A 129,180-nucleotide genomic window follows, 5' to 3' on the forward strand; every position below is an offset into this window, starting at 1 on the left:
AAGGTCCTGAGGCGGCTGCGGGCAGGGAGGAGGGCGGGGCCCGCCGGACGTGGGGGCACCGGCAGGGACTGGCAGCTTTCTCGTAGCCGTGCCAGGCACGCGGGGCTTTAGCTGCCCCTGGTGCCCGGGGCTGCCTGGAGAGGCCAGGAGAGTTGCTCCCAGGGACCCACCGCCCCCCAGGGCGCTTCCAGGACAGTGGGTGGCGCTGCCCGGCCCACGAGACTCCACTCACGCGGCCAGGCCCGGCTTTATTCGTCGGTGCCTGGGCGGCTCTAGTCCACATCCACGGCCGGGTGCGGCCACTCCCGGGAGCGGAAGTAGTCCTCCAGGTCCCGGAGGCTGACGGGGGGGAAGTAGGGGCCGATCCTCTTCCGGAGCCACCACTTGCCTGCGGCGGCGTGTGGGCCCCCAGGGCGGCTGAACTTGTACCTGTAGTGCTCTCCCCGCAGCCACCTGCAAGAGAGACCCCTCGTCAGGAGGCCCGCCCTCCACCTGTCGAGCTGCCGCTCCTCGGAGGTGACGCTGCCCGGGGAAGCCCCGGCCCCATTGCTGCCATGGCTGCCATGGGGACTGTGGGGGCTCCGGGGACGCCTGGGAAAGGGCCAGAGACTTGGCTCTACAGCCCGAAGGCAGCAAAGGGCACGCTTGGCCTTCTGGAGGCCCCTTCCCTCGGCGCAGGCCAGCAGGGCGCAAGAGAGGGGCTGGTCCAGAGCCTGGGGACCTTACCCCCGGGCACGTTTGCAGAGGCTCCAAGCAGGGCCCAGGGTGCCTGATCCGTCCAGGCCCTGAAAGGCCCCCGAGGAAGCAGTGGGCAGGTGTCCCGTCCAAGAGGCAAGTCCTACCTGGGGGGCGCCCTGCCCTCGAAAGGGTTGACGGCCAGTAGGGACAGAGCTGAGGCATCGTTGGCCAGGAGCTTGCCTGCCAGGTGGATGATCCACTCGTTGTGCTCGTAGGTCTGGGGGTGAGAGGAGGGGTGCAGGCTCTAGGCGCGCAGCCCAGTGCCAGGGGCCCCAGGATGAGCCCCTGCCTGGCCCTGGAGCTCCAGCTCCCGCCTGGTCACGCAGGTGCGGTCAGGGCCAGCCTCTCCCAGACGCTGGGCCCACACTCCCTGCCTGCTCCCGCCCGTCGGCCCACTGTCTAGACAGTTCATCTGGGGGCCGGGCTCCCAGGGCACTGTGCTGTTCCCGCGTGGGGACGTGCTGGCCTCTCGGTGCTGTCGCCTGCCAGCCCTGGGGGCTTGTGGGAGGCATGGTCTTCCTGAGGCTGTGTCTCTCCAGGCAGGTGGGGCAGTGACAGCCCGAGCAGATGAGCGGGAGGACGAGGGGCCCCCAGGCCTGCTCTGGCACAAGCACGCGCCTGTGGACGTCCACCGTCCTACTGTTGGCTGCGCCGGTCCTGTCACTGCTGGAAGGGTTGGGGGAGCTGCAGACTCTGCTGCGAAGGTGTCCGGCAGTGTGGGGGCCCCACCTGTGGGCCCACGGCCGTCCAGACGCAGAGGCAGAGAACACAAAGGGGAATACCCAGGAGGGAGACACGGCCCGGGGGGGTGGGAGTTCCGTCCTGTGCACTGTGCCCCACCTGCCGCTCTGGGGTGCAGTGCTGGAGATGAAGATCCCCCGCCGGTGCCCTGACACTGGCCCCACCTTCCTCTCCCAGGTCAGCCAGGCCCGGGGAGGGCACGGGAGGCAGTGACCTCACGCCCACCAGCCGGGCCGCGGGCGTCCCCGCCGAGGGCACTGCAGTCTCGGGAGCACAGCGGGAGGGGCGGGGCAGGGGAGGCCCCACCTGGAAGGCTGCGAACCACATGAGCCAGTCCAGGCGGTAGTGGTAGGGGGAGATGAGGCATGGCCGCCGCCCTGGGTCGCCCGGCTTGCACTTGAACTCATAGTCCTCCCACACGGCATCGGGCGAGCTGGCGTTGGGGGCAGCCGTGCCCTGTAGGATGACCTCCGTGCGCTCCTTGGTGATGCTGTGGGGAGACAGAGGCAGGGAGCTGCAGGCACATGAAGGTGGCCGCTGTGCATCCACACCCTGGCTTCCTTGCTGAGCGGATCATGGTAAGGGGCTGCCCTGGAGGCGGGGGTGGCTCTCCCCCAGGGCCCGGGGTCCCACGTGCACACAGTGGACAGGGTGAGGGCAGGCTGCCCCTGTACCTTCCAAAGGCGCCGTACGTGTTGACGATCCTCAGAGGATTGAAGGAGGTGTTCATGATCTGGGTGGGACTCAGCAGGTTGAGGACCACGGGGACACTGAGCCAGGCCACCAGGGCAGCCAGTGCCAGGTGCACTGCCCGCCGCACCATGCAGCCTGGCAGGGGCAGAGGGGGGCGGTGGGGTCAGCTGCGTGCTCAGGCCTGGACCCTTGGCAGGGAGGACCCCCTGAGGTTCACAGGAGCCCAGGGAGGGGCCCCGCCCACAGCCCCTTGTTTCTAGGCCAGAACTCGCTAATGGGTGGGCGGTCCTGGTCCTGGGGAAAAGAGGCTTCTGTCCCCGCCTGGGGGGTCCACTCACCGTATCTCAGGGGGGCTAGGGCCCCTCGGGCAGCCTCCTCCTGCATCTTCAGGACTCGGTACTTCAGGCCACCAGGCCCAGAGGGAAACAAGAACCCCAGAGTTGCATCATCGAAACAGGCCACGCTGGGCACCATGGTCAGCCAGTTGAGGAAGCTCAGGTTCCCGCTGATGATAAGGATCACCTGCAGGGGATGGAGCAGGGCCTGAGTCCAGGCTGATGGAGCCCGGGCACCCCCTCCCGCCCCCCCCCCCCACGGCAGACTGTGGAGCCTGGAGTTGAGCCTTTAGAACAGCATGCGCAGTGCCCCGGCCGACTGTTGGCACTGAGGGCCAGGCCCCTGTCCACCACAGGCTGCGTGCCCGTGTCCCCACCGGCGGGCCCCAAGGGTGTCGACCCCTCAGCTGATCTTGGGGCGGGTTCTTGCTCGAGCCTGGAGTGGGACCTGTGGACACCCGGGTTCTGGCCTCTTAGGCTGCCCCGTGCCTGCCCACAGGGCCGTGAGCTGGCGGGCTGTGCCGCTGTGCTCCGCTGACCGTCACCGGGTTCGGGTGTGGGCAGCCCTGGGGACCCGTGCTCGAGGCGGTGGTGGCGGGAGGAGGATGAGGCTCTGCTGCCCGGGTCTGGCTGGCCTGTCCTCCACAGCTCGCACCCCAGATGCGTCCACTGTGACCACGCAGGAGGCCGGCCTCCTGCACTCTGGGCACCGGGAGGTGGGGCTGCACAGGGCCTGGGAGTCCAGATGGGCCCGCCCGTGTCCCCGTTCCGCTGGGCTTGTCTACGGACTTGGCATGAGCTGGACGGTGGCAGTTCTCCTGTAAGGCTCGCTCCTGAAAGCGACTTAGCGTCTTGGTCGTAAGGCTGGAGTCACAAAGCCTCAGAGCGGGTGGGGTGCCGACAGCTTGGGGGTCTCCTATGCCCCCCACCCGTTTGCCCGAGAGCTGCCGGCCGTCAGGGGCTGCGTCCCGGAGCCGCCGCCAGCCAGGCCTTTGGGGAACTTTGTCCGGGCAGCTGCACGTCTTGTAAGGTACTACAAGACTTAAAAATGACGTCTTTGGCCTGATTATGCCCCGGCCGTTGGGCGCCGGAGGGGGAGCAGAGGGGAGGCCGCGGCGCCCAGGCCCTATGCAGGCACCGGCTCTGATGCAGCCGGCCCGGTGAGCACGGGGCGGAGGCCCCCGTGAGGCGAGACGCCCTGGGGTGCAGCTCCCGGGGGATCAGGTGCCATGGGGCGGCAGGGACTCGGGAGCCTGGCGGGAGCGGGCAGGCGGCCTGTAGTCCTGGCAAATCTGCCGCCTTTCTCGTCAGGTTTCGTTGAAACAAACAATAAGATACACGCCCCGCCCCGCCCCGCTTACAGTTCAGTGGCTTTTGACAAATGTTGACCTTTGTGCAAATCACCATAAAGCCCAGAAGGTTCCACCCCAGACAGTCCCCTTGGTGCCTGTGACCTGTGGACGGACCTCTGCCGCCCGACACCCTGCCTGTTCCCAAACGTGGTGGGCATGGAGCTCTGGCGCCCAGGGTCTCCAGCCTGGGGTCCCGTGAGCCAGCGCGCAGGCGTCCACGGCCGCACATCACCTGCCCGTGCGTGTGCCTGCGGGACGCTGCAGCGGTCTCGGTGCGCCTCGAGGGATTCCTGCCAGTGGGTCCTCGGGTGCCTGCCGGGCCCGGCCACCCTTTCACGCCAGCGGGTTCCTTGTGGTGTCTATAGAGGGAGAAACGTGCTTTTCACGAAGTTACTAGTTACCAATTTTTAAGAGCTTCGCCCTGGTGCTGTGTGTCCTGAGACGTTTGCACATCCAGGGTTCGGGGATGTTAGTGTCAGTGTCAGTCTGGTGTTACGTTCCGTGGAGGTGCTGCCTGAGTAGGAGTGGGGCTGAGGGCCCTTCCTCATGCGGCCTCCGCTGTGGGGCAGTAGCCGGCCCTGCCTGTGCCCAGGAGCGGCCCCAGGGGCGGCCCGGGGAGGCGGCTCCCGATGGCGCGGGAGTTGAAGCAGTTCCGGCATTCACCCGCTGTCGCGCGTGGCCGCAGGGGAAGCGGAGGCCGCGGTGGGACCGGTGAGCTGGGCTGCGGCTGCAGGAGGAACTTGGAGAAAAAGTTTGAGAAAATCGCCCCAGAGGCGAGAGGAGCTGGAGTGCCTGTGCGCGTGTCACCAAATGATGTACCTCGCAACAGGCCTGACCCTCAGGAGCCAGCAGAGCAGGCGGCCTCCTGCTTGGCGACAGGCAGGCGTGGCAGCGGCCTGCCTGCGGGGCATAGGAGTCTAACTTCCTGGCGCCCCGGCTTCCCCTTGGCCCTGGACGGCCCGATGACGCCGGGAGCCGGTCGCCTCAGTTCTGTGCTCAGGCGACACAGCTGAGGCCCAGCCCCTTCACTCCCGAATTTTCATTACAGCCGGGTCCTGATCCTGGGAATCGGGAGGAATGCAAGGTCGCAGACGCCAACCTAATGAGGGTCTGGCAAGAGGAGCTGTGCTTTCGATGGCTCGTGTCAGTTTTATGGATTACGATGGCATTTTACGAGGTGTGACGTGAGATGCGTGGATTCATGGCTCTCCCAGGATTAATCTGGAAAACTAGTGTGCTTGGTCCTGAGTCCCCAGTAGTGACTTCTCATTCTTCAGTGTCTGCAACGCCCCAGCCTCCCTGAGGGGGCCCGGGCCGTGGTTGGTCCCGGCTGGCAGGCTGCTCTGGGCACACCGGGCTCTGCCCCGGCGGCTGCTGCGCGCTGCGTCCCTGGCCCTCCTCCTCCACTGGCGGGGGCAGCCGCCATCTCCCAGCGGCCCGGCCGTGCTGTTCGGCCCGTCTCTCCCACTGCGTCAGCAAGTGACGGGGGGGCGGGGGGGGGACAGCATCCCTGAAGCTTGGCTCAGCCACCACCTCCCAGGAGTCCAGGCCGTCGGGCTGCTCTGCACCTCCTGACGACAGCGTGGTGCCGACTGGTGCTCCGTCGGGACCCCTTTCAGGACAAGCTGCTGTGCCGAGGGGCCGGGGGTCTTGCTGCAGCTCCCTCACTGCTCTGTAGCCCGACTGCAGCTGAGCCAGGGACCCCGCGCCCTTCCCCACAGCCCCCAGCGGGGTGCCTTCCTGAAGTCTGTTCTCAGTGCTGGGCCCACCCAGGCTGCCGGCTGCAGCACCCGCGTCGGCCCACGACAGCTGTGTTGGGGCCCACCCTCACCCCGACCGTCGTGCTGCTGGAAGAGCCAGCAGGGGCGCAGCCGGGGGCCAGCCTCTCCAGGTGTAACGAGCCCGACCTGTGCACGTACCGGGACACGGAGTCACCCCTGGCTCCTTGCTGACACCCCCGTGGAAACCCAGGCCCAAAGCCGCTCCTCTGGAAGGACGCTCGCTGGCCGAGAACGTTCATTCTTTATGTCCTCCTCGGGGCGGGGGGGGGGCGGGGGGGCGAGGAGCAGCACAGTAAGAGGCACGCCAGGCAAAGGCGGTTCGGTATTGCAGTGACGCACTGGTGCTTCGGAAGGCGGGCTTGAGGGAGGGGCGACAGACAGCAGTGCCAAGGGCTTCCCAGGCGACGGTATGGGAACTGCCCGGGGGAAGGGGCCCGGTGGGGCGGGAGGCTCACAGGACTCCAGGGGTCTCTCGTATCCCGGGATGAATCAAGGGAGATGCCCTCATCATTTCTACTGGAAGATGGAAAAGGCAGGGAAGCTGGTCTGCAGAGCCTGGAAGGCACGGATGTGGGGGGCAGGGCGGTCACATGGTTTCTGTGCGGGAGGAGAGGCCTGGCTCGGCCCTGGGAACTGAGTGCAGCCAGCCAGTGGCCCGGTGTCAGCCCACGCGCCAGGCCTTCCTGAGTTCCATCTGCAAACACCCAGCAGGGAGGCCGGGACAGAGGCAGGCCCCAGATACCCTGTCCAGGGGGTCCCATCTGCCTCCCTGGAACATGCCGGTCACACACTCGGCACCTTCCTTCCACTTCCACCGAGTCGAGCCTGGCTGGTGAACTTGGGGGTTTGTCAAGACTCGGCCGCGGACCAGGGCTCCTTCATTCCCACAAAGCTGGGAAAGGCCATGGCTGTGCTGCAGGATCACTCAGTGACCCTGGGGACACTGTGCACGCAGAGCACCGGCTTCTCAAGGCTGAAGGGCCCGACAGGAGGAAGCAGCGCTGCAGCTGGACGGGGGGCAGACCCAGGCCAGCCCCTGCTCTCCCCGGAGGTATTCAGCAGCCCTCAGCTCAGGAAGCACCCCTGGGAGGGCAGCGCTTCGATGCCGGGAAGGTCGAGGTGGCTGGCTGGTGCTGCGCTGGGGAGGAAGCATGCAGGCCGTAGCTGCGGGGATGGCCTGGGTGCCCTCAAGTCTGCTGGCCACTGGGTCATGGGCCCTGGAAGCTCCCACAGGGTGCGGGTGGAGACCCAGGCGGAGGCCCCGAGGGACCCTCGAGTAGCTGAGCTGCTCGGCAGAGTAAGGGACACAGCTTCCAGACCCTCCCAGCAGCCCATGGGGCCGGTGTCCTGTCAAGATTTGCAGACAAGCAAGCCACAGCTGGAAGGGAGAAGGCTTATAGGAACAGAGTCAGGTATAGGAGAAAACTTGAAAGTACTAGATAAGGACTTTAGGATAACTGCTGTGAATAAAATCCGGCATCTACAAGAAGATGTCACCGTAAACAAGAGAAATAAGAAAACTTTAACCACATGCACGTGCAGAGTTGGAAGAGGTCGCGTACGACATGGAGCAGTTGCTGCACTGACTTTGGACGCGACTCCATAACAGCAAAGTCCACACGAGCGAGGGGGTGGAGCCCTAAGTGCTTTCTGAACCGATGCGCAGACCGAAGCTGGATGGGGTGCAGGATGCCCGAGAGCCTGCGCGCGTCCCAGAAGGGGGGGGTGGCAGACAAAACAGGACACGCACCCCGATCACAGCAGCCTACGAAAACCCCACCAGGTGCACCAACCGACTGCACAAACGGTGGGAAAGAAGAACCACAGGCAGGTGGAGGACAGTCACTGGGCGAGCCGGGACGAGCCCCGGGGTCTCCCGCAGGGGCCCAGCGCACTCTTGGCTGAGAGGAGAACACCGCCGGCCCCAGCACGTGCTGGAGAAAACGTCCCTGAAGGTGGTGGTCGAGGGAAGGACAGGGGTCCCTGGGGGGACAGGTCTGTTCCCAGGAGCCCAGTCCGGAAGGCACATCTGCTCATGAATAATTTGTTTTTAAAGATCTGTATTTATGAGAGCGAGAACAGTGCATGTGCAAGCAGGGGGGCATGGGTTTCGGGCTGGAGCCCGGGGATGCAGGGGTGCACACTCGGAGCCCTCATCAGGCGCACATGGCTGCGTCCCACCGGCCCCCTCCCCCATCCGTCTGGATGGTAGTTATTTATTAAGAAAAAGGGAATTTGGTGCGGAGTGCCTGGCCCCAGCGCGCCGAGGGGATGCTGTCTGTCTTGCGTTACTGCGCTGCTGCGGCCTCTCCTGAAGGGGGCCAAGCGCGTGGTCTCTGTCTACAGGGCCGTGGAGCGTGACTGGCCTGTGGGGCACCGTGCGGGCTGCCCGAGACCACATGCGGGACGGGGTGTGTGGGTGGTGCCTGTGGCCCGCGTGATGCCACGGACCTGCAGAGGAGGGGACGGGCTTCCAGAACTCCGGAGCTGGGCTCGTGGTGCCTGAGGCCACAAACACACGTGCCTGTGGGCGACTCACCCCGGGCAGTGATCCCGGGCCCCGCCGCTGGCATGTGGCTCAGGGGCTGGGGGGGCAGCTGTGTCGGTTGCTGTGGTGGCGGCCCTCACTGTGACCTGGTGCTAAGCGGCCGACGTCGGAGTGGCTCTGGGACCTAGGACCAGTCTGCACCGATGCCGCGCCACTCGCCTGGCGATACCTGTGATACCCGCCCCCACCCTGGGATGGCCGTCTGGCCACTGCCCCTCCCGCTCTGTCCCCTAGGCTCTGTGCTTGGCCTCAGGGTGGGGGCGGCCCCGGCCTGGCAGTGCCGCTCCCCGAAGGCTCTCATGGGCGCCTCTTCCCGTACACAGCACACCTGTGGCCTCACAGGACCTTCAGGACAGCTGTGTAAATGGAGTGTAGGACACGAGCGTGTACACATCCTCAACCCTCTCCCGAAGGAATGGACGGAAACAAACAGATCCAGAGGTTTTCCTTGGGGTGCTGGGTTCCCACGCTGCAGCGCTCCCAGAGCGGCCCACCCACCGCACAGCCGCTGGCCCCTGGGGAGCCAAGCTCCTGCCGCGACACTGCCCTGCAGCCCCCGCGCCCGAGACCCTCCACGTCCTGGGAGGGGGCTCTCCTGCCCTGCGTTGGGCACGGCGTGGCCCCCGTGGGAGCACTGAGCCCTCGGGGGACAAAAGGCAAGTGGGTGGGTGGGGCTTCTGTAACGTCCAGAAGGCTGCGGGTGGGCACAGTCCCCCTGTGGTCGTCCGTGCCCGGCCGTGTTCCCCACCACCCACCGCCACCCACCCTGGCAGCAGGGCCCAGGCTGGCTCAGGACCTGGCCATGTGGCGGGAGCCTCCCCGTGCAGTGGACACTGGTGCCCAGATGGGGCTCAGACTTGCTGCCGAGCGGTCCAGTCAGCCGGTGCGCCCTGGAGCAGAAGCACACGCACGAGAGCCGGCCCGGTGGTCAGGTCAGTGCCTCTCGTCCCCCTTTCCAGGAGCTGAGCCCGTTACATCTGCTCCAGCAGCACAGACTTCTTCACTGATTCAGGTGACCGGACAGTTTGCTTCTAGTTAGCACTTGTCGGAGCCGAGCTTTGGGTTTTGGGGAGAAAAAGCCCTCGGTGGGAAATGATCCCCAGAGCCAGGCAGACGTACAGCCTAGAGACGGTCCCAGGTGGGCCACAGCCGGAGGGGCAGCCAGGGCATGGGCTAACACCCCGCACACCCAAGTGCGCTGCTCGGTCACCGTGGCGACCATGAGCCGAGTGGACCCGCGTTCCTGGCCCGGCTCTGCAGGGTCCTCGGAGGTGCCTTGGAATCGGGACGGTCGAGGAGGGTCCAGCCTGAGGTGGTGCTCGCGCTGCTGACGCTGTCGGGGCTGCCTCCTGGTGGCTTGGGCTGAGGGCGCGGGGCGGGTATGGCGCCCAGCACTCTGCCCGCCTGGGGGGCCCCTCAGGGTGTTCGGAGCAGCGAAGGGGACTCTGACAGTTCCACGGACACACGTCATTGTACCTCTGCCCAAGCCCAGAGGACACAATGTCGGGTGATGGTGAAGAAACCGTACGTCACCTGATGAGGAAGTGTCCACCTGGACTCGTTAGTTGTAAGCGATATGTCCCGTGGATGCAAAAGTTCACCACGTGGGGACCCTCTACACCCTGTACTCAGTTTTCCTGTAAATCTAAAACTGCCCTAAAAAAGACTATTAAACAGAACAGCTAAAGCATCGGAGGAGCAGGAGCACGCGTTCCCCCGCAAGAAACCCTGTGTGCAACCGATGAAGCAGAAGAGGAAAGGGGGTGGTGAGAACAGCTAAAAGGAACAAAAGAAAACACAAAGCTAGGGAAGCAAGCCCAAAATGGCACTTGAGCTGTGTGCCCCGCCGCCGTGGCATGTGGCCCTGTGCCCGGGAAAACCTTTGCTGCTAGGGTGGCCTCGGGAGCAGCAGGAACCCAGCTTCTCTGACACCCCTGGGGCCTCCTGCCCTTGCCACGCCCGGCGGGGTGGAAGCTCCCCCACCGACAGCCACGCAGACGCGACCCACGCTGGCAGGTTCATCCCAGGGACCACAGGGACCACAGGGAGGACGCAGTGCAGCAGGCAGTCACGTGACCGAGGGCGTGGCCGTGGCTCAGCAGGTTAGCGCCTTACGGGAGCCCGCGTGCTTTCTCGGGCAGGCCGCAGGCAGCCATTTAACCGCGTCACTCACCCCTCAACACTCAACATACCCAGAGCAGCTGGGGGCAGACAGGCTTGACGGGGTGGCCGCCGACAAACCAACCTGGGCCGTGGGATGTGCGCGCTTCAGGAGCCCGGGCACCACCCGGGGCAGACCGGCAGCCGTGAACGTCCACAGAAATGGTGCCCGGCCTGGATCCAGCCCGTGTGTGAAACCCCCTCCTGCGCGCACCACCCGGCCACTGCAGGGGTGACCTCTGTGGTCTCAGCCGGGGGACAGTCCGTGAAGGGGGGGCCCTTCCCGTTGGATCCCACACTGCGCCCCCCGCCGGCAGGCCGTCACCCCCTGCAGCAGCCGACACCACGGCCACGAACACGACAGCATGGTGGGCGAGGAGGCGAGGCAAGAGGAGCTCACAGGCTGCAGGGACAAGCCATGCCCGCCTGGGACACGGGCCCCCAGCACACATACCCGCGGCGGGCTCACGTCTAATGACACAAACCTAGAAATGCCCCCGGATGCCTGTTGATAGAGCAAGAGAGGAGCCAGCCGTAGGGCGTGTGCGTGGAACACGGTCACGGAGGGGGCGCGGCCCGAGCAGAGCGGCCTCACCCCACCCTGACTGCTCCATGGACATGGGCTCTGCGGCAGCACAGCGGCCCGGCTGCCGGGGAATTGGCCGCAAGGTGCGCGGGTGCCTCGGCCTGAAGGTGTGGGGTTCGCGCTCAGTACACGCTCGCGGTGCAGGTCTCTCCGGCGCGCCGCCCCCGGGACCACCTGGACGACGTGGGGAGTTCAAACCCCGACAGTGTTTCTTGGGACCCGAGAAGTAGACCCTGAAGTCCAGGGAAGGGAGAGGCCAGAGATGGTAGCGGCCTGGAGAAGCGGGTGGGGGAGCCTCTGCCCCCGGGAGCAGGCCTGGTTCCAGGGACCAAAGCGCTTCCGGCGCAGGATGGGGGCTGACGGCGGCTGCGCACCCCGAGCTGAGCCTTGGGCGGTTGTCCATGCGGAACCACCCCCGCCAGCCCCTTCCTCAGAGACCCGATTCGCCGCAGCTGGACAACTGACACGTGAGGAAAGCCCTAGAACCCACCTCGGGGGCTTGCCTGGCGGAAGCGGGGAGGAGCGTGCCCTGGGCCACTCCGTCCTCCCAGCAGACTCTCATCTCGGGGACGCAGGTACAGGGGCGACCCTCAATCGGCGCGGGCTCACCTGGAACAGGATCTGTAAGGCCCCGTGCAGGACGCACATCCGCCGGCCCAGGAAGATGAAGAAAGGCACCACGAGCTCCACGAAGTGGTTGCCGAGCGTCTCCCCACGATGGACCCACCATGGGGACTGGTGCAGGAAGTAGGCCACGGGGTTGGGCACCGGCTGTGTCTGGGGGACAGGAGAAGGCCCGTGAGCCTGGCCGTCCCCCGAGAGCAGGGGGTTTCTGGGGAAGGGGATGTCGGGGAGCATCCCGGCTGGGGGAAGCCAGCCCCGGGGTGGGGAGGGTGGTGCAACCAAGGGTCCCAGATTCCCGGGGTGCACACTCCTGCCCCTGCCGGGTCTCCTGTGATCCTACACTGACCCTTGGGGGCACACTGAACGTCCTGGGGACTGATGAGCTCGGGTCTGTCCTGGGCAACGGGATGGCCACACGTTGGGAGGTTTCCGCTGGGAGGCTGGTGGGAGCTGGGGTTCCGGGCCTGTGTGTGTTCCTGGGCGTGGCCCCCGTGCGGGGTGGGGATGGCATGTCCCAGGAAGCCTGCGTGTTGACTCAGCCGTGGAGTTGGCCGCCCTAGGGCCCAGATGACAGGCCCTGCACCTCCGACCACGGGGGCCCTGACCCCCCGGCTCCCCCACCTGGAGGGGAGCGCCCCAGCCCCGCTGCAGCTCCACGGAGTCTACACCGCCGCGGGGGGGCGCCCAGCATGGCCCCACCCCCACCCACTGCAAGGCAAGCCCAAGTGGGGAGCCCGGCCCGGGGAGCGGCCTCGCTGCTTTTCTCGCTGCTGTGGGGTCTGAACACAAGCCTCCTCCCGAGGACTCCAACCGCAGTGCGGTCCCCTGCTCCCCAGCATGGCCCGGGTGCTCCCCCCCCCCCCCGACAAGGAGGCACCTGCGCTGCTGTCGTGAGGCAGGGTGGGGACCGCTGGTCCAAGCGCACGGAGCCTGCTGCGGCTGCGCAGGGGGGCGGGAGCGGGTAATGGCACAGGAGTCACGCACAGCACACCCCGTGGCTGACCGTGTGCCTGCCGCCCCGTCGGAACTGGAGGTGGCTCCAGGCGGGACGGCTGCTGCGGAAGGGCCACTGTCCCGGGCAGGAGAGTCCACGGCCACATCTCACCTGGACGGTTTCTGACCCACAGTAAAGTCACACTAGCAAAGAACATCCCCGGATGCTGCGCTTCTTGCCCGTCCTTCCTCTTCCTCCAACGGGAGAGACCAGCGTGTGGCGACCACCGGGGGTGGGGACCCTGGTGACCCGCGGCCCGACCCAGTGTGCTCAGTGAAAGACGCCCCTGGGCCGTGTTGCTTGCAGCCCCCACGATCTCCAGCCGCTTGTCTGTCCCGTGTCCCTCCTGGGGGTCTGGGGCACGTGGCCCCACCGGGACGCCCACAGAGGTGATGGGGACTGTCCTAGGGGGTGGCGGCCAGCCCTGCCCCGCGCCTTGAGCCTGTGACCTAACTGGCCTCCTACGTTCCAGCGGCCGCGGACGGATGTCGCCCGGAGCTGTCCTTCCTTGTCGCTGTGCGTTCACTTGGTGCCACCACAAGGTCACGGAGTCCTCTAGCCCGTGCATCTGCTCGTGGGCACAAGGCTCGGAGTCTTCACCCCCCATAGCACTTTTAGGGGCTCCCCTACCTCCTGACACCAAGGATGCTCCAGGGTCCCGTGAGCCTCTTCCCGCTGCGGCGCGGGGTGCATGTTTCTCTGAGCTCTGGTCCCTGCAGTGGGAGGAAGCCAGCCTGGACCCAAGGGTCGCTGTCTCAGGGTCCCTCGGGGGCAGAACACGGCGTGACTGCGGGTCAGCCGCCCTGCGCACACGCCAGCCTCGCTCACGGGGCTCTGTGTGCCCCTGGGTTCTGAGCAGCTTCCGCAGCACCGGGTGGCAGGTGGCTGGCCGCTCCCAGTCGGCTGCACTGAGTCCCCCAGCCAGGGCGCCCCGGGTTGGAGCTGTGGCTGCCACTCGGTGGACCAGATGCGTAGCGGCGGACACGTGGGCGGAGTGCAGTGTGGGTCCCTGTGGCGCGGCCCACCACTGTCCCACGGGGTCCTCCAGAAGGCAGTCCCCGTCCTACAGCCTGGAGAGTGGGCTGGCCTGAGCGGCTGGCACGCACTGAGGTTTTGGTGCCAGCTGCGCGGACGAGGCTCCTGCTGGGCATGGGGGTGTGTCAGGGCTGCCTCGCTCACGGCTGCGTGGGTGACGGGAGCAGACACAAGGGCACAGATAAGGACGTGGCGAGAGGATGGGTTTCTCTGGACTTTGGCGCGGCCCTACTCCAGACGTCAGTGACCAGCGGGGGTCACCTGCTCCCCCGGGACTGCGGGTCCCAGCGATAGCCATCCATCGTCCAGGACTTCGCGGGACGGGCAGGTCCTGCTACTGGACAGCGACTCGCAGTGCTCGCTTGGAGCCACGGGAGGGAAGCCAAGCTCCTGCCTGGATCCAGCTCCTGTGTCCTTCCTGCTTCCTGCCCAGGGAGCAGGCGTGGGCCCTGGGCCGCACGTGTCCATGACCTCTGCGACCTCCGCCAGCTGGCGCCTGGGGCAGGGCTGCCCCCAGCCGGGGCCTCTTCTCTGGGAGCCTCATCCCTGGGATGAGGGGGCATGGAAGGGACCCGGCGTGCAGCGCAGCTGATGCCGCCTCCAGGTCTCGCCGCGGGAGCCTGGACGGAAGAGCTGCGACAGCCATGGCCTGGGGCTGAGGACACCAGGATTTTGGGGAGAAGAAGAGAACCCTAATTTGTAATCTGCGTGGGACAGCTGCGGTCTGCCTTCGCTCATGTGCGAGACGCCACAGACCTCACTGGAAGCCCCCAGCTGACCGCCAGGGAGCAGCTGGGTGACCGTGGGGGGCCCGGCCGGAGTCCTGGGGTGACGGGCTGTGCCCTCTGCACAGACATGGCCTCGCTGCACCCAGAAGCGAGGGCAGAGGCCAGGTGACTGGCGCTCGCCGCCTCCCGTGACGTGCAGGCCTTGGAAGAGTGGCCCCACTCGCCGAGGGACTCGCTCCTCCGCACGGCCGGGGGCGGTCCTGAGCCCGGGACAGAGTTTTATTTCTATTTGCGCTGAAGCTGGAAAAAAACACCGGGTCATAAAGCCCGGCTGTAAACCCTGGAAGTGGCGCCTGGAACATCGCACCCCGTAAAGCAGGGAAGGAGAGGCTGGTGCCTCCTCTGGCAGGATGCACGGCCACGCGCACCGTTGCTGCAGCTGCCAGGGGAGTGGGCCCGAGCCTCCCACGCTGGTTCCTCCAAGAGGAGGCGCTTTGAGAACAGACAAACATGAGGAAAACCCGGACGGTGATAAAACCAGTCTCGGGACTGGGGACAGCAGCGTCCCTTCGTGGTGCTTCCAACGCCCTGCCTTCCAGGCCTCGGGGACAAGTCTGAGTAGACAGAAATAGCTTTTTCAGCCATTCCCCACCTCTGCGACTGTAAATTATATGTTGGAGGTTTTAGCGAGAGGGAACACACGTAATTGTTGTCTGAAGAACAAGTTCCTGAGCACCGTCTAGCTGCACGCGGAGGGCCAGCGCCTGCCCGCCTCGAAGCCCGGGGGACGGGTCCCCAGAGAAGCCGCTGGGAACGTGCCCCGGATGCCGTCTCCCTCTAGTGTCGGGGGGTTCTTCGCCTGCACGCTGGGGCTGTTGGCAGGCGTCCTGGGACGCGGGCATCTGCCTGCTGGCGGCCCCCTAATGGCCGGGAAGGGGGGACACTGGTCGGGTGAGGGGCTCGGGGTAAGTAGGGCAACTGGCGGCTGGCCTCCCCTGGGCCCAGGGCGGGTGTCGGGGCTGAAGGCTCCGTCCCGGGGGAGGCCAGGCACACACAGGGAGGCCGTGGTGCCCATCTTGGGGGCTCGGGCCCCCCGACGGCTGCCTGCTCCCTTCCCACCCAGACGACGGGAATGGAGAAAGAAGGGGGGCTGTGAGGGCGGCGGTGCCTGGCCGTGGAGAGGGGTGCGTCCGGGGGTGGCCGGGCTAGCACCGCGCATCGGCACGGCTGCGGACCAAGAGCCCGCCGGCGGCAAATCCCACAAGAGACGTGTGGAACGCCGCTGGGTGGAGCCGGGTTTGCAGGAGGGGCAGCCCTGGAGCTGAGAGGACGGGGGTGGGGGGGCAGGGGGAGGGCGGTGGCGCAGGCCCGGCACGCCTGCGAGGGTCCTCACTCTGAGGGGAGCCGTGACACCCGAAGGACGCCCACCCCCCGGGCCTAGAATTCCCACGAAAGGAAACCGCTAAGAAGCCGGGAGAAGTAACGAGTCGTAACATTGAAGGAGCCCAGGAGGGGGCAGCGACCCAGGAGGGAGCTGGGGGGCAGGGGCCAGGAGGGGGTAGGGGCCTGGGAGGGGACAGGAACCAGGAGGGGGCAGGGGCCCGGGAGGGGCAGGGGAGACAAGACCGAGCCAAAGAGCACGAGAGACAGGCAGCCAAATGGGGTCTGGGACCACGTTGGAGCGCCTGCGGCAGGTGCTCGCGTCACACCAGCACGGGGCCAGGCTTATGGGCGCCCGGGGGGCTCCATCACTGAAGTGTCTGCCTCCGGCTCAGGTGGTGATCTCGGGGTCCTGGGGTGGAGCCCCGTGTCGGGCTCCCCGCTCCGCTGCAGGCCCCCGTCGCCCTCTGCTCCCCCCACTGTGTGCACTCACTGATAAATAAAATGTTTAAAAGAAGAAGCAGCATTTGTTAGACTGGATCCGGCAGCAAGACCCGAGTGCTCGCTGCCTGCGACACACGCTTCTCATGCAAGGGCGCATGGGGGCCGGGTAGGGTGGGAGACGCGCCCACCGACGCAGGAGTGGCTCTGTGGGCATCACATGGGCAGACCTCAGGGCGACCAGGACCGGGGACAGGAGACCTCACGGGGGCCGACGGTCCACCCTGCGGTGCAGTGACCTAGGAACGTCACCGCTGTCCTGGACGGTGGCAGGGCCTTCCTGAAGCAGCCCTTGCGCTCGGTGGCCCAGGTAATGGGCAGCAGCAAGCGAGCGCCAAGGGCCAGGTGCTCGGGGACCCTGTCTCACGGGCAGCTGGAGGGGAGACGGGAGCACACCGGTGACGAGGTTCTTGCCCCACGCGCGGCCCCGGCCCGGGAGGTCTGCTGCGGCATCCGGGCTCTGAGGCAGACCCTGCGGACGCCCACTGGGCAGGACACAATCCCCTCCGGGGCACCCCGGGCCATGGACATGACAGGGGATGGGGCCGGGACCCCTGAGCCCCGGGGGCTGCACATGGGACCTGCCAGACGGCCAGCGCCCCTCGCAGCACGTGCGTGTCGGCCACGCAGGAGCAGAAACGACATGTTTGGTCCCCAGGGGCTGTGAAGGGCACAAGCACGCATCCTGCCGAGCGTGTGGCTCGCGTGGGAATGAGCCTGGTGTGGACGCTGCCGCTGGCCCTGCACATGCATGCAGAGCCCACCGGGCCCATCAGCCACGTTCACCTGCCTCTGCTGAGCGCCCGGCAGCGAGGCGACCCTGGGGTCACCTTGTGGGGGTTTCACTGTCGACCTGGGGTTACATGCAGAGCGCAGGAGCTTGGGGACGAGCGCCCCCGCTACCGCCTTCTGAGGGGTGACTGGCTCTGCCATGGCTGCTCAGGGCCACCCTGAGACCCGCGGGGACCGTGGCTCGGCCTGCACGTGCTGTGGAGGTCACCGGCCCCTCTCTTGTCCCCAGATGGCGCTGCCCCAGCCCCTCTTCTGCGCCGACCCATCGGGTCCGTCGACAGCCGCATCTGGGGGAAGCCGGGGCACAGACGGGGCGACGGGGGCTCGGGTGTCCCGGGAGGCCCTGCTGCCGGGTCACAGCCGTCGGGCAGCGTGCCAGGCCCAGCTGGAGGCCCCCGCCCACTGCTCACGCTCTGCCACTGCCCCGGCGGGTCCCTCCTCTGAGGCTCCTGCCAGCGGTGCCACCACCGTGGGGGACACAGGCCGCGTGGCCCCAATCCGTGCCCCAGCCCCGCCCCCGCCCCCGGGCGCCCTCACCCTAAGCCAGTTTATGGGGCGGGTTGGAGTGAGGTCCGCTGAGGGGACACTTCTCCTTTCCAGGGTCTGGATGGTTCCGTTCCTCCAAGAACCTGATGGGGGCCCCATAGCAGCCCCGTGCTCGCGCCCTGGATCCCACGTGGTCAGTGAGCCATCGGCAGTCCGAGCACACCGAGTCCAGCAGCCTGGGGCGCCCCCACCAGCCTCACAGGCGGCTGCCCCCGCCACTCCCAGGACACGGTCACACGTCCACATCCACCCAAACCGCAGGAAGCCGGCGCCCGACTCAAACCCTCTCCCCTGGCACTGTGTGGGCCCACCTGGCGCCCCCGCGGACCGAGGCCCGGAGGACGCCCCTGCTTGAGCCCTGGCGGCCGGGCTGCTGCCCGCGGGCGGCTGTGTGGCCAGTGGAAGGAGCTCAGGGGGGCCCGGGAGGGCCACTTGGCTGAGCCCTGGGGCCCCGCAGTCCCTTCGCTCTCTGGCACCTTCCAGGGAGTCGGCTGCAGGCCCGAGGGAGGGACTCCCGGGCCCTTGGGCAGGAAGGGAGGGCAGTTGATGCGACTCCACATCTCAGGTGTGACATCCCCGCCCGGGCGGGTGCCCAGATGACACGTCTGCCCCTGCTCAGCCTGAGGAGCCCAGGAGCCCTGTGTGCAGCCCCAGCCCCACCGCTCGGCCCGGGCGCCATGCAGCTCACCTCATAGTGGAAGTCCATGCAGGTGAGGTCCCGCCAGCACCGGTCTCCCCGGATCTTGATCAGGCCCTGCCGAGGCAAGACACACAGACGGGCCGTGAGCCGCCCGAGCAGCAGCCGTCCCGGGGGGTGCCAGCCAGGGGGACCTGGGGAAACCTCGGGGGCCACGGCGTCTCCTGCTAAGGCGTCAGCACAGCTGTAGTGGCGCCATGTTCAGGGCCCGACGGCTGAGCCGGAACCCACAGGCCCGAGAAGCCCGGGTTTCCTGAGCGGCCTGGCTGTGCCGCCCCTGTGGGCTCTGGGGTTCCGCCCCGAGTCCTCCCTGCGGGACGCGGTCGGCTTCCGTGATGCAGGCTCTGCAGCTCCAGGCCACGCCCCCCCGCCCCGCCGCGCCCCCCAGCCCCAGTCGGCAGGGGAGGCGCCGCCTTGGTTGGGGTGGCGGGCTTGAGGAAGGGGCCGGGCGCAGAGGCCGCCACTGGGGGAAGAGCGGACCGCGGATGCCCTGCGCCGGAGCCAGACTCTAGACACTAGTCACGAGGGGCGGGGACGGGCCAGCGGGGGCGGCGCTGCCCTGGGCTCCAGGGAGCCGCCTCAGCGTGACCACGCGCTTTGATCAGAATGTGGAGCCCTCGCGGCAGTGTTGAGTGGCGTGTGTGCTTGCGTGACTGGGGTCGCGGTCCCGCCGGCTGACCGTAAAACCTTCACGCGGGGCAGGACCTTGGGTGGTGAGGCTCCACGCTGGGATGGGACGGTCCCGGTCTGCAGGCCTCCGTGGCCGTCCACGCAGCAGTCGGGGCATGGGATGTGGAGCCCACCAATGCGTCATGCACGAGTGGGTGCGGGGGCACTTCTGGCTCGGTGGGTCCCGTGGACACAGCAGCCCTCAGACGACACGGACGAGGAGCAACAGTCCCAGCGACGCGGGCAGCCCGAGGCCCCCACGGGCCGAGGGACGATGCTCCCGCTGTGCAGACGTGTCCCGGGGGCTCCTAGGGCTCCGCTGCCCCGAGCCCCGACCCTCTGACGGGGTCGCCGTCTCAGCACCAGCTCTGGGGTCGTGCACCCGCCATGCCCCCCGGCCACCCCGGCACCCAGCGTCTTGGGGCATGCGCACCCCAACGCAGAGCCACGCCCCAGGCACCTGGGCGGTGCGGCTTGAAGAGCGGAGGCCCATCTTTCTGGAAAGTGGCTGCAGTGGCAGCAGTGCCAGCCCCAGGCGCCTCGGCGGCCCCCGGCACCCGTGGCCCAGAGCCGGGGAGCAGGCCGGCCGGGAGCGCAGCCCCGTCACGCGACAGCCCCATGAGCACGGCCTGCTCCCCACACCCCACAGAATCCGGATGGGGCTCTTCAGAGACGCTCACCAGGCAGAGGAGAAAAAAAACAAAATAATTAAAATGTCATTCAAGTTCTAAGCTGATACGAGACACTGAAAGATCTGAGACGTTCTTCCAGGAGCGGAGAGTAATTATATTCCTCCCTCCCGACTCGTCCCCATAGTGCACATGTCACATCTTCCACGGATTCCTCCTTCCTGAGTGAGCGTCAAAGGAACAAAGACTCCTGCCAGCCTCTTCAGCCCCCAATTAATTCTGAAGAAAATGGCTCAGACCCAAAGGGCCCAGGACCTGCAGCCACCCACCGCCGCCCTCGGGGTGCCAGGCCAGGGCGCACATGGCCGCTCCGTGCCCAGTGGTCCTCGCGGGGGTGCCCACCCATGGAGCACCCCCTCCTGAGCGACCTGGCGCCCGCGGACAGCGCCGCTCCATCTCCAACAGCCTGGGAGGCCTCTGTGACCCCAGGCAGGGCATACTCGTGAGGTCCCAGGCGTGGAGGGCGTGCCGCTCCCCCCGTGGGCAGGCCTGTGGTGTGGGTGCCACTTGGGCCTCCTGCAGTCCCTCTCGGGCTGGGCTGGGCCCACAGGACCCAGGTGTCCCTGAGCGGGGAGTCGGGGGATCGCTATACGTCGGGAGCGTTTGAGGTTCACCCCGCGTGCCCCCTACTTGACACTGGGGCCCGTCTCAGGACTGCCCTGTCCCCATGTCACTGTCCCCCTGGGTCCCGGAGGCCTCTGCCCACGGCCGTGCCAGGGCCACAGGGAGCGGGAGGAGGCACAGGCCCTCGCCACCAGGAGGACTCAGTGCCCTTTTAAGCCCAGACTGTGAGGGGAGCATCTGGACATGGAGGCCGAGAGGGGCTGCGCGGGGCTGCAGCTCAGGCCGGAGGTCGGAGGACCATGGACCGTACTTCCCAGAAGCCCCCGTGACACCTCGGAGCTGGAGTCAGGTCTGGCATCCTGGGAGTGCCTGCGGGAAAGCCCGATGCTCCTCCATCCGTGCGACTGCGATTGAGTGGACTGGATGCGAGGGGCCCTGGGACCCCGTGGCACCCACTTGGCTTTGGCCCTCGCGGGGGTGCACCACATTCCCACATTGCCATCGTGATGTGTGACACGGTTCCACTGGGGGCATCGGGTCCGGGGAAGGGCCCTGACTTCAAGGACTCTGCTCGGAGCCCATTGCCCTGTAGCTCCAGGCCCCCTCCTGCCCCCCGCGGTATTGGCCACAGTCCAACCTCCACAGGGCCGGAGCCCCCATGGGACCCACGCTCTGTAGTGGAGCGCGAACACGGAGGCGGCCCAGGAGACGAGCCTGGCTTCTTTGTCAAGGCGGCCGCCAGGCCTCGAAGGAGAAGAGGGGACCCGCACACAGCCCAATTCGCTCCCCGCTGCAGCCCCACCTCTGCTGGAAACTTCCTAGCGGGAGGGGGAGTCTCCCCATGGAGAGGAGGTGTGGCCCGGCCCCACCAGCAAGCGTCAGAGCCTCGCTGGACAGCACCCCGACGTGCACGGGTCAGGCCGTGAGGAACACGCTTCTGCCTATGCTGCCCGGGCCCGGGGCGCCGACGACCCGCTGGTGCCCCCCCAGGTGGGCGCCATCTCAGGGCTGCGTCCCACGGCAAGGGGGCGTGTCAGAAGTCACCCTGCGAGCCGTGCTCCCCAAGGCTGGGCTGGCTTACACTAAACACACACACCGCCTAAGTGCTCTGACGGCTGCACACGAGCAGGTTCCTGTCGCCCGGAATGGGATGCAGGTGTGCCCCCCACAGAACGTCCTCCGGATGCCTTCCAGACTATTCCATGCCCCGCTCACAGGAGGCCCTGCCTGCTGGACGCTGCTCTCTGTTCCGGGCCGGGCAGGCTGCACTCCACGCGTTCAGGGTTCGGGGTTCAGACGCGCCTCTGTTACACCCCGTGGATGGACGCGGAGCTGTTCTGAGTGGGCCAGGGTCTCCTTCCACGCAGCCCACAGGGTGGGGGAGGCCGGCTCACACGGCAGGCATGCGCCCTGCCTGGTGGGGGCCTGCACCCCTGCCCCCGCCCCTCTGGGCTCATCGGGTCTCCTCCGCGTGTGCTCAGCCGTGTGTCCACCTTCCCGCTGCGGCGGTCTGTCCGGGATGTGGGGTTGGGCCTGGGCACTGTGGGGGTTTCTCCCGGCACTGGCTTCCCCGCTCGTTCTCAGTGCTGGGTTTTCATAATGCAAATTTTAGCATCAAATGAAGTATGTTTAGCAAAAATTACTTTTAATGCTACGGCCGAAGAAATGTGTGCCCACCGCACGGTAACCGTGTTGTCTGCAGGAACATTTATGTTCTTGGCTTTTACGTTTGTGAGCCCCAGGGACCTCGTGCCTGGGCTGGAGGGTCGACTGTACCCGTGTGGCTGGGCTTCCGCGAGGTACCGCCGGGTGTCCCTCCACGCTTTGGCCAACGGTCCACCTGGTGGCAGAGTTTGCTCTGATTCCCCACGCTTCAGTATCGCTGGTTAAGAGGGGGCCCCTGGTCGAGTGCCAGCCGACAGGGGAGCTGTGGCCCATTTCTGGGCGCTCGGCTCCGGGTCCATTTTTCTAGCACAGGTCAACGCCACACTTCATTTTACCTTTCTTTTTTCTTTTTTTAAATTTTATTTATGATAGTCACACAGAGAGAGAGAGAGAGAGAGGCAGAGACATAGGTAGAGGGAGAAGCAGGCTCCATGCACCGGGAGCCTGACGTGGGATTCGATCCCGGGTCTCCAGGATCACGCCCTGGGCCAAAGGCAGGGGCTAAACCACTGTGCCACCCAGGGATCCCTTCATTTTAAATTAAGCTGTAAAATCAGGCAGTTTGTGTCCCAGCTTTGTTCTTTTTCAAGATTCTCTGTTTTCCCTCGTGCGCGTTACAGTGAGCATGTTAACTTCTCCCAGTAGCCGACTGGGACTTTGACGGAAACTGCCCTGACTCTGCACTAAGCTTGGGTGAAACAGGTGTGGCGCGCGGGGCAGGTCGGGCTCGGGCCGCCATGCCTGCACTTGCTGCGCGCGGGCAGTCGACGTCCGCAGCCAGGCTCCTGCAGGCACGGAAGGCTCTCCCGGCGGTGGAGGGCAGTACTTTCAAGGCCTTGTCTTCTGATGATCTCTTCAGAGCATACGAGGTACGAGCGGCTTCACCCCGCCCTCGCGTCCTGCAGCCTCGTGAAGCTCGCATGCTCGTTTCACTAGTTGCTTTTCACGTTCCGCCAGGTTTTCTGCATCTCTAATCGCGCCTGTGTGAACAACAGTGTCCTCGTTACCCTTCCAAGCTTTGTGCTGCTGCTTTCTTTCTCCAGCCTTCTGCAGCGAGGCTTCCAACACGACGTTCCCGTCCCCAGCAGCGAGGCCGGGCTGGCTTTCACGAGGGAGTCCCCCCGCCATCACGCACGGTTGTCAAACTATCGCGTGTGCTGCCCCTGCACGTGCTGCTTTCTTGTCACTGTTGTGAGCTGCGTTCCTTTTTTCAAATGTTAAACCAACCTTGCATTCCTGAAATAGACAGAGCCTTTTTCTGTTGCTGGATTTGATTTGCTGATGTTTTGCGAAGAGTGTCTGTGCCTTTGCTCCTGGGCGATGCTGGTCTCTCTCCCCCTTCTGTAATGACCTCGTCAGGTCTGGTTTCACAGTCACATCAAAACCCCCTGGGAAGTGTTCCCGCCTCTGCCGGTCCCCAACAGTCTGGGGGCGGGGTGCCATCTGTCTGCTAGATTCTGCTGGGAGGCCGTCTGGGCCCACACTTCTGTCTGGAAGGGTTTTGATTACAGGTCCAATGTATTTAACAGACACGGAGCTGTGTCGGTTTCCTGTTTCCTCCTCAGTTTTGGGACGCTGCATTTGTGAAGGAATCTATCCGTGTCATCTAAGCTATTGGTTTAAAACGGGTGACCCATACCCAAGGGCCTCAGGCCGACCGCCTGCGTCTGAGGAAAGTCTCTCCTCACAGCCTGGCTGTGACTCCGGCTCTGCCAGACGTGGACCTGGAAATAACGTCGGTCCACAGGCTGCTTTTTTTCATCTCAGGTACGGCTTTTGCTCCTGCGTTAACAGGACGGTCTGCACGCGAGCAGCATCGGCAGGGCCTCACCGCGGGTGCCACAGCCGGCAGGACAGCCATGAGCGTGAGTGGCCCAGGGCTCAACAGTCACACCCCTGCTGACCAAGCTGCTGGAAAGGACACTGGCATCTCTTCACTGCGGTCACCCGGGGGTCACCTAGACGCCCTGCCAGCTTGTGAGAGGCGCCCGGGGGCTGTGCTGCACGCCCCCCTTCCTGCTGCACCCTCCGCTCACTGTACCTGCAAACAGCCTGCTGCAGCCACAGCAAAATACACAGCTCATGATGACAACGGCTCGCTTCAGCTGCAATCTGGTAAGAATTCAGGGTATAATTTGGGAGGGGGGGCAGAGCGGGAAGGAGAGGGAGAGGGAATCTTGAGCAGTGCCCCGTGGGGCACGATCTCATGCCCCTGAGATCATGACCTGAGCCAAAGCCAGGAGTTCTCACGGGAGGAGGAGCAGCAAAGAGCCTCTGCCTGCCTGCGGCCTGCAAACTGGGGCTGCGTGCACCCCCAGAGGGGAGCTGAGGGGGGCAGCACACAGAGCAGGTGTGTCTCAGTTGTCCAGACTGAAACCACATCCTGCCTCCCTGTCTAGCTCTGAAAATTCCTGGCAACAAGGACCTGCCTTGCTCCCCAGAATGTTAGCAGCGGAGGCCTCAGCCCTCGGCACAGGACCAGCCCAGGACAATTTGGCTTTGAAGCCACGGGGACAACCCTGTCCCCCTGTCCGGTCCGCCCTGGGGAGCGCAGGTGCCAGACGCAAAGGGCTTGGGCTTCGGTGACCAGAAGCGGAGACGCTCGCTCACGTGCTCTGGGATGAAGCCGGCTGGTACCAACTGAGCTGCAGACACACGTACGTATTTCTGTCTTGACAAAAGTGGAGATTTCAGAACAAAGTGAAAACCTTTTTAGAGCATAATGAAGAGCAAACTATTATCTTAAATACAGTGACTCAGACACCCACGCTCTTTGCCATTTTCTGCAAATGAAAAAGATTCTCCACCTTAATATGGTTGAAATCTATGCATTTAAAAGAAAACTGAGCTGAAACATGCAAGAAATGTTCCAAAGCTTTTCCAGAGAAGCATCTGGTGCGCGTTTGCCCCGTTCCAGCAGGAGGGCACAGGTGAACATCTGTTTTGAGGAAGGAAGTCCAGTGGGGTCACCTGCACCGCAGGGCCACTTGTCAACCCAGCAGCTTGAAGCGGGAGGCCCCGGTCCCCGGAGAACCACCTGCAGCCTCAAGCACCCCAGGCTGGCTTGAGGCTGCACGGGGTAGCGGGGAAGTGCTCCTGACACCGCCTGGAACCTAACGTGCCAACAGTAAGGGGCCACAGGGTCCGGGGCCGTCGCGTAACCTGTCAGTGGGCACGCACAGCTAGGAGAGGAAGTGCCACGTCCCGCCCCGCACCGCCCATGCCTGCGGTGGGTGCGGGGTGTTGGCCAGGAAGCCGTATCCTGTGGTCCTCTCTCGAGCTGAAGCCGCTGGCCGGGCTAATGGTCTTTCCTCTGCTGTTCAACGGAAGAACGCCAAGGAAAACCTGCCACTTTGTCAGATGTCTGCTCTGGGTGGGGCCAACTGGCCCTGTCCCCCAGGCTTCCCCCGGCTCTTCACCTCTTGTTAGGCTTCAAAGAATGATTTATGTCCCACCCCAAAGCACGCAGCTGAGAAGCTTTTGTGCACGCGCGTGCCTGTGGACCCTCCCCCGTCCGCACAGAAGACACTTCCATGGCCCCAGAGTTCCTGCATGCCCCCCCGGTCAGTCCCCACCCCAGATCCTTCAGAGGCGAGCTGCTCCATGTCTGCGGCCACGGCCGGCTCTGCTGGTTCTGGAAGCTGCTGCACAAGGACCCACAGGGCGCCCCTGGCTTCTGTGCCCAGAATCCGCCTGCGAGATGGCTGGGTCCTCTGAGTGTCGGTGGTCATTCCTCTACTCTGCTGAGTGCTTTCCATTCCGGGGATGTAGCGTGGGTCCCCCATCCTGCTGCTGATGGATCGTGCTTGGTTTCCAGTTCCTAGGGCCAGGAGAAGGCTTCTAGAGCGTGTCTCCAGCCCCCGTGGGTTAGCCCCGAGGGGCAGAGCGTGCAGCAGGCTGGCCGTGGAACTGCCTCAGCGGCTGCCACCACTCGGCACCGGCACCGTTTCTCAAGCCCGCAGGAGAGCAACGCAGCCCTGCCGTGAAGGGCCTGACCTCTGTGTCCTCGGGGATCTGTGGGCTGAAGCCCTGGCCCCCAGGGTGGCGTATACAGGTTGAGGAAATCAGTGTAAACGAGGCCATAAGGATGGGGTCCTGACCCAACAGGATTCGTGCATGCGTTAGAGACGTCGGAGCTTCTGCCCCCACCGGCTGAGGACACTGCATGAGGACGGCCATCCACAAGTCAGGAAGAGTCCCCGCAGGGACAGAATGCACCGGAACATGGGTCTTAGGCTGCCAGCCTCCAGAACCACGAGGCAGTAAAAGCTGTTCAAGCCACCCACTCTGCGGTCTTTTGTGCAGCTCGAGCTAGGACGCTTGCCGTCACTGAGCTCGGCTCTTCCTGTGGGTGCGCGGCCTCTGGTTCCCTGATGGCCAGGGCTTCGAGCAGTGTTTCAGGGGCTTGTAACGGCCATGTGCAGGCCTGTCGTGTGAAGTATTTGCTAAAAATCCCCCCTTCTGATGCTGAATCATCTTTGTTACTGGGTTTTACGTGTTCTTTACGGACCCAACACAGGCTCTGTGTCCCCACGGTTCCCTGCAGGGAACGGAGGATCCTCATTCTAATGGTGTCCAGCGTATCCATCTTTGCCTTTTGTGTTAATGTTTTCCGTGTTTTAAGAAATCGTGGCCCATCCCAAACTGTAAAAATATCCGGTGATCTTCAAGTGCTGGGGCTGCAGCTTCTGCATTTGCAGCCCATCGCAGGTAACTTCCCACGTGGGCGTGGTGTGCAGGCCGGGGCCACCCCCGCAGACGCCCCCGCACCACACTGCCAAGGTGCTGGGCTTTCTCACGGGAAGGGACTCGGTCAGTTGTCAAAAATTACGTGACAGTGATTTCCGTGGGGGACTATTTACGGACCGTGGACTGTGCCGCCCATCCGGGCATCTGTCCTTATGCCCTCACTGTCCAGTCTCGCCAGCTGGGACCTCTGGGAAATCCTGGAACAAGTGACTCCTATAATGTACCGGAGAGTTTTTGGCTGTTCTACGCCTGTGGCATTTCCATACAAGTCTAAGTCAGTCCATCAGCTTCTAGGTCGAGAATCTTTCCAGGATTACGTCTGGGTAGCATGGAATCTATGGATCAGTTCGGGGACAGCGGGCAGTGAGCAGCTCTGGGGCTTGGGACTCATGTGCTAGCTGTCTATTGACGGCTTTCTAATTTCTCTCAGCAACGTCTGGTAGCTGGTCGGGTACAGAGCGTTGGGCAGCTGTTAAAACTTCCTAAGTATTTTATGCTTTTGGATGTTATTAGTGACGTACTTAAAATTTTTCTGTAAAAAACCCCAATGACTCAATGTATTTATTTGATACATTCACAAAGGCTCAACCAGAGACTTGGTTAGAAAAACAAATGAAACAACAAGGACACCACAGATTAAGACAGAGAGGCTTCGGTAGAAATGAAGGAAAAGACAGCCACTGAAGGAGAACATACAAAGGCAACGTAGGGACCCGGTCCGGGTTCTGGGCTGGACACCTGCCCCAAGGAGGCTTCTGGCAGGCTCCTCTGAGGGGCCATGGGTTTTCCCAGAGCTCGGCAGCAGGCGTGTCCAGAGGGCACTTGGTGTTGGTTTCTCCCAGCTCCTGAAGTCACCAGGGGCCCCTCACCCCCCGCCTTGTGGGGCGTCCACGCTGGGGTGGTGGCAGGCGCAAGGAGCTTTGCTGTGGGCGAGCCGTAGGGGCCCCTGGGAACGCGGGGAGGGCTTGTGCCTTGAGTCTTCATGCACTTCGGCAGCCGTCCCGTGACTGTCCTCCGGCCCACCTGACGAGGTCTGATTCTGGGGACGCAGAAACTGCTTTGTCACCCGGCAGCACGAGGTCATTGGCTCGGGTGCAGCCTCTCGCCCACGGGGGCCCCTGGCAGCATCCCGGCTGGCGCTGGCGGCCACTGGGTCGTGGATGCGGTAGGCCGTCTGGGTGGTATGGATGGGGAGACAGAGCTCGGGACAGTGGGACTGTGACCGCCTAACATCTCACTGTCCAACAGCCTCTGATCTGGCTGACTGCACTCAGTGGCTCCGGGGACCTCGCCATTCTCCACACATGACCTCCTTGTGTCACTCGCAGCGACAGGCATTTGGTTATTTTTTCTTGCTCTTTTGTACAAGCCGCGATCTTTAGAATGGTGTCAGCCAGGTGTGACAAGGGGGATGCCTGGGTGCTCCCCACCTTGGGGACTTGCAGTGCCCCACAGGCAAGAGCAGCATGGGGGTGGAGCACCTGGGGTGGAGCACCCGGAGTGGGTGCGCGTGGCATCAGGCATCAGGCTGAAGAAACCTCCTGTTCCTCGTGTGTTGGGAGAGGTTCCGCCAGCTGTACACCAGTGAACAGTGCTTCCCCCCGTTAGTCGAGATGACGACCCCCAATGAGACCTTGAGGTCTCCCCCACACCTGGTGCTCGGTCAGTGCGTCCCAGGATACGGGACTGTGCTCTGAAATGTCCTTGTCCTCACTGGCCTGATGGACGGGAACTGGGAAGGCTCCCCTCTGCTTTCTGGATACGCATGGGCAGGCCCCACACCGTTCCTTCCGTAAATGTCCATCGAGCTCTTCAGTGAGAACTTCTGGGCCTCGGGTTCTCGCAGTAGGAAAGGTGCTGAATCCCCGAGAGTTTCTGATGTTCTGTTTCTTCTGTGAGTGTCGGTAATTCACGTCTGAGACCCACACTATCTCCTCTAACTGCCAACCTTACGTGCGTCCAGTGCGTAGGGTGTTCAGGTTTGTATTGTGAAAACGTCTCAGCGCTCGGGAAAGCTCTAGCAGCAGCACGGAGCCCCCTTGGGTCCCTGCCGCGAACCTGCCCCCCCCGCCTGCACATCAGCAGCTCCCCTGCCAGGACGGCCCAGGGCACCACCTCTCGGTGGCGTGATCCCCGAGGCTGGCCAGTCCTCAGCCCTGAACCACCCGCCTCAGCTCTGCTCCTGGAGAACGTTGCTCAGCAACAGGAAGTGTCCTCGGGCTAGAGGTTGGCGTGTGTGTGTGTGTGTGTGTGTGTGTGTGTGTGTGCGCGCTTCTCACGATGAGGCCAGCACCCACAGGAGTGCAAGCCTGCAGTCGCAGGAGTGCCGTGTCCTGGGGGCTCCTGTGCCCAGCGCCCTCCCCTCTGCACTTTGCCCTCCAATTCTGCAGGCTGCGAGGCAGAGAGCAGCCAGCCAGGCGCCTGCCGTGTCCCCCCGGCCCCGCTGTCGTGCGGTGGGTGTGACGAGTCGCACAGGCCCTGGGTCCAGCTCTAGCTCTGCGCTGAGAGCGGGCAGCTGCAGCGGCCACCCTCTGGCCCCGGCAGCCCCGGGAGGCCACGCGCACCCACCCTGGGTGCTCCAGGGCCAGAGGCCGGGTACGCACAGCTCTGTGACTCCCTGGGCCCGGGCTCAAGGAGCCCCCAGCCTCTGGGTGTGTGCCCCGGCTGCAGGTGACAAAGGTGCGGTGGGCAGCTCTCCCCGCAGGCCTCCAGGGTCCTCTGGGCGCACAAGGCCCGGCAACGGCGCCCCGCCTCACAGGCCCACCGGGTCTCCACCTGCCCGCGGAGGAGGATGAGCAACACCCGGCACGCCCACGGGATCCAGTAATTACCCCTTTTAGCGCATCTGACAATTTTCATCCAGCTGCTGTGAACAGTCAATCAAAACGCCGTGAACGGTGCTCCAGGGCGCTGTCAGGCACCGTGGGCGCCGCTCCCCCCCGCATCACCAGGCTGGCACACGGCAGCCCAACGGCTGCGCCCCCCGCCCTGGCCATGCTTAGTGGGGCCCGTGCCTTTCCACTCGTACCCCGAACCTGCCGTCCCAGGCTGGTCCCCGGGGGGAGCGGAGACGCTGCACATGTTATGATTTTTAAAAGAAGCTGAGGAGAAAATCCAAAGTGAAGCGCTAGGTGGACACAGAGCCACAGCCTGATACCGTGTGTCGTGACCACACAGTGACGTCAGTGTCGCCAGGGAAGGGCTGTGAGCCTCAGGACTCCCGCCTCTGTGCCTGTGTGGCAGGGAGCCCGGGACCGCGCCACGTGGGGGGTCTGAGCCCCGCGGCCACACACACCTGTCCCCACTTGGGCACTGTGCCCGCCATGCCAGGGCCAAGCGTGTGCTCCTGGGCTCCCTCACCTGCAGCCCGGCCCCCGTGTCCCCTGCACTCCCGGGCACCTGCGGCCTCCCTGCGTAGGATGAAGCTGCTGCAGCGTCTGGGCGGCACGTGAAGTGCAGGCTTGTGACTAAGGAGCTGGAGCGGTCCGCACCCCCGGGACGCCCGTCTCTCACGGACCCTCAGGATTTGGGGGCAACAGGGCAATGACAGGCTGGCCACACAGATACGGGGTGTGGGGGCATCAGGGAAGCCCCAGGGGTCCATGGGAGCCCACCATGAAACACCAGTTACACAGCGCGGGGGGGGGGGGGGGGGGTGGAGGTGGCCTCCCGGAGATTTGGCCAGGCTGCCTGAGTCCGACAGGGCCACATGGGGCCGCCGGCAGGGACAGGGGCCTCCTGCGGGCTGCGGGCGTCTGCGCTGAGGGGACGGAGCTGCTGGCTCTCGTGACCTGTGCTGGCTCTGCCCGGGGGCTGCAGCAGACGGGTACCTCGGTACCCACGTGACAGGGCGTCCAGGACAACGACGGAAGGACGCAAGAGGAAGTGACGCCATTTGCCAAGTCCTGCACCTCATTAGTTGGGGGCCAGAAGGAAGCAGGTCACTCTGGATTTAAAGGTTCAGAGAGTTTCTGAAGAACTTGACGAAGCCCGGAGGTGGAGGCGGAGGCGGAAGCACCTGTGCACCTGCAAGGGCCCAGGGATGCCGGGGTCCGGGGCCCAGGGCAGGCGCGAACAGAGAGAACAGCTGGTGGGAAGTGCGTACGCCATGGACCAGCCACATGGGAGAGACGGGGCCGCCCACAGGCTGGCGTTCAGGAGACCCCGCTGAGGCCGTGGCGTCCCTGGGGTGGGCCCGGGGCCGTGCGCCCTTCCGTCAGAAGCCCGCTGCACACCTAACGCGGGAGAGCCAAGGCGGCGAGCGCAGAACCACACCAACACCTGTCCCACGGCACACACGGGACCGCGACAGGCCGGGCCGAACAGCCTCCCATAGCGTTGGTCGCTGTCACTTAGCCTCCACCGAGGGGCCTAACCCGATCGGTAGGTGGGGGCATGATCAAAGCCCCGACTGGCACATCTTAGTGGCCAATCCACGGGCCCAGCGTTTCAGGCACTCCAGAAACTCCAGGAGGGCAGGGGACAAAGGTGCAGCTGCCCAGAGACTCCTCCTGTGAGTTGTGACCCATTCCACAGAAAGGGCGGGGGGCCGTGGTGTTTCAGGTGCTTGAACACAGGGAACACAGGAACAGCGGAAGGGGCCCCGCCACCCAGGCAGTGTTTCCCTGAAACACAGCAAATAAAAGTTCTACTTACTGCTCCAAGCATGATTCTGAAAATCAGCCACCGGAAGCCCCACAGAACGATCCGGGACGGGGGGGTCCCCCTGGGCAATCGAGACAGAGTCCAGAGAGGGCAGAGGAAGATCCCCAGGAATCCTGTTTCCAGAAGCTGGGACTCCCATCCTGCAGGGATGACAGCGAAAGCACAGGCTGGGTCAGCATCAACACACGTTCCCCAGGGACGTGGCCCCACCCAACGTGGTCTACCTCTGTGGCCCCTAACCCGGGATGCATCCTCTGGCCCCAGGCCATCCCGGCCTCCAGCCAGGGCGTCTGGCAGTGGGCATGGCAGGACGAGCGCGGCACCCCAGCTGGCCCTCCGCGGGAGGGGACCCGGACTCAGCACCCGCAGCCCGCAGGCCTGGGAAGCCTTTCCCGCTCACTGCGTCCTTCCCTGAGGGGCTCAACTGGCCCCATGACCTCACGCGAGGGTCTGAACACACAGCGACTCTGCCCCCATCTGCCCGGTGCGAGGGCAGGGGAGCCCAGGCTCCACAGCAGGGCCTGTAGGCGTTGGGGCACACACAGTGGGCCGGGGGCTCCGCGTTCTCACGCTCCCTGCGTTGGGACCTGAAGCAGGTCTCAGCCTTTAGGAGGAAGCCGCACGTCGTTGTGTGAGCTGCACACGTTCCCTTTAATCTCCTTCTGCTCAGAAACTATGCAACACGAAAGATGCTTAGACAAGGGCCCACGTGCTATGGTTCCATTCACAGCAGGTTCTAGAATGAGCAAAACTGATAGAGGAGAAAGAAAGGGGAACCTGGCCACCAGGGACGCCGGGGTGACACCTCATCAGGCACCTGAAGGAAGGTCTGTGCGTTTCACTGCTTGGGATTTACAGATAAACCTAAATGAGTTCTGAACCCAAGATTTTAGGGCCGGACAGACGGCTCTGGAGGTCTGCACTTGCTCTGAGACGTGGTAAAGGTGAGGACGAGGGACGCGGCCAAACCCATGGAGTGGACGCCCCGTGCAGCCTTGGTGTGGGTTTAGGGGTTCTCGCCGTGCCCCTATTTGATACTTCCTGTAGTCTGGCATTTTCATCAGGAAAACGGGGGAGCGCATTTACTCCTGGGCTCTGTGGCTTTCTGAAGTCCCGGTTCCAGCCCCTCCCTGGGAGGGGTCGGCTTGCAGTGAGGCATCTCTGAGGGCTCGCCGCAGCCACGCGCACCTGTGCTGGGGACGCCGGGGCCACTGGCGTGCAGCCTGCCTCTGCCCAGAGGAGTCCAGCCTCAGAAACCAGCTTGGACAGCACTGGGGAGGGGGGCTCCCAGGGGAGGGAGCTCCCAGGGAGGGGATGTGAGGTGGGGAAGCAGGACCCAGGGTACCGCCAGGTCGGTCGAGGGGAGCACCGTGGGGCAGACTGCTCGGGCAAGGCCGGGCCCGGGGCCCCGGTGCCACCCTCTGTGGGGACACGGTGTGTGGGACGCCCACGTGGGCGCAGCCCGGCCCCCTGGACTACCTGCCCGAACCAGAGCTGGGAACCCCAGCTTTGGTCAGAACCCCAAGAAGGAAAAATGCAGGAAGCATTAGCCGTGAGTCTGTTTCATGAGGTTCCGGACGCAGACCGGCTGCGGACATTGGGTGGAGGCTGTCCTCGCGCCCATGCTGACAGTGGCCTTTGCTCCACAGCTGCACACTCCCCTCTGGGCTCAACCCGGGGTAAACAGGCTTTGTTCTTACAGGACACTTTCTCTACTTTTATCTTGAGGGTAACTCCTTTCACTTGGGGTCGGTTTAAAATACACGTGACCTCAGGATGTGGGGCGGCCACGGGATCCGAAGGCAGCGCCAAGGGTGGCACGCCCAGGGGTGGCTGCTTGGGCGGTGGGAGGGCGTCCCCGTCCTCGCTGCCTGCCCCGGGCCCTCCCGTGTGGGGAGGAAATGGAGCCCAGCACAAGTGAGCCACCGGGCGTGGCCAGGGGGGCGGTCGACGGGAAGACTGCGGGCACCCTGAGCCCCCCAGTGCAGGCTGGCCCTGCCTGTGCTTCCTGGAAACCCCTCGTGGACTCTGAGACGCTCACGTGGATGCAGAGCGTTCCCCAGAGCGCAGGCCCGCCTTCTCTAATTGCCACATCACTTTGCACAGATGTGACGAGCAGAATTTTAATAACGCTGTTTGAGTGACACCAATCAAAGTGATGTGCGAATGGCAGAGCCCAGAGACCACCGAAGTGCCAGCGAGCAGGTGACGGGGTGGGCAGGGGACACACTGCCACCTTGGGGACTTACGTGTGCTGGCACATGGTCACCTCCCCCCCGCATGTGGCAGGAACCGCCTCCTCGCCGGCCGTGGCTGTGGAGGGGAAAGGGCCACCCGCACAACCCGCTGCTGCGGTGTGCCCCGCCTGCATGGCGTCGAGTCTGACGGCCGTGACCCCGGAAGGCAGATGCCCGGCGTGCTACCCGCCTGCTGCCCATAGCACACGGTGGGCGCGGGGCTCCCAGGTCGGGCTCCAGCTGCAAGTCTGACCCCAACGCAGTCGCCACGTCCCACTGGGCCCCACGTCCTGAGTCCCGCCGTGAGGTGCCTGTGCCTGTCAGCCCGTCCTCAGGTCCTTTTCCGGAGGGGAGGCAGCAGGCTGGCTCCTTCACAGCCGTGCAGACCCTGCTTACAGCTTTGGGGGCGCCGGTGGCTCCGCCAGTGCAGTGTCCGGCTCTTGGCTTTGGCTCAGGTCGTGATCTCACCGTGTCAGGCTCCACGCTCAGTGCGGCGTCTGAGATTCTCACTTGGCTCTTCCCCTCACTCTCTTTCTCTCTCAAATAAATAAAAATCTTTTAAAAAAAAATGTCATTTCCATGGTGGCCCCAGAAGGCTCCACCCCATCCTGCCGGTGGCCTTGGGGTGGATGGTTAGCGAACACCCACTAGGAAGCCGCCACGCCCGACGCCATGCAGCTGCCGGTTTCTGGAACGGTCACTTCTGTGGCTACGGCTAATTTCCAATAATGTGGACAAGTGCTGAACAGGCTGCGTTGGGGACACACTTGGACCGTGACAGCCGGTGTGCCCGTCAGGCAGCAGCGGGGCAGCACCCGAGCTACGTCTGCCCTTCGAGGAGCGGCCTGGTCACTGCATGCAGGGCGGCCACCCGCCCCTGCCCACAGGACCGCGAACCTGTCGCCGTGCTGACCAGAGCCCAGCGCCGGCCACCGCTGCCCACACCCTCCGTGTCCGTGAGCGGCCACAGCCCAGAGCCCCACCATCTGGGGACGGCTCCCGAGGTGAGGGGGTGCTCTCCGGCCGTGCCCTCCTGAGCCAGCCTTGGAAGCCGCACGGCCATGTCTGCCAGGATGGCCGCGGGTGAGTCTGAGGAAACCCCATAAACATGCTGAGGGTGGACCTCGGTCTCCTGGCCCCACTTGGCCCCTGGCTCAGCTCGGGGCACCTGCTCCCTAAATAAAGCGAACATAGAAGTGGTGCTTACGTTTTTATTCTACTTAGAGACACACGGACAGTGTAGACGCTCGTCTGTTAAACATCCAGAAAATGCACCAAGAGGCCTGAGCTGGGCCTGGGGCACGTGGCCCAAGGTCATGGCACCTTGAGAGCAGCACGGGGTGGGGGGCCCTGGCTGCCCCTCTGTGGTCTGTCTTCCCGGGACGGGGTGGCTCAGACGGGAGGCCTACGCCAGGCCTCTGCGGAGGCTCCTTGGATCACGGTCCACATGGCACAAAGGAGGCCGCTTCTGACCCAGGAGAAAAACGTCACCTAAGACAACGCTTTGGAGGTGGAAGCCGCGCAGACGGCCGCTCTGGAGAGACCGTGCCAACCGAGGGCTCATCACCTTCCTGCACATCATTACTGCTACTTAGAATGATGAAGCGTGGCACCTATGGATCCTTCAAGAGTGACAGCCACCATCCACATGAGGAGCAGGAAACCCATTAGCTTCAGGTTAGAAACCAGGAAAAAGGAGAAAGATGCCTCCCCTCTGACGGGCTGTCACTCCTGTGTGGGGCGGCCCCACCCGCAGCCGCCTGGGGCTCCCAACGGCAACTGGAGAGCGCGCGGAGCTCTTCAAAGTCGCTTTCTTCATCCTCCCGGGTCCTGTGCCGGATGGGAAGCCACGACGCAGCCTGGCAGTTTGTTTTGCACAGTTGCTGACATGGCACCAGGGGCCCTTTTCGTGCCGTGAGGATGAGTGCACCAGACACAGTTCTGGGGTGACCGTGCCCCTCACAGGTGCCAACGCCTCTCACCCCGCCCCGTGCCCCCCTGTGCCGCCCACCATGCCAGCAGGTACAGTGGGCCTGTTTGGGGGGCCCGGCCCACGCTAGCCCTCTGGCTGTCTCAGGGGCTGGCAGAGCTGACCTTGCCCTCGGGACAGATGGGGACAGTCCTTTCTCCTCGGGAACGGGTGGTACTGATGCCAGCCTCTCCCCAGAGATGGGGCCACACTCCTGCCCTCCCAGCCCTGGCCCCCAGGGCCTGCGTGGAGCTGGACCCGCCCAAGAACCCTCCGCAGCCAGCCTGGACTGGGCAGGAGGACGTGCACCTGTGGCGCTCTCGTCCACGAGACGAAGCCTAATCTCTGAAAGGAGAGGCAAACCAGGGATGCCACCTTTCACATGTAGGACTTAAGTCTGATCACTGCGTGAACAGCAGTGAATTTTCTGGCAAATAGATACTTTTGAAAGAGTTGGTTAAAAGCTTCACACCTTAAATCATTTTAAACTGCACGCTCCCAATTATGAATCGTTTAGAGGACTGCTACTCTGTGCTGTCAGGATGTCCTTGGGCGCTGCAGGGAGCAGGAAGTGACCTGTGTAACCCGCACGCCCACACAGCAACCCTCCGTCCACTGCACTTGTCACGGTGCTAACACTCAGTTACCACGGCAACCAGACTTCCTAGCCCCAGGTGTCCCCTGCTGCTCAGATCTATGCAGGTGTCACCAGCTAGCCCCAAAACCAAAACTCACGGTAATGACCTCAGCTAGCTTTACTGGTTCTGGATAAAGAGGAAAATGCTTCCTGTCGACGGAAATTAGATCTAGCAACAGAGATTTCTTAGGATTAATATATTCCAAGTATTTAACATATATCAGGCTGAAGGGCACGATAATTACCATTTCTTTGGCTTTTGTTTCCTGTGCATGAAAATTAACCGAAGCTTGTCTCGCAGTAACTTGCTGGAATCCTGAAGACGTGCCGGTCAGTGCTGCTCTGCGGCTGACAACAGGGGTGTCCTGGAGGGCCCCCTGGCCGCAGGGAGCCAGGAGTGCCGGCTCAGGCGCGTGGGGTAGCTGTGGACTCTGCTCCCGTCAACCCCGGGCGGCACATTTGCTCAGAGCACCCGTGTGGGCCTGGGCCCTGCGTGGAGGGCCTCCCGCCAGCACCGCAGCTGAGCTCCTGCCTGTGTGCACACGCAGCGGGGCCCCCTCCTCCCACCGGTTCTGGAGAACGACCTGGGTCACTTTCTACTGTCCTGGGTCTTCCACATGCTCAGTGAACACGGTTTCTGGGCCTCCCTGATGCTGCTGACGGGCACCGCCTTGTCACCTGAAGGAGCACAGGGCCTGGCTGATGCGCAAGGCTCGCACGTCCAGTTTGACACACACGCTCATCAGAAACAATGGGGAGGTTCGGCTCATCTGAAAAGTAGGAGGGCACGCGCCCAGGTCAGAGGTCAGGGCGGCCCTGCAGCCTCACCCCACACAGACATGGTCTCCACTGGGGGGTCGCTGCGGGGGGCACACCAGGCTTCCTCCTGCCTTTCCCACACACGTCAGGACCAGCTTCACACCCCTTGGAAAGGGAATGGTTTCTGGCCCTCTGGTGGGGTGACGGGCACTCCTGAGTCTAGAAGCCAGGATGGCCACTGAGGCACAGCCTCCCCACCACAGAGACCTGACTGTGGGCAGCATGTTCTCTGCATGGGGACAGGTGTCGGTCCCAGAATAGGGACCCAGTGGGCACGGTGGCAGCCGGCACCACTCAGCAGTGGTGCCTGAAGAAGCCTAGGGCGGTGCTTTGCCGATGGGAGGGCCAGCCCCAGGCAGCACACGCCTCGATGCCCGCAGGGCATGTTTCCAGAAATGCTTTGTTGTTAGGAAGGATCAGTGTGCAGTGGAGGGAGGGTTTCAGCTCACATTGGTTTCCGATGTGTGTCATCACAGGAAAACACCCGAGAGGCCCACAGAGGCCCGCAGGGAGGGCCGAGCTACCTGGCATCCGCTGGCTGCCTTACCTCCGCCTCCACCGCACCCCAGGCCTCCTGCCTTGGGTCTCTGTACCCAGTGCTCACACACCACCTTCTCAGGGAGGCCCTCCCAGGACGTAACATTTACAGGTGGGCCTGAGCCCATCCCAGCCTAACGTACCGAACAGCACACTCGCCACGCCACAGACAGCATATCTCGCTTCTTCCCCTTCTCTGTTCCCCTTCTCTGTTCACGCTGTGCCCAGAATGCAAGCTCCACGAGCACACAGAGAGGCTCCATGTAAGTGTGTTCAAGGATACAAAGGAAAACATGCCCATAAGGCATAAAGAGACAGGGAAACTGGGCAGAGAAACAGAAGCATAAAAAAAGAACCAAGCAAATTCTAGAATTGGAAAGGAAAATACCTGAAATTAAAATTTTACTAGATTAATGTAATAGCAGTTGGGAGGACAGAGAACAAAAAGGTGGTGAACCTGAAAATAGCTCAACTGAAGTTATTCAATATGAATAACAGATTTTTTTTCAATAACGATTTTTTAAAAAGATTTATTTATTGTAGGAAGAGAGCACATATGAGTGGGTGGGGGCGAGGGGGCAGAGAAAATCTCAAGCTGACTCCACGCTGAGCCCACAGCCTGATGCTAGATCCCAGGCCCTGAGATCATGACCTGAGCAGGAAGCAACAGTGGGACACTTAACTGACTGAGCCCCGCAGGCATCCCTAGAAACCCAGGTGCCCCTACTAATTTTTTTTTTAAAAGACTGAATAACAAAAGAACAGACTCTCAGGAACTGGTGGGGCATCATCAAAAAGTCCTACATACATGTAACTGGAATCTTAGGAGGAGAGAAATGGGCAGAAAAAAAAAAAACCCTAAAATATATTGGCAAAAATGATCAGACTTGGTAAAAGACATGTTACAAGTTCAAGAACTTTAGAGAATCATAAGATAGTATCCAAAAAAGGCCACAAAGAAGCCCACTACAAACTGTGATAATCCAAGGACAAAACCTCCCAAGCAGTCAGAGAAAAAAAGGCAGCCTGACATTTGGAGAAATGAGAGGACGAATGAGAGCTGACTTCTTGTCAGAAACGACGGAGGTGGGAAGCAGAGAACCCAACGCAGAGTCTTCCACCTCATGCAACGATCTGGTCTGAGATCAAACAGAACCAAGAGTCCGTAAGCTTTCGGAGAGGATGTTGACACAAAGATCTGAGGAGATCAAGCACCGGCAGTTCCAGCACAGGTGTGAAAGGAAGAAGCACTGACCCCCACCAGCAGGAGCATCACAAGGGCGGAAGGTGGCTCGCCAGCACAGGCTGTGCTGCAAAGGAGCCGGGAACACAAGCCATTTTCTTTTGGACATAAAGTGGTAAGAACGTGACGTCTGTGCCTTACGTTACTAACAACAGAGAGGTGGAAAGACCCATCATTCATTACAGAAGACGCTGCAGCCTCAGTGCACAGAAGTCTCCCCGATAGTCACCACCGAAGACCTGCTTTCATTTGACTTATTTTGATTTCATTTTTCAGACCTGCCGAGTCCTCCAGCTGTTGTTCACCGTTCACGATGGCCCTTCAGCACGGGCCACTGGAATCAAGGATCCCGAGTATGGGACAAACAAGACACAGCTGTCTGCAGAGAGCTGCCAACTGAGCAGGACTTCCCTCCTGGTGGAGCCACAAAGTCCCATAAATTCCTACCCAGGCTCAGTCTCGGAGCAGATGAGAGTCCTACCTTTGCATAAATGGGAATGATGGGGATTTGGATTGCACGGGTGCATGCATTTGTCAAACTCTAAAACTCTATACTTAAGACCGGAGCATCTCATTGTGCATGGATTCCTTGTCGAGGGAGAAAAATCTGAGCACGCACTGAGCTCTAGTTAATGACCTGCATACTGAAGTTCATGGATATGTGACATTAACTTCAAAATGCGTCAAAATATATGATGGAACAATAGACGCATAGAGAGATGAAGAGATTAACTATATAAAGGAAAAGATCTAGTAAAATAAAAACTGTAGAAGCTACATGGTCCATATATGGGTTTTTACTATACAATCCTTTAAGTTTTTTTGGTACGCTTGAAATTTTTCACGATGACATGATTTAAAACGTCCTATGTAACACTTATTCTTAGCCACTGTAAAAATAAGAAAAATTCTAAGACTTGACATAGAAAAAAATACGATTGCCTACACAGAAAGTTAAAAAAAAAAATCTACAGAAAATGAGCTTAACTATCGAGTGGCACCGGCAGCAACTGCAAATGACATTAAAAGGAACCCTATAGGGTACGTGGGGACCAGGTGATTCTTCTGAAAGTTGACAAGGGAAAGGATAAAGTGTTCTATCTTGAGTTTTCCAGAGAAGCTGGATTTCGAGCAACCAAATAGTTGATGAAAGTTGCTTTGATTTAAAAAAAAATCCCAGATAAATGCCAAGAGAGCGATAGCACGAGAGCATGCGCGCCAGGCAGGCCCGGGAGAGGCGGGGTGGGGAGGTCCAGGCACTCGCCACGGCGACCGGCCACCGCGGCCCGTCGGCTAACGGGCGGTCGGGCTGGTAAGGGCTCAGCAATCCGCCGCCGCAGGAAGAGAGGAAAGGCAGCCTGTGCTTTCGAGCCGCAGCAAGAGGCCCCAGCTCCCTGACGCGTCCCCTCTAGCGGCGGGCAGGGGGCAGCGGGCAGCAGGCCGCGAGCTCTGTGCAGGGCAGCCGTGCTCCCTGCCCTGCCACAAAACCCCGTCTGGGGACATGGGGGGGGGTCCTTAAGAGGCTACAGGACTGCATCCATCAAGCGTGTCCGGGGTCCCCGTGGGGACACAGCAGCTGTAGACACGCGCAGACTTCTGAGGTGGCCGGCACCATGGGAACGCAGGCTAAGCGGCTGATAGGATCCCGCCGACAGCTCGGCCGGGCCGGCCGTACAGCGGTGGCGCTGCTGAGAAAGCCCCGTCTCGGGGCCCCAGCTGGAGCAGCCGGGCCTGGGGCACCTGGCCCAGCACCGTAGCAGGGGAGGCAGTGCCCGTTAACGGGGGCGCTCTGAGGCTGTGGGTGCCCCAAAGTATTCATAATCAGAAGTCAAAGAAAAATAAGCGAGGGACTCTCCCATCTGTGGGGACATCTGGAACTCACTGACAGCATGTTCACAGATCCCAACAAACTGTGAAACGCACCGTCTTAAATTGCCATTTGTTCTAGAAACCAATCTTACAGTGAGTATGGGAAGGAGTCTTTTAAAAAGGTATTTAAAAGCTTTGTAAAGAAACCCCGTTACACTTTATAGAGGGATGCACAAAAGTTTTTAAAAAGCCAGCAGAATGAACATGCATTTTCCAGAAGAACCACCCAGAGCTCAGAAAGCCACAGTCTCTGCGAGGACGGTGCGTGTAGCCAAACTATCCAGGTGTGACTCTAAAGAAGGTTCCCCCCCTCCCCCCAAAGTAGGAGATCCACTCTCTGAGTGATTAGCTTCCCCGAGGAGGCTGAGAACTGGAGGCGAAGCGGGGCTGAGGAGCCATGCATACCCACAGAGGCCTGCTCATCCTGCGCACGCCAGGCCGCATGGCAGGGCCTGAGGGGGCAAGGGGGCGTGGGGTCCCGGAACACGGCAGCCACGGTCTCCAGGATCGCGGGTTCTGTCCTGCTCCTAGACCACAGGGCCCACGTGGGCGCAGCAGAGCCCCCCTCGCCGTCGTCAGTGGGGGTTGACCGTAGTTGCTGACTTTGGCACCATCGGGGGGAAAAGGAAGAGAATTGTCACTTATGGATGCTGGGCCCAGAGTCCTGGATCCAGGCCTCGAAGCCAGGTGACCAAATGGTGGGGGCAAGGCTCCCCCGCGAGAGCTGCACGGTGGGGTGTGTTGTGAGAGGCCGCCCCGCAGGAACGGGCGCTGCGCCGAGATGGGGCCTGCACGTGAGTCACCACAACCACATACATGCTCGGAATTTAGGAAGGGGCCAAGCTGTGGGGGGCCCAGAAGCCTCTGAGGCCTGGAGAGCCACTTGGCTTGGGGAGACTCACGGCTTCCTGTTTCCTGAATCACCGCTTTCATCCCCGAGCCCTGGGGCCTTTCCTGAGGCAGATCACGCGACGCCCACTCAGATGGAAGGAGGTCTCTGGGTCAGGAAACACGGAGTCAGGGACACAGCACAGCCTGAGGGCGGGCGGGAGACTCACCAGGCCCTGGGGAAGCGCCAAGTGCCACCCCGTGCCTGGCCCTGGGGGCGCCCCCCTCCTGTGGATGGCTTCTGGAGCCCGTGTGGAGGCGCCCACGGCACTAAGTCATACTGATGACACAGTTCTCGGTGGGCCCTGCTCTCCTCGGGCCCGCGGCCCAGCTGGGCTCCAGCGGTGGCTCCAGGGACCATTCCCCACCCTTAGCAGGCCCTCTCCGTAACAGGGCACGGGGCCCTAGACTCCTGTTCTCTGGACCCTCAGCCGCCCGGGGTGGGGGGCTCTCCACACACTGCCCGGGGTGGGGGGCCGAGGCAGACGGTGCCCAGTCTTGCCAGCAGCAACGCTGAGCATAGGTCAACCTCGGACCTGCCCAGACAAGAGACAGATCTAAGTCCATTCCGGGTCATGACACCCTGCCCTCCTCCGGGCCCCTCACTCTTCCCCAAGCCCCAGCAGCCACCACAGCCACTCAGATCCCACCTGCAGCCATAAACACCCTGAAGCCCAGGCCCAGGAGACTTTCCAGCAGGCCAAGGGCACCAGGCTGGGAGCGGGCCCCATGACACCCCTCAGCCTCCCCTCTCCCTCCTGCCCTGTCTCCACCTGGACACCCCGAAGCCTGGTGGGACCATGGTCTGTCTCCTCCTGCCCTGTGCCCGGCTCACATTTGTTCACCTTTGATCTAACACTGATTTCAAGTTACTAGACCCAATTTATTACAACTACTGTTACTAAAACAAATTCATTCATTCTTGAGAGCAAAAATGCTCAATGAAAATAAACTGGAACTAAGAAAAAAAGTGATCTGATCACTCAGAGCTAAATCTGACTCCTTGATCACATACTTCAAAACAATTTTGAAAGATTTTCTTCAGAAGCAAAACTAAAGTTTAAAGCACACAGTTTAAAGCACAATTTAATACATCTTCAGTGTATTTTTGCATCATTAAATCATACTGTTTAGTAATCCACAGAGATGTAATTTGAAGTAATTCTCCATGGCTGAACATTTAAGTATATTTCCATTTTCTCCTGCCATAAACACCTGTGTGTTTGCACACTCCTCGTCCTGCTGTACAAAACCATAAAGTGGGGCTGGGGACCAACAGGAGCACACACTTCAGAGATGCCGCAACCATGCGGCTACGCTGTCCTCCGGGAGGCTGCGCGGTGTCCTGAGCTGCTGGTGGGGCCCGGCTGGCCGCCCTCCCAAGTCCCCCAGGCAGGGTGCGACAGTTCACTGTTGGTGTGACCACGGGTCCCCAGGGGCGCTGGCCGAGTTGCCACGCGCTTACTAGCTACCCCAGACTGCTCACCATTGACAGCGGCTTTGTAGTTTATTTTTAAAATGCCTCTACCGATGCTAACAGCCTTCTACCATCTAGGCTGTCTCCTGCATTTGTGTGATCAGACCTAGGGCACACAGGGAATCTGTCCACGTGGTTATCCAGTAGATCCATATGCAGGTACGTCATCCATGGAATGGAAAACGGCACAGATTCAGGACAAGTTACATAGAATGCGTACCATACAGACACGAGTGTGTAAACACATGTTTATCAACAGATTCATCTGTTAATGCTCGTACTTGCCTTCCCCACACATCCTGCTTGGCTCTTTAAAGATTTGCATAGGCGAACATTTACTTTGTGCTGTAGACTTGTTTTTTTTTTTTTTTAACTTTTAGAGCAGTCAAGGTTCACAGCACACTGACGAGCAGCGCAGGGTCCCAAGGCTGCTTACTCCAGGCGCCACAACGCGGACATGGCTGTCGATGAGAGACGCGCCCGTCACAGGGAGCATGCGGGCAGCCTCTCCCCGCCCCCCCCCTGCCAGCACCTGCGAGTGTGAGGCCTCCCAGGTTCACCAGGTCCTGTTAGCCACTCACTGCTTCCCAGTGGTGTGTTGTGAGCATTCACACGTTGCCTGGCTCTGTGCACGGCGGGGCAGAGAAGCAGCGCCACCCCGTCAGCGACGAGCACACCCAGCACCCAGTCCACAGTGTCTGACCCTGTTCTCTGTGAGAAGGCACCAGGCCCCTGGGGGAAGAACTGGATGCAGGCTGCAGAGGGGAAACCACAAGATGGGCCTGCAGCTCCCAGAGGGCTCGGAAGTCAGGGGGGCACAACACAGGTGCGGCAGCCAGCCTCAGGGGGCCCCCAGCCACGGCTGGGCAACGTGCAAGGCCAGCCCTCACTGTGCCAGAGCCCGCTCTAGGAGAACTGAGTGAGGAGCCACAGCAACGTAAACAAGTATTTGATAAATAAATAGAGGACAAAGGGACAGCTCTTCCCATTTGGGGAATTCCAACTCATAATGCCAGAAGGAATGAGGGAAACAGAAATCACCACCAGAACATTGCAGTAATGATGGCTGAAGAAAAGCCTCAAATCAGTGCTCAAATCTTTTTTTTTTTAAAGATTTTATTTATTTATTTATGAGAGACAGAGAAAGAGAGAGAGAGAGAAAGAGGGAGAAGCAGGCTCCATGCAGGGAGCCCGACGTGGGACTCGATCCCAGGACCCCAGGATCAGGCCCGGGCTGAAGGCGGCACTAAACCACTGAGCCACTGGGGCTGCCCAAAATCTTTTTTTTTTTTAAAGATTGTATTTATTTATTCATGAGAGATACAAAAAGAAGCACAGACACAGGCAGAAGGAGAAGCAGGCTTCCTGCGGGGAGTCCAACGTGGAACTCGATCCCAAGACCCCAGGGTCACACCCTGAGCCAAAGGCAGACATTCAACTGCTGACCCAGGAGTCCCACAGTGCACAATCTTGAAGGAAAAAACAGGATAACTTTGTAATATCAAAAAATCTCCTTCAATTTTTTAAAAAAGATTTTAATTATTTGAACGAGAGCAAAAGCTCACATGCACACAAGCAGGGGGAGCAGCAGAGGGAGCTGGAGCAGCCGACTCCCCACTGAGCAGAGCACCCAACATGGGGCTTGACCCCGGGGCCCCGGGATCATGACCTCGGTTGAAGCAGATGCATAACTGACTAAGCCACCCAGGTGTCCCTCCCTCAATTTTGAATAAGGACTATGTGGCTTTAATGTAGATCTGCAAATTGTTCGATACCCACCCTGGGAACAGCGTGGGAACATAACCTGATGTGTAAGTAAAGGTGAGGACCAAGGAAGAAGCGGAGGGAGCGCACAAGCTACAGAGGAATCCCAGATGATGACCCGGGCGCACGCCGGGCCCAGTGACCCGACGGGAGGAGACACCTGCAGACGCACCTCACCGGGTGACCCGGGTCAGCATCACCCGTGGAGTCGTGTGGACCCAGGCGCCCGATCTGGTGACAAGGGCACCTCCCCTCTGTGACCGTCTCATCACGAGACTCACGAGACACACCAGACACGTCCGGGGTGAGGGGCGTCATACCAAATACGGGACCAGAACTGCTTCAAACCGTCAGGGTCCTGAGAAGCCACAGAAGTCCTGCAGACCGCCAGGGACCAGGGGGACGCAGGAGACAAGGCGGCTGAGGGCAGTGTGGCCCGGGGGCCCCTGGTGGGAAAGCTGGAGAAACCCAAGCACGGTGCGGCTCAGTCACCAGTCCCGCCACGGCTGCCGTCTCGGTTCTGACCATGGTTACGGGCCACCTGCCAGGATGCAAGGTGAAGGCTGATAAGGACTCTGCAGCGTTTCTCTGAGAAACTACATCAAGATCATCTTTTTAACAGTCACCTCCCTCTGCCTGTGTCTCTGCCTCTCTCTGTCTCTCATGAATAAATAAATAAAATCTTAATAAAATAAAATAAAATAAAAGTCCTGTTGACACCATTTCACCAGGTACAAGCTAGAACCCCTGGTCAGCACCTGGGGGTCAGCACCTGGGGTAGGCCCGAGAAGGGCATACACCTGACCATCGAGGAGAGGACAGGGTCTTGGGGCCTCTGCCTTAGACAGGAGCCGCCTCTCACTGGCAACCTGGGAACAAAGTGTGGCCGTGCTGCTGTTTATCCTGGATCCGCTCTGGCTGAGACTGAGGAGCACCGAGCTCAGATGGGACCTCAGATGTTGCCTCTTGCTCTGGGGTTGGTTTTCCATTTTCTGCTGAGCCTTTGGCTGGGTTCAGTCAATGGACTGTGGACATTTTGCTTAGCACTTCTCCTGTGTCCAGCTTATAGTGCCAAGGAGGGAAAGGTGTTGTTTCCATACCCGAGGCTACTGAAGCCAGTGACATCCCTGGGAAGGGCTGCATGGGCGTCAACACAACCATCTCTCAAGCACCAGAATGCATGCTGCCATTGTGCTAGTGGTCAGAGTTCAGGAGACAGGTCATTGGAAAAAAAAACAAAAACTGATCAGTTTTCTCTGTATAGCACGTCACACACCACACCAAGCACAGGCTCCTGGGCGGCTGGGGGTCTTGAGAAGAGTGACAATATAAGAATGTGTGGCGACCTGAGTATGGACCCACGTGCAGGCTTACTGTGGACCCGGCACGCTGTGATCGAGTGCCCTCCGTCCTACATGCTGTGGTGATGGGGGTGAATGCGTGAAGCCTGGCCCTCATGGGCTGTCTTTTGGGAGGACAGCAGGTAGAGAGATGATAAACCAACATACACATAAAGACCCATGTCAGAGGGTGGGGAGTTGGAGAAAAACAAAGCTGGGCCCAGGGCTGGGAGCACCTGTTGCGCAGATACAAGAGGTAGTCTGTGGATAGGTGCACAGTCCTGGGGGCTGTGTCCCACTGTGGGAGCAGCCAGCATGGAGCCCAGTCAGTGTGGATGAACATGGCACAAAAATTTATCACGATCCTGTCTGAATGTAAATCTCCTAAATGCTCAAAAGGCATTCACTGAGGCTAAAGCCAAATGGAAAACCAACAATGTTCTATCTTGTCAAGGGTATTTACATCTGAGACCCGCCAACCTGCCCATAAGAAGTACAGGGATCCTACTTTATTTTTAAAAATATTTTATATATTCATTCATGAGACACAGAGAGAGAGAGAGAGAGAGGCAGAGACACAGGCTTCAAACCGTCAGGGTCCTGAGGAGAAGCAGGCTCCATGCAGGGAGCCAGACGTGGGAGTCGATCCCAGGACCCCGGGATCACGCCCTGCACAGAAGGCAGGCACTCAACCTCTGAGCCACCCAGGTGCCTCAGGGATCCTACTTTAAAAGAGCCATAAAACTGTAAGAAAAGGATACAAACCATTAAGAAGAGATGTGTTCTATGTACTTAGGAACGATTAACGGTACTGAAACTGCACCGGTATCAGTGTCTCCATTCAATGACTCCACACAGACAAGAGCTGCTATTGTAATAGCAACAAAGCATGGCTTCCTTGCTTAAAATTTCTGTTTTAAAATATCAAAGCATTTACAAAAGAAACTGGCACACAGCTGCTACTCCAGGGCTAACCTAACAATGCCTCTCCCTGTTATTGGCATTGGCAAAGGTCAGGCTCGCCGACGCTGTGTTCCTCTTGCATCCAACAATGGGGCATTGGAGCCAGGAAGCTCCAGGGACACACACCAGATTCTGGAGGTTCCAGGCCAGCCAGTGGCTGCAATGGTGTCTGAGGAGACCAGAGCCCTTCTCCGGCCTCTCAGCTGTTCACTGTGATTCAGTACACATCAGTGTTTACCTGGCAGGGAAACAGCGTGAGGGCAATGGTTCATCTTGCCTCAGGCGACTGCTAGTGCTGGAGAAGTAAAGGGAAGGGTTCATCTCACCAGCTGCTTTTAGCTGTCTTTATATAAATGTGATCAAGACAACGGCTTAAAAATTATCCTCTTAAGAATAATGCTCTAGAATATACATGGGGGAGAAGACAGTAGAGAAGTGGCTGTGTCTCTGAACCTTAACTTCTGGCACAACTGGGACTGCCTCTATGAACCCTAAGGACCTCTAGGATGGGAACAAGGACAAATAAGTCAGTGGTACCCAATCTGGCAAATAATTAACCTGCCCCACACTCTCCAAATCCAGAACCCTATAAAGCACCCACTCCAGGTGATGACAGTTCCTGAACAGAAATCTCTGGGCTGGGGGAAGGGGGGGACACAGGGGAGATGGGACAGGGGATTGATAGATCATCTAATGTGTTTGATTCAGTAAAAACAGTATTGGGAGAAGTCAAGCAGTTGTGTTTTGTTGGTGAATTTGAAATGGAATGGTGATACATGATCAGAGATGAAAAAAAGCAAACCAAAAAAGAAGAGGCAACTATTAACTCCAGGAAAAACAAAGAGTTATTAGAAACTAGTGAGCACAACCCACTGTTGCCTCACCAGCTAACATTTACACAACGTAAAGACTGAACATGAGTTTCATAAATTATATTTGTGACATAGCCATACTGAGACAGTGAGGGAAAGACAATTAGAGATATGGGAGAGTAATTCTTATCATTCATAATAGGAAGGATATAAAGTCTAAAAGTGACATTATGTAGAATAATCTACATAAATGTATTATTCAGAAATACGGAGGTAAATACTAGCAGTGGGAGAAGGAATAAAGGAGTTGCTCTGGAAAGCAGGATGGAGTGAGCAGACGTAAAAGAAGATATTGTTTTTGTCAGAAGCTGTGTAATACAATTTCTTTCTAATCCATACATGTCTAATTTTTTTAAAATAAAAGAACTACCTCCAGGCCTGATGATCTGCTTACAGTGTACTAAACTCAGAAACTGATCAACAAAAGTTCACCTATAAAGCCCTGAGGGCTTTTTTTTTTTAAGATTTTATTTATTTATTCATTAGAGACACACAGAGAGAGAGAGAGAGAGAGGCAGAGACACAGACAGAGGGAGAAGCAGGCTCCATGCAGGGAGCCCGACGTGGGACTCAATCCCGGGTCTCCAGGATCACGCCCTGAGCCGAAGGTGATGTTAAACCGCTGAGCCACCCGGGCTGCCCGGGCTTGGGATTTCTGAAGTTTTTCTCTGAATAGCACTTGGACCAAAGAGGCATCAGCACTGATGATTATAAAACTATATATACGCCATTGTCAGGAAGATCCTGGAATCTCAGATGACATGGTGGGTGGGCCAGGGACACAGAGGGGAGTGGTGACCTGCCTCCATGCTTTCTTTCATTAGCAGCTAAGAAAAGATGGAAAACTAATGAGTTAGGGATCCCTGGGTGGCGCAGCAGTTTAGCGCCTGCCTTTGGCCCAGGGCGTGATCCTGGAGACCCGGGATCGAATCCCACGTCAGGCTCCCGGTGCATGGAGCCTGCTTCTCCCTCTGCCTGTGTCTCTGCCTCTCTCTCTCTCTCTGTGACTATCATAAATAAATAAAAAATTAAAAAAAAAAAAGAAAACTAATGAGTTAAACAATCAACTGATAATCTTAGAAAATAATAAACCCCTTCCTCCCAGAAAGAGGAAACAACATATAAAAAGTACAAATTAATGAGCCAGAACACATTTTTTTTTTAAATCAGATAAAACCAGTTATTTGGAAAAAAAAAATGATGGTTTTGACCACAAGAATACAGGAGGGAACACATGAGCATTCAGCATTGCCCATGAGTTAAGCTAGAACTACAGCTGGCAGTGGGGGTGGAAAGGCCACTCCTAAGAGCATGCAGCCATGATGGCAACAGCAGGAGGGTGGAAGGGAGAGCGGGTGGCAGTCAGACAGACCCTGGCCACGGAGACTTGGTACAAGTCTCCAGAAGACAGCGTGGTAACAAAACCATGTTTTCCAACCCCTAGGGCACTGGTAGTCAGACAACCATGATGTTGCTGTGACTAACGTGGACTGATAAGAAATGCTATCTATGTTAATTCCCAAGCACATTCTTTGCCACATTTAATCTGTCATGACTTTCCTATTCTAAAGTCGTATTAGGTTGGGATACAAATCATTTTTCACATTTATGTTTCAAATTAATGGAAATAAATCCAAAAGCCAAAAGGAGCAAATGTTAGTCAAACATCTATATCTATACAATTTTAAAAAGGGAACTTAGAAGCATTTCAGACAAAAGTACCCAAAGGGATTCAGAACTAGAAATATGAATTAAAGCAACAAAATGCTTCTTCACTATCCTAGAATTCTGCATATTAAAGAGATAAGTTTTAGAAATAGAAATGGTTACCTAATGTGATGGGAGAAATTGAGAATAAACAAAATGTTAATGATTGTAAGAAAAAAAGATCTTTATTTTTTTAAGATTTTACTTATTTATTCATGAGAGAGACCTAGAGAGGGGCAGAGACACAGGCAGAGGGAGAGGCAGGCTCCTTGTGGGGAGCCAGATGTAGAACTCGATCCCGGGACCTCAGGATCATGCCCTGAACCAAAGGCAGATGCTCAAGCCCTGAGCCACCCAGATGCCCCCAAAAAAGATTTTCTTGTAAGTCCAACCAAGGAATTTTCACCCGATAGTCCTGAGTGAAAACAGAATGGTAGATATGCATATAGTGCGGCCCCATTTTGGTGTATGGTGATCTTAACCTGAGTGTGTGTGCGTGTGTTGCACACAGATCTGAGGAGGCATGAGGGTGAGAGAGGGTATAAGCTAGGGGTTAACATGGGAGGGAGAAGCAACTGTTAGATGAAAAAGACTGAAAAACAAGCAGCATGTACCGTGTGCACACACACGAGGAAGGAGAACCCAGCACCATGAGAGACTCATGCCAGCTGCTGCTTGTGGGGAGGGTGCCTTTGGTGGCCCCCGGGCCCCAGCCTCCCACTGATGGCTCCTGTGCTGGTGTTCCCAGTGAGCATGGAAGGGAACTATGGTGTGCAGACAGAGAGGGCGAGGCAAAGACAGGACAGCAGGGGGGAAACGAGGCAAGGATAGCCCCCCCAGGGACACCTGCGGGGCTCAGTCCGTGAAGCATCTGCCTTCTGCTCAGGTCACGATCCCGGGGTCCTGGGACTGAGTCCCGCCTCAGGCACCCTGCTCAGCGAGGAGTCTGCTTCTCCCTCTCCCTCTGTCTGCTGCTTCCCCCTGTTCATGCTGTCAAAGATAAAATCTTAAAAAAATTTTCATTTCCCCACAGATCAGGACCAGCCCCAAGACCCCGGCTGAGAAAGCATCAGAAATTCTGGAGAGCCCAGGACAGGGCAAAGACAACAGGCCAGAGGCTGACGGCAGTCAGGCTCTGGGCCCCTGTCAGGCTGTCACAGCCAACAATAGCTCCTCCCAGTGAACCTGGGACAGAAGCCTTTCAAGATGGTTTTTTTCACTTTGGAAATGAGCATCTCTGCTAGTGGAGATGGTTCACAGCCCACACACGTCACATGGCAGCTCTGGAAATCACTGGATGCAGGCGTCTCCGTCCTTCCTAAGGACACGAGCAGACAAGGGACCACACCTAACAGTGCCAAGTGGCCACGGTCATTCCCAGGCAGCAGGGAGGAAGGGTGCCGGCTGACACCTGCAGGGGCCCACGCTAGGAGAGTGGCTGCAGAAAGCCCGAGCACCCAGGAAACAACAGCAGGAAAGACTCCCTTGAAAGGGTGAGGAGCCGGGCAAGCTCACAGGACAGGGCAGGCGAGGCTGCCTCTGATTATGGGAATAATTTGATTAAAAGAAACTGCCTTCTTGGACATGGGGGATGGAAGGGAATGAGACGAACCATAAATTAAAGTAGAGGATATGAGAACCAGGCAAAGCGCAGCGCTGCGGCCACAAGGGTCTGGAAACGGTTTGGGGGGGCCTGCTGTAGCCGAGTCTGCCTGGAACTCTGTGGCTGCCTAATCGCTTCCTGTAGGCAGGCTCCGCTCCAGCACTAATAGGTTTTAATAAAAACTTCCAATTGGACCAGTAAACCCCTCATTAAGCTGTTTTTAAAGCATGAATTTAAGAGCAGCAGGGGTAAGGGGTCACAGGCAGCACTTAATTCACAACGGCTGGCAGGAGGTGCTGCTGGGACGGACACGGGGGTTCAAGAGTCCAGGCCACATTAGCATGGATGCCAGCACTGGACCTGCCTGGAAATCAACTTAATAAGGAACCAGGAAAAGCATCCCGCCGGAAAGGAGAAGGGTGCCGAAAGGCCAAAGGGCCACTTCTCCCAGCACAGACACACTTGCTCAGATGAGGCCCACCTGCACCTCCACTGCCCCCAGACACCATTGCGCGGGACCAGCACCTGCCACCCATCCCCACAGCTCACACACAGACCTGCTGCATTCCCCCCTTTGGATCCTCCCTGAGACCGAGGTCGCCCCAGTCTCCTCCAGGGTCCTGCTCCCTGATTCAGCAATTTGCAGCTAGGCCTGACACCTGCCGGCCCGAGGACAGTTGACACTCAGTGGTGAGCACGTCAGGATAACTCCGTAGTCCGCTGAGCTGCTTACTGAAACCAATGGTTCCTAAAGCATCCAGCTCTCAGCCGACAGGCCCGCAGAGAAAACGGAGTGCTCCTTTCCTACAATGGAACGTCCCCAGGCGTGCAGCCCCCCGGAGTCCTTCCCTCACACTGTCACACCCCAGGGGGCAGGCAGGGGCACCCAGGCTCCTTGTCCAACCAGGGAGGACGGGTGCTGAGCTGCCTGCCACATCCAAGCACCGTGTGGGACATCGACCCATGAGCTGTGTTCAAGACAAAGCAGACCGGGCCCCGGAGCTACCTCCAGCCCCGACGCTCGTCTGAGGGTACACGTGGGGAGCGAGCCTTAGATCAGTCCTTTACCTGCAGCTCCCTGCCCTCAGCTGGCCTGCTGGGCCTTGACCCCTCGACAAAGGACCTGCTAAACCACGATGGCACCAAAACCAAACCAAACCCATCCCACGCAGCAGCAGGAAGAGAGACGAGAACCTATGGAAAGAAAACTCCTGTGTGTAAACCAAGCACACGCTCATGTAGCCTGCTGCGCTCCTCTGAACGGCCAAGTTTCCAAAGCTCCCGATGGGGGATCAGCGCGGGGGAGGTGGAGGCCCGGGACCCACCTGGGAGACCACCTGAGGCCACCACCTGCACACAATGAGGTCCCTCGTGCTAAAGTCACAGTTGAAGTTACATGATCCTTTTCAGGACCAGAAATCCTCCAGAAGCCTCAGGAGCCTCAAACGACAGAAGAGGCCTCAGCAAAACACCCATCTTCCTCGCATGTGTCTGTCTGGGGACAAGGACCCCGCGAGGGCTCAGCTCCTGGTCGCAGGCCCCATGCCCACTGTGGCCACCAGCCAGCCCCACCTGGAGCTCTGGGCCACCCTAGGCCCGGGGGTCCTGTCTCAGCAGAGACATCTGGGGTTCATGTGCAGGACTCAGCTCCAAGAAAGGTCTGGAACATGGGGACCTTCCTGGGTCCTCCTTCACCCAACACGAGGCCCGTCAGGGCTCCAGCAATGCCGGGACGCCGTGGGCTAAGAGCAGCCCCTTCTGGGCAAAAAAGACCAGAAGCACCAGCTGGTCTGGGCCTACTGGTTCCTACGCTGCTTTCAGGGGAGAGTGAAGTCTGAGTGCCCGTGCCCCCGCCCCCGCCCCGAGCTCATGAGGACCAAAGAGCGCACAGTCTGCAGGGAGCAGGAACTGTACTTGGCGGAGACTTGAATTAGTCACGTTTAAGCCCATCTTTGAAGTAGAAGTCACCGAACCAATGGCCTTCCAAGCACGGCCAGGGTGGAGGCTTCAGCGGAGATGCAGGCAGCAAAGCAACTGCAAACATGCAGTGTGTCCGCGTCCTGGAGCAAACGGCCCCACTCCCAGAGCCGCCACCCTCCCCGCTGGCTGCAAACGGGCGCCCTGGGGCCAGGGCCGTTGGACAGTGGCAGGGCCACCCACACTGTAGGGGGGCCCCGTATGACAGTGGAAAACATTCCAGAAACTTAGATACCCTGAGACACATGTGGTCATTCTGAAGGGAAGGCGCCTCGCAAGCCCCTCCCCAAAATGCAGGGAATTTACTTGACCCACAAGTCCTTCCAGGGTCCGAGGCGCCACCTGCTTGAGTCCCCAGAAGAAAACAGACGTACCCACTGGAGTCCTAGCCGGGGAACTCACAGAAGCTCCACAGTAGTGGAAGCAGGCTGTGACATGCGGGCCCAACGTGGCTGCGAATGCCTGCCAGGGCGCAGGTGTGGCTAAGGAGCCACGGGGTGTCACCTGACCCTAATTCACCCACTCCTGCCAAGGCTGCCGCGTGCAGCGCAGAGGGAATGGCACCGCCAGCTGGGGTTCGCCCTCTCGGGGAGCCGCCCCGCGGCCACGCTCGGAGGGAGTCCACGGAGCGGCCTCATCCTCATCCAAGTCCCCTGGGCAAAAGAGAGACGCAATAAACTTAAGGAAAACGCACACAGAGGAGCGTGCGCGATCGGGCCCGGACGGCTCGCTTGGGGCCAGAACTGGGCTCCGTGGGCGGCCCCGGGAGAGGCCGAGGGGAAAGCGCCCCAAGGTCTCAGCCCTTCCTGGTGGCCCTGGCAGCTGGCTCACATCCTGTGACATCAGCGAGGGAGCATCTGGAGCTGCGTGGTGGCCAAAGGCAGGGAGGGCCTGTACTCGCAGTGGCCCCTGGACCCGGGCTGGCCGTGCTGCATGGGAAGGGCCTGGCAGTGGCCGCACTTCCATGGAGTCCCTGGCTCCCGGCTGAGGCTCGTGAGCGCCAGGTGCCACCCATGGGCTCACAGATGGTAGGCAGGTACGTGTGACCTTGGAGCAAAGCCGGGGTCTCCTGATGGCAAGTCACCCGCTGTGGATGCCACCCTGGCCTCACGGCCGCCCCCAAGGCTTACGTGCTGACTGCGGGGACCCCGGGGGCCGGGGCTCTGGTTCCAGCCTCGTGCACCACTTCCCTGCCGGGCTCTCCCACATGCCGGAGCTTCTGCAGGTTCCTTGGTCGTAACAGTTGGAAAAACCCGATACTGTTACAATTTCCAATCCACCTAATAGATTTTCACAAGAAAGGGAGCAACAAGGCCGGTTTCTCGGAGGAGGAGCCTGAGGTACCTGGGCCCCAGTGGGGGGGGGGTGCGCTCCCACACAGTCGGCCGGGCCTCTCCTTGTCCCGCTGGCGGCCGCCCACGCTGCACGCTGGCGAGGGGACGACACAAGTTCGGAGGGAATTCCATTGCTTGCTTCTTGCTCCAAACAACAGTGCGATCCTGAGCAGAAAGGCCACGCGAGGACACCACTGACTGAGGGGCCCCCCGGGGCCAGCGCTAGGGACTGGTGGGGGGCACAGGCCCACAACACGGGGGTAGCTCCGCATTCGTCGGCACGCTCCCTCCTGCCGTGTCAGCTCCCTCCTCAGATCCTTCGCCGCCGTCCCTTTCCCTGCCGCTGGCTCGGGCCCTCTGGCCCCCGAGGGGAGAGCCTCCCGCACGTCCCTTCTCTGCGCGTCGACCCAGCAGCCCTCCCTCCGCTCTGACGCCGAGGGCCGAGCCCACCGGTGTCCTTCCCACTGGCGCCTGCACCTGTGGGGAACTTTCTCTTCCCGCCGGTTTTCACCCGGTGGACGTGTGTGCGGGAGGGCGTGGGGCGGCCTCTGAACTCCTCCATCTGCAGCACGTGCCGTTCATTCAACTTGTAAAGTTCGCGGCTTTTATTCCTTCACACGTTCTCCTGCCGCCCGTCCGTCTCTTCCAGCCTCAGGCGCTCTGCGCTCCATCCCCCAGCCCGTGGCACACGGGGACCGCCGCAGCCCAGCGTGGCCCACCTGTGCCCGCGGGCCCGGCCCTTAGGGCCATCACTACCGCTCCAACACGGGGGGCACCCCTGCTGACCGTGGCTCCGCTTAAAAACCCACCGTCGGCGGGCACACCTGTGCTTATCCAGAAGTGTTTACATCAAACATGTAGGGAAACAGCAGCCCCTAAAGGGAACGTGACGACACAGAACTGAGCGTTTTGGGGGAGGCTGGCACTGGGGCTGCGCGGCCAGAGCAGGCTGCCCTCGGTGCCTGCGGTGCCCTCTGACTGCAGCCGCCCTCCCCGCACACCCTGCCTGCTCGCAGGCCTCCGGGGCCGCACAGGGCCCAGCTTCACCTGCAGCTGGGGGAGGGGGGTTCCTAGCCCTCCCGTCGAGCCCCCGCCCCACTCAGCGACACCCCAAGCTGTGTGGAAGCACGACTGGGACCGCGTCCAGGACACGGCCTCAGCCACAACCTGTTCCCAGGGCCTCGGGGCCCGCAAAGTTGACATCCCTTCCTGAGCAGCTCTGGGCCCAGGGGACGGGGTCTGTGGGCATCCCGCCCCCACAGGGGCCACCGGGGAGACCTCCACGGCCTCCTGCCCTGCCCCAGGCCTCGCTTGGCCCAGGGAGGCTGGCGGACAGGAGCCCTGAGCTACAGAGCTGCTGACCCGGGCGGTGGGGGGCTTTCCTTGCCCCCGTGCCCACCCTGGACAGTCACGGCCCCTCCCGAGCCATACCCTGCTCGCCAGCCGTCCTCACGTTACCCTGCACTTGCTCCGTTGGCCAGGAGACACGGCTCTCAGGGAGTGGAGGCCTCACACGACGACGTGCCACGCTGGCTGGTGGCTGGGGTGTAGCTGGGGTGCTGCCGGGTGTCCCACGTGCCCTCAACAGTGGGCGGTCCCTTCTCTGTCCTGCTGCTGTGCCCTCCTGCGTCCCCTCTGCCACGTGTCCCGGGTCTGAGCATCCTCCCAATGCAGGCCTCCAGATGCGAGGACACGCATCTGTTGCCGGTGTAAACACAGCTGCTGGCCCTGACTGTGGCTGCCACAGGGACGTCTCCATCCCCCTTCCAGCCCTGGGCCGTGCGTCCACGCAAGGACGGCTGATCCAGTGTTCTCTCCTGGGGTCCCACCCGTCTGTCCCCAAATCGGTGTTCGGTCCCTTAGGCTGCCATCCCCACTCACCTGGTATTTCAGTTCACGGCTTCCCGTGACCCCTCAGCTTGGCTCCGAGCCCCACTCTGCCCTGCAGATGCATGTTTTCAGGACGGCACTTTGCCATGCTTGGCGGCACCTCTGCGGCCTTCTAGTGGCTGCTCAAGGATTGCGGGGCACACCCTCCCTTAGCTCTCCTTCACGCTGTGCAGCTTTGCGGGGGGTAAGGGGGACCACGCGGCAGTGAAGCGTCAGACTCCCGGTTTTAGCTCGGGCCATGACCTCAGGGCCATGACCTTGAGTCCCCGTCCGGCTCTGCTCAGCGCGGAGTCTGCTAAGTTTCTCTCTCCCTCTGCTCCTCCCCGCCTTGTGCACACATGTACTTTCTCTCTCTCAATCTCTCAAATGAAAAAATAAAAAATAAAGCAGAGGAGCATCTAGGTGGCACAGTTGGTTGAGCATCCAGCTCTTGATTTAGGCTCAGGTTTTTGTGTCAGGGTCCTGGGGTCGAGCCCCATGTCAGGCTCTGTGCTCAGATGGAGTCGGCCTCAGGATTCTCTCTCCCTCTCTTGCACACATGTGCTCGCTCACTCACTCTCATACAAATAAAAAATATATTTTAAAAAGTTGTGCAGCATCACATAATGCATGGAACCCAGGACCACGTGGGTCCACCCACCGAGCTCTGGCACATGCATCCGTGAATCTCAGATGGCAAGTGACTTATTTTGCTTTAAATAGTCCGCTGTGCTGTAGAGGAGTGAGAGGAGGAGGGCAGGCTTCCACGGTGGCCTGCAGACGCCTGCTCTCTAGGGCCTTCCCTCCGTCCCTCCCGTCTCCCACAGCAGCCTAGAGCCCTGCAGTGGACACCAGGCTCTCTCATGGCCCTGGGTCTGAAGCCTCTGTCCCAACACGGGTCCCAGTCCCCAGCTCCCATCTCGGCACATAGCCGCGCTCCCGCTGGCCCAAGCACCTAGAACGTCCGGCTGCTCCCTACCACTGGGCCCCCAGCAGCACGTGGAGGACCTGAGGGGCGCAGCGTCTTCCCGGCCATGCTACATGGGGTTCCCCGGCCTCCTTGGGTCTGATGTCCGTGTCTTGTGCCAAATCTGGAAACTTCAGCCACCTGTGCCCTCCACCCCCGGCTCCACACACATGCCACCAACCCCTGAGCTCTCCACAGGGCACCGGAGGTCTGTGTGGCCTCGAAGACCCCCTCCACCGGCTGCTGTCACTCCCACCCTGCCAGCCAGCCTGTCCAAGAGTCATTTCAAATATTGTATTCTCCACTTGGTTCTTTTCTCATCAAGTCATTTTGTCCCGAGAACTCTTGTTGTCATTCATCGGGGCCTTGGTGCCTCACGACAGCTGCGCTAACCCTGAGGCTGGCCTCTGTCAACCATCATTTTCCTCTGGGACGGGCCTGCCATCCGGGTCCATCCTCCTCCTGTGGTTGGGGACTGTACCTGGGCATCAAGGATGTTGAAGTGGGCACGTGGGTCGCTCGCGAGGAGCGAGCAGACGTCTCTGTGGTAACAGCACATACGGCGGCTAGCCCCTGTCATCTGCTCAGCCTCGCGAGCAGCCTGGTGCCTCCTGCCCACTCGTCCCTGGACAGACGCTACTCCCCATGCTCTCTCCGGGAGCACCGTTCCCCAAGAGCATGGGCTGGGGGAACTTCAAGTCCTCCCCTGACCAAACCAAGCAGAAACCTATCTCTGGGGCATCCCGCCAGTGTTAGCTCTAGGGGGACCCCTCCCCTGCCCTGGGGCGTCCCCGGGCACGGGTCCCCTGTGATCTCGGCACGGCCTAGAGTGGGGAAGGGCTGGCCTGCAAGGAACGGGGTTGGTCCGCAACAACACTGCGGTCACTGCCGTGGGACTATCCGTCCCAGCGTGTGGAGACGGCCGACACAGCACCTGCACATCACCAGTCCTGTCTGCACCGGCCCGTCGCTCCGGGCAAGGAAGCAGGCGTGGGCCAGGGTCCCAGGGTAAACAACAGACATCGGGCAACACGGCGACACCTGCCAAGCTGACGGCCACTCAGGCAGGGAGATAAGCAGAGAAACCGCACAAATACATACCCACGTATAACGCTAAACTCCTCGGAGTAGGTTCTGATTTTCACTTACCAAATGAATACCTAAAAAACAAAAGGAGAAAAATGAATTAAGGTTTTGCCGTGCAGGGGCGCCTTAAGCGTCTGCCTTAAGCTCAGGTCATCATCCCGGGGTCCTGGGATCGGGCCCCACATTGGGCTCCTGGCTCAGCGGGGAGCCTGCTGCTCCACCTGCCTCTGCCCCTCCCCCTGCTTGCTCACACACACTCGCCCTTTCTCTCAAAACCTTAAAAAAAATTTTTTTCCCTTACTTTGTCAAAAAAACAAGATTAAAGCATCATGCTACCAACTATGTAAAGCCCCCCTCAGTGAACCCAGGACGTTACATGTGGCGGGAGAAGGTGGGGGTGGGGAGACCTGCGGTCAGGAACTCTGCGTGGGGCCCACCCACCGCCCAGGGCCCAGGAGCCTTTGCCGCCAGGCTGCGTCCCACACAGGGCTCTAAGGCCATGCCCACAACAGGCCAATCAAGAAATCTTTTAGGAAAAAACAAATGTAACCATGGATATCTGGCAGTAAATAAATTCTGTAAACACCATGAAAATGTCATGCTCTAGAATATGAGTTTCAAGGGTGTCCAGTACGCCGGGCACAGATTCCCACAATGGGGACCCTAAATGAAAGGCATCTGGTGTCCATGCCAGGGGCTGCAGAAGGGCTGTCCTCACGGGGGGAGCACGACGTGAGCACGGGGTCCTCAGCAACACGCAGGTGCTGGTGCGCAAGGCCACTGCTCCCACAGAACAGAAAGGGCCGCACCTGCTCCCTGAACCTCATGGAAGCGAAGCAGGAGTCGTGGCTGCGCGTCAGCTCCATCTTCAGTGACTCAGTGGCCACAACGTCTGGGCTCTGGGCCCCGTGGAGGCAGAGCGGTGGGTGGCGGGGCTGTGGGACCTTGTAGAGACAGAACGAGGTCGTCCCCGTCACCGTCAGGAGGGAGCAGCCATGCGGTGTGCCCCGCGGCACGGACCCGGCCCTGTGCCCCCCGTGCCCCCCGCGCCCCCGCAGCCCGCTGGCATCTGCTCTTGGCGCTCTTTGAAGTGCAGGCTCTGTCCTCTCTCTCAGAGGGACGCAGCGAAGGCGGCTTCCTCTGCAGGAAGGGACCCCCTGAGCCTCCCCGACCTCGGTCCAAGTTTCTGCAGATAATCCTTTCTTCTTTTGGGGGCCAGGAAGGTGGGGAAGAGAAAACGCGGCCATGCAGCCGCGCTTGCTAGCAACAAAGGAGCCCTCTAGGAGCGCTGCCAAAGTAAAGCACAGATAAAAGGATCAGAAAGCCAACATTTTGGAAAACTGATGCTAAGTGGGGCAGCTGGAGCGACACTCTCCCTCGTCTGGGCCAGGCAGCTGCTCGGGCAGCGAGGCTCTGCTCTATGATCACCTGAACCTCCCACGGCCCGGCTCCGGAACTCTGGCGCTCCCTTCCAACGTCGCCACTCCCCAGGGCGCTGAAGCCCCTGAGCAAAGTGCCCGCTGACGTGGTCATGACTGACAGGTGAATGCCCGGAGGCCCGGGTCCCCTACACAAGAGCCCCGCCTGGCACACGGGCTGCGCGTCCTCATGCACGCAGACGGGACAGGGACACTGGAGGGCCTGGCAGCCGGGACCTCAGCTTGGGGGAGCAGCAGCTGCACAGACGCATCACGGCAACGACACGACCCTGACGTGCCGTGACGAGAAGGGCGTGTGACCTCTGTGGCCTTGTCCCCGAACCCACAGCCCAGTCCGGTGGTGAGAAAAGCATGAGCCGAGTCTCAGCAGAGGGACGTCCCGCTGCAGCCCTGCGCAGTCCTCAACGCCAGAGGGTCAGAGACGCTCTCCCCACCCAGAGAGACTGAAGGGGACGTGACGCCCCAATGACCTGTGGCTCCCGGAGGGGATCCTGAGACAGCAGAGGTCAGCACTAGCTCAGCAACTCTGACAAGGAAGAGACTGCCCAGCACAAAGCTGGGTGCGGGCACATGGGAATCCTCTGTACTGTCGCTGCAGTGATTCTGTAAACCTAGAACTATTCCAAAAATGGTGTTTTTGATTTATTTTAATATTTATTTATTTATTTAAAATGGTGTTTTTTAAATTAAAAGGAAAAGGTGAACCAGCTAGGCAGCAGCAAAACCTGTGCCTGTCAGGAGAATGGCCTCCAGCGGCCGGGTCCTCCCCAGCAAGCAGATCTGTGTGGTGCCTGTGCAGGCCGGGCCGCTGCAGGGACTTGCCGGCCTGCACAGCACAGCTTCCTGCCACCGGGTGAAACCTCTGCGGCTCTGGGTGACATTCGAGGCAGACAAAGTCGGGGCACCTGGGGGGCTCAGCGGTCGAGCATCTGCCGTCAGCTCAGAGCATGATCCTCAGGTCCTGGGATTGAGTCCTGCATCGGGATCCCCACAGGGGGCCTGCTTCTCCCTCTGCCCCTCCATGATGCTCAGGCTCACACACTCTCTCTCTCAAATAAACAAAATCTTTAAAAAAAAAAAAAAAAAGGCAGACAAACTCAAGTTCTCACCAGAACTGCAGGAGCAGTATGCACTGAGGACGAGGACACGTCAGCGCGGGAGGGGGGCTGCCGTGCGCCCCGGCCACCCAGCCTGAGGCCCCTTCTTGTCGACCCAGTCGGGCGCCACGTTCTCATCTCCACCCGGCAGATGATGCTGTGCCCCTTCCCACAAGCCTTCCCTTGTTACGGGAGGGGAACCAGCGTGGTCATCTCTCTGCCCCTAACAGCACAGGCTCCTGCCCCAAGCACCAGGAAATGAAAACCTGTTCCAGCCACACTCCATAGCTGTGATGGAAAGGAGGCAACTGCGAAGTGGGGCCCCCGAAGCCACCCAGCACCCCTGCACCTGTGTCCCTAGAGACCCCGAGTCCCTGCCCTAACTGCGGGCTTGCAGTGGGATCCAGGGAGAAGGCCTGCAGGGACCTGGAGCACCTGCTGCTGGGCTTCCTTCGTATTTCCTGTCCACTCACTTTTGTGCGTGAGAAACGCCCTCCTGGCATTGGCCGCATCCTCCGTCTGCTTAGCCAATGCAGAGAAAAGATTGAGCCACAAAGGAAATGACCCTGCCCGCACCTCGCCCTCCTGCCCACCAGCAAAGCCCCCAAGGAAGTCCCAGGGATTCACGCCCCTGCCCCTAGCTACTTCCTAGCACGCGGACCTGCTCTCCTGGGGCGTGGGGTTCCCAGGGCCTAAGAAACCAACACTGTGCCTGCCCTGGTCTTCGACACGAGGTGGTGGGGAGGGCAGCTGGTGCGGTCCATGGAAAAATCACGATTCATTACCTTGCACTTGCCCGACATATGAAAATAGTGTGTCTTAATTGTCCGTAACTGGAACGTTATAGACCTCAAGTGAAGCTGGCACGTGCCCCTGACAAAACACACCGCGTGGGAAGCAGGGCTGAACGCTGTGGTGAACATGGGGCCACACCGGGTGCTGACAGCAAAGGAAGGTTCTGGAAAGACTCTATGGGTAAAATCAGGAGGATGTGGCATCTGATGAAACATGGACAAGTGGGGAGTCGGTCCCAGGTCTCCCCGCTTCTCACCTGATGACTGGGACTCTACATAGGGTGCGGCCAGAGCCACGGGCCCAGGTGTTGGTGGGGCCGAGGGGGTGGCCTCAGAGTGGCTGAGCGTCCAGCCCACGGCCGTCCCACCCCCACCACAGGCCCCAGCGCTCGGGCCTTGCAGCTCTAGGCCAGGACCCGCCGGGGTGCTGCTGATTGGCTAACCCCCAGCCCGCCCCGCCGGGTCCCCAGGCTCCCTCCTGCTGTGCCGCCTGCAGCCACGACAAAGACTCCATGAAATCAGTGCTCCACTGGCCGAATCCGAGGGCACAGGATCACCCTGTGGAGCCCCCGCTGCCTGGAAGGAGGCCACTTTCCCGAGGGTAAGATGGAGTGGATTCGTGAGCCCCCACCTGCCGTGCAGTGTCAGGACCGAGGCAGGACGCCCAGCGCAGGGAAGGGAGAGAGACAGCCACAGCCACCGTGCCCCTGCGGCAAAGTGGCCAGACGCAGGGCCGACACCCAGGGGCCCCAAAGCAGGGCAGCGCTGCCCTCGGAGAAGCGCCCCCTGGCCCCCCACGGGCTTCCTGGCCCTGCCACGGAACAGCAGCTGGGCAACACCTGCCAGATATCCTGTCGACAGTGTCTGTTATCTGAGCATCTCGCCCCAAATAAATATTGTTTTCTCTCAACGTTAAATAAATGGGACATGCAAGGAATAGTCTGTGTCACTGTCATTTTGGGGTGCCAGGAAAAAAACAGTCTACATGAGGGGTCCTCACTTGGTAAGTTTTTCATGTGCCTCTGACCCGAAACTCTCGTCCATCAGGGAAACTGAGTCAAGGACGGGGCTGGAAACACTGTGGAGGCAGAGGGTGCAGGGCCACCTCACCTGGGTGCAGGTGCCCGGGAGCCCCCCACGGCCTCCCATCTGTGCCAAGCAAGCAGTGTGCAGCTCTGGCTCACCAGCATGGCAGAGACCACGGGTCTCCACTGACAGAGCTCTCACCTAAAACATCTCCTGCCGCATCTCTGAGAAGATTTTATTTTATTTTATTTACAGTTTTATTTTATTTTGCTTCAGTGAACTTAAGTTACTTTTGAATCACGTTTTTCTTTTTTACATATCCAAGAAAGGGGAGCAGAGTATCTTTTTCAGGGAAAACAGTATAGGACTATTTTTGGTCACGTGGACCCAAACTGGTTTTCAAAAATTTAAACCTGGGGTTAATCTTTCCCGACCGTACTCTTCACAATACTAGGAAATACTTTTTACGGTAAACTTAAAGTGAGAACGATTTTTCCGGTGCTATGCACAGTAGGCCTGACCCAAGCCTCCCGTCTCTGGAGTCGGTGCGCTCGCTGCTGTGGGCCTGCAACCACTAGGAAGGGAAAAAGGTGCCGAGAACTCTCTCTCCTCCGGCGTAGATTAAAATCACACGTCTCGGGACGCCTGGGTGGCTCAGCAGTTGAGCGTCTGCCTTCAGCCCAGGTGTGATCCTGGGGTCCTAGGATCGAGTCCCACATCAGGCTCCCCACAGGGAGCCTGCTTCTCCCTCTGCCTGCGTCTCTGCCTCTCTCTGTGCGTCTCATGAATAAATAAATACAATTAAAAAATAAAATCACACATCTCAAAAACCGGTAGCTTCTTAAGAGGTCACAGAAAAGCCAGCCAGAGTCCCTGCGTGTGGGTAAACACCAGCTCCTGACCCAGGGAATGGAGGCAGAGAGGACTGCACCTCTGGCGTGAGCTCCGGGAACTCCACAGGGAAGGAACAGGTGGCAGTGAAGGACGCATCACGCTCACCGCTGCTCTGTAGCTGCTTGATGAGCAGGAGGCATGTGGGACAGTCACCCGGACCCCACCCAATGTGCTGTGGCCCCGTACCCACCTCCACGGTCAACAGTAACACCGTGACAGGAGGGCCCGGGAATGGGCGCCGCAGAGGGGTTTTCAGGGCGACCCACATGCCCACCTGTCCTCCCCAGGGCGGCGCTAACTGGCATTTCACACAGCCAGGAAGAGGGCCAGGCAAGGGTCCAGCCCGATTCCTCTCCAAGTGGTGCACGCCTGGTGCAACTGCAGTCGGGGTAGCTGACGCGGCCCGCCGGACAGCCCCCAGCCCACGGCCACACTGAGGGACCATCCCACGTGCCCAGGCGGGGACTGTCTGGGCTGCAGCCCACGCTCTGGGAGGACCACCGAGCCTCTCCACCCTGGGCCTGCGATGGACAGACTGGTGGGACCCCGGACCTACATTTTTCGCCCAGAGGACCGACGGCCGCTTGGTCAGAACACTCCAAGTCACCCCGAAAATGCTTACCCTCCTCCACATCTGCACAGATGCAGACGCACACGTCTACTCCCTATGCATCTGCACAGACACCAACCCCTCCCCAGAGCTTCTCTCAAAACTGTCTTTTCTTCAAAGTCCCCAGTGCTTCCTCTGGTGGGTGATTCTTCTCTCCCTCTGGAGCCCACAATTGGAAAGCAGACAGGCATCCCTGTGACCTGCTCAAACACAGCACAGCATCCCATGGCCACTTGACTTTTCCTGGGCCTCCCAGGACGGTGTGCCGCCCTGCACACCCCTTCTCACTTCCCGCAGGACTTCTCCAGCCTCCACACCAGTGGGGCCTCCACTGCCACCTCCGACTGCTTGGCATGGGAGCTCACTGCCCCCAACCCCAGCAGGGCCAGCCTGGCCTGTGACTCCTGGCATGAGCTGGTACTGGTTCCTCCTGAACAAGGAAGGAGCCACAGGGGGGAGAACAGAAAAAACAAGCCTCCCAAATCAAACCCCCCCTTCCGACCAGAGCCCTCCCAGAAGCCCACGCGCAACCCTGCATCCACCTCAGAGCTTCCCCAGCCCCAGGATGCTGACTACCGGGTCTCTGGGGGTAGTCATGCCATGCCCTACAGAGTCGTGATTATTCTCAATAAAGAAAGTCCCTTGGATTTTGGTCGACTGGCAACCAGCAGACTGTACTACCACCGAGTTAAGATGGCAATACTCTTCTGAACTAATGTAAGAAGAAAGCTTGCTCGTGTCCCCCGCTGCCCTGAGGCTATGGCTTGTTCTGTGGCCTGTGACATGCCCAGGACGCTGAGGTACTGCATGCCTGCTCTACAGGACCCCGGCTCTTCCTACTTACCAGATCTGTCCCACGTTGACCAGGGACATGTAGAGAACCCACAGAGTGGCCATGAGCACCATATTGGCACAGCCGGTGACCAGGACAAAAGATGAGACGCCCAACCCGAGAAGCGCCAGGGCGTCAAGGTTGGAGTCCATGTGTGACCAGTCCAGCAGCCAGAGGACAGTCGGTGCATAGCTCACGGCGTCCCAGCCCACGTGGCCCCGGAAATACTGCTGTACGCTCTTCAGGTACGCTCGGCAGGGCAGCAGGCCCCAGTCTCCAATCAGCTGCTTGTTCTGATGGAAAGCCACCAGGAAGGCCACAACTGGAAGAAAAAGACCAAAGGACCATGAGCAGGAGCCCAGCCATCCGTGGACACTCGCAGGAAGGGGCCTCATTGGGCGAGTAGACAAAGTGGAGTCTGAGCAACGGTTTGGAGTCAAGGCGGGACACAAGAGGTCTAATTCTCAAAATCTTGGCAGAAATACTGGAAGACCCAATCTGGAGAAGCGAGGCTTTATGTGTACATATATACAGACCTACGTGGGTTGTGTCTACCGACACATGTCATGGATGTGCACACCAGATGGACGCTGACGGAACACATGTATCTAGTTACCAGTGAACGGCCAGTTAATGACCCCAGACCACACTTAGCATTTGTCGTCATCACACACGTCTCCACTGCCTGTAGGCCTGGTCAGTGGTGCCCCTTCCAGACGGGCTACAGGGCCCAGAGCTCGTGCCACAGCTCACGGGGAAGTCACGATCACCTGCACTCAGATCACTGGTTTCCTTCAAGTCCCACTCCTACAAGAGTACATTTGCATTCTCTAGACTTGAGTGCACGGATGTGTTTGCAAAGGGATGTGACGGGAGGAGAGAGAGCATAGCATTTCTAGCTGTGAACGTGAAGAGCAGGGAAACTCAACGCCCACCAAGGGGGAAAGAGCCAGGTAACAGGCCGTCTCAGGGCGGTTACACACACACACACACACACACATGGCCAGGTGCTGCTGATGACGCCTGCAGGGTGAGTAAAACCTGCAGGGTGAGTAAAACCGCATCCCGAGGCAGGGATGGGATGGAGGTAGAGAATGGAGCATGGCGGTGGTTGGGTTCCAGTTCCACACACACTGGTTTAGGCTATAGAAATGTGTGCGACCCCTCATCTAAGGCAAAGCCAGCAACAATGAACTAAAGCCTATGAAGGAAAGAAAAAAAAAAAGGAAAAAAATGAATAAAGCCTTTGAAGGAAAGCATACGAGAAAACAGCACAGACGCAGGAGAGAGACACTGGAACACACTCCTAGAAGGACCATGTACCACACAGAACCAGTGTAACTATCACATGGAGGGAGGCTCAGATTAATTTAAAATGTTCAGGAGGGGGCAGCCCTGGTGGCGCAGCGGTTTAACGCCGCCTGCAGCCCAGGGCGTGATCCTGGAGACCCTGGATCGAGTCCCACGTCAGGCTCTCTGCATGGAGCCTGCTTCTCCCTCTGCCTGTGTCTCTGCCTCTCTCTCTCTCTGTGTGTCTCTATGAATAAATAAATAAAATTTTAAATAAATAAATAAAAAATAAATAAATAAAATGTTCAGGAGGATGCCTGGGTGGCTCAGTAGTTTAGCACCTGCCTTCAGCCCAGGGCGTGATCCTGGGGTCCTGGGATCGAGTCCCACGTCGGGCTCCCTGCATGGAGCCTGCTTCTCCCTCTGCCTGTGTCTCTGCCTCTCTGTGTGTGTGTCTCTTGTGAATAAATAAGTAAAATCTTAAAAGAAAAAAAGTAAAATGTTCACTGCAAGTTCTATGGGACAGCAAATAAAAATTTAAGCAATTCTAAATAATAATACAGACACAAAAATGGAATCATATAGAAAATGCTAAACTAACCAAAGAGAAGGCAGGAAAAGAGGGAAAAAAAAAAGAACGGAAGGAACAAATAGAAAACAACTAGCAGTACAGATTTTAAATGTTGCTTTAAATGAGAATTTTTTTTTTTTAAAGCATGGAGCCTGCTTCTCCCTCTGTGTCTCTGCCTCTCTCTCTCTCTCTCTCTGTGCCTCTCATGAATAAATAAATAAAATCTTTAATAAAAAAAAAAGAAAGCTGATGGTTATGTTAATATCAGATAAAAGAAACATAAAAACAAGGAATAATATGAGGGATGAGAAAGGACACTGCACAATTACAGCAAATCAACAAATGGACATAGTAATATTTAATGTGCATGAATCTACCAACAAAACTTACATATATTTAAACCTCACCTAAAATAATAAAAAATAAACCTCACATAATACATATATGTCTGTATCCTATGTATATATTATTGACTCGACCTGACACTTATAGATTGCCATATAGTATGAAAAAGTAAGACATAATAATGTGACATCCTTAGAACACTCTACCCAACAGCAAAATAATATACGATTTTCAACTACATGTGCAATATTCGCCAGGATGCTTCACGCTGTGAGCCATACAGTAAAGATCAACATACAAAAAAGAACTGGAATCTAAATAATGTGTGCCCCAAACCAATCAGCCACAGGATGTTACTGGAAACATACCTAAATCTTTCAAGACTACACCACACACTTCTAAATAAACCATAGATTTATTTTTTATTTTTTTTTATTTTTTAAAAATTTTATTTATTTATTCATAGAGACACACAGAGAGAGAGAGAGAGAGAGAGGCGAGAGAGAGAGGCAGAGACACAGGCAGAGGAAGAAGCAGGCATCATACAGAGAGCCTGACGTGGGTCTTGATCCAGGGTCTCCAGGATCATGCCCTGGGCTGCAGGCAGCGCTAAACCGCTGCGCCACCGGGGCTGCCCTATTTTTTATTTTTTAAAAGATTTTATCACCTATTCATGAAAGACACGGAGAGAGAGAGAGAGAGAGAGAGGCAGAGACACAGGCAGAGGGAGAAGCAGGCTCCATGCACCGGGAGCCCGATGTGGGATTCGATCCCGGGTCTCCAGGATCGCGCCCTGGGCCAAAGGCAGGCGCCAAACCGCTGCGCCACCCAGGGATCCCATAAGCAGAAGCAAAATTATAAGATTTTTTATAACTGGATAAAAATTGAAAACACAACATATCAAAAATTGCAGGACGCTGTTGAAGTGGCACTTAAATGGAAATTTACAGTAAAGTGCTCGTGTTAGAAAAATAGAAAGGACTTAAGTCTAAACTTCTACTTTAAAAAATCAGAAAAAAATAGCAGTGATACACAAAACAAGCAGGAGGAAAGAAACCTTTAAAAACTTAAGAGTAGGGATCCCTGGGTGGCGCAGCGGTTTGGCGCCTGCCTTTGGCCCAGGGCGCGATCCTGGAGACCCGGGATCGAATCCCACATCGGGCTCCCAGTGCATGGAGCCTGCTTCTCCCTCTGCCTGTGTCTCTGCCTCTCTCTCTCTCTCTCTCTGTGACTATCATAAATAAATAAAAATTAAAAAATAAATAAATAAAAAAATAAAAACTTAAGAGTAAATAATAATAATAAAAATAAAAATAAAAAATAAAAACTTAAGAGTAGAGGTCAATGAAATTAAAAAGCAGAAAAATATAGAGAAAATCAAGAAAACCCAAAGTTGGTTCTTAAAAAAGATGAACCTAATTGATAGACCTCTAGCCAGGCTAATCAAGAAAGAGAGAAGCAGTATCAGGAACAGAGAAGGGAACCCTGCTACTGGCTCCAGAGACATTAGAAAGATCATAAAGGAATACCACAAATCTCTCCAAGATCATAAACTCAGCAACTCCGTTGAAACAGACCAATTATTCGAAAGACACAAACTACCCAGACTCTCAAAAGAAGAAATACAGGTAATAAATCACAAATAACTGCATGCCAGAAACACAAGGCTAGTTCGACACTCACAAAGTCATGTGATTCACCGAAATAACAGATGAAGTAAGAGTATCAACGGACACATGAAAACAGTGACAAAATTCAGCAGCCGCTCATAAAAACTTTGAGCACACTGGGAACAGAAGGGAACTGCATCAGCCCACAAGGGCGGCTATGAAAAACCAACAGCCAGCACCAGACTCCAGGCCAGCACCTCAGTCCTTTCCCCTGAGATCTGATCAAAATGAGGACATCGCACCACCCTGCTGAACACTGTATGGGAACTCCCAGCTCATACAGTGAGGTCACCAAAAGAAGTAAAAAGCATATAGACTGGAAAGAAAGCAAAAAAGCTGTCTTCGTTAACAGATGATACAATGCTTTGCGTAGAAAATCTCAGAAAAATACCAAAAAAACCCCTCTTGGACCTAATAAATAAGTTTATCTGGGCAGCCCGGGTGGCTCAGCGGTTTAGCGCCACCTTCAGCCCAGGGTGTGATCCTGGGTTCCCGATATCGAGTTCCACGTCGGGCTCCCCGCATGGAGCCTGCTTCTCCCTCTGCCTGTGTCTCTGCCTCTCTCTCTCTCTGTCTCTCTCTGTATCTCTCATGAATAAGTAAATAAAATCTTAAAAAAAAAAAAAAAGTTTATCAAGGTCACAAAATACGAGAGCAATACATAAAAGTCAATTGTATTCATATATATCAGGAATGAACTGTAATCTGAATTTTTAAATTACAATAAATAGCAATCCCCAAAAAGTACATAGAAAAAACTCTAAGAAAACACAAGCAGAATCTGTATGCGGAAAACACACGGAACATTAACAAAAGGAATAAAAAAAGATTAAATAAAGGGAGAGATGCATCATGTTTATGGACTGATGAGTTTATGGACTGAGAGTCAGCATTACATCTATGCCAATTCTCTCTGATCCGATCTATAGATTCAATGCAATCTTCATCAAAATATCCAGTAAGCTTCTCTGTAGATATTGACAAGCTGATTCTAAAATGGATGTGGAAAAGCAAAGGAACTAAAACGGTCAAAATAATTCTGAGAAAGAACAAAGTTGAAGAACTCATATTACCCAATTTCAAGAGTTACTACAAAGCTACAGCAATCAAGACAGCGTGGTACTGGCAAAGGAGGGTCACGGACGCCAGGGAACAGGACACAGAGCCCAGGGATGGACCCACACCAGTACAGCCAGCTGATCCGTCACGAAGATGCAGACACACCAGCCCAGACACAGATGTCACACCTTCCACAGAAACTTACTCAAAAAGGACTACAGAGCTCAACGCGGAATGTAAAATTAGGGAACTTCTAAAGGAAAATCTATGGCTCGGGTGTGGCAGTGAGTCTTCAGACACAGCACCGGAAGTGTGACCCAAGAAAGAAAAAAACTGATCAACTGTACTTCGTCACATGAGAAACTGCTGTTCTGTGAATGATACTTGTAAGAGAATGAGAAGACAAGCCACAGATGGGGAGAAAACATCTACAAACCACATAAAGGCCCGGACAAAGGACTCGTATCCAGACAATTTAAAGTACCACTAAAACTCAAGAGTAAGGAAACAGACAACCCAATGTTTTGTTTTTTTTTTAATTTTTATTTATTTATGATAGTCACATAGAGAGAGAGAGAGTGGCAGAGACACAGGCAGAGGGAGAAGCAGGCTCCATGCACCGGGAGCCCGACATGGGATTCGATCTCGGGTCTCCAGGATCGCGCCCTGGGCCAAAGGCAGGCGCCAAACTGCTGCGCCACCCAGGGATCCCCAACCCAATGTTTAAACGGGGCAAAATATCTGGATACTGAGTCATCGGTTTCACACAAATAAGATACACAGATGGTAAATACACGCAAGAAAGATGCTATCATTTATTGAGGATACGCCAATTAAAGCCCCAGCGCGAGGGGCCCCTGGGTGGCTCAGCAGTTGAGCACCTGCCTTCAGTCCAGGCATGATCCCAGTTCGGGGATCAAGTCCCACATCAGGCTCCTCGCAGGGAGCCTGCTTCTCCCTCTGCCTGTGTCTCTGCTTCTGTCTCAGTGTATCTCATGAATAAATAAATAAAATCTTAAAAAAAAAAAAGATTTATCATCTATGACCCAGAAACTAGATGCTTAGGGATCTGCCTAAGCGTGAAGTGAACACTTACACGACACGAGGGCCTGCACGCACATGGTTTACTGCTGCTAACACCGGGACAGCAGAGTCCCTCACGTGGGAGCAAACAGAAATACAGGCGGCCAATGCGCACACTGGGATAACCATCAAGACAAAACGCGCAAGCCAGCCGCTGGTTTATGCCGCAGCATGGAGGGTCCTAAATGCCCTTCGCGAACTAACAGAATCCACACTCAAAGGCTCCATACTACAGGATTCCATTTACACTAGAAAAGGCAAAGCCACAGGGGCAGAATGTGGACAACCGCAGGGCGTGCGGTGGGGGGGCAGTAGTTGTGCACAGGAGTGTCGGGGGCACGGAACTATTGGTATGGTTCCAGGGTGACGGGTGAGCATGGGTTTGTCAAAACCCATAGAAGCACATGTCACAAAAAGTGAACCTTAATGTTTACAAACGATGAAAACAAGCCAATCTGGGGGTCAGGGGACACTGGGATGGAATGCAGAGTGTGACAAAGGAATGGAAGGTGATGGCCAATGTCTAACACGACCACACTGAGCTGATGGGGGGAGAGCCGCCCTAAGTAACTTTGGAAAATGCTTGGAGTGAAAACTGTGAGGACAGAGACCAAAGGAATGGTTTATAAACACTGGAGCCTGGCTGGTTTTTCTCACGAGGCAGGCGGACAATTCTGGAACTGCTCTGCAGGTGCAGTGGGTGGAGCAATTAAACCATGGCCGATGGTGGGGCCAGATACTCACCAGGGGCCCAGGAAGTTCCAGACGCTCAAGGAAGGAAGGAGTGCACCTACCCTGGGTGCTGGATTCGGATGGGAGATGCCAGTGTGAACTCAGGGTACCCTCAGCAGACACTGGGGTGGAGATGCAGGGATGCGGATGCGGAGATGTGGAGATGCAGATGACCCCACGCACAACGACTGGCACTCCCGGCACACAGATCTGGGTCTCTAACACCACTCTCCAATCAAAGGAACTACAACTGGAGAAATGGCAAGCCTTAGGGCCGGGAGACATGAGGGGCCCGAGGCATTCGACGGCACTGGCGTGAGGCAGAGCCGAAACAGAAGGAATGGAAGCATGTGGCCGCGGCAGGAGGGGACCAAGCAGAAAGCACCAGTGCTGAGCAGGGCCGGGCAATCTGAAGCCACGGTAAGGAGCCACGTGGGACCGTAACCCAACGCGTAAGGAAAGGTGAGGACCAAGGAAGAAGCGGAGGGAGCGCACAAGCCCTCCCTACAGAGGAATCCCAGATGATGACCCGGGCACACGCTGGGCCCAGTGACCCGACGGGAGGAGACACCTGCAGACGCACCTCACCGGGTGACCCGGGTCGGCATCACCCGTGGAGCCGTGTGGACCCAGGCGCCCAATCTGGTGACCATCTCGTCAGGAGACACACCAGACACGCCCGGGGTGAGGGGCGTCGTACCAAATACGGGACCAGAAATGATCAAACTGTCAGGGTCCTGAGAAGCCAGGGGAGTCCTGCAGACCAGGGGGACGCAGGAGGCGAGGCGGCTGAGGGCAGTGTGGCCCGGGGGCCTGGGACCGGAAAGGGCCCTGGTGGGAATCCCAATGAAGTCCGGAGTTTGCCTAATAGTTGTTTGTTAAGTTTCTTGAAAGCCCACTATATGCAGCTCACAGCAGCGGAGAAAGAAAAGTGAGGCCTGCCCTTCACATGACCACGGGAGGCCAAGGGGCGGGCTCTGGTGGTGGAAGGGCCACCAGGTGGGAGTCACCTGAAGATGAAAGCCCACCACCCAACCACAGAGGGTCAGTGGGAGGGCAGCGGAGCTCACGCTGGCGCTCTTCTCCCTCACCTGCCTCCACCTTGGGCAGAAGTGGACCTCCAGAGGGTGCTCCCCCAGGTGGAGCTCAGCCCGTCTCTTCCCTGACTTAGGTGGCCGCGGTCCATTCCAGAACCCTGGGGCTCTCCCACATAGGGACCTAATTAGCAACGGCTGAACAGAGGCATGTGCTTCCTCCTGCAAACCGCAACTCACACTCCATCGCCATGGAGGGAAAACGCTTGGTCTAAACCAAGCTAAACTAAACTAAATTAACTAAGCCAATTAGTTCTAGGGCTTCTCTCTCTCTCTCTCTCTTTTTTTTTTTTAAAGATTGTATTCATTTATTCATGAGAGACACAGAGACAGAGAGAGGCAGAGACACAGGCAGAGAGAGAAGCAAGCTCCATGCAGGGAGCCTGACCTGGGACTCGATCCCGGGATCCCAGGATCACACCCTGGGCTGCCCAGGGCCTCTCGTTTTTTTAAGTAATGTTTATGCCCAACGTGCGGCTCAAGCTCACAACCCCAAGATCATGAGTCGGACGCACTACCGACTGAGCTATCAGGCCCGCCAGTCTCACCAATTGTTTTTCTCCTGAAGATTTTATTTATTTGAGAGACAGAGTGTGCACCGGGGGGGGCGCACAGTGAGAGGGAGCAGCAGACTCCCCGCTGAGCAGTGCTCTCTATCCCAGGACCCCCTCCTCTCGAGACGGGGGCCCAAGGCACACACTCAACCTACTGAGCACCCAAGCAGCACTCACCAATTAGTTTTAAAAAGCAATTCTAAGGCAAGCATAGGAAACTTCCTACCTTACTTACCAGGAAACAATGAACATTAGCTTGGATTAAAATTTCAGAAAAGAAAGCGTATTTCAACTTCCACTTCTGTTATAGAAACAGCTGAGTAGAAAGAAGTGAAAAAGTCAAAATATCCCAGCATCTCAAAAGCTAGCTAAACCAATCAACTGAACCTACAAAGGCTTAGTCAGCCCCCACCCCCACCTAGGAAGGCAGGAGGCCAGGCAGAGGCCTGGAGGTGCTCAGCCATTCATTGGGGGGGGGGGGGGGGGGGCGGGAGGGGTAACCCAGAGACTCCTCTAGGAGAGGTGACCAATTACCGAAATATGCATTATCAAGGATGTCTGCAAATATTTTCTTTAGAAAACAAATAGGGATGCCTGGGTGGCTGGGTGGTTGAGTGACTGCCTTAGGCTCGGCTCAGGGCGTGACTCCGGGGTCCTGGGATGGAGTCCCACATTGGGCTCCCTACATGGACCCTGCCTCCCTCTCTGTGTCTCTCAAGAATAAATAAAATTAAAAAAAAAAAAAAAGAAAACATACAAACAAATATTTACGTTTCTCTCCCATCCAGATGAATTGCTATAAAATTAAAACCGAATCATCCCCAAACGCCAATGTCTGCGGGCTGCTTCTTAGTGTGGTGAAATTCTGGCCCTTGGCACAGCAGTGTCCAGGGCTTTTCCTTTAGAGGCACGTGCTGTAGAGAGCTCAGAAGTAGGCAGTGTTACTCATTTTTTCAACAACCTGGAAGCGTTTTTCAAAGAACCTTATAAAACCAAGCAGAGCATTTCATTAGAACCCTAGTGGCCTAGAGCACAGAACAAGAACTCATCTCCACGAACTCTCAGAACCAACTATATACAACGAAGCAGGATTTCTTTCAGTTCCATTTTTCCTCAAAATGTCCAAAGAACAGCTAAGAGTTGTGCAAGTACGATGCCCACGGTGTTGCTCCACCCTGCACCGGACGCCGTCTGAGCTGCGAGAGCCTGGGGAGCCGTCACATACCCTGACGGGGAGGGCAACAAGCTGCTGCTTCTGGAAAGTGCAGGGTAGACTCACCTCTAGCGGCTGCTGGTCAGGGGCAAGGAGGCATAAAACTACCACATGTAACAGAAGTAAGGAAAGAAACAGGGCAAGTGCACAAAACCTGCGTGTGAAGCAAAAGCAGGAATCAGAGTTGAACTAGCCTGGAGACCCTTCGCAGGATTTTCTTTCTTTTTTTTTTTTTTAAGATTTTATTTATTTATTGAGAGAGAGAGAGAGAGAGAGAGAGAGGGAGAAGCAGGCTCCCTGCAGGGAGCCTGATGCGGGACTTGAACCTAGGACCCTGGGGTCACGCCCTGAGCCAAAGGCAGACACTTAACCACTGAGCCACCAGGTGCCCAGGAGGAGGATTTTCAAAGAGATGTTATCCCAGGGACTCCGTGGCCAGTGCAGAGCTGAGACAGGCAATCTGTTGAGGTGTCCACATCCCGTGTTCCCACAGTGCTCAGAGCTCCTGGGAGACCCCTCTGTCACCCCTCATGGACACTCAGCTGACCAGGGTGGCCACACTGACAAAGGCCACAGGGCCTAGGAGGGACCCATCTGCTCCAAAAGACCCTTGCTTAGCCTCGTGAAGTGGCTTCTCAGGCAGGCTCCAGCCAAGCTGGGAGGCTTGATGGGGCAGGGGTCCTGAACAGGGCACGTTCGGGGTGTTCAGACACACAGGGCCTCGAGGCAGAAGCTGCCCAGGAGCGCAGGAGTCCTGAGAATGAACGAGCCGACTGAGTCCCTGGGAAAGAATGAGGAAGGGACCCCCACACAGACACATCAGCAAATAGCAAGGATCCAGAATAAGATGAGAAGCATCAGGGGCTCTGAGAGCTTCCAGAGGAAAACTCAGGTCACAGGGCTGCCGCCCCAGGAGGAGAAGTGTTTCTCTGCTCCCCATCCTGCCTCCTGGGAAGTTCCTGAGGGCCAGGGCTGCCAGGGAGCAGAACAAGCCCCTTGCCCCCTTACCTGGGTTCACACCAACCACGTGACTCTCAGAGCTTGTGGGCTGGTGGCCAGGGGACCCGACGTGGGATCAGAAGGCTGCACACCCTGCCCACCACCAGGGGCCTGGTCAACCACGGGGCCTGCTCAGAAGCCCGAGGTGCAGGGGTTCGGGAGCCTCGGGCGGGAACACGTGGAGGTGCCGGGAGGGGCAGGGCCTGGAAGCTCGGCGCCCCTTCCCAACCTCCCCATGGGTGTCTTTCATCTGCTGTTCCCAAGTCGACCCCCTTGATGATGAACCAGAAAACCTAAGTGAGGTGTTCCCCCGAAACCTAAGTGAGCCGTCCCAGCAAATTACGGGTCCAGGAAGGGGTCGTGAGAACCCCGACTTACAGCTGGGGGGCCAGCAGCACAGCTGACAGCCTGGACCTGTGGATGGCATTCTGAGGTGGGGGCGGGCTCGTGGGAGGGCCCTCAGCCCGAGGGCCTGCCCTTGAGCCGGGCACACAGTGTCAGGACTGCTTCTGGCGAAAACCCCGCCACACACGTTTGATGCCAGAGTATACACGGAGACAAACGGATGTGTTCTGTTTAGGCATCTGGGAGCAGCAGGGGTCAGGCTGTGTGACGACTTCTCATCATCAACCCAAAAAGTTCTGAGAAAACCTGCTTTGACTGAGACTAAGACCCAAGCAAATCAGGGCAGCCCGGGTGGCTCAGCGGTTTAGCGCTGCCTTCGGCCCAGGGTGTGACCAGGATCCAGTCCCGCGTCAGGCTCCCTGCATAGAGCCTGCTTCTCCCTCTGCCTGTCTCTGCCTCTCTCTCTCTTTCTTTCTGTGTCTCTTATAAATAAATAAAATCTTAAAAAAAAAAAAAAAAGACTCAAGAAAATCAGTAATTCCCACGGGTGCAAGAGAAACACAGGAAGTTCACCTCCAAATTCTTTCTTGAAAGTTGTTTGGGGATAAATCCCAGCAAAGAGAGAACAAAAGAACACCAGACAGTGACGTGAGACCTGAGGAACTGTGACTACAGCCCGAGAGGATCAGGGTCCTCTTGCGTGGGCCGTCTGTGTCCTGAGAGTCCACACCAAGGGGCTGGGAGTGGGGCACGGGGGATGGAAGGGAGACACAGTGGAAGAGCATCCCATGGGGACAAAGAGCGACAATGAAGACTATCAGCAAGAAGTCCGGGAAGTTTTCTGAAGCAGGAGCTGCCCCTAGGCGGAGGGTAGCAGCACGCACAGAACCCTGAGGCAGCTGCACGCTCACAGGTGTGCCAACAGGTACACGGACAGCAACATCTGTTGTAGGAACTCTCTTAACCATGCAGAGGATGAAGCCCAGGGCAGGGGCTCCCCGTGCAGCCTGTGGTGGGGTCGGGAGTCCGCAAGGACAACTCTAAAATTCATCATCAAGTGACACGTGGGCAGCCCCCGTTGGCATCATGAAAAACCCTGGGACTTCAGAAACTCTGATGTAGCTCCTGTTACCAGAATGATCTGGACTCTCTAGGCAGAGACCACGGCAGGATGTGTGCCCACTTGCCCAGGGCCATCTCGGCCAGAGAACATCCTCCCGGGACGATGGGAAACGAGGCCTTCACACAGCCGAAAACACGGAGTCTACCCCAAACAGAGAGAAGCCAGGGAGAAAACACACGTCTCAAGGCAGGTGGCTCTGCGCTCAGCGCCCTAAGACATGTGCCTGACCCAGCAGCCAGAACCATCCCAACTTGAACAGGGGATCCCCGCTCCCCCAGAGCCTGAGGCTGCTGTTAGCCGTGCTTGCCAGGGAGGCGCCTGGCTGCTGCCCCCTCAACAGTCCACGCAGACCTCCGGGGCAACCCTGTCTCGGCTGCCTTCTGCCAAGTGACAGCTGGCTCAACCACTCAGGACGGCTATTTAAAACTGTGGAGGCTCCTGCCATGCAGCCAGGAACTATTTTTACAGGGACAGAGGGCAGGGAGGTACCAGGAGAGCCCACACAGGTGACCCCAGGGCCCTGGGTCGCCCCCCTGAGGCAGGACACACAAAAGCCAGCTTGGTCCTGGCTCAAGGACACTGCCTCTTCCTCCGGGAGGGGAGAGCTTGAGGCACAGCTGAGATGCCCAGCGCCCAGGCCGTGGAGGCCCACCAGCATGGGTGGGGAAGGCACCTGCCAGCACCCTCGTCCCCCACCCCCGCTGCTCCAGACCTCAGCCCACCCAGCGGGAAGAAGAGAGGGAGACACACTCCACTGGGTATCCTCCTGAAAGGAGGGGGCCCTGCGAGGGGCGAGGGGGGGCAAGCGCAGGGGGGCACCCAGAGCCAGTTGAGGGCAGGAGCATTGGGCAGGGCAAATGTCCCGGAAGAAGGGGTTTCGGGATGAGGGTCCCGGGGAGGGACGATAGGGGGTAGAGTACCAAGGGGGGGGTCTAGGGGGATGCGTCCTCTGAGGCCGGCCATCCCCAGGACAAGGGACTCCTTGGGGGGGCGTCCCAGGAGGGCACAGGGGGTAAGAGTCCCAGAGGGGCAGGGGTGAGCGTCCCAGGGGGGCGAGGTGGGGGGGGGAGAGTCCCAGGGAGGAGCGTGGGGGAGTGTGTGTGTGGGGGGGAGCGTCCCGGGGGAGGGGGAGCGTGGGGGAGAGCGTCTCAGGGAGGAGGGAGTGTGGGGGGGAGGGGGAGCGTGGGGGGAGAGCGTCCCGGGGAAGGGGGGAGCGTCTTCGGGAAGGGGGAGCGTCGGGGGAAGTGTCTGGGGGTAAGAGGAGCGTGGGGGGGAGCATCAGCGTCTCAGGGGGTTGGGGGGAGCGTCTGGAGGAGGGGGGAAGCGTGGAGGGGCAAGCATGGGAGGAGCGTGGGGGGAGGAGCGTCGGGGGGACGGGGGTGTGGAGCGTGGGGGGGGGCGGCATCCCAGGGGACGTGGGGGCGGGGAGCGTCCCGGGGGGAGCGTGGGGGGGGGGTGGTGAGCGTCTCAGGGGGTTGGGGGGAGCGTCTGGAGGAGGGGGGAAGCGTGGAGGGGCAAGCATGGGAGGAGCGTGGGGGGAGGAGCGTCGGGGGGACGGGGGTGTGGAGCGTGGGGGGGGGCGGCATCCCAGGGGACGTGGGGGCGGGGAGCGTCCCGGGGGGAGCGTCGGGGGGGGGGGGGTGAGCGTCTCAGGGGGTTGGGGGGAGCGTCTGGAGGAGGGGGGAAGCGTGGAGGGGCAAGCATGGGAGGAGCGTGGGGGGGAGGAGGAGCGTGGGGGGGAGGGGGAGCGTCGGGGGGACGGGGGTGTGGAGCGTCGGGGGGGGGGGCGGTCGGCATCCCAGGGGACGGGGGGAGCGTCCGGGGGGAGCGTCGGGGGGGGCAGGGTGGAGCGTCCCGGGGGAGGGGGTGAGCGTCTCAGGGGGTTGGGGGTGAGCGTCGGGGGGGAGGGGCGCCCCCATGGGAAGGCGCGTTCCGGGGGGCAGCGTCCCGGCCAGGGGCACGTGGGGCCGCGGGGCGCCGTGGGGCAGGGTGGGTGTGGACCGGAGGCGGGGCGAGGCCAGGAGTCCCGGGGGCGCGTCCCGCGGGGAGACCCGGAGGCGAGGGCAGCAGCGACGGAGCCCCGGGCCCCCGGACTCACAGTAAATGAAAGCGAGGGCCCTCAAGAGCACGATCCTAGTCAGCCAGAAAGTGCCCGCCCGGAGGCCGGCCGAGCAGCCCGTGGGGGGTCGAGCCCCGGCCCCGGCGGAGACCCAGGCCCGCCGCCCGCCTTCCCGGCCTTCCGCTTCCTCAGCGACTCCTCGGGCGCCGCCATTGCGGGGGGCCACCAGTGCGCATGCGCCGGGAGCGCCCCGCGCCCGGACGCCCCGCCCCGAGCGGGAGCCTGGCCACGGCCCCCCGACTGGCCACGCCCCGGGCGGGGAGCGCGCTCTAGTGCGGGCGCGCGGGCGCCCCCCGCAGGCCGCGCGTGGTGCTGCCGCCGGGAGGGCGACGGGAGGTCCTCCCCGGGCTTCCGCTGCACCGCGCGGGCCTCGGCTCTTCCGTCACCGGGGCCGCGTAAGCACCTGGGCGGCTGCCCGCCTGCGCCCTCCCTTGGGTGGGCCGGGACCGCGGTGGGCCCGCTCAGCGTCCGTGTGCGCAGCCGGGAGCCGCGCTCCAGCAGAGGCAGGGCTGGAGCAGAGCCGGCTCACGGCGCGGCCGGGGTCCCCGGGTGTCCCCTTACCACGCCCTCACCTCCTGTCCGGGGAGGGTGTCGGGGTGTCAGCCACACGGCTAGCCAGGGGCCTGAAATCAGCCAGGTCCGTCGGCTTGGGCAGGACTCCCACCCCTCTCCAGACCGCACCTCCAGGCCTGGGGGAGGGTGGTGCATTGAGGGTCCCCAGGAAAGAACTTACCCACCTGTGGCCCCGCTGAACCTGGTGACAACATCAGCAACTCCACCCAGGCACCGCTCAGGACAGGTGGCGCCCAGTGGGTGGGCTCATGGGCACTCCTTAAAGGAAGGCGGTTAGTGGGCAAACTGGTCCTTGGAAGCAAATCACTGAGGTGGGTGTGGGTTTTCTTTTTTATTCTTCACAGCTCTTTACATATTACAGATCCTATTCTTGTGTGCATATTGCAAATGTTTGTCCCGAGTTTTTTGTTTGCTTTTGACATCTTGTGCGGAGTGTTCTGACATCTAAATTATTAATACTTGTGGGTCAAATGATCAGTCTTGTTTAATTATATCTTTACCACCTGCAGCGTGAGCTCTATAAAGGCAGGGACTGGCTCTGGACTTGCCCCCCCCCCCCAATCTAGGCCAGGCCAGCAACTGCTGGAACACTTCTTCAGCCTCCAGCTGTTGGGTGATAGCAAATGTGCATCCTATACTGTGAGTTTTTAAAAAGTGCCCCCTTTTTTTTTCTTGTGAAAACTCTCCTTTCAGAGCCCAGCTGTAAAGTGGGACATGTAAAAGATCGGCAGTGGGGGGGCACAGACATTGCACTCTGGTGAGCCCCCAGCAGGGAAGCCTGTGCCCGAGGCCTCCCCGCCTCGGGGGGGGGGGGGTGTCAGGGGACAGTCCGTCCTGGCCATGCTTCCAGGTCCTTCCAGCAAACCTACATTCTGCACCTCGTCTCCAGGGCCCGGGGGCTGCATTAGGGATGAGCCAGCATGGCTGTCTGGTCCAAGCGGAGGATCCAGTGCCCCTCAGCCCAAGCCCACCCGAGCTTCCATGCGTCCCCTGGATACAGGAGGTGCTCAGGGCACAGCACGGAAGGACAGCTCCGCCATCAGGTGTGACCCAGGGCGCTGCTTTTCAGGTGGGGACGGTCCTGACAAAGAGCCCTTTGTCCTCAGCTTCCCCTGGCCCGGGTTGCATTGTTCTCTCCAGAGGAGGGCACAATGGGGCATTGTGGAGAGCAGAAAGGCGTCCTTGTCCAGCATCCAGCTCGCTGGGCTCCAGTCTCCCTCTCCGGGTTTACCCAGGGTGGGCGAGGCCATCAGAGAGGTCCACTGGGAGCTCGGGTTCTTACACTTCCTCCGGGACCCGCCTTCCTGGGAGTGGACTGCAGAGGTCCGGTGAGTCCGAGGGTCCAGAACCCACCCACGCGGGAGCGGACCTTGCGGAGCGGGGCTTGGGCCGCGGAAAGCCTGGCCGGTGGCTCGGCGCTTGCCTATGTGCACCCAAATTGAACCAGAAGCACACGAGTCTGTAACTCAGCAGTAAGGAGGAGTGAGGTGTTGACACCTGCTACAAGATAGAGGAACCTCACAAACATCATGCAAAGTGGGAGAACCAGGCGCACGGGCTACACGTCGGATTCCATGTACATGACACGTTCCGGATCAGCAAATCCGCGGAGACAGAAAGGAGATGGGTGGTTGTCTAGGGCTGGGGGCGGGGAGTGACGGGAAGATTCCGGAGCCAGGCAGAGGGGACGGCTGCACACCAGCAATGCACTAAATGCTACAGAACTGTACACTTCAAAACGCTTGAATGTTATGCCATGTGAATTCCGTTTCAAAAAAAAAGAAGAAAAATCTTAAAAATACCCTATGTTGTTCCAGAACGTCCTAGAAGGCACTGTTTTTCCCTGTTGGAATAGGTCACGTCATTTACACCAAACCAACCTCTTCATCTAGATGAGGGAGCATCTAAGAGCTTTGACTAATATTTAGATTCGGGGACATCTTATGCTCCAAGAAAGCACTGCACTTAAAAACAAAACCTTTTTTGTAAACCTTGAGGCAACTGCAGGGGTGGAGGCTGGTGCTGGGGAGGCAGCTCGCTGGCTTCCTCACCCCGTGGGCTCAGTGGCTGCAAACCGCAGGTACACAGGGGTCGGGGGGGGGCTTTACCCCCACACACACACTGGGAGCCTGGGTGGGTGGCGGGGCTCCTGAGCCCACATTTTCAAGCCAAACTCTGAGAAAAAGTCAAGCTGGTTACGGAGGGGTTGGTGCCCAGCCCCGGCCTGGATGGAGCCAGGAGGACGAGCCCAGAATTTGACTAGAGAGAGAGAGAGAGAGGCTCCCCCAGAGGACCCGTCAGCTCAAGCCTGGGGCTGGCATCCCACAGACCTGTGGATAAGCCAGAGCCCCAAGCAGGAAGCCCGGCCCGGGGGTCCCATGCACGGCTCCTCCTATACAGCCCGGGCGGAGGCACACACAGGCCCGGGGGCTGGCGGGACTCCCAGCAGCTGCAGGACGGCTTCACGGAGGAATGAGCCCCGTGTCGGCACCTCGTCCAGCTGTCCCCAGGCACCCTGGCTTGGCAGCCCCGCTGCATCAGGGCAAGTGTCCCTGACGGGCATTTGCAGCTGTCTCTGGCACCCACGAGAACCCAGCTTGGGCCCGACCTAATCGCCCACCCTTCATTTACCCCAATTTTTCATGTCTTGATATCTGTTGATGGGAGGGGTGGGGCAGAACCCGCAGGCGCTAACATCTGTCACTTTCTTCTGGGCCGGGGGGGGGGGTGGTCACTTTGGGCTGGTCCCACCGTGACTGTCCAGTGGCCAAGACCCGGGTAGGGCTGGCAGGAGCAGGTGGGGGTGGCCGAGCAGGTGCTGGGCCATTTGCTGGTTTTTGGGAACTGTGACTCACAGACGGCTGTTCTGCTTGGCTCACCCGTCTCCTCTCTTGGCACCCTCGGCTCCGGGCCACGAGCACTTCCACGCCCGCACCCCAGAGGGAGACGCGGCTCTGTGTGGCCCTGCGAGCTGGTGAGCTGCCCTTGCAGGGCAGAGGAAAGCAGACAGTCACGGTGCTGGTACATTCTGTGGCCGTCGGGCCCGATGCAGGGAAACAATGTGCAGGGACTTTGTTTTCTTTTATCTGGGAGTCAGATTCTGTCCTGGAAACTGCCCAGGCCAGAGGCCGCACACAGAGGTCCGCAGGCTGTGTCTACCAGTCACCTCGATGATGCTGTGTAACAAACAGCCTTGAAACCGAAGGTCCGGGTCGGCGCACACTGGCACCCACAGAGCGGGGCTCGGGCGTGCATCTCGGGCCAGCAGAGGTCTGGGGGCAGCAAGACGCTGGCTGGCCGTCGGGACCACGGGGGGGCCTCTGTCCCACCTCCCGCAGGCACCAGCACTCCTTCCAGCCTCGCCCACGGGAGCTTGCACGCTCCCCTCCTGACCAGGCCCCAGAAGGCGCCTGCGTCCAACATCCCCGATTTGACCCAAACTGCTTATCTCACAGGCTGGGGAGCTTGCGGCCAACACCATCCATCACTGTGTCTCACCTTCTTGTGACTCCCGCCCAGTGATTAAAGCAGACAATTCACTTCTGAAAAGAACGGGTGGCACTCGTGTTAGATGACGTCCCTGAGGAGGGAGCTAGGCTCCGGCAGTGGGCAGAGGTGCTTCTGGAAGTTGCTGGCATGGACTGAGGAGGAGCCCAAACAGAGGAACATCAGGGGCTGGCTACCGCACGCCCATCGGCCCCCATGGGCCCCGCGCTGAGCCCACAGCTCAGACACGCACCGCGGACCCCTCCACAACTCACTCGAAGTCAAGGGGCCACAGGGGGCCGTCGGCAACAAGTCCTGTGACCTCGAACACCCTCCCTCCCAGAACTCCGCACCTTCTTGGGGGTCCCTCCAACCCCTTTCCACGCCCTGGGGAAACCAGCCTGAGGCCCCTCTTTTCATGCTTTACTAGAAGGCTCAGCCCCTTGAAGGTGTGCAGCCGGGGGAGCCCCTGACCCCAGCCCGGTTGGGGAGGGGCGAAGCTCCACCACGCCTGCTCCAAGCTGGCCTCACGGACTCCCAGGAACCACCGGCTTCTCTCCACTCAGTACAAGGCTCCCGCCTCAGGGTGTCTTAATTAAACCCTCCTTCACCAAGTTCCGAAAAATAAATACTTGGGAGACAGCGGAAATCTTTTGACAGGGTGTGTTTTAATTTGCCTTTGGCACGGGCACGTCTCTGGAACCTTCCCTGGTGGCAGAGCCAGCCAGGGCCCCTCACTCCGAAAGAGGATTTTTTTTTTTCTGTCTGATATTTTTATTTCAGGCTAGCATTTGCCTTTCTCCGTCATAACTGATGCGGGGCTCCGCTTCCGAGGGGTTCCCACTTGGACATCTTGAACAGGAAGCCTCATTAAATCTGAAAGTTAAGTTTGGAAGGACAAGCACAGCCTACTTGGGCTCGAAGGCTGGTTTTCTGGAGTGACAGTCATCCTCCAGAGTCCTGGCTCCCCTTCTGCACGGGGCCTGTGCACGGGGGGGGGGGGGGGGGGGACCGAGGTGACGGTGAAGGGCAGGGGCCCTGGGGACTGGGGGCCAGGGGGCAGGAGCCCAGAGTGCAGAATGAGGGTGGGGTCTGGGGCCCGGGGACCCAGGGGCCTGGTACCACAGAATGCCCGTCTGCGTGGGCAAGGAATGGAATGTGCTGGAGCTGCTGGGGGCCGGAAGGCTTAGGGGGTGCAAGCGTCCAGAGGAAGGCACGGGCAGATGGCACGTCTCTAACACCTCGGCAGACTCGGTTTCCCCCGTGGATGATGCTGCTGGCACCTGGTGCTCACCTCTGCCCAAGGAAGACCGCATTTGGAGCCCCTGGGACCCCGCCTGAGGATGGTCGTGGGCTACAGAAGCAGCCTCTGCCTGCCGTCGAAGACCCACACCAAGACCCGTGGAGCCAGGCCCCCAGGCCCAGGCCGGGGAGAGGACAGATGGATGGGCACAGCCGGAGGCCGGGGAGATCTCTACCGTCAGGAGGTGAGCGGAGGCCAGAGCAGGCCCACAGCTGTTCCTGACACATCTGCGTAGCACATGTCACTGGGCAGACAACCTTCACTGGGGCTCAGCCCTCCATGAAGCATTGCCCTCTCCCCCAATTTTTTTCAAATAATGGCCACTGGGGCAGGGGGTCCCCTGGGCTGCCAGCAGTCACCCCGGGGCCATGTGGGTTTTCGCACCGGGAGCCGGCAAGAAGGGGCAGAGGAAGAGCCTGGGGCACCTTCACCCCTGCCTGGAGCTTGGGAGGCGCCCCGAAGCGGCAGCGAACGCCGTGCTGGAGCGAGGTGCTCAGGACCAGCACCCTGACGGGCCGGCCAGGGGCGGATGGGGGAGGCTGGGCGCGATCCTCCTCCCGGGCTCCCCCGCACGCACAGACGGCCAGCTCCCTGGCAGACATCAGCCCAGCCGGGCGGAGGGCTTCGACCCAAACCAGACCTTCCACGCCAGCTGGCAAACTAAGTCGGGGAGGGGTGTTTCCACAAAAAGCTTGGCCCCGAGCCCCGATAGTCTGTCACCAAGGGACGCTGGACTCCTGGCGCCCCTGCGAGCCCCTCGCCTCTCTCTCGGGAGACCCAGCAGGGCAGGCTGGGGCGGTCCTGACCGAGCCGCTGCTCAGAGCTGATTGCTCATCTCTGGCCTGGACATTTGGTTTCTGCGGACTAGCCAGTAACTGAAAGCGCCAATTAATCTCTGACACTGAGCGGGGCTTCCCAGGACGTGATGCCAACTGCCCGGGGCTGGCTCACTGAGGCCCAGGTAACGGCTGCAGACACACAGGGAACAGGCCGCACCAGGCCTTCCTCTGAGGGACTGCACGGACTATGGCCTCCCAGGCTGCCCGGGCTGAGGGCTGGGCGGAGGGTGGGCGGAGACACGGGCAGGGTGACACAGGGGTGACCGCAGGGTGCCTTCTTCCGTGGTGGCTTTCGCAGCCCTTCCTCCCCCCTCGGCTGCTCCGGTGCCCGACACACACACGCACACGGGCTTCCTGAGCTTCCCTGGAAGCCACGTGCTGGGAGCCTTGGGGGTCTCCTGGCGAACGTCCCCCTGGAGCCCTCGGGCCTGCACTGGCCAGGGCTCTTAGGCACGGGCGTTGCCAGGCTGTATTTCTGTCTTGACAGGCGCCCTTGCAGCCTCAGCTGGGGGTGTAGGTCTAGAATCCTCATTACACCCCAGGGGCAGGGATACGGTCCACCCACGGCCCACGAGGTCACCTCCCTGAGACCGCAAAGGCCACTAAGTGAAGGTAAGGTCATGTGGACTGGAGCCGCTGGGGGCCGAAAGGAAGAACTAAGGGGGGGATGGATGCCAAGAGGTGGACCGAGAAGAGGTTCAAACAGCTGTCCATCAAGTTTTATTTATTTATTTATTATTTTTTTAGTTTTTTTTGTCCCTCAAGTTTTAAATCACAGTAGTGTCACTCTCAGATAACCTGTGCTCGCTGCTGCCTCAGGGCCTTTGCACAGGTTGAGCACCTCCCTACCCCCTCAGTTGAGGGAATGGCCTTTCCTCTTTCTTCAAGCAGCTGGAAGCTTCAGGTCTCCTCAAAACCCCCTTCCTGGACACCACCCCCACCCCCACCCTCCCGCCATGGTGAGTGCCTCAGCTCCTTGGTGTTTGCCCACTGAAACCCCTGGCACAGATGCTTTGTCAATACTGGTGGACACAGGAACCAACCGCAGCCACCCTTTCCTCTGAAGGCTACACCCTGGTACACACTCAGGGCCTGCCCGGCAGCTGAGGACGTGAACCAGGCTCGCCACTAGTGGAGGATGAGGCTGGATGGCACACGGGCCAGGACACAGGGCTTCCAGAAGCCCAGGAGGCTTTGGGGCACTTCTAGGTGCCACCCCACGTGTCCGCTGCCTGCCCTGGGCTAGTGAGCTGTGCCCGGATGCTGCCCTGTGGGGAAGCGCATACATATGCCCTCAGCCAGCCTGGGCCGAGGCCTGGCAGGATCTGCCCTCCCCACCCCTTCCGTGGGAGTTACAGGCTGCACACACGTGTGTGCACCGCCCACCAGCACCCGTCCCCCTCCCCAGGGGGGGCCTAGGACCAGAGCTGGCCGATTTCCCTCCAAGGGTCCCGGTAGTCACCTATCCCTGACCCTCTGCGGGCCGATGGGGAGCACAGAGAGGGTGCCTTACCTGACGTCCCAGTGCAGCTTCGCAAAGCAGAGCTCCTCGTGAAAACCCAGACCTGGCGCACGACGGCCTGCTGGGTGCAGGGAGGGGTGGGACCTGTTTTCTGGTGGGTGGGGGAGGACAGTTTGGGCCAGGTCTGCCAACCTCAACCCTCCCCCTGCTTGCACTTGCACAGGTCCCCATGGGCCAGTAAGATCGATGGGGGCCCTCAGGCAACCCCCACTTGGGCCCTCCCTCGGAGTCCCCAACTGCACAGCGGGGACCCCCAGTGGAGGGCAGGACCTCCGAGGGGCGGCCACCACAGACCAGCAGCTGCGGGCGTTCCCTGGCAGGCGACAGAGCAAAGGGAAGCCAACCACAGGACAGGACGCCAGAACAGAGGCCACTCCCGGAGGACGCACCTCTGCCATCAGGTGCACACCCCCCACCAACCCTGGGCTGTTTACCTTAGACAATGACACCCCCAGTGCCACTTTCCCATAAGCAGAATATCAGGTTCTGTGATGTGGGGCAGGGCCTCGGAGTCACCTGCAGGTGACAGGTAGTGTGGGTTAACCCCCTCTTAGGCCCTGAGATGCCCCCACAGGGGTGCACACATGTTTCAGAGGCAAGGCTGCAGGATCCCTGGGCAGCCCCTGAGCCCCAGGGGCAGGCTCCTGCCCTAGACCCGCAGTGGGACCAACAGGCCACCCAGGCCCAAGTGCGAACTGAACCCACAACCCAGGCACTGGTGGGGGGGGCAGGGGTGCGTGAGGGTGAAAGTGCAGGGGCAGGGGCACGTCAGGGGGGCGGAGGGGGCCTGGGGGAGGGCAGGAAGCCTGTCCTGGGCAGTCCCAGCGTCCGTGGTGGTCTCTGGGTTGGTAAACGAGCAGCAGGGAGACGCTTGGGCCCGGCGCATCGACTTTCAATCTGGTCTCCTGGTAGCTGACCAGCCCTCCTGCCGCACCCCTGCACCTGCGCCCAGGCGCCTCTGCCTGAGGAGGGCGCGGTAGGGAACTGGGTGCCGCTGCCTAGGGTGACCCGGGCGCGGGGGCCACAGCTCGCAGCCGCAGGAGTTCCCACTCGGCCACCCCAGGGCCTGCGGCGAAGCTCTGGGCAGCTGGTCCGTCGCCTCCGGGCGGGTTTGGCCCAATAATCCGAGCCGCCCTCGGGGACCGCGGGGACGCAGGCCAAGTCGCGGGGGCGGCTTCGGGCGGGGACTCGGAGCGGCGGCCCGCGCTGACCTCCGACCTCCGGGGGAACGTCCCCTCTCCGACCCCGCCGATCTGCTCCGCGCCAGGCCGCACAGCCCCCCCCACGCCGCGCCCCCTCCTCCAGGGAGGCGCCCGGGCCGCCCCGCCTCCCCGCGCGCCCCTCTTCCTCCTCGCGCGGCCAGCTTCCCCGCCAGGCCACCCGGGGCCGCCCCGCCGCGCGGCCTCAGCGCCCCCTCTCCGGGGTCAGGCCCGGAAGGCCCCGGGCCCCCGCGTCCGGCCGCGCCATCCGCCGGGCGGCCCCAGGGACTCGCAGCGAGGCTCAGCCCGGTGCTGCCCGGCGCTCCCGCCCCCTCCGCGGCTCCTGCGGCCGCCGCCCCGCCCGCGCCTTCCCGACTCGGAGCCGCCCCGGGCTGGGGGCCGTGGCCGCGCTTTACCTGGACGAGCGCGGCGCGCGGGCTCGGGGCGCCCCGGAGGGTCCCGCGGCAGGCGGGCTGGGGGCGCGCGGCGGGGCGGCTCCGGGGGACGCGGCTGTGCGCGGCGCGGACCGGTGGGGCCGGTGGGGCCGGTGGGGCCGGGCCACCAGGCGGAGCGCCGCGACCCCCGTCCCGGCCCTGGGCGAGCGGCGGCCCCGCGTGGGGCGGCGCGGGGCGGGGCGCGCGGCCGGGCTCCACCCCCGGGGGCTGCGGGGCGCGCGCGGGCCAATGGGGAGCCGCGCGGGGGGCGGAGCCCGGGGGCCGCCGCTTAAAGAAACTTGTTGCGGGCGCTCGGCGGGGCCGGAGCGGCGGGGCCGGGCGGCGGCGCGGCCTGGGTGCGGAGCGGCCGCGGAGCAGCGGGTCCCGGAGCGCGCCCGTCCGCGCGGCCCCGATGCTGGACATGAGCGAGGCCCGCGCGCAGCCGCCCTGCAGCCCGTCGGGCACCGCGAGCTCCATGTCGCACGTGGAGGACTCGGACTCGGACGCGCCGCCGTCGCCCGCGGGCTCGGAGGGCCTGGGCCGCGCGGGGGGCGCGGGGGGCGGCGGCCGGGGCGACGCGGCGGAGGCGGCGGATGAGCGCTTCCCAGCCTGCATCCGCGACGCCGTGTCGCAGGTGCTCAAGGGCTACGACTGGAGCCTGGTGCCCATGCCGGTGCGCGGCGGCGGCGGCGGGACGCTCAAGGCCAAGCCGCACGTGAAGCGGCCCATGAACGCCTTCATGGTGTGGGCGCAGGCGGCGCGCCGCAAGCTGGCGGACCAGTACCCGCACCTGCACAACGCCGAGCTCAGCAAGACGCTGGGCAAGCTGTGGCGGTGAGTGGCGGCCTGGATCCGGGCTCTGGCCCGGACCGGACGGGCGGGCTGCGGGGAGCGGTCGGGAGGGGGGGGCGCCGGCCTCTGCCCTGGGCAAACCCCCGCCCGACCCGGGACACCCACTGCGCCCGGGCGCTCCGGGGCTGCAGGGCCAGCGCGCAACCCCCAGCGCGCCCGCTGAGGCTGGGGACCCCTCCTGTGAGCGCCCCGGGGCCTGTCCCTCCCCCAGGAAAGCCGGCTTCTGCCTGGAAGCGGGACCCCGTACCAGGCGATGCTGTCTGGAGGCGCCTGTCTGGAAAGGGCTCCCTTCCACTCCCTGACCAGCCTGTGGGGGAAGTCAACACACATGGAGGGGGTGCATGTCCGTTCAGCTGCCTCGCTCCCCCACCCTGCACCTCTGCACCCTTCTGCAAGGACGGCTGAGGGATGCGGGATGGGGCCAGCGCAGGCACGCTTTGTGCACACTCGTGCCCGGTGAAGCTGGACGATTTTGTAGAAAGTAGGGCACCAGTAGTGTCACTGGCTGCTCAGCACAGCCCATCCCCACCCAACATGTTCTACTTGGGTTTAAGATGGGTGGCTGTGGGTTTGGGGCGCTGGTCCCCATTTCCTACTCCTTTCTCCGTGAGTGGACACTGGGAGTTTGCACCTCTGTCCTCTGGGTCTGTGTCTCTGGGTGCTCCGCGTACAGCAGACCCTGGCATCCCCGCACCCCGTCCCACGGGCAGTTGGGGGTGAGTTTCTGGAGGGTTTGAGAGGCCGGCGTGTGTTCTGAGCCTCAGCAAGGAGCATGCTGGTGTTGCCTGTGTTCCTGGAGGTCTGGGCAGTTCAGTTGCCCACGGAATCCCTTTCCCAGGAAGCGTCGCTTTGTCCACAGCATGTTCTCCGCTGGGTTCGGCCTCCTCCCCCGCCCGCTTAGAAAGCCCCAAAGGGAGGAGACTTACACAGGCTCCGGGCGAAGGGAAGTAAGAGGGTGATGGAGATGGAAAGGTTTGGGTCTTGTTCTAGCATGTTCCTTTGACCCACACGAGAACAGGGCTCACCAGAAGTCCTCGCTGGCCTGGCCCCTGCCGCCACCCCCCACCCCGGTGTCCGCAGAGAGGGGAGCGCGTGCCTGGTGTGGAGCACACGCAGGCCTCCCTGTGAGTGCCAGGGTCAGGGAGAGCCTCCCCAGGCTCGGGGCCCTGGCCAGCCCACTTGTGCCTTTGCTGCTACAGCTTGCTGAGCGAAAGCGAGAAGCGCCCCTTCGTGGAGGAGGCGGAGCGGCTGCGCGTCCAGCACAAGAAAGACCACCCGGATTACAAGTACCAGCCGCGCCGCAGGAAGAGCGTGAAGACGGGCCAGGGCGACTCTGACTCCGGGGCCGAACTGGGCCCCCACCCCGGCAGTGCCGTGTACAAGGCCGACGCGGGCCTTGGGGAACCACACCACCACGGCGACCACGCAGGTGGGCTCCTGGGGCCCCACAGCCTTCGGTGCCCCAGCAGGGGAAGGGGGGTCCCGGCGTCCGTTGGGATGGAGGGTGGAGGTGGGGAGCAGGGGCTCACTCCCAGGGCAGCCAGCTTGGAGACAACCAGATGTTCTCGTGCGCCCCCAAGTCCCCAGTGCACACAGCGGGGTGGGGGCGGGGGTGGGGGTGTGCTCAGAGCCCCCTGAGCACTGGGGATGTCCCAGCTCTGCCCTGATCGGTGCCGCCGTGCGCCGTGGGCATGTGCTGCTGCCTGAAGGCGTTTCTGTGGATGCCAAGCCAGCACTCCCACCCCTGGCGCGGTGGTCAGCAGCCCAGCCTTAGGATCAGACAGTTGGTCAGGGGAGAGCCCGGGCCAGTCCAGCAGTCTCGGTCACGCTGGCGAAAGCTGTGAGCCTGGGGGCGGGGTGGGGGGGATCCGTTTTGTGAGGTTCTTGTTGTGGCCGTGTGCGGGGGTGCTGGGCACTTCCTCTCCTTCCCCCCACCTGGGTGTTCACGGTGGGGCCTCCACGGCCCCAGCTCTTCCTGTACAACAGCGCTTAACGGAATTTCCTTGGCCAAGGAGTGAGGTCTGGGTCTGGCTCTGCTGGAATTTCTGGGAAACGTACAGAAACAAAAAGCCGTTGATTGGTACCTGCGGCAGTTAGCGGGCTGGTTTCCCTCCTGGGTGCGCGCCGCCAGCCAGGCCGGCCCCCCACAGAAGGGGCATTCATCCCTGAGATGTGCTCTGTCCCTAGGGCAGACCCACGGGCCACCCACCCCGCCCACCACCCCCAAGACGGACCTACACCATGGGGGCAAGCCGGAGCTGAAGCTGGAAGGCCGCCGCCTGGCGGACAGCGGGCGCCAGAACATCGACTTCAGCAACGTGGACATCTCGGAGCTGAGCAGCGAGGTCATCGGCAACATGGACACCTTCGACGTGCACGAGTTCGACCAGTACCTGCCCCTCAACGGCCACTCGGCCCTGCCCACAGAGCCGGGCCAGCCCGCTGCTGGCTCCTACGGGGCTGCCTCCTACTCGCACTCGGCGGCGGCCGGCATCGGGGCGTCCCCCGTGTGGGCCCACAAGGGAGCCCCCTCGGCCTCGGCATCGCCCACCGAGGCGGGGCCCCCGCGGCCGCACATCAAAACGGAGCAGCTGAGCCCCAGCCACTACGGCGACCAGTCGCACGGTTCCCCGGGCCGGGCTGACTACGGCTCCTACAGCGGCCAGGCCAGCGTCACCACTGCCGCCCCCGCCGCAGCCGCCAGCTCCTTCACCAGCTCGCAGTGTGACTACACCGACCTGCAGGCCCCCAGCTACTACAGCCCGTACCCCGGCTGCCCGTCCAGCCTCTACCAGTGCCCCTACTTCCACCCTTCGCGGCGGCCCTACGCCTCGCCCCTGCTCGGCGGCCTCTCCGTGCCACCCGCCCACAGCCCACCCGGCAACTGGGACCAGCCCGTGTACACGACACTGACCAGGCCCTGAGGGTGCTGCGGTCCAGGGAGGGGACCGGCGTTGCGGACTCGGGGACGGAGAACCTTTATCTCAGCAAGGACAGAGTCTCGGGTCTTCCAGAAGGGGTGTGTGTGCTCGCTCACGACGGGAGAGGAGGTGATGGCTCTGGCAGGTGCCTGGTCACGTGTGCGGAGGGAGCCACACTTTGTGACTGAGGCCACGTGGCTTCCAGATCTTTGGCGACAAAGCTCTCCTCCCACACTCTCTTTGCGGTGACTGGCGACTCTGGAACCGGGGACAGCGGCCGTGGTGTCGCGTGGAGTCCTCTTCCCACAGGACACCAAGGCCTCGGTTTTGCATATCAGTAGACACAAAGCAGCCACAGCATAAAACAGAAAGGAGGGAAGAGGTGTGGGGTCTCGGCCGCCTGTGTTCCAAGGTCCCTGCCAGCCTCCCGGGGAGCTTGGGTCCAGCCCAGCAGATCTCAGGTGCCCCCTGCAGTTAGGCTCTTCCTGAGCGAGGTTTGGCTGCAACTAACACTTCTCTCTTCTTATTTTATTTTTTTAATTTTTATTTTTTGAAGCTTAAAACACGTTCGATTAGTTCCGGAAGCTGTTGAAATGTATTTATGTTCTGTATTATTTTATCTTTAATTAATGATTTGTGCAGAGAGTAGACTTTAAGACGGAATGGAGGCCAGGACCCCGAGGGAGGGAGGGAGGGAGGGAGGGAGGGAGGTGAGGCCCGCTGCTGCGTCCTCTGTCTCTGTCTCTGTCTCTGGCCCGGCCACCACGTCACGGCAGGTTTAGCAGGCGGGGGCATCGCCAAGGTCGCTCCCTGCCCACCACCATGCCCGGTAGTGGATGGGGTGGCTGGAGAAGCACGTGACTCTCGGCCCTTAGGAACCAGACGCCACCTCCAAGCTGTGAAAGTAAAACCTCCACTAAAGCGTTTAGAGTCTTAGTTTTAGGCGAATAACCCCTGATTGACGCGTTTGCTTCCGCTGTGTGCCGAGCACTGATAACCCCTACTTCATGGAAACTTGTGCCTTTACACTTTGTACATTTAAAGACACCTGAGAAGTTGCTTCTTTTTACTTTTTCTACTTTTTCCTACCTTTTTCTAGAAAAAAAAAAAGAATTTTTTTTTGGGCGTATCTCTTTCTGGGGGTGGGGGCAGGGAACCTCAGCAAACTCATTTTTATGCAAAATCTGTTGTCCGGCGCCTGCGTGGAGTTTGGGCTTCCGCTGTCACTTACCCGCTCTGTTCCGCGACTTTCTGACCAAGCAACGCTAACTTTTGTACAGACCAATTTGATAAAATTAAAAGAAAAAAAAAAAAAGCTTTTTATCTACGTGGGCTATGTTTCGCGTGTTGCTTTCCATACACGCCTGGGCTTTGGCTCGGAAGGACCTCGTCCGTGGCAGGCGTTGGGCTCACCCCGGGCCCATCTCAGAGCCCCTGAGAGGGCAGACGTGGTGCCCCAGCCCTGGGGCACCGCCAATGCCGCCCCCCCCCGCCGCCCCCCAGGGGCCGTGTCTGGATTTGAACAAATCTCAGAGGCCCCAGGACGCTGGGCCCAGCCGCCAGAGTCTTCCTTCCCCTGGGGGCCTATTCAGTAGGCAAAACGGGTCCAGATCCCGGGCCGCGGTTTCCTCCCAGGCGAATCCCGGAGCCGGTTTCTGGGTGGCTGACGGCATTTTTCGGGCGTTGGCACGGAGCCAGGCTGGGAGCTGGGTGAAAGCCGCCCTGCAGGCACCAGGCGGGGTTGTCTGGTTGGTGGACTGTTTCTAGGGAGAAGAGGCTGTGGGAGCTGCGGCAGGCACCGGCCTCACCCCCCGGCGGGCCTCCCCGGCACATGCAGCTGGTTCAGGGGCCTCGCCGGGCTGGGCGCACCCGCCGGGGCCTGGGGATGCATCTAGGGCCTCTGCGTCTGCGGCTGGGAGGAGGGGAGGAGGAGCATCGCGCTTCTCACGAGAACCCAGATCCTCAAAGCAACTGCCTCTGCTCTTCTAATGGGGTGGCCCGGGCAAGGGGGCGCCCGCCCCGTCCTCTTGTCTGCCAGCCGCCTGTGTGGCTGTGATCCAGGGCGCGTACCTCACCCCGCGCTGGAGAGCCACGTCCAGGGCCTGCCAAGAGCAGTGTTTGGGAAGAGCTGCCCGGATTTATGAGGATTCGTGAGGTCCAGGGCATGCCAAGCCTCCCGGGCAAGGCGGGGTCTGGGAGGGGGCTGCCAGCCAGGCCCACGGATGCCTGCGTGGAGCCCGTCCAGCGCGCCCCGCGTCCAGCCAAGGGCTGTCCAGCTCCATATGGCCCTCCAGGCTCTCGCGCTGACACCCCAACCCCAGGAAACCCCCTGCACCCAGCTCCCTGACGCAGGGAGCGGGCTGCCCCTGTGCGGCCCCAGCGCCGGCCGGGCCCTGCCAGGCTCCCCAGGGCTGCAGGCTCTGCCAGTTTTGTTTGCACTTGGAGGGGCTCCTGCGTGGTAACCTGGGGGCCCGGCCACCCCTCCTGCCGACCCAGCTGGCCCCGGCCCGGCCACGCCGCGTGTGGATCTCCTCCACCGGAGCTCATGGGGCTTCCAGGAGAGCGAGGACGGCCGCCCTTTCTGTCGAGGCGGTGCCCCTGCCTGGGCCAAGGCCGCGGAGCCGCAGTGCCCTCACCCTGCTCTCCGGGGCTGGGCTGCTGGCCTCCCAGTCAGAACATTCCCAGGCACTGGAGGCTGAGCCCACAGCCACGGGCCCTGAGAGTCCTGGGCCTCCGCTCCCCAAGGCCCAGGCCCCAGTGACGCCGTGAGGAGGGTCCAGGGTGCACCCCCCAGGGGGCAGGGCAGCTGGGAGGGGTCCCTGGGCCGGCCGGCCCTGGTCCTCAGGCTTGTGAGGGTTTTTCCAGTGAGCTCCCAGCAGACAACATTATTCACAGGGCTGGCCTCGCCCCACCTTGCCCAAGTCCAAGGGGGCGGCCGCCCAAGCGCATCCGGAGCTCCGTTCTCGCCGAGAGCGTTCCACGGGCCCATCCTGGGGACGCGCTGCTGGGAAGAGTTCCTCATTTTTCATTTCCTTCCCCAGAGCACGGCGCACTGCCTGTGATCTCAGCTGAACAGAGTGCCCTATTCAGAGACAAAGGGGAAACAGTGTTTATAGCCCGGACCTGCTGGGGTAGATTGGGAAAGCCCCTCTGGCGCTGTGCACAACCGCCCTTCCTGGGACGATATCAGATTTCAGGAGTGGATCCTGTACTGGGGTGTGGGTCCCCGGCTGGGGCGGCTGTGGGCTCGGGGAGGGCCTGCGTGCTCTGAGCAGCTGCCTGAGAGGGGCCCCCGGCCCGCTCAGCGGCCTGTCCCGGGGGCAGGCTCCACGGCCACCCGGCCAGCTGTGGGGGACGGCACCCGGCGCAGGTGTTGCAGACTCGGGGATGTGGCCCGCTGCACGGACTCCAGTGTTTCCTCCCCTCTGTCTGGCCCTGGGCCTCCAGGCCGGCCCTGGACAGAGGACCTTCATGGACTCAGGTCCGGCTGACCAGGTCCTCCAGGGCCGAGGGCCGGACCTCGGGGCTGGTAACGTGTCTGTGGGTGGTGACTGACCGCCACCGGACGCTAGACGTGTGCTCCCACCCAGGGTGGACGGCCTGCCTAGGACATGTTCACCAGGCTTCAAGGAAAACCTGTGCTGACCGGAGCCCCGTCTCAGAGCCAGGGAACCAGGGGTGCGGGATCCCACCCTGCAGTGGGTGAGGGGCTCCCGTCCCCAAGACAAGGGAGACGGGGCTGCCGCTACCAGGCACATGGCGCAGAATCGTTCCCAAGGGAAGGAGACCTGCACCTGCAACTGCCCCAAATGCTGCTCCCTGGTCTGGGCCTCTGCTCTCCCTGCCGGCCTTGCCCCGCTGCCTCTCAGGCCCCTGCCCCCCAAAGCTGGCTCTGCGGCCCCAGCCCCGCCCCAAAGACACTTTGGGGGCTGAGCCAGCCCCTGCATGCTAGGGGGTATGGCTTCCTGGCAGGGCGTGCTGGGGGCCTGCAGGGACCCACCCCAGCCCCCTCGCTGCCTCCCCAAGAAGAGGAGGTCGGGGAGGAAGTGGAGGATCACGGTTCTGTCTGTGTCTCTGAGACATGAATCTGTGCCTCCTGCTTCTCGGTGTCACTCTGGCCCAAGCCTGCCTGCTCGTGGGGTCCCTGGGTCCTGGAGGGAGTGGGTGTGCAGACCATCCCCAGTCCGATGGGGCCTCGGAGGCCCGGGGCTCCCGAGGAGAAAAGCTGAGAAGGGGTAGCTGACAGGGGCGGGGGGGGGGGGTGTCACACCCGGGACGTGGGCCTCCCCTCCCGTGGGGACCGTCCTGGTGCTGAGTGGGAGCCGGGCTGCCAGGGGTTCCCCTTCTCCTGCTGTCCCTGTCGGCACCTGGGCTCTCCCACTGCAAGATGGGGATGAGTCCCCGGGTGGTGCCGGAGTAGGGGGGCGCAGTGAGATCAGACCTGGCTGTGCCCGGGGCTCTGCACGGATGCCTCAGGGCGACGATTGGCGCGTCGCTACCTCTGATCACACAACACTTGGGTTTGCTCGTCAGCACAGGACGGTGGGTTTGTCGGCAAGAAAACAGACCGTGAACCAGGTGGAGAAGGTGCACTAGGAGCTGGGGGGCGGGGGCACCTGTCCCGGCCTCTGCACCGGGCGTCCCCGCCAGGGGCCAGAAGATCTGCCGCTCACGGGTGGCCTGTGTGCCTCAGTTTCCTCCCATGACCTGGGTCGGTGATGGCCTCACCAAGGTGCTCTGAGGAATCACCTGGCTCAGCGCACGTGACGGGACACGTGACAGGTACCCGCTGGCAGACTTGTCCCCAGCGTCCTGGGGCTCTGCTCCTCCCCCTCCCAGTGACCTACAGCCAGCCTACCTGCCGCCCCCACGGCCCGGCCTTGGGGTGTGGGGTGTGGGGGACAGGGGCGAGGTGCTGAGGCCCCCGTGGGAAGGTGTGGGCCACCCCCCGGGTTTGGGACTGAGTCTGGAGGGGCTTCTTCCTGGAGCAGCGGGAGCCTCCCCACCGGCCTGAGGCCTGAGGCCTAAGGCGGCGGGTCCAGAGGTGCAGCCGTGGGCTGGCCCGCAGGGCTGCAAAGGGTTAAGGGGCGCGCGGCCCGGCGGGAGTGCGGCGGTGGGGCCTGCAGCGGGCAGAGCAGCCGGGCTGGTGCGGGGCCAAGAGCCCGGCGAAGGCGCTGCATTTTAATGAATCATTATTGCCGGGGAGGCCTTTGTCTTTCTTTATCCGGTGCACAATAAAAGAATTAATTAGACAGAAAATGGCAGGGCAAGGAACTGACAAGTCATTAAGGGCTGCTGAATGACCGATGAGATGCGCGCCGCGGTGGATTTCGGCTCCGGAATGATAATGGCCGGGCCCGGTGCTTTGTATGCGCAGCCAGCCGGCCTCTGTGCGGGCTTTGTGGGCGCTGGCATCGCGGCCGGGCGGGCCTGGCCGGATCCCCAGAGGCAAAGCGGGCAGTGGGAACTGCAGACAGAACGGGTGTATTAATTTTCGTGTGCAGACACAGCAGTAAATATTTGGATGCGAAGGGACTCTGGGATGGGTGCTCTGGCTCCTGGACGCTACTTCCTGGCCTGGGGTGGGGTGTGGGGGACGGAGGCTGGCACGGCGGTGCTCCCCCCACTGTGAGACGAGACATGCCGAAGGCAGGGGTGGGGGGCGGAGAGGAAAGAGGGGGAGACCCAGAAGCTCTTCCCGGAGCCCGGCTCTGCCACCCTTCGCTGCTGTCATGGTTATTCAGACGTCACGGGGAAAAAGTGCCACCCACAGATCCGGCTCTCCCACCCAGAAAAATTGAGCTCCTTGGGAGGCTGGGAGGGCAAGAGTGGAGAGTCTGTGAAGTGGGAGTTCATAGGGGGTCCCACTGCCCACGGCTCCTGACCCTGTGACCCGCAGCCCTGGGAGGGGGTCAAAAACTGGCCGAATCTTCCCCTTGGTTTCCTGCAGCTTTGCAGCACGTCCGATGCCCCCATGGCTGTGGCCTGTGGTAGAGGTCTCCCCTGCCCCAGGGGTGACGAGGACATCGGGGAGAAACCAATGTTGGTCAGGCAGTCAACAGCCCTTCCCTGGCTGGACGTCAGGGGACAGAGGTACGGCTGGACAGCTGCCAAGCCTCAGCACGTCTCTGCGGGCCGTGGCCTCTCCTTTGGCCGTCGCGACATTCTGCAGGGAGCAGATGGCCCCAGGGCTGTTCCCGGGCCGCTGAGACCAGAGGACGGCCTGTCCCACGGACGGAGGGCGAGTGCTGGCTGCTGCTGGGTGTGGGGGACTCCACCCCAAGTCACGCTGCATGGAGCAGAGGCCACACCTGTTTGCAGGTTACAAGTGTCCCCCAGGTGGCAGGCGTCCAGGAACCCCTGGGAAGCACTGTCGATGTCTTTGCAACTCACTGTCTGATGGTTGAGTGTGTGCCCCCCTCAAATGTGTGAGAGCCTAAGGCGGGCCATGGCACCTGGGCATTGCCCCCGCAGGGAGGGAGGAGCTTCCCCTTCTCCGCGCTTCCTGGGGCCACTCAAGTCCCCTTAGGAACTTGGTTGCTCTTGTGGGAGGGATGAGGTGGCTGAGGACCTGGGTGACTCTGGCTCTAGGAACCCATCTATTCTGCCTTTTCCCAAATAGGGAGAGGATGTCAAGGCAGGGTCCAAGTTTACCCTGAGTCATGGTGCCTGGCGTCTGCAGCTTGGGCTTCCCAAGGTGCATGGCTTCGCACAGCTGACGGGCCTCTTTGGCCTTAGCAGTCCATCTGTAAAATGACAAGGACAATGGCCACCTCCCCAGAGACGGTTCTTGGGAACACGGGGGAGGCATGTGAGCCTGTGCTCAGTATAGGATTTGGTTAGAAGCAGCCACTCAACACACGTCACCCAACATTGCTGTTGAGCTAAAGTGATGAGGCTCACATCTCAGCAAGGGGCTGGCCTGCCAGCCAGGCAACCTGTTGTCCATCCATCCATCATCCATCCGCCCATCCTTTTTTCTATTCATCTGTTCTTTTTCTTTTAAGATTTTATTTATTCATGAGTGAGAGAGAGAGAGAGAGGCAGAGACACAGGCAGAGGGAGGAGCAGGCTCCATGCAGGGAGCCCGATGTGGGACTCGATCCCGGGTCTCCAGGATCACACCCTGGACTGAAGGTGGCACTAAACCGCTGAACCACTCGGGCTGCCCCATTCATCTGTTCTTCTATCCATCCTTCCTACCATCCATTCTTCTTTCTATCCATCACCTATCATCATCCATCCATTCATCTGTGCATCCATCTGTCCATCCATCCTTCTTGCTATCCATCCATCCACCCATTCATCCATCCATCCATCTCTCCATCCATCCATCTACCCATCCATCTATCTGTCCATCCATCCATCCATCTGTCCATCCATCCATCTGTCTATCTGTCCATCCACCCATCTGTCCATCCATCCATCCATCCATCCATCCATCCATCCATCCATCCACCCGTCTGTCCATCTATCCATCTGTCCACTCATCCAGTGACCATCATGCAGCAGATACTGGGCTTTAAAGAAGGAGACTGATCTGGCTCTGCGTCCCCTTGGCCCAGCAGTAAAGGGTCCTCTAGGACAAGTGCAGGGGACTGCAGGCACCCGCACAGGGGCCCAGGCTGCTGCACAGGCGGAGAGAGAGACTTCCCGGGAGAGCTGCATCCCCTGAGGTGTTCTACAGTCTCATCCCCACGCAGGGGCCTGTGAGCTCAGCCCTGGTCCAGAGCAGGTCCCGGTAACCAGCTTCATCCTCTGCTCTTTCCCTCAGCACCGGGGAGCTCTCTCCTCTCTGGCCTGGAGTGAGTGGCTGCACCGAGTGCGGGCGGAGCCATGTCCCAGGCAGGTGGAGCTGCTGGGCGGGGACCCAGCCTGGCCCCTCCCAGGGCTTGGTGAGCCGTAGGATGCTCAACTCGCCCGTTTTCCTGGGCATTTCCCATTTTAGCACTGGAAGTGATGTGTCCCAGAGGGTGGTCGCCCTAGTAAACAGGCGTGGAAACTTCCACACTGCTCATGCCTGGCTGCAGTGTGGGTGGGGAGCAGGGGGTGGAGGGCAGGACTATCCCAACATGGGCAGCCTCCTGAGCTCAACAGGATGACTGCGCCATGACTGCGTGAGTGTCACCCCGCACCTAGGTCATCCTGGACGCAGCCGGACGCTCAGGGAGTGTTTGCTGCATGAGCAAGACCCTGAGGTGTGCCCAACACTCCCGCACCAGACGCGGTTCCGTGGGGTCGCCAGAGCGGGGGGGTGGGGGGCAGCGCACGAGGAGCCGAGAAGACGTGGGCCAAGGGCTCGTCCTTCAGACGATTTCAAACCGCAGTCCCACGGAAAGCCCACAGGCCGGTGACCGATGAGTGGCAAGTCCCCTCCCAGGCGTGTGCACGCCCGGCCACAGTGCACGCTCCTGTGCTCCGTTAGACTAGAACGTTCTTTGTAGGCTGCCGACCAGGAGCTTCCCCACACCCTTCAAGTAAATAAATGAGTTATGATCTCTCACACATTGGGGGATCCAACTAGATGGCGAGTAGGAGGGGAGGCCCGCCTGAGCTCCCGCCGCTGACAGGGGACGGACGTTCTGCAAGGTTCCATCTATGTAAAGTAGCAGCAGGGGTTTGTTTGGTGTTGATTTTGTTTTTTAAGGCAGAGCAGTGAGAAGAGCATTTCTGGGAGACTTCTTCCCAAGTCCGTCCAGGGTTACGCTGACCTGCCCCATGGAAAGGCACATCCTAGATGTGTCTCCCCAGGCTTGGGGGTCTCCACGCTCCAGAATGTTCCTCTGTGTTCATTCTTGGGCATCTGGAGCCTTCTCCTCCACTGAGGGAGAGGAGGGGACAGGAGGACGGAGCCCACTCACAGCTGCCCCGAACCCCGGGTAGAGGAAGTGTCCCCCCAGGGAGCGTGGCTAAAATGAGGAAATCTAAGTGCCAGGTGGCTGATGCTCCCTCGGGACCCGGGGACCCGTCCACTCATCAAGGGCCCCGAGCACCCCAGCAGGGCTGGGGGCAGACGGGTGTGCAGGAGGGGTGGATGCTGTGCCCGGGAGGAGGGCGTCCCCGCTGGCTCCTTAGCCAGTGTGCTTCCAGCAAGGTGCAGGGGCGTGCTGGGCTGGTGCCCATCTTCCTCTATTTCACACACGAGGGGACACGGTCTGGCAGGTCTGTGCTTCCCCACAGTCACCCCACCGCTGGGACCCCGGGCCCATCCCTGGGAAGGGGACATGGGATGGTCTGGGCTCTGCCCAGGAGCAAGGACCCCCGCACCCGTCTGCCCTCTGAGCAGCACTGGGGTCTCTGGGAAGTAGAAGGGCCCTTGTCACGTCAGCCGGTCTGTGTCCCCGCTGGTCCCACGGGCGCACCAGCCTGCAGGAGCGCACCGGCCATGCCGCAGGGGGAGCATTCTGGGCTGGTCCTGAGGCTGCCGGGAAGCTCCCAACTGCAGGTGCACCCCCGGGAGGGCAGCGGGCACCCTGGGATGCTCAGGCCAGCCCCACGCCCCGGAAGGACCTGCAGGCCCCCTTGGGAGCTGGTCCAGCTGGCACGGTTCCGGTGGGGATGGGGAAGCACTGGACGCCAAGGCTGGCTGCGCCCCTGCCACCGTGACCGCCGGCCCGGCAGGAGCTGCAGGACCACCAGGAAGCACTGGCTGGCGTGTTTCCTCCCCCAGCCCCTCCCGCCCTCCCGCCCCCAGGCCTGCTGCCACCGTCTCAGGAATGTGCAGGGTGGGATCAGCCGGTGCTGCCACTCGCAGGGGCTGTGGGGAGGTGGGCGTCCCGCTCCCATCTGGCAGGAAAGTCATTTTCTCGCGGAGCAGGGACACAGCCAGCTCCGCGCCTTTGGAAGGGAGACAAAGTACATCTTAATTTGCAACGGGGTCTCGGGGCCCTCGCCCCCGCCTCCTGCTTCGCACACCTCGGGAGTGAGATCGGAGGGCTGACGTCCCCAGAGCGGGTGCCCGTCACCTGTTCCTCCCATTTGCGAGCTAATTCCGCAGGGCCCGTGGGCGGCGGCGGGCGCGGCAGATCCGGAGTGTGGGCGAGGCTGCTCCCTGTGTCGTTACAAAACAGCCCGAGCGGAGGCTTGTTTGCATGAAGCCCCTGAGAGTCCCCAACCACATATCATCCTCTCGTTTGCGTTCCCGAAGCTCGGGTCTGCAAGATGCCCCCTCGCTCCCGAACGCTGCAGCAGACAGTGGAGGGACCCCAGCCCCAGGCAGCTTCTGCGGCCCCCGCTGGCTGCAGACTCGGTTTACCCGCCTGAGACACAGGCACCCGTGCGCTGCCTGCCTGGGGCCCTCAGAGGGCGAGCGAGCCAGCAGGGAAGGAGGTCCCGGGTGGGGCGGCCTGGGGGTCAGCTCCACCTGGCGAAGGGGATTAAGATGCTGTCCCCTCCCACCCCCCTGCCGCCGGGGGTGAAGAAGCAGAGTGACAACAAGGGCTGGTGCCGGCTCGGAGGCTGGGGTGGCCATGATGCGAAGGATGCCTGTGCCCAGCGGCCCCGCCACCCACCCGGCCCACCTTTGCCGGAGACCCTGCCCTTGGGCCCTGGGAGCTTGGAAGCAGGCGGACGGGGCCACGCAGGGGCCCCTCACGGCAGGGGCTGGCTCTTGGTGGGCGTCCAGGGAGCGCCGCACCTGGCGTGTCAGAGGTCCGAGTGCCCCCCGCCAGGGCTGTGCCTGTGCCCACGGGTGACGGCAGAGCAGTGGGGCAGGCAGGGAGCCGGGAGAGGGCTTGGGCCCAGGACGGCCCCTTCAGGGCTCAGGGGAGAAGGAGGCCAGCAGGCTTGAGCCTCAGGGCATTTGCTGTTCCCAGGAGGCCAGATGGGCGTGCAGGGTGGGGGAGGAACGGATGGAGACCTCTGGGGACCCCTCGGAGCAGGGGGGCCTTTCCCATGACCCAGACCTGGGAGGCTGGCCTGGGACTGCAGGGGACGCCTCTCCACGGTTCTCCCTGCGGGCTCGGGATCCCCAACCACAGCACATGACCCACACCTATGACCTCAGACGAGGCAAGAGACGAGGCCAGGTGCATATGAGGACGCATGTCCCTCCACGGCCTGCACTGGAGCCCTCCCACGCGCCGCTCCGGGCGGTCCCAGGCAGCAGGGGACCCCGACACCACCACCCAGGCCGCGGGGCGCTGGACCGGCCAGGGCGGCCTATGGATCAATGCTTTCCGCACCCCAGCTCGACCTCAAGTGTCCACCCGTGCCTGATGGCTGGCTCTGAGCTCCCCGGGGCCCTGGCCTCAGAGAGAGCTGTGCCCTCGGAAGGGAGCCCCGGGGCACAGGAGACGCCAGGCGTCTGCCAGCTCCAGGCCGCGCTGCTCTGGGGGAGCCTCTAAAGAGCGGGCTCTTGGGCACGCGGGCTGACTTCGGGGGTCCGCGCCTGCTCCGTGAAATCAAAACCACATTTTCTCTCCTGGAGCTTCCCAGGGTGTTTTAAACCAGACTCAGAAAACTCGTTTGGACAGATGCCGTGTCTCCCCGGGAGGATTTGATTTCCCCCGGAATGCCTGCGGGAAAATCAGCTGTAAGTGGAAGGAGGGGGGGTGGGGAGGGACAGCAGAGATGGGTGGGGACACCGTGGCATACCTGGCCCGCACACCTCCGTGCTCACCTGGGATGGCCCGAGGGATTCCGCGGTGGGACCCCACCCCCGGCTCGGCCTGCTGCCCCAGGGTGAGGGGCTGCCCTCGGAGGGAAGGACCACAGCCGAGGACAGGAGGTCCGCGCGACCCGGGGAGCTGGCCCCACCCCCCAGGACGTCGGCACCCACACCTGGGCTGTCTACACTCCGTGAGACCAAATCATCCTCGATAGCCCTGAGCCTTGGCCTCCCAGCAACGCCTCCAGGGTGGCCCAGCGAGCACGGAGGCCGGGCAGGGCTCGCTCCGGGTGGCGGGAGTGCAGGGTGACGGCCCATCCCCGTAGCAGCGACCCGGACTTGGCCACACCTGCTCAGGACAGGGCAAGGCGGTGACACCTGCCCCCGCGTGCAGAGGGACCTCGGAAACTCGACGCTGGGGAGAGAGGCCACCACCAAGGCCACACGGCGTGTGACTGCACTTCCAGGAAATGTCCGCAACAGGCCAATCCAGAGTCAGAAAGCAGATCCGCGGCTGGCTGCAGGGAGGGGGTGGTGGTGGTGAGGGAGGGTGACTGATGAAGGGGGCAGGGCCTCAGTCCATGTGGGGGATGAGAAAGTCCCGGGGTCACACACATGGTGCAAGTCCTAAGTGCCCCGGAGTCACCCACTGTAAGGCGGCCAAGCGCACCTCAATGAAGAAAGTGAATTTTTTTAAAGATTTTATTTATTCATGAGAGACACAGAGAGAGACAGAGGCAGAGACACAGGCAGAGGGAGAAGCAGGCCCCATGCAGGGAGCCCGACGTGGGACTCGATGTCGGGACTCCAGGGTCAGGCCCTGGGCTGAAGGCAGTGCCACCCAAGGATCCCCAAGAAAGTGAATTAAAATAGATTCGCAGCAGCCAGGGTGACTCAGGTTCGGGGTGACTCATCCAGGCCATTTGCACTGTGGCCACTTAAAGACAAATCTGACCTTTCCCAGAAAGCCGGCGGCCAACGCGGGGTCTCTCGGGCCCCAGTGGGCGGGAAGCAGCCTTCGGCCAAAACAGAGACAAGCTGAAGCTCAGAGTTTCCCTCAGCCAAGCGGCGGCTGCAGGCTCGGCCCTCCTGGGTCTGGGGGGGGGCAGCGTTGGGTTTGGACGAATGGAAGCCCTTGTCAGGGCCTGGCAGGTGGGGCCCGGGGGCTGAAGCGTGTCGGGGCGCAGGGAGTGGAGCCGGCACGAGGTGGCGGGAGGGTAGGTGGCCTCTGGGGGGGGCAGGGGCGGCAGCCGGGCCAGCACCCCGGGGACCCTGCCCGGGGCGAGCACTGCGACTGGAGCGAGGCCCCGAAGTGGATCTGGAGCTCCCACTCCCCTCGTACCCCAGCCTCCCGGGCCGAGCACAGACCTGGTGAGCACCCAGACAACCCCCATCCTCACCCCCCCGGCCACTGGCCCCTCGCCTCGCCCCACAGTCACACACCACTGTGCGAGGAAGGGACAGGCCCCGACGAAATTTTGCTGGTTTTGCAGGAAGTGCCGCCGGCGGCAGAGTTGGGAGCCCAGACGCAGCCCCCGAAGGGGCTGAGTGCCCGCGGGTTGTCCAGAGTCCCATGCACCCCACGTACCCCAGACAGCGGCACCTGCATGCTACACGAACCAACGCCCCCCCCCACAGTCCACCCACGTAGTCAATCCCCCTTCTCATCATTCCTTGGCCCTCAGGCCTCAGTATCCGGCAGCCGCCGCCCGGTCACATCACCAAGGCTGGTGGACGGGCAGGGGGCGTGGGGAGGCCTCCCCGGAGCCCTGGGCCGCCCCAGCGTTGCCCGGGTGAGCGTGTGGAGCCGGGGGCCGGGCAGGCACTGGGCGGCCCCTTGAGGAGGAGGGCTCGGGCCCTGGGCCCTCGAGGGCTGCCTCCGGGGGGCTGCTCGCCCTCTGCAGACGCTTGTATGGGCCGGGCGTGTGCCCCAAGTCCCCACGTTGAAGTCCTAACCCCCAGCTCCTCAGAATGGGCCTTCGAGGGGTGATAGAGGTACAGCGAGGTCATTAGGGTGGCCACCACCCTGGGACTGTATCTCTAGGAGGTCGTGGAGGTGCCCGTGGGGACGTGTGGAGCCGGCCCTGCCCACCTGCATCCCGCACCCCGCACCCTGGCTTCCAGCCTGCATTGTCGTCACGACGCCACCCCCCCACCCCCCCACCTCACCCCCCCCACCCCCCGTCTGAGCAGACGGAAGCCACCAAGTACTTGATTAAGATACTTGCAGGTCCAGGGCAGCACGCCTTAAGGCATCCCATGGCCATGCTCCGGGAGGGGTTCCAGAAGCTTCTGGCCCCTCAACGGGTCCCCAGCAGCCCCTCCCCAGGGACCGGCCCATCGGGGCTCAGGCCACCCCCTGCCCGGAGTGCAGCGTGGACGCACACAACGGGGGGCTCACCACCCACCCTCCCCTGAACCACGCCTCTGCCGGAGACCCCGCAGTGTGCCCCCTGTGAGGCGAGCGCTAGGGCCAGGGCTCCGGGCCTGCTCCTCCGCCTGAGGCTGCCTGCCTGCCAGGCCGCAGCGCTGAGCCTCACAGCCCGGGCTCCTGTCCCGTCCAGAGGCCGTGAATGGACGTTTCATGGAAAAAGGGGCCGAGTTATTTCTCCCGAGCACAGGGAAGCGCCCCTGGCGGGCTCCGGGTGGCTCATGGCCACAACTCTCGCAGGGGCGGGGGCACGGGGGGCCTGTGTGAGCCGCCCTGGATGCCCCTGCAGCTGCCAGGCCCCCTGCCCACATGGGGGTTGGTCAATATTGATGCAGAGCAAAGGTGGCACCGGAGCCCCCTCGGCAGAGGGCACGTGCGGGCGACCTGGGGCTCCGGGCCCTGGGCTGGGCACACGCTCAGGAGGCCGACCTGCGCGCACCCCTGCACCCCTGCCACCCCTGCACGGGGGAGAATTTCCCTGAGGCTCGGCCCTTTAGATCCCCTCCCCTCTGCAGGGCGCGAGCTGGACCGGCCCTCTCTGGGAGGGGGTGTCCAGGCCCCATCGTGTCTGCAGCTGAGGAGTCAGTGTTACAGCCCCAGGGGCACGGGGATGCTGGGCCCTCAGTGTGGACGCCTGTCGGTCCAGGCTCCCAGCCCCCCACCTCCTTCCCAACCTTTGCCGGGAGGAGGAAGCAGGCTCTGGCCAGAGGCCGCAGACCCAGGCCCGGGGAGCATGCGACCTCAGAGCAGTGGGTGGGGGCATCGCTGGAGAGGCCCCGGGTTGGCCTGGCTCACGCGGCTTCCTGGGCATCCTGAATCCAACAGCTTGTCCTTGCTTACCTCTGGAGATGGAGGGCTCACTCTCTGTGGTTGTGGCCCATGCTTGGTGGGATGGCTTGAAGTGAGGCAACTTTTCTCTGTTCCTGCCATCTTCCTTCAGCCACTCCTGATTTCGGAAGGCCTGGAGCTGGGCGTGTTACTAGGCTCCCCAGTCACCATCATCTCCCTGTGGACGACGGTGTCAGGGTGGGCAGGGGCGGGGGCCGGGGGCCGGGGACCGAATCTTTCCTGGTCCAGTCCAGCAGCAAACACCCCTGCCTAGAGAGGGAAGTCAGCGGTGACTGAACGAATGAGTGAATGAATGAATGAATGAATGAATAGGTTTGCTGCCGACCCGGGAGGCCCCAGAGTCTCTCCGAGAGGGGCCAAGAGCCCACCCTGATCCGGTCCCCTCGGCGGCCCTGCCAAGTGTCATAAAAACAGCTCAGAGCACCAGGCCGGCTCGCTTACTGCCTCGGGGGCAGAGGTTAAGCAGATCCCTCCCCAGGGTTTACTGTGGCTCCTGCCTGGGGCAGCCCGCGACCCAGAGCGCCCGTGCAGGAGCCCCCAGGCGGCGGGGCCCAGCTCGCAGGAGCCCCCAGTTGCCTGTGGACAGACTCCCGCCAACAGGCCCTTCACAGAAACTGTTTGTAAAACTCACTTTCCAGTAACTGGTGAATTAGAGGCTGGGATGGGCCTCGCCTGTTGAAATGCGCACGGATGCCTTTATTCTCTTGATTGCTGTGCTGGTTTGAAATTTTGGAAGACGATGTGGGGGAGGGAGGGCAGGTGAGACTGGGGGATCCGTGCTCTACCCTCTGCCCCGTGGGCCCCGCTGACCTGCCTCCGCCCCTCATCGGGTACGGGGCTGGGGGCACTGGTGCTTGGCATGATGGGTGGGGCCCTACTTGGTCTCGGGTCACCCTGAGGGTCGTCAGGTGCATGCGGTGGGAGGGGCTAGGGCTGTAGGGGGGCACCTGGCCTACCTGCCGGGCCTGGTTCTGGGACCCTCGATGTGAATCCGCCCCCACCTGAGGGACACAGGACCCTGTGGCAGGAGTGGCCACCTCCCCGGGCGGGACGCGACTGGCCGCCCCTGTCCCTGTCCACACAGGAGCTGCCGCCTGGGGCTGTCCTGGAGGGTGGTGGGCTCCCCATGCTCCCCGGGGCCTCTGCTCAGTCACCAGTCATAAGGGGGCTTTGAGAGCCTAGCCCAGGGCAGGTGGCGCGGACCCTGGGAGTGGGGGGCCCTGGAGGCCTGCGGGCGGCCATGCCGTGTGCTCCTCCTCCCAGCGGGGGATGTGCATGGCACCTGGGGCAGAAGCCTGGGCTTGGGGAGACAGCAGGGGGGGTGGCCGAGCCTCTGCATGGACCCCGGCCTCCAGGGGGCCTCACACCCAGCGCCCAGCGGGGAGCAGACCTACCAAGACACTCAGTGGGGGTTGGGGGGGCTGCTGTGGTGCTGCAGCGGCTCCCCCAGGCCAGCCCTGTCCTGCTTTCTGTAGGGCAGCTGGCTCAGGGGCCCCCAGCAGGGGCTGGGGGAGCAGAGCCTTCGGGGGCTGCCCTGCCCGCGGCCAGTGGCCCCACACAGCGTGAGTCGTCGAGGCTGGCAGGGCCACGGGGTGGGCAGGAGGCCCGGGGGGCAGGGGCCGTGCCCCGTCTGGCCAGATGGTTGAGTCTCCACCAGGAGCCTGAAATAACCCTCGGGGCGCCTAGCAGGGGGAGGACGGTGTGGATGCCGACAGGACAGACACAGCGGGCAGCACTGCCAGGCCAGTAACCAGAGCCTGGCCCGGGGACACCCCTCTGGCCCGGGCACAAAGCTGGGGGGCAAACCCCTCCCAGAGGCTCCGCACCCCCCACCCTGGGCCTGACGGAAGGCTGCATCCTTCCCCGTGGCCCCGGGGGACGGGGGACAGTGCTTCCTCAGGGTCTCCGTTTGGCACCCCCCTGAGCCAGTAGACCCTCAGCAGGGACTGCAGCCCGGCCCCCACTTCCCCGTCGCCCAGGGCAGCCACCTCACCCGGGGCACGGGGCACGGGGCGTTAACGCAGGGGTCATGCCAGCATCCCGGGGCCTCCGTAGTCATCGCACACAAACCGGGTGGCTGAGGACAGTGGCCAGGAGCCTTCCTCCGTTACAGAGGGCGCCTTCCTGTAAGGACACGATCCTGACCTGGGACGACCTCGTGACCTCTGTGGTGACTATTTCCACGTGAGGTCACGGGGGGGCGTGCATGTGGGGCACCAGTGCAGCGCCCAGGTGTGGACACCCAGAGTGGTGGGCTCAGGGGCACAGCCGGGTCCTCGGGGCCTGTGGGCGGCGGGCAGCCCTGGGGCCGAGGGGCATCGGCTGGTCGGAGCCGGCGAGGGCAGGGCCGCGGCGCTGGGAGGCCGACAGAGGTGCGGCCGCGCGGCGTTGAAGGAACACGTCCACTCCCCTTCTCCAGGCGACCCAGTGTGCAGGGGTGTCCATGGGGCAGAGAGGCCTGTGAACGCGAGGTGCGGGCGACAGAGAGGGATGGGGCTGGCCGTGGACACTCGGGGACCCCCATCCCCAGGAGAGCTCCCCACTGGGCTTCCTGCAGGCGGCAGGGTGGGGGGCAGGACCCCGGCCAGGGGTCTAGATGCCCGCAGGCCAGACCCTTGCTGACACGGGTGTGGTTGTGCCTTAGGACCTCACCTGCGTGGGCCCCTCAGCTCCTGTTCCCGGCTCTGGGGGGACCCCACCCCAGCAGCAGCCTGGGCCCCCTCCTGGGTTTTGTCCACAAAACCCGAGTGGGCGAGCTGCCCTGCAGGGTGGGGTCTGCGCGTGACGAGGCTCAGGCGGCTCCAGCCCCCGTCTACGGGTCTCAGGATGGTGTTGGTGACGGCAGGACCCCAGGACCCCCAAGGTGGCCCCCCGGCTTCGGGCCACACTGGACAGGCCCCGTCCGAGCCAGCTGTCCATCCAGGGGAGCCTACAGGGCGCGGCCTCCCACCACCGCGGGTTTGTGCAGCACTGGGGTGGGGCCATGCATATGTTCCCGCCCGTCCCCTGTGGCACCCGGCCGGCTTGGACCCGTCCCTGTGGGGCGTGGGGGATGAGGGCACATTCGTTTCCAAAGCTCGGTGTTCTGAGACAGCGACATGTTCCTCTGGCGCAGTCCGCAGGTCAGAGGTGCGACGCGAGCCTCCTGGGGCCAAGGCCAAGGTGTGGGCCGTGCTGGCTCCTTCTGGAGGCCCCGGGGGACCCTGCTTCCTGCCTTTCCTGGCTTCTGGAGACGCTGCATCCTCGGTGACTGCCCCTCCTCCTCCTCCTCTCCCCGGCCACCTCTCCGCCCTGAGGACCCGGGATGACACGGGGCTCACATGGGCGACCCAGCAGAACCCAGGGCAGGAGTTTCCAGAAAAAAAAATCAAGCAAGACGCAGGCTGCCGGGGAGCTCCATCCACACCCAGGAGGCCAGGTCTGTGCCCCACACTGGCGCGTCTCAGGAGGCTTCCAAGGGGCGCTGACCTCGGGACTGTGAACAAGGGGCTCGAACCTGAGGGCCGGGTGCTTCTGTGGACCTGGCTGGCCACCTGCAGACCGGGGGTTCCAGGGTCTCCCCATCCAGGCACCAACAAGCTCTAAGCCCATCGCACAAACCGTAGCCAGGGAGGGGCCAGGGTCCCAGGGTGACGAGCTCCGAGCCGTCTGCGGAGGCTGCCCCCACCCCGCCCTCTGTGAGCCTCCTGAGACCCACGCCCGCCCGCCAGGAAGCTCTGAGCAGGGGTCGGAGGCGCCCCCACCTCCCTTGTAGAAGCTCTCGTTCCAGGGCCCTGGGTGGCTCAGGGGTTGAGCATCTGCCTTCAGCCTAGGTTGTGACCCTGGGGTCCCAGGATCGAGTCCCGTGTTGGGCTCCCCACAAGGAGCCTGCTTCTCCCTCTGCCTGTGTCTCTGCCTCTCTCTCTCTCTGTGTCTCTCTGAATAAATAAATAAAATGTTAAAAAAAAAATTAAAAGCGCCTGTTTCTTCAGCATTTCTTCTTCCCTCTTCATGCACTATATGTTTTCTTAAAGAATCACTTTTTGACGGGATGAGCACTGGGTGGTATGCTGTCTGTTGGCAAATTGAACTCCAATTAAAAAAAAAAAGAATCACTTTTATTTCCCTTTCCTTGGATATAATCTACACGCCACAAGGTTACCTGCTTCCAAGTGTGCAATGCCACGGCGCGAGGTAGGTGGCCCACATGGTCCCGTCACCGCGGTCAGTGTGAGGGTCTCCCGCCTTCCCTCCAGGGGCACCGGGGGCCCACGCCCTCTCCCCAGCCCCCGCCATCACCCCTCGGGACTGGCCTGCCCCGGACACAGCGCGTGTCCCTCACATCCGGCTTATTTCCCCCAAGTGTCAAGTGTGGATCCTCCTCCACGGGGTCGCGAGCATCTGAGCTCCTCCCCTCTCTGTGGCCGGACACCATCCTGCTGTGTGGACAGACTGAGTGCGGCCGGTCCTTCCCCCACTGAGGGACATTGTCTCCACCTCGGGCTCCTGCAGGGACTCCGTGGACGCCGGCCTGCAGGCTTCTGCGTGGACGAATGTTTTCGGCGTCCTGGGAGTTCACCCCGCAGTGGAAGAGCCAGCTCACCTGCTAGCTTGGGGTACAGCCTTGCGGGCAGACCCCCGACGGGCCCCACGGCTGCCTGTTCCTGGACTGCTGGGCCACGTCGAGGTCTCCCTGCCTGGCCGCGGCCTGTCCCCTTTGGATAGGGGGACGCTCCACCCGTGGCTTCCCGGAGGCCTGTCTTCTCGCCGGGAGTCGTAGAGCCCTTCGCATGCTCCGGATGCGAGTCTTTTCCCGGATACAAGATGCGCGGGCGCCATCCCCACTCCGCGCCCATCTCTCTGCCGATAGCGGCCTCTGGAGCAGGGAAGGTCTTAGCTCTGGTGGAGGCGAATTCATCTATTTCTTTTTTTTTCTTTTATTGCCTTTGGAATCTGTACTCATTTCTTTCAGGCTGCGACAGGCACGGTCGTAGGGGACCTGAGTCCTTGCTCGAAAGCAGGTGGTGGGTGGTGGGCGCTCAGCCCGGGCATAGACCCGACGTCCGGGAAGCTCCGTGGGGCCAGGTGGGACCTGGAAGCCCCTGGCCGTGGGCCGCTCTTGCCCTCCTCGCCGGCCCGCCTGCCTGCCTCTCCTGTCTGAGCCCAGACGCGGGACAGCGAGGGGCCGGGGGCAGAACCGGGCCCAGGGGGTGACGAGCTCTGACTTAGGAGCAGTGCTAAATCGGATAGAAACGGGCGAGAATGGGATTAGAGGAGCAGCTCAGCCAAGAGCGCCCGGGAAGCGCCGGGCAGTGCTGGGGGTCCGGGAAGGCACTGGACATTGCTTGGCGATCACGTCATGGTCATGTCCGAGCCCAGCTCGGCCTCCCCACGCCCGGCCAGCGGCCGGCTCCGGCCCGGGGAGATGGGAGGACGGCTGCTCCCTCCCCGCGCCAGGCTTATCTGCGCTGAGCTCACTCCGGTCGGTTGGAGGATTAATTTGGAAACAATTAAAATTCTGTGCAGAAGCAGCGCAGGCGGCAGGCGCGGAGCGCTCTCAGCGCCGGGACAGAAACCAATTAGTGTGGATTAAGTCGGCCACAGACAAGTGCCCAGGGGTGCCCCTGGGGTGGCGTCTCCGCCCGCAGCTCCGGCCCCACACCCACCCGGCCCCCCACGGGAGCCCACGGCAGGAGGTGTCGGCAGGGTCACCACAGGCCGCACCACTCGGCCCCCCGCGCTTGCAGCTGCGCTCTGCTGTCGGCAACCGGGCGCGGGCCTGGCCCGTGTGTGTAATGGCTGGTTTGGGGTTTCTGGAGGCGCCGTCACCGTTGGGCCATGGGGACGCCTGCGGCTGGAGCGGGCAGCAGAGGCTGCCTATGGTGAAGGGGCGGCTCCTCGGGCTCACCTGTGGCCCAGGTGTGTGAGGACCCAGGGGGGTGCCGTGGGGTTGAGGCTACGGGAGCTTCCGGGTCCCAGTGAGGGCCCCCCCGCGTCCACGGGGTCGAAGGGATGTGGAGGCCGCTGTGCCACGTGCCCTGGGGCCTGGGGTCGCGGCCAGCACCGGGGGCTCAGACTCTCCGTGCGGAGCGAGCGCCCTCCCTGCTCCCTGCCCCGGACCACAGACCCACCCCTAGAAAGGCAGGGAGGCCAGGCCTCCGCACGCCTCGAGGAGTCCTGGGATCCCTGTGACCAGCTTGTGCAGGCGCCGGCGGGAAGTAGGCGGACACCGTGGGAGCACACGGAGTGGGCGTGTGCGTGTGTGTGGGTGGGTGCTGGGCGGCCGGGCTCTGGGCACACGTCTCCCTGCCGCCGCAGGAGCCTGAGAGCATCACCACTCAGCTCAGGGTGGTGCTTTGTGGGCGACATGGGTGGGGGGCGGAGGGCTGGGGGTCCCAGACGCCCCGGATGCCCCGTTCCATTCCTTGGCCTGTCCCCGCCGCCCCCTGAAGGGGACCAGGAAGCCAGGAAATGGCTGGTCCCACCTCAGGGCCAGGGTCTCGGCAGCCGCATGGAGCCAGGGGTGGGCGGGGGGACACTGCTCACAGGGCGGGGAGAGCCAGCCTGCAGGCAGTACGGCGACCAGAGCGGGGACGCAGAACGAGGACGCGGAGCGGTCAGGGCCCAAGGACACCCTGGCGCTGCCGCCCGGTGCTAACGAGCTTGCACCGTGGCCCCACCGCCGCCGCCTGGGGTTGGCCTCATCCTGTGGGCGGCTGGGCCCTGCCTTCCTGACCCTCTGCTGCCTGGTGCGTCGGCGAGGAATGGGCTCAACCCATGCCTCCAGCAGAGCCCAGGGAGGGCCTGGTGAGCTGGGGCGGGATGGGAAGCTGTGGCCAAAGCTGCCTCTGGCCTCGCTCACGGGGCGAAGCTGCCGTATGTGACCTGGTGCCCCCTGAGCCCAGAAAAGCAAACTGAGCTATGTGGTAAGACCCTCGGGACTTGCTTCCAAGCCAGGGCCTGGGGCCTCCCCAATCTCCACTGCTGCCTTGGCCCCCAGGGCGGTTGAGGCCCATGGGATGGAAGGACGGTGTGTCCCTCACCTGGCCGTGACCCTTCCCGGGGTTTTCAGGTGAACTGAGCAAACTTCTGCTTCTCGTGAATTCCCCAGCAAAATGAGGGAAGTGGGGTTTTCCTGGCTGGAATGCAGGGTTCAGGCAGGGGTGCTGGTGAGCACACGCCGTGCCAAGGGGGGCCTCAAGCAGCTGGCCGGGGGCAGGCAGTGGGCCTTGTGACCCCACTGGGGTCTCTCTTTTTTTTTTTAAGATTTTTAAAATTTATTTATTCATGAGAGGCAGAGACACAGGCAGAGGGAGAAGCAGGCTCCCTGTAGGACTCGATCCCGGGACTCCAGGATCACACCCTGGGCCCAAGGCTGATGCTCCACCGCTGAGCCAGCCGGGCTACCCCCCACTGGGGTCTCTCATCGCAGCGGGAGCTTGTCGCCCATCCTGCTCCCAGAATCGGGGTCTCTGATTCTCCCCCCGGGGTCTGACACACAATCCAACCTGCCTGCTCGGGTGGTCTCCCTGCGAGGGTGGGGCCTGTGCTCGGGATCTCAGGCCTTCCCCTCTGGGAGCTGGTGTGGCCCGATGAGTGACCGGGCAGGTCCCGGGCACTTGGCCTGGGACGGCAATGAAGACTGGGTCCCGGGGCTCAGAGTCAGGGAAGCACGACGTGGTTTCTCCTTCCGAGGAGCTGAGTGGGAAGGGTCTGTGGTCCCTCCTTAGGAGCCCTTGGGAACAGGGGGCCCCTCCCTGGAGGCTGGACGAGGACCGGAGACCAGTTCCTGATTTGCCTGGAAAACACCCTTGGAATCCACTTGGCAGGTGGCCACAGTACCTTTGCAAGACGTTCCTTCCGCTTCCCAGAGCCCCCACCCTGCTGGACACACGGGTGGGATTCCCTGGGGTGACTCACAGATGCGAGGCTTCCCCTCTGCCTAGGCTCGGGGTGAGGACTCAGAGCGGGTGCCTGGCAGCCGACCTGCTGGGCCCGAGATGCAGTGCCTGCTTCCTGGGGGGCCCTGGAGCCCGTCCCCGAGGGGCGTCTGCAGCGGGCGGGCATCTGAGGACACATCCCTCCCTGGGCCCTGGACCCGTGGCTGGGCACCCGGGCCTCTGTACAATGGGGTAGCGTCCCTCGGCTGCCCCACAGCCCACGTGGGGTCAGACGTGACGGACCACGGCTGGCGGGCAGGGGCCAGGGTGGGCAGAAGGGCCTGTGCGCCCTCCCCAGGGTCGCAGGGAGACACCCAAGCTTCCGGCAGGACTCGGGTCTGGGCTCTGCCTCCAGGGACCCGTGACCCCGGGGTCCCTGCACGGGCTGGGTGACATTTGGGTGTGTGCTCTTGGGCCGGGAGGCACCCAGCGCTTTCTTTGCCTGAGTCCTCCCCAGCATGGATATCCGTGGCTCACATTCCGGCATCAGCTGCGCAGGCTGTGGACGGAGACGGCGTCCGGGGAGGGCTCGTGCAGAAGCCCGCGCGTCCCTGAAACACGTCCGGGGCGGTAAGGCGGCTCTGCCCGTGCGCCGGCGGCAGACGTAGGGCAGGAATCTGGTTTTCTGGAAGCCGGCCGTGCCAGGATGTGCGTGTGGGATGTGGGTTCACAGGCGCAGCAGAGCCAGGTGCTGTCACCACACGTTGGTTAGGAGGAGCTGGGAAACCTCAGCACCGTGACGGGTGGCCCGTTGTGTGCCTCAGTGTTCCCTCTGTAAAGGGGCGGAGCCCATAGATGGGGGTCCTTGGCCCAGAGAGCCCTGCCCTGGGCGGCCCCTCCTGGGTGGGACCCCGTGGTTCCCAGGGCCTCAAGGTGGGGGGGTGCCGGGAGGCCTGAGATGGGGGAGCCCGACATGGCGAGTGCGGCTGAGCGGGTCGTGTCAAGCTATCAGGGCCACGTGCTGCGGATCTTGGAGGCTTAGCAGGAGTCCGCATGTCTGTCGAGTTGGTGAGAACCATCCTGCCCGATGCGGAGTGCACGGGTGTCGGAGGGACCAGGCGCCCACGGGCCACCACGCGCAGGGAGGGGAGGTGGGGAGAGACGGTCACGCGGCTGTCTCTCTTTGCGGCGTGTGAATCCTCTAAAATCTGCGGATGGGGCGGCACGTTTCTACGGCGGTGCAGGAAGCTGTTCAGGTGGCCGTGACCGTGGGCTACCGTGCAGCCTCTCGTCAGGGTCCTTCCGCGCGTACTTGCTGCAGTGACCGTGTGGCAGGAGCACCGGCTGTGGAGCCTGAGTTTGGGGGGAGAAGAACCAGCACAGCGACCCTCGCACGGTGCCAATGTCCCGTGGGTTACCGAAGCAGAAAACCCCTCCTCCCCGTGGGGAGTTCCCGCGTGGTCAGCGGCCTCTGCACTTCCCTAAGCCCGGCCCCGCCCGCGGGCCCCACAGCCGTCTGTCCCCTTCCAGGGACTCGGGGGCGGCACACCCAGTGCCCCAGCGGACCGGGCCTAGGTGCTCCCATGGGGCAAGCGGGGCACTGCGTGAGGCCAGCAGCTCCCGTCTGGCCTGGACAGAGGCCCTGGCTCTCAGGATGCCTGCGGGAGGCTCCTTTCCCAGCAACTTGGGGCAGAAAGAGCAGGGCCCCCGTGAGAGACCCCAGGCCCGTCCAACACGCGTGCAGGGTGAGCCGGCTGGCTGCCGTCCTGCTCCCACCCGGGGCAGACCTGGAACCTTCTAGAAGACTTGGCTGCCCGGCCCCATGGGGTGTGGTGAGGACGGCAGGGAGAGCCGTGCTGGCCAGCCGCAGTGCTGCGGTCGTCTGCCCGTCTCTGCATGTCGGGGCGGCTGGCTGGCTTGCAGACCCCACCTGGAGCGCGGGGCCCCAGCACCGGAGGGGCAGCCCAGACTGTCCGTCCGAAAGAAAACAGATGGCCCTTTTTCCTCCAGACCCGTGGACCTGGGGCCCGGGGGGCGCGGCGCTGGTCCTGGGAGGCTGGGACCCCCGCTCTGCATTCCAAAGCACACAACTGCTCCCCGTCAGTGTGTCAGCCCGGGAAGGAAGCACAGGCGGCCCCCTGGCCCCCACCTGCCCTCCAGATGCGCAGCCACGGTCCCCCCAGGGACAGCTGCCTTCTCCGCACAGCCTCAGTGACCCCCACTCTGTGGCTGCCCTGGGAGGACGGGAGGCCGCTTGTCCCCCTGCTCGGGGAGCCTGGCCGCTCAGCACCGTGGACGCTGTCGTTGGGGAAGGCCACCAGGTGCCCCCCGACAGATGCCCGGCCCCGAGGACGGTCGTGCCTCCCACAGGCCCTCCCCTGCAGGCTGGCTCATGAGCCCCTGACCTGTCTGCATCCACCATCCCCTCCCCCGTGGTCCCTCTCTTCTGGTCACCCCAGGACACCTGCTGACCCCGACCCCGCTGTGTGCCAGCACGCTCGAGGCCCCGCCAGGGTTGCCTCCCCGAAGCCAGGCCTGCCCACCTGCGCACCCGCTGCAGGACCCCGGCGCCACCTTCCCGCCCGTCAGGCATCACCCCTGCCAGGCCTTGGCCCACCTCCCGGGACAGGTCTTCTCAACCTCTACATCTACCCGGAACCTCAGAAAGTGACTTTATTTGGAAATAGGGTCTCTGCAGATGTCTTCGTGTGGACATCAGGCTGCAGCAGCGCGGGCCCCAAATCCAGTGATTGGGGTCCTCACGAGAGACAGACGACAGACACATGGAAGGGAGGACAGACACGTGATGACGGAGGCAGCGCCCCGGGGATGAGGCTGCCAGCCAAGGGACGCTGGCCACACGGCAAGAAGCTGGGCGAGGTGGGGGGACCCCCGGGGGCCTGGGGCAGCACCACGACCTGCCACCGTAGATGTGACTTCTGGCCTCCAGACCCAGGGGTGCAGTTTGGGCCACGGGACAAGAGGCCACCCAGCCTGCCCGGACCTGGGCCGTGCTCGCTCCGCTGAGCTCTGGGATGCGCTGGGAGGCACGTGAGGGCCTGGGCGTCCCCACACCCCTGCTGGCCGGCCGTCTGCCAGGTGGCTCCAGGCCCTTGGCTCCCCATACGGTCGCAGGGCCTCTCGGCCTGGACGAGGCCCCTCCCTGAGGGGCGCCCAGCTTGGCCCCGACAGCCCACTCCCGGGGCGGCCGCTGAGCCGTGCCGCCTGGTTGGTTTCCCGCGGCCCCCCTGGCTTGGCAGCGAGGTGTCCCGGGCTGTTTTTCCAGCGGGCGTGGGCCGGGTGGAAAATGACCTCAGAGGGGCGGGGAAGCTGGGGAGGCCTGGGGGGGCCCAGAGGGCATCGTGGGGGACGGCGGGTTCCCACGCTGGGGGCCGGGTCGGGGCCTGCTCCCAAGCCCTGTGCCCAGGGTCCCCAGGATTTTGTGATGCAGGGGTCGCCCACCTCCCCAGCCCCGTTAAAGATCCCTTCACGGAAGCTCCATTCGGCTCCCTGTCCCCTGGGCTGTGTTGATAGAGGTCTGTCTGGAGGAGGTGGCCTTGGGCTCTGCTCCCACGGCCTGGACACCTGAGCACTGGCCGCGGCAGAGGAGGGGGGCTGAGGGGCCAAGGGGCTGCTGAGCCGGTTGGAAAGCAGGGTCACGAGCCGCAGGCCGTGGCCCAGGGATGGGATGGCCCCAGGCAAGGGCCTGCCAGGAAAGAGAGCTTACTCCCCGGGGCACTCAGAGCAGAGGGAGCAGCGCGGCCCCATGGCTGGGTGCAGAGGAGGGGAGAGGCAGGGAGAGCGGGCAGCCGCTGGTGGGGCCACACCTTGGCGGGAAGGACAGAGGTGAAGGGGGAGCGGGGCCTGGGCCTTGATGACGGGGGAAGAGGGTGGAGAGGGGTCCCACCTCCCCGCCTCTAGGCTCAGCGCAGGGCCTGGGGCTCAGGGAGACACGGCAGGTGCCTGAGATGACGCCAGAGGTGACCCCAGGAGCCCGCCTCAGCCGCCAGGGGCCCCCAGCCGGCCGCACCAGGAAGGGCCAGGCCGCCCAGGGAGGGAAGTGGCTCCCCAGGTGGGCGGGTGCCAGTCCTTGCTGTTCCCCGGCCCGTGACTGTGTCGCTCCTCGTCTCTCCTGAGGATACTTCTCATTGCACTGAAGGTCCGTCCCGTGTAATCCAGGAGGCCCTCACTTCGAAGTCCTTAACTTAGTTTGTATCTGCAGTCGGATCTTTTCCCAGATACGGGTGTGGTGGACGTGAATCCGGGGGCCTCCGTCCAGCGCGCCGCAGCTGGGCACATAGGCAGGGCCCCGAGATGACAGGAATTGGAGCCCACCGTCTCCTGTCCCCAGGGCCCCTCAGGATCACAGGCAGAGGTTGCTGCATGTCCTCCAAGCCCCTGCAAGAAGGACCCCAGAGCAAACTCTTGGGTCACTTGCCCGCCTGGAGAAGCATCCACTGTATTCCAAGGGCAGCGTTAGGGTGACTCAGGGTTTGCTGTTTAACCCCCGGCTGGTAGTGCTGCTCGCACACATGCCCGACGGCCAGAGAAGGCGGCTGATGACTGTTTGCCTCCCAGACCACTTGCCTCCCAGCCCCCGTTAACTCTTTTTCTTCTTTTTAAGATTTTATTTATTCATGAGAGACAGAGAGGCAGAGACACAGGCAAAGGGAGAAGCAGCTCCATGCAGGGAGCCCGACGTGGGACTCGATCCCGGGACTCCAGGGTCATGACCTGAGCCCAGGGCAGATGCTCAACCGCTGAGCCCCCCAGGAGCCCCATGTTAACTCTTCACCCACCAGCCATCCATCTGTATGTCCATTCATCCTTTTATCCACTTGATCATCCATCCACCCACCCACCCACCCACCTACCCATCCACCCATCCATCTGTCCATCTACCCATCCATCCATCCATCTGTCCATCCATCCATCCATCTATCCATCCATCCATCCATCCATCCATCTATCCATCCATCTGTCCATCCATCCATCCATCCATCCATCCATCCATCCATCCATCCATTTATCGATCCGTCTGTCTGTCCATCTATCTATCCATCCATCCATCCATCCATCCATCCATCCATCCATCCTTCCATCCGTCCATCTGTCTGTCCGTCCATCTGTCCATCCATCCATCCATCTGTCTGTCTATCCATCCATCTGTCCATCCATCCGTCCATCCATCCATCCATCCATCTGTCCGTCTATCCATCCATCTGTCCATCCATCCGTCCATCCATCCATCCATCCATCTGTCCGTCTATCCATCCATTTGTCCATCCATCCATCCATCTATCCACGCATCCACCATCCATGTATCTGTACATCCATTCATCCTTTCATCTGTCTATCCATCTATCTGTCCATCCCTCTGTGTGTCTGACCTTTAGCAAATGATAAGTAGGAGGGGAAGTGAGCCCCAGCAGGCCTCACAGGGCTTCAGTGTCTCCGACGGCCACCCGGCAGGCAGCCCAGACCACAGCTGCGGGCTCCAGTTGGGAGCCTGGATGTGCTGGCTCCTGCCACTGCAGCTGAGAAATGTTTCCAGTTTCTGGCAGTGTAATTACTTGCCCTTCTTTGGACGAGGGAAGGCTTCAGGAGAGAAGATGCGCCTGCTAGTCCAGCTGATTCAGACCAGGGAGAGGACAAGAACGACTGGACAGGATGTGCTGTGGGCAGGAGTGGGTGGCCAAGGAGGGAGCTGGAAAGGGTGGGGGGTCCGGGCCGGTAGACTCCCATGTGCCCCCAGCACCCACTGGTCCAGACTGTGCTTGGGCTTGAGGATGCAGTGCCAACCTGGGTGGGGGCCTGGGGCACCTGGGGCGTGGGCTTGGCCGAGGAGGGGCAGCTGCTGGCCAGGGCGACCCGACTGCCAGGGCCTTGGAACGTAGTGAGGGGCACTAGGTCCACTGTGAGGCCAGCTTCATGGTGGGGGGGGGTACAGGACCAGAGCATCCAGACAGAGGCTTGGAGGGGCCTGGCCTCGAGGGGATGCTGCCCGGGGAACAGCGACACGCCCTCGGACTCCAGCTTGACCTCGTGTCCCCCAGGTTCCTGAGGCCACTGCGGATGGTCTAAGGCTTCTCACATGGAGGTGACCTTGGGGTGCTGTGGGGGGCCCGTGTATTGTGGGCAGAGGTTTGGCCACAGGGAGCTGCAAGCAGCCAGGGGCCGTGGCTTTGGATGGGGCCCTGCTTTGTGGAGGTGCAGGGGGAGGGAGGTGCTTGATGAGGGCTGGCCCCAGGTGACCTCGCTGCCTCTGTGGGAAGTGCACAGGGGTAAACCGAGGCTTGGTGCCAGGCAGGTGGGAGGTGGTGGGCCCGTGATCTCAGCCCGCCTGTGCTGCTGCTGCTGTGGACAGAGGCCAGGGAGGAGGCGGGGCAGTGAGCCGGGCCGGAGCCCTGCCCTGGAGACCCTCAGCGGCCACTGTCCCGGGAGTGAGCCATCCCTGGCCCCTCCCAAGGTCCCGCCAAGCCCTCGTGAGCTTGGGGCAGTGGCCCGGCGTCCCCCACCCTCTGGTGTGGGCCGCAGTGCACAACGGGGCTCTGTTCAGAGCTGGATGAGTGGGCGCTGGGGGGAGCCCCGAGGGGTCAGGAGGGGCCAGGGTTGGGGCGGGGCTCGCCTGCACACCCGTCATTAACCCTGTGAGGCCCGACGGGGGGCAGGGCAGGGCGGGCCAGCCGAGGGGGCTCCTGGGTGTTTGCAGCTGGCTGGGGTGGGCCGCAGCTTCCCTACGGGGTGCAGGCTTGCCCTGGGCCTGGGCCTTGTGTGGGGGCAGGTCCCTCTGTTCACAGGGCTCCGCCCTCCAGGAGGGGGTCTGTACCCATCCAGTCTCCTGGGCTCCCCACTAACCCGGAAGCCCAGCTCTGTCCTGCATGGGGGACCCCGAGGACACAGCCACCTCGGCATGTCCCCTCCACTCTCCCGCTGCCAGAAGGTCCCCCGCAAAGGCACATGGGCACCCTGGCTTCACCCCAATAGGCTCCTCCCCTTGCCCTGCAAACAAGCTCTGGATGCTCCCACCTTGTCTGTGGCCAGGGGCAGCCCCGCTCTCCCCGGTGGCTGCTCCTCGGGGGCTCTTGGAGCTGGGAGGGGGCCAGGAAGGCTGTGCGGTGGTCAGAGGGGGCTGGGCCCTGGGCCTTGTCTCTCCCCGCCCCCTTGAGCTTCAAAGCCCCAAAGCTGGGGGGCAGGGTGGGGGAGATGCTCGGGCAGGACGGTGTGTCCAGCAGCTGCCTGGGGGGAGGTGGACGCCGGGGAGGGGACCCGGGATGAGAAGTGAGGAGGGAAGCCCCCAGTGCCCTCACTCATTTCGGGTTGCTGGCCTCCTGGAGCCGGGGAGGGGGCCCCTTGCTGACGGCCCTGTGAGCCCTGCACACTTGTTCTTACGGGGCTCCCCTGACCTGCACCAGCCTGGGCTCCCCCAGCTGCTTCCCAAGGAAGCCCCGACTGTGTGTGGGAACCACACCGCTTCTTGTGGGGAAAGCCAGGTGGAGACACGGAAGGCAGAGCCTGGCAGGAGCAGGGGGGCGGCTGGGGGGAGGTGGGACCCCGGTGGGCGCTCAGCCTGGGCGCCCCCTCTCCTGCCCCCATCAGCCAGGTCACCTCCCCAAGCCCCTTTCCCCCTGGCTCTTGTGTCCCGCCCAGTGTGCTGGGCCTCGGGCCGGCGGAGGTTCAGGGCTGCCAGGGACACACGGCTGCTGGCTGGGGTCCGAGGGGGACAAACTGGGACCTGGTCCAGGGCCATAGGGACATGCCCGCCCTTGGTCAGCCAGTGTTCTGGGGGTGCCGTCCAGGTCCCCACCACTTGTGCCCCCAGGTCTGTCCCCAGGGGAGGCCTCCGCTGGCCCAGCCCGGCCCGCAGTGGCCCAACGGCGTGGTCTGCGGGACAAAGCACCCGTCCAGCCGGGGAGGAAGGCTAATCAGCCCTGGTCGCCCTGGCCCCAAGCGTGGCCCCCGTGACTTGCCCCGGGAGCAGGGCTCAGGCCATGCTCTGTGTGTGGACTGATCCCGGGTGACAGAGACCCAAGGGAAGAAGCACGTGCTGCTGCCTTGGGCAGTAAAGGGAAAGCAGCGAGCCCTGACCAGCCGTGGCCTTTTGTGGCAGGAGCTTTAGCACAGGGGATCGGCGGGGGGTGTGGGGGGAGCTGGTGGAGGGTGATGGAGGCTGGCAGGGCTGGTGGGGGCTGGCAGGGGTGGTGGGGGCCGGGGGGTGGTGGTGAGGGGTGGCGAGGACTGAGCAGCCCAGTCCTTGGGCCGTTTTGTGCAGCTCTGGGGTTCTACTGAGGCTGCCGCCCCGAAGCCCCATACGGCGTGGGCCACTTGCACCGCAGAGACCGTCCCTCCCGTGCTGGGGGCCGAGGGCTGAGGGCCCTGCGTGGACGGGCTGGCTCCCCCCAGGGCTCTGTCCTGGGCCTGCAGGGGGCCGTACCCCCCCACGGCATCGGGGAGTCCTGGTGTGTGTCCTGAGCTCCTCTTCCAGCAAGGACACCACTCAGATGGGGTGGGGCCCCCCTACTGACCTCACTGTGCTGAAATCACCAAACACGTTCCGAGGTCCTGGGGGCCAGGGCTCCGACACGGGGATCTGGGGAGACACAGGTCACCCCACGGCAGCACCCGCGGGTAACAGGCCACACAGCACTCGTCCACCCTCGCTCTGGCCTGTGTCTACCCGGGCGCCTGGCTCCCAGGCCAATCCATCACACCGACGCTCAGCCACATGGGGCCCCCGGCATGGTCCGTTGGGATCCCCCCCCACCCTGGCCCAACTCATGGCTCCCACGGAAACACTGGCCACCAGGGAGCTTCCTGAGGGTGGTGGCTGTCCTGCTTGAGCAAGTGGCCCCAGGCGTTCCCAGCACACGGCATTCCTCGGTCACTCACACGCGCTGGTTCATTCCTTCCTCCGCGCCCCGCCGTCATCGCAGCCCCAAAACTGCCGCCCCTCCCACCCGTGGTGGGGGGCCTCACTGGGTCCCTGACCCTGGAGGGACCCTCCCTGCTGCCTAGAGCCCAAAGCTCCCTGGGAGGGCACCCCCCCGCCCCGTCTAGGCCCTCTCACGGCGGCCTGCAGAGGCACACACTTTCGGCACCTCTCCTCTCAGATGGAGAAACTGAGGCAGGGCCCGGTGACGTGCCCTGAGTCAGAACCAGAAGGCAGTGGAGCCGGGATCCAAGCTGGGCTGCCGGCCAGTCTGGGGCCTCCGGGCCTTCCCTCCGGACTCCCCGGGCCCGCCTGGCGGGGTGAATGGGTCACCGCTGGCGCAGGCTGAAGCCACCACGAAGGCTGCCGCTGCGTTCCGGGGCCTCTGGGCTCCACCTGCTCTGCCTCCACGGAACCGGGTCACCACGTGGGGCAGCCCACCTGCCGCGACTTCCTCCGCCGCATCCCACAGAGTCTGAAGGGGTCAAGGGGAAGGCCCGGCCCTGTCCCGGGGGGGGGGGCCCGGCCCCCTCACCAGCCCGGGCAGGATGTGCCTCGGGCCGCGGCTGCCACACGGGGAAGCAGGGCTCAGAGAGGTGAGGTCACTGGGCCGAAGCCACACAGCCGCCAGCGAAGCTGGACCTCAGATCCGAGTCCAACGAGACTGTGTCCATGAAGGAGGAGACGCTCCACCTTTGGGCCTAGGAGCCCCGTGAGAGGAGCGGCCTGGCGCTGGGAGCCCGCGGGGTGCCCACTGTCCCGCACAGCACCCCACTGCCCCGAGGCTGGAACCTTCCGAGACCGCAGCCCAGCGGGTGCCCGAAGCCCCGACGTGCAATTACAGAAGTGGGCTGCCAGCCGGGGAGCAAGCTGAAGACGACATCACCCAGCCACCCTGCCAACCCGGAGGCCGTGCCCCCAGCACCCGGGCTGCAGGGGGAGTGTGTGGGCACCGCGCTCCGGGGCCTGGGAGCTTGGGCGGCCACCAGCAGCCAGTCCTGCCCTAGTGGGGGTCCACCCCAAGAGCCTCCCCTCCTGCCCTGGTGGCTCCCAGCCCCTCCCCTCTGAGCCCCCAGCCCCGCCCCCCTGAGGACCCTCCAGCCCCACCCTCCTGAGCACCCCAAACCCCTAGCCCCCACAGTCCCTCCCCCAAGGATCCTCAGCCCCTACCCCTGAGCACCCCAGCCCCTCCCCTCTGAGCCTGGCTCACCTGGGGGTGAGCTTCCGGACCCACTCGCTTCGCCGTGTGGCTACAATCCTCCCAATTCTCCTCCTCCCGACACCCCCACCCCGCCGTGTCACCATGTGCCTCAGCCTGACGACCTGGGGCACCTGGGGCACGGGGCTGGGTGGTGACGGGAAAGCGGGGCCCCCACCCAGGCCTGGGAGCCACATGGACGTGCAGCAGGTTCTCCCCGACGTGTGCTGCTGGCTCCCCAGGGGTTACGCCCACCCTGCGAGCCGCACTCTGCAAGAAGGGCGTCTGGGCCCCCTGCTGTGCCCTCCCGGCCCAAGCGCCCAGAAAACTGTGACGGTTAACAGACCCATTGGTTTGTGTTTCGACCGACGGCCAACCTGCCCGGACCCCCGCCCCCATGCCTTCTGGGCAGAGACCCTGTCCTTCCTTTCCTGTGACTCCCTGCGGCCCAGGCAGGTCAGCTCCTCTGCCATTGGCTGCGAGGTCCCGGCCGTGTCTGGGGCGGGCTACACGCGGCGCCCGTGGGTGTCCCCGCCCGGGCCACGGGGTACATGGGTGACTCCTGGCCGTGCGTCAGGCTGACCCGATGTTCTCGGCATGACTACCACAGGTGAGCTCGCGTTTCCCTGGAGCATTTAGGGGCCATGACTGTGTCCCGGTGGCCCTGCCGTGGAGCTGCTCTGCACAGTGTGAGGTAGGGATCTGACCGCACGCGGGCTTCTGGGGGCCCGGCCCACCCGCGGCAGCTGTGGATACCCCGCTCCCCCGCCGGCGTCCAGCCCACCACGTCCCCCGAAGCCTGGCGAGGCCCGCCACCTCTGTTCTGTCGGCTCAGAGCCACCCTCAGGAGTGGATTTAATCAGCCCGGTTATGCACGACTCCCAAACAGCTGGGTAATTCGGTGAAAAGAATCGCAGGCCAGATGCTGGGGGATCATGTAACCAAACGGCCGCTTCTCTGTTTCCAGCTTCAGCCGGCGATGCCCGCGGCCACTTGTTTACCCACTGACTCGGCCCCGAATGTCGGCGCCAGGCTGGGCTGTGGGGACAGCCAGGCGGGCAGAAGCCCGGGCCGGGTCCCCCGGGGGCCGCTGCTGGACACACAGAGCGCGGTGGGGGCAAGCGTGCGAGTCACGGAGGCTCCTCGGATGCTACACGCTCCCCACGCTCTGACAGGAAATCCTAACTCCCCGGGGTGGTGGCGCCAGAAGGTGGGCACTCGGGGAGGTGACCGGGTCACAAGCCTCGTGAACAGGATGAGGGCCACCCTACAGGGGACGCGCTCCTCGAAGAGGACGCAGCCAGGTGTCTGCCGTCCACGGGCCGTGAAGCAGCTTCTCTCCCGCAGCGCTTTGCCCCTGGGCCTGCGGCCTCCAGAACCGCACAGGGAGTGTGCGCCGTCGAACGTCACACGGCCCAGATGCACTCTGGCAGACGGGGTGGCCTTCGCGGCTGCGTTGGATGGATAACACAGAGCTCATGGGCAAGGATGGGGGGAGGAATTCCGGAAGAGCCAGCGCCAAGGGCCTGTGGCACGCATGGGCTTCCGGTGGCCGTGGTGGCCGGGGCCGGACGGAGGGAGACAGGGTGGGTGTTTGGGGACCCGAGAAGCGTCGACTCCACGGAGCACAAGACCTGGGACGGCAGTAAGGTTGCCGAGCCATTCCGTTCACTGGGTGACATCCCGGGTACGGCCGCATTGGCCCCAGAGCATGGCAGGAAACCCAGGTGCAGAAAGGAGGATGTCCTGCGCCCAATTCCACTGACCCGCGGCCTGTCTTGCGTGTGCTCCCCCACACGACGAGCGCCCTTCTGATGCTGTCATCTGGCCCCGGGCACGGCGGCCCACACCCCTCACTTGGGAGCCAAACCCCAGTTGTCACCCCACACCCAGCAGAGTATTTTTTAGATTTTGGGAACTGTGGTCGTGCGGACGGAGCACACGGTCCACCTGGACGGGAGGTGCCCGGGCCGCGGCCGCCCACAAAGCCCAGGAGGGAGGGCCCGGCCAGTCCTGGGACCGTGAGCCCCACCTGGCGCCCCGCCTGGCCTGCCGGGTACCGGCTGCCGCCCCGCACTGTGGTCGGGGCAGGGGTGGGCCCCCGGCCTCGGGCGCGTCAGGCTGTCCCCGTCCTGGTGGAGCCGCAGGGCGTGACGGGAGCGGGTAATTGGGCTCTGGGGGGCGGGGGGCGGGCTTGCGCGGCATTAGGCCTGGCTCCGCTCCGCCGGCCGTGGAATTCCCTGTCTGATGTGTCTCCAGATTGGCCCGGGAAGCAACTGGGGGAGAACTGATTTGTGCCACATCCAGGCGCCCGTGGGCGGGAGCCCCCCCCCCCCATGCGCCCCTGGCCAGCCTGCTGGCGCCGACCATGGTGGGGCCTGGCCCGCGAGAGGGAGGCGGGGGTCCCGGTTGCCCCCAGAGGCGGGAGCCCAGCAGAATCTCCTGGGGGGCGACCCTTGTCACGCGGGTCCCCGTGGCCACCCAGCAGGGAGGCACAGTGCACGCCCTGGCCCCAGCACCCTGAGGATGGGGACTCACGTGCTGCAGAGTGTGGTCAGGATGCCGTGTCCTAGGGCCTGGCGGCCGAGGGGGACAGATGGGCGTCACCTTTACTGGGCTGTACCGCCTGCCACGAGCTGCTGCAGGGAGCAGAGCATGGGCTCAGGCAGGCTTCCTAGAGGAGGCAGCCCTGAGCTGGGGTCCTCACGGCCAGGGGCTCACCCAGCAGGGCAGGGCTTGGTGAGCAGGGTGAGGAGGGAGGAAGGACACAGGGCTGGGGGTGAGGCCTGCAGGCCGCTGGGCTGTGCCCTGGGTGGGAGCCTGGCTCCAGCCTCGGAGAACAGATGTGCTGTCCCCACGGCCCCGTGGCATCCACGCTGTCCCACGCCCAGTGCAGCACTCATCACGTGGAACATCACTCCCTGCTCCCGGGCTGCCCCCAGTCCGCCCAATGGGAGGCCTTGTGTGTGGAGCCCCTTCTGGCTGCCAGCCCTGGGGGCCTCCTCCTCCAGACCAGGGGCAGGTGGGGGGGATGCCGGGGAGGACTCGGGGAGGATTCAAGGAGGATGCCAGGGAGGATGTCGGGGCAGGAAGGCACCAGGAGGCCTTTGGCCTCAGAGCCAGGTGCTTTGCCTGCCTTTCTGGGCTGTCAGGCAAGGGGGGGTCTGCTCGGAGCTGCCCCCTCAGGCAGCTGTCCCCACCGTGTCCTCCTGGGACGCAGGCCCAAGTGGGGTTCAGTTGCGCCCAAGCTCCGAGGCAGGGGCCCGTCCAGGCCTCGGCCTTCTCGTCCGGAAGATGGGGCCAGCGGGTCTGGGCAGCTCCCCAAGGCTCAGGCGGGCAGGTGCTCCGTGTCCACACAGGACCGTAACGTCCCTGCCCCCGCAGTCTCGGGGAGTCCGCCCCAGGCAAGGTTTTACTGTGACTCGACTGGGCAGTTGGGCGATGGTCCCGCCTGTCACCTCTGTCCCGTCCTGTGTAGTAAACACCGTTCCCTGAACCACTCGTTTGCAGGAAGGGCCTGAGGCCCAGAGGCACTGAAGGCGGGCGCCTGCCTGCTGGGCGGGGCCGGCGGGTCTGGAGGGCACCGTGACCCCGAGCCCTGGTGTGGCCAGGGAGCTGGCCCTGCGCCCGGCTCCCGACGGGCCTCACCTGGGGCCCCGCAGGCAGGGAGGCTGGCAGCTGCCTCCCCGGGTGCTCTGGGCTGGGGGTGGGGAGCCAAGCCCCAGCCTCACACCCTCACTGCAGCAGCCCCGGCTCTTGCCCAGGGGCTGCCCTCGGCTTTGCTGGGCTCCGGGGGCCTCCCTGTCCTGCTGGGCCCGCTTCCTGCCCCTTCTGCCTCTTGCCACCTCCAGGAAGCCGCCAGGACTGCCCTGCTTGGAGCCGGCCCCCTGCTTCCCAG

General features: G+C 61.7%; 2 protein-coding genes and 1 long non-coding RNA gene across 3 annotated transcripts; 1 reads left to right on the top strand and 2 right to left on the bottom strand.

Moving 5' to 3' along the window:
* Positions 1-228: 228 nt before the first annotated feature.
* On the bottom strand, positions 229-79,447 carry LMF1 (lipase maturation factor 1). Its single transcript, XM_077906025.1, is given in 12 exon segments — positions 229-453; positions 843-955; positions 1,786-1,969; positions 2,154-2,307; positions 2,511-2,694; positions 11,544-11,711; positions 18,223-18,288; positions 31,224-31,372; positions 58,454-58,464; positions 65,095-65,404; positions 79,259-79,349; positions 79,352-79,447. Coding segments are annotated over 12 exon segments (1,692 nt in total). The 5' UTR covers positions 79,433-79,447; the 3' UTR covers positions 229-272.
* Positions 79,448-86,198: 6,751 nt separating this feature from the next.
* Positions 86,199-88,666, bottom strand: LOC144318761 (uncharacterized). Its single transcript, XR_013384791.1, has 2 exons — positions 88,618-88,666; positions 86,199-87,518 (listed from the first exon to the last, which is right to left on the bottom strand). It is a non-coding gene; the product is annotated as an uncharacterized LOC144318761 (long non-coding RNA).
* A 298-nt stretch (positions 88,667-88,964) lies between these two features.
* On the top strand, positions 88,965-93,735 carry SOX8 (SRY-box transcription factor 8). Its single transcript, XM_077906026.1, has 3 exons — positions 88,965-89,469; positions 90,687-90,916; positions 91,675-93,735. Exons 1-3 carry the CDS (start codon positions 89,048-89,050, stop codon positions 92,409-92,411), a joined length of 1,389 nt encoding a protein of 462 aa, XP_077762152.1. The 5' UTR covers positions 88,965-89,047; the 3' UTR covers positions 92,412-93,735.
* The last annotated feature ends 35,445 nt before the right edge of the window (positions 93,736-129,180 follow it).

This window comes from Canis aureus, chromosome 8, assembly GCF_053574225.1.
Source record: "Canis aureus isolate CA01 chromosome 8, VMU_Caureus_v.1.0, whole genome shotgun sequence".
Lineage (NCBI taxonomy): Eukaryota > Metazoa > Chordata > Mammalia > Carnivora > Canidae > Canis > Canis aureus.

Coding starts and splice junctions, on each gene's coding strand:
- SOX8 (XM_077906026.1), top strand. CDS start 89,048: ATGCTGGACATGAGCGAGGCCCGCGCGCAGCCGCCCTGCAGCCCGTCG. Junction 89,470..90,686: donor ACGCTGGGCAAGCTGTGGCG/GTGAGTGGCGGC, acceptor TTGCTGCTACAG/CTTGCTGAGCGAAAGCGAGA. Junction 90,917..91,674: donor CCACCACGGCGACCACGCAG/GTGGGCTCCTGG, acceptor CTCTGTCCCTAG/GGCAGACCCACGGGCCACCC.